This window comes from Lutra lutra, chromosome 11, assembly GCF_902655055.1.
Source record: "Lutra lutra chromosome 11, mLutLut1.2, whole genome shotgun sequence".
Classification (NCBI taxonomy): domain Eukaryota; kingdom Metazoa; phylum Chordata; class Mammalia; order Carnivora; family Mustelidae; genus Lutra; species Lutra lutra.
Window position 1 is genome coordinate 62498386 of NC_062288.1, and position 140472 is coordinate 62638857.

The 140472-nt window shown below is 52.6% G+C and overlaps 2 protein-coding genes across 4 annotated transcripts; both read left to right on the forward strand.

The window, feature by feature from the left end:
• Positions 1–1485: 1485 nt before the first annotated feature.
• Positions 1486–104876, forward strand: MINDY4 (MINDY lysine 48 deubiquitinase 4). 3 transcript variants are annotated; one of them, XM_047694421.1, is made up of 19 exons: positions 1486–1640; positions 7923–8042; positions 11709–11944; positions 15255–15501; positions 19001–19428; positions 47158–47216; positions 52324–52430; positions 55191–55307; positions 56525–56613; positions 64765–64866; positions 66448–66511; positions 67538–67603; positions 73094–73161; positions 84457–84520; positions 86854–87015; positions 92666–92846; positions 93386–93458; positions 102784–102844; positions 104746–104876. In XM_047694421.1, the coding sequence occupies exons 1-18, from the start codon at positions 1578–1580 to the stop codon at positions 102830–102832; spliced, it is 2295 nt and encodes a 764-aa protein (XP_047550377.1). In that variant the 5' UTR covers positions 1486–1577; the 3' UTR covers positions 102833–102844; positions 104746–104876. The 3 variants fall into 3 exon arrangements, with proteins under 3 accessions (XP_047550377.1, XP_047550376.1, XP_047550375.1); XM_047694420.1 differs by lacking the exon at positions 104746–104876 and having other exon boundaries at positions 102784–103219; XM_047694419.1 differs by lacking the exons at positions 102784–102844; positions 104746–104876 and adding an exon at positions 101099–102290.
• A 17433-nt stretch (positions 104877–122309) lies between these two features.
• On the forward strand, positions 122310–135618 carry AQP1 (aquaporin 1 (Colton blood group)). The gene is made up of 4 exons (XM_047694422.1): positions 122310–122773; positions 132273–132437; positions 132712–132792; positions 133515–135618. Exons 1-4 carry the CDS (start codon positions 122384–122386, stop codon positions 133692–133694), a joined length of 816 nt encoding a protein of 271 aa, XP_047550378.1. The 5' UTR covers positions 122310–122383; the 3' UTR covers positions 133695–135618.
• The last annotated feature ends 4854 nt before the right edge of the window (positions 135619–140472 follow it).

The following is a 140472-nucleotide window of genomic DNA, read 5'->3' on the forward strand; positions in this document are numbered from 1 at the left end:
TAGAACCACTGTTGTATGGTGATGTGTAGAACTTTACCCATGCCCATGTATGTGTGCACACACACATCATGGAACCCTTTCAGTGTTATGAGACAAAGCCATCTACAGTGTCCCTACATTCCCCTTTCCTCCTTCCCTTCCTCTGGACCTCTGGGGCATAGAATTAATTAATCATCTACTTTGGTTCATGACATCCTCTCAACATCGGTCTCAGCAAGGTCATCTTTTATTAAACTAATGAATTAATAGAAACACTATAACAGGGACGCCTGGGTGGCTCAGTTGGTTAAGCAGCTGCCTTTGGCTCAGGTCATGATCCTGGCGTCCTGGGATCGAGTCCCACATCGGGCTCTTTGCTTGGCAGGGAGCCTGCTTCTCCCTCTGCCTCTGCCTGCCACTCTGTCTGCCTGTGCTCACTCTCGCTTCTCTCTCTATGACAAAAAAAAAAAAAAAAGAAAAGAAACACTATAACAAATGCTTAAGAAACAAATGCCCTAATGACACCCAGAACGTTGACAATTACTTAAATGTACCCATGTGGTTCTCCCTCACCCTGTGCCCCTTCCTCCCCCTCTGGAAGCAACCACTGTTCTGAGTCATGTGGTCTTCATTCCCTTGCTCTTTTTACAAAAGGCTTTACTGAAGCATTATATCCCCACAAATTATTATTTTCTGGTTTAAGTTGTTTCACATTTACACAAAGATATGCTGTATGCAGTCTTTGGGGAGTTAACTTTTCCACTCAATTCCATTGCTAAGCTCTGTAAGTAAGTAGTCTCTTGAATCTCTGAGCAGGTGAAGAAATTACAGCTGATCACTGTGAGGCCAATGCTCTTCTTGGCTAATGCTGGTTTTACGTTAGTCTGTGGCATGGAGAAATTCCATTTGATGGGGCCTGGGGTCATGCTCTGTAGCTCTGCTTTGTTTAGCAGCTCCATTTTATGGCCCTCGGAAAGCATATTTTCTTTGTAAATTGTAGATATAATGATTGGGTCCTTATTTCGATGACACCTGTATAGAATGCTTGGTGCTCAATTACTGGCAGTCTCATTATGGGACAGCAGGCACTAAATGCGTGAGAAACTGGTCCTTTTATTTCAGCACCGAGTTCACAGAGTCCTGGGCCTCCTTGCCCCACGCAGTCCAGGCCAGCCAAGGTCCCGAGCCCAGGAGCCAGCTGTGGTGCTGTGGGTGGCCCTCTCTGGGCCACTTCACTGGGCATTTACTTCTCCAGGAACAGGGAGTCAGGCATTCTCCGCATTTCCCATTTTGGGCAATCAGGACTCAGCGTGGAGCAGTGGCTGGTTTTAGGCCACCCAGAGGGCTGACCAGAGCCATGACAGAGCCAGGACCGAACTGGGAGCCCACGCCTGCGCCCTGGGAGGCCTTGTGCTCCAAAGCCAGTTTGAAGGACGCTCCTCCCCTTCTCCCCGCCCTCCCAGCCCGCGGGCTCGGAGGAAGGGGAGGAGCTCTCCCGGCTCCGGTGACACCGTCACCAAGGCAACGCGGCCATACTGGCCCCAACGGACCTGGGGCCTGGGCTGTGGCGGCGCGGTCTCGTGGGCAGAGCAGGCGGCATGGACAGCCTCTTCGTGGAGGAGGTGGCAGCCTCCCTGGTCAGGGAGTTCCTCACCAGAAAGGTAGGTCGCGCCGCCTCCACCGCTCGGGGCTGCTGCCCCAGGGTGAGGGCACAGTCTAGGGGTACCCCCGCCAGCTCCACGCCTTCGGGGAGGGAGAGTTCCCCCTGCCGCCCCCTGCCCCGGGGATACCCGACGGGAGCGCCCCTTTCCCGGGCCTGCCGAAACTACATTTCCCAGGAGTCATCGCAGCCCCGCGCAGCGCCCACTGGCCACGCCGGCCCGCGGCCGCGGTCCAGCGCTGGCATCCCGCCCCTCGGGCGAGGAAGTGGCGCGGGGACCCGCACGGGGAACTGCACGGGGTGGGGGCGGCGGCCCGGGGTGGGGGCGGCGGCCGGGGGCGGCTTCCTCCCGGCCTCTTAAACCACGGTCGCCTTGTCGCGGCCGGTCGGGAGCGCAGCGCTCAGGCCTGGCAGTCCGGCCCCGTTGCCTGTTCCACCACCTCCACCCTACCGGGAAAGAAGGTCCCCCAGTGGGAACCCAGGGAGCCAAAACACGTTCCCGATAGTTGAACCCTTCAGTCGTGCTCCTCGGCAGTGGGGAGCTTGAGGTTGCAGCCTTGGTTGTTTTAAACTTCCGTTGTGTTGCACCGGGAGAGTTTTCGGAGTGCTCAAAAGTTGGGGAGGTCCTTTGCAAGCCATCTGCAGTGGAGGTGGGGACACTGTGGGAAAGAGGTTGGAGGTTACCGCGTAAGCCAGTGTAGGGACAGCAACTATTCCATATTCTAACTCAATCTGTGCAGAGTGACCGAGGGCTTGGCACTCACGGTGTTGGCGTCGTGTTGAGCAGGGGCCATGGGCAGCTGTCTAGGTTAAACATACAAAGAAAATAGTTTTTTTTTTTTTTAAAGATTTTATTTATTTATTCGAGACAGAGGTAGTGAGAGAGAGCGTGAGCGAGGAGAAGGTCAGAGGGAGAAGCAGACTCCCGGTGGAGCTGGGAGCCCGATGCGGGACTCGATGCCAGGACTCCGGGATCATGACCTGAGCTGAAGGCAGTCGTCCAACCAACTGAGCCACCCAGGCGACCCAGAAATCGTTTTTTGAAGGGAAAATTGGAAGGGCTTTGGAATCAGGTGGGGCAGTTCAAATACTGGCAACTGGTTAGCAGTGAGAGCTTGGATCCGTTACTCACTGTCTCAGTTTCCTTTTCTGTAAAACAGAAAGACCCACCCTTTGCAGATTTATGATGGGGATTAATAAAATATATGGTCAGTCCCCAAGCATCGTATATGCACAGAGTAGGTACCTGCATTCAGCGTTGTCTTCACCACCTCCATCTCTCATCTGCATCTGTTTTGAAAGTGTCTTTCTTTGCTTTTTTTTTTTTTTTTTAAGATTTTATTTATTTATTTGACAGAGAGAGATCACAAGCAGGCAGAGAGGCAGGCAGAGAGAGAGGAGGAAGCAGGCTCCCTGCTGAGCAGAGAGCTAGATGTGGGGCTCGATCCCAGGACCCTGAGATCATGACCTGAGCCGAAGGCAGTGGCTTAACCCACTGAGCCACCCAGGCGCCCCTTTTCTTTGCTTTTTAAAAGCTTTTTTTTTTCATTTAAAAATGTTTACATGCACTGTGGCTTCATTGTATATGCTCTGTTTTATGGCAAGTTGACCTTTTGTCACCAAGTCCTGGCTGTACGTTGGATGTTAGTGACACATCCTGTGAGGCTGCCCACTATTACCATTTCTTTTCGGTCTGGACCACCAAGCAAAACTCTCAGCTTTCCTCATGCTTTGCCTTCCTTGAGTTCAAAGGAAATCCATAGTCCTTACCTGCTCTCTAAGGCTCCCCCATATCTTGACCCCAGTGTACCACCCCAACATGGGTTCCAGCTTCTCCCACATGCTTTCCCCGGTTCCACCCATGGCCCACCCCAAGTCTGTTTCCTCCAGGTGGTCTTCTTGGATAACTCCAGTCAGAATACCTGACTTACCTCGTCTGTGACTTGCTCTTTGGCGCTCACGTTACACTTTATATGTCTGCCTGTCTTGCCCACTAGAACAGTCCACAGAGCTGACACCCGATCTGGGTGGAGTCTTGGCAGTGTGTGGCTCATGGGGCCTCCTCTCCCTCCCATTTTTCATCCAGGAACACCGAAGCTCTGACCTGACAAAGGAGTTGCCCACAGTCACTCAGAAAGTTGTAGAGAGCTGGGACTGCGGTCCAGTTCAGCTGTTGTCCTTGTCACCTTCTGCTCCAGTGCCGAGACCATGTTCCCCTTCAGGGCTTGGCACAAGGCAGGTATAACCTGGAGAGTTCCCATCATGGTGTGAGGTACCTTCTAATTGCCTGTTTGTTTTCTCAGATCCTCGTAACAGTCCTGAAAGACAGGAATTCTTACTCCCTTTCCTGCAAGATGAGCATGAGACTAGAGGGCTAAGAAACTTGCCCATGGTGAGCAAGGGAGAGCTTGTCACTCCTCTCCTCAAAACCTTCCATGGGCTTTTTACTACAACCAGAATGAAATCCAAGGGAAGGCCTCACCCAAGCCTCAAGGCACTCTATGACCCTGCTACAGGCTGGGCCTCTGGCCTCACCTTCCCCTACCACGTCCTCTGCCCTCTACCCTACATCACACCCAGCTATGGTGGCCCCCGTCCAAGCATGGTCTGCCCTCAGGGAGAGTCATGCTAAAGTCTTGCAGTGTCAGGGTCCTCCAAGGTGACTCCTCATGCCCCAGCCTCCCCTTCCTGCAGCAACTTGACCCCATCCTACCTCTGCCACCCATTCCAAGCAGTCATGTCCCAGGCCTATTGCTACCAGCACCGCACCCTTTCCGGAATCTGTGTAATCTGTCATCCTCACTGGCAGCTCACCTCCCTTAGCAGCCCGCCTGTCATATACTAGTCTTCAGTCTCACTCACATCTGCATTCCACAGTTCCTGCCAATTGCTCCCAGGCCCCTGGCTCTATTGTGATCTCTCCCTACTTCTTACCCACCCATGGTTATAATCACACCCTCAACAACATGCGGTGTCACCTCCCTTGCCCTTCTCTTTTTTCCTCATGCTCCCCCGACCCTGAGTTTTCAAATTCACCTTGCCACCCCCGCCACACTTGCCCTGACGCCCTGAACGGGGCTGGAGATAAACACACCACCATGTGGTCGGTGTCCTGAGGCTTATAGCTCTCCAGCCCGCTCCCTCTCTCCACTCTGGGATGGCCGTGTCACACCTGCCCTCTCCTCCAACTGCACAGCTCCTTCCCCATTCTCGTTTCAGGGAGAAAGCTCCCGACAGGCTGCACCACCACAGTTGTAAACCCTTCTGGGCCCGGACCCTCCCTCTGCCTCCCTTCCTGCTCCCGCGAGTGAATTCTCCATGCTCCTGGGAAAGCCACCCCCTTCCCGGGTATCTGTCCCCTCTTGCCTGCGTGAGGGCACTGCTGCAGTTCTCTCTCTCTGTTGCAGATACATTTTGTCTTCTCTCCTGTCGCTCCTGCAGAATCCTATCTTGACCCCCAAGTCTCTTCAGCCAATTTTTCTTCTCCCTCTTATAGCCAAACCCCATGAAAGAACTGGGTGTGCTCTGATTCTAATCCTTTTTCCTGCTTGCTCAGACCCACTCTAATCCGGCTTCTGTCCCCACCGATCCACGGAACGAACTCTTATCAAGTGTGTCAATGACCTTTAACTTTCAGTCCTCACACTTCTTGGTCTAACCATGTGTTTGACACAGCCAATTGTGTCCTGCTTCCCGGAAACTCATTCCGCTTGTCTTCTGGAGACCGCTTTCTGCATTGCCTCCTCTAACTTCTCTGGTTCTTTGCTGGTCCCCCTCATTTCTTGGAGCTGTGTGTGTTGGGGCTCTCCAAGACTCAGTCTTCTCTTCTCTTCTTCACTTGCTATTTTGCAGGTGCCTCTGCTAGTCTACTGGATTCCAGGGCCATCAATGTGACGACAGTTCCCAAATGCCTATCTCTGGCCCAGGTTTCTCCCAGAACTCTTAAACATTCTTTCCAACAGCTGAGTTTACATTTCCTCTTGGACATCCAATAAATATCTCAACACGTCCAAAATCCAATTCCTGATTCTATGTCTTGTAAGTTTCCCATTTTGGTAGGCAGTATCACCATCTTTCTAGTTGCTTGGGCCAAAACCTTTGTGATCATTCCTGGCTTTTTTCCTTCGTGTATACCCCACATGCAGGCCATTGGTACATCTGTTGGCTTTACCAGCAGAGCACACAGAGCATGTAGCCACTTCTTTCTACTTCTGCTGCCACCACTTAGTCCTAGCCACTCCATCTCTCATATGAGTTGTTCAATAGCATCTTAACTAGTTTCTGCTTAATCCCTTACCTCCAAAAACCTGTTCCCAGCCTAGCAGCCAGTGATTCTTTACAAACACAAGTCAGTTCATCCTCCTTTTAAAACCCTGCTTCCACCCCACCATTTCACAAAAGCCAACAAGGCCTTTCCTTTCCAGGATCTGGGCAGCCTCTCTGACCTTATTTCCTCCCCCTGGTCATGCAGCTATAGCTGCACTGGTCTCCTGTGACTGCGACATGCCTTTTGCCCTTGCTATTCCTTGTCGAGAATACACTTCTCCCAAGTGTCTTCATGGCTTGCTTTCCTACTGCCCTCACATCTCTTCTTTAATGTCACCTAATTGTGAAAACTTTCCTGCTTCCCCTACAGAATGTCAGCTCTGTGAAGGAATGAGGTGTGTCTTATTCTCTCAGTATCTCTTGCATCAAGAACAGCCCACCATATAGTGGGTGCCTAGGAAATGTTTGTTGAATGATGAAGTGGACCGGGTGGAACTGAGGACTGGCTGCTTACTGAGGGCATCGTTGTCCACTACCCCAGTAGTTCTCACATGTCGGTGTGCACCGCAGTTCCAGGGAGTTTGTGAAGTGTGCCAAGACTTGCTTGGCAAGATCTGAACTGGTGACAGATGTAAGGGGTTGTCCAGCAGTGAGGGACTCTCATAGTTTCTGCCTCACTCTGATTGGCAGGAAAGCCATGGGGAAACCCAGATGAAATAGGGGTGCTTGCTATGACCCCCACTTCCAGTTCATTCTCCCTAGAGCACCCAACCATGCCCCTGCCTTTCCCCCAACATGCACACCCGTTTCTTTCTGATCCCCCTCCTCAACACTTCCTTTTTATTCCCTTTGGTTCTGGGTTGTGTTCATACCTCTTTCTTCACAAATTCTTCTTCCCTCACTTCATGGCAAGCAGCAGGTTTTGTCCTGTTTTCCCATCAGTGGGAGCCTCTGTGAGATTGTGAACACAAAGCCTGGGGGAGAAGTTAAGCCCTGGCAGCTGTGAGTGTCCCGATCCGAGAAGAGTCAAGGGCTCCCTTAATGGCAGGCTGAGCTGTTTGTGAGCTGTCTCTTCCTCCTCCATGTTCGGTGATCACCCTGGCCCAGCGAGGTGGGCAGGGAGCTGCATCTGTGTTATTTTTCGAACAAAGAAGCCAGGCTCACAGGGAGAATAGCTCTCACCTTTGCCAGAGTGAGTCTCAGTTGGGCCTTCTGGACGGTCAGGGCTGGATGTTGGCAAGGTCTCCCTGGGAACTCAGCAGACGTTTACCACGTGCTTCCAGTGAGCCTCAGTGCTGGCGTTGCTGACTCACAGGCTGGGATGGTCAGGACCCCCTGCTATGGGCTTCTCTTGTGTTACCCGGGCAGATCAACCCTTGCTCTCACCCGAGAAAAGAAAGGAATCATTATTGGTCTTTTGCTCATTTTTTGCCTTCAGTTTATTTTTAAAGCTTCCTATTCTGTGGCTCCAAATCTAGTGTCAAACCCAGGGCTCTAGCCTTGGATGAGTCAGTGACCTGAACCTCACTTTCCTTTTCTGTAAAATGGGTCAGCAACTCCAACCTCAGCTCAGCCAATGGAGTTCTTGTAAGATTCAGAATAATAATTATGAAGATGTCAAGTGTAAAGCTTATATAAAAATAAATTAAGTCAGTTTTTGGTCCTTGCAAGATCCTTGCAAGGAAGGCAGGATGGGAAGGGTAGGAATGATCATAAGGACACCAACAGTCTTTTATTTATAACCCCCATCAGAGACTGGAAGGTTTTTATTTTTGTTTTTTAAAGATTTTATTTATTTATTTGACAGACAGAGATCACAAGTAGGCAGAGAAGCAGGCAGAGAGAGAGGAGGAAGCAGGCTCCCAGCTGAGCAGAGAGCCCGATGCGGGGCTCGATCCCAGGACCCTGAGATCATGACCTGAGCCGAAGGCAGAGGCTTTAACCCACTGAGCCACCCAGGCGCCCCTGGAAGGTTTTGATTTAAAACGAAAATAATGATTCAGGTTTCTTCCTGCAGGGCTTAAAGAAGACATGTGTGACCATGGACCAGGAACGCCCACGCTCTGACCTCAGCATAAACAGCAGAAATGATCTCCGCAAGGTTTTGCATCTTGAATTTCTCTACAAGGAGAACAAGGTACGTGTTTTGAAGGTGTGGTGTAATGTTCTGGAACCAAGCTTGGCAATGTCAGAGCCCCTGTGGACCCTGCCAGGCTGTCGGAGATGGGTGGCAGGAGGCTCGCCATGCCTGCGGCCAAGGAGAAACAGGCCCAGCCATGTTCTGACAAATCCCAAGTGTGATCTGGGTTTCCAGGCTCAGTCGGGCCCCAGCCGCCAGCCCCCCAAGAGCGTTTTTTGCATGTGTGGCTGCGAAGCTCCCTTTGAACCTGGGCCCTTAATGGTTATTCCCTGTGCTCCCTCCTCCCCTAGGAGGCTGTTTTTAGTCAGACTGTACTTAAGAGTATAGTATTCGGTTCTACTAAAATTTTCCATTCCCAGCCTGTGTAAGATTTTCCTTCTCCAATTCTGAGTAATAGCTTATTTTTAAGTCTGCTGTGACATTTAATTTAGGTAGAAATGGGGCTTGGGTTCAGCTAAGCCTGGGGCATTGGAGTTCAGATAGCAAATGGTTGGGGGGTGAGGGTGGGGATTCCCTGATCCCTCCCCCTCATCCATCCTGACCTGCGCTCCCCTCACCCAGTTATAAGCTTCCACGGCATCCTGTGGTTCTCCTCTGTTGTGCTCTCGCACACTTATAATAGAGGATGTGTGTGTGGTTGTTTAATTAGCACCTGCCTCCCCACTCACTACCTTGGATGCAGCAGGAGGCCAGAGATAGGCGTCTCTTGGTTCACTGTTGTATCCTCATACTTCATGTGTTGCCTGAGGACATAGTAAATAATCTCTATGTGTTTATGGATGATACGGTTGGCTGCCTGACTGACTGGATGAAGCTTCAATTCTGGCCTCATTGGTTTTTTCTGCTATGAAGACAGAATCTTCTAATTTGATCGAAGAATGGGCTCTCCAGCAGAGGTTGCCTTGTGGTAGGGCATAGCGTCAGGGTTAGAAAGAACCTCATGTTCTTATAGTTCAGCATTTATCATAATTTTTTAAAGAGGCAGTACGATGATATTTCCTGGAGTCCAAATATGGAAAACAAAGAAGGGGAGCCCCATGGTTGAATTGGGGGTGAAGAAGACTTGCCTTCTTGGCCTTTGGGGCCGCCCCTCAGGACTGGTCTAAGCAGCTTTTAAACTACCCATAGAATGGGGGCCCTCACCTGGGGGAACTGTGAGCCAGAGAAAGGGGGCTTGTCAAGGTCTCACAGTGAATTACAGGGGAGGGGGAAGGCTAGAACCAGACCTTCCGATTCTCAGTCCTACTGTAGTAATGGTGGTCAAACCTCCTGCAATTGTAACGCTTTACTTAATTGAAATCTTAGCAGATTGGGTTGGAATGGGGGGCGGGTGACATCCCACCCTCCTGTGCCCTCCAAGGCTGTTTCTGAGACACCTGGAGGAACCTCAGAAAACCACCCTCATGCACGTCCTAGACCAGGGGGGAGCTCAGGCTGAGTTCCCCTCAATAAAATGAAGGATGCCATCAACCTAGGCGAACATTCAGGTTGCTCGAAGTTCCTCTGCCCGACTTTGATGAGAAAAAGGCAGTGGCAGCCAGGTGCAGTCCTAGCATCAGGTCAGTAAAGACATCAGATTGATGCCTGTCATCCTTGGTCCAAGGGTGGCACCAGGGCCCCTCCGCCTCCTCTAAGTGTCCAGCTGGAGTCCTACAGACCCAGGCAGCAGCCATCCAACCCATCTCCTTTTGCTGCATTGTATGTAAGGCAGGAGTGTGGACTGTACATTTTAGAAAGATTTTTTTTTTTCCATAGTAAGTTAGACAGGTAACAAGAAAATCAATTAAGCATGCTGGTACAGTGGGGATTTTATGTGAATGCAACTTTACCTAATTTCCTGGAATCATCTTTGCCATTTAAGTGACTTTGACTTCTCCACTCTAATATAGTCTCCCTAAGGTAGTAATTATCTGAAGATGCGGAAGGGTTTTTCGTTAAGTCTTCGTAAGTGCCCTGATTATTTGATTTATACAGTAGTTTTTAGTAGTTATTAGATAATGAGTTGACCTTATATATTACAGAAAAATAGATTTATTAATCTACCTATTACATAATGATTTTAACATTCACACAAAGCTAGTCTGATTCTAGGAAATACCTGTAATTTAATGTTAATTCCAGTAAATTGTTTTTCCCCGTTAAGGATACGATATATAAAAATGCCTGTGTAAAACTGAGATTTTGAAAAAGGGTGTCCAGATTCATATAAAGGCTGTGACTTTTCTGAGCAGAGTGTTATGAAAAGCCATAAAGTATAATTCAGGTCATCTAGGGCTATAAATCTCTCGTATAGAAAGAAAAAGCAAGAAGGTCGAAATAAATTACATAACATCTCTCCCCTGACTCTTTTCCTCGTGAGTTTCATTTAGACTTAGACAAAATAGGTTTTTTTTGGGTCCCATACTAAAAAAATAAAGCTGTCCCCTGATTTTGACTGCCTGATAAATCTGTTGCTGTTGGTCAGAACCCATCTGGCTGTGGGTGTTGGTGGCTGAGTTCTGCTGCACAGATCAGGGGTAGAAAGGGGAAGGCCTGGATGTGCCTGAGGGTCCTCTCTGCGCCAGGTCCTTTGTCAGGCCTTTTACTGCTCTGACTGCAGACTCACCAAATGCCTCGCATCTGACCACACTTCCCGGCAGCTTGGTGTTCCTGAGCAAGTGGGCTGGGGACTGACACAGTTACATGGCCTAAGGTCAGCCTGTGGATTGCTGCTTGGACATCTATGTTTGTCCAAATTACTTAGAGGAATTTTAAGAGAAATCAGGACTCTGATCTTTGCAATTCTGGCTTAATAAGACACGGTAGGGCCTGGGAATATATATATTTAAAAACCTCCAAAGGTGATATTTGGCATAGTCAAGGTTGGGAAACCCTGATGTCATTTCTTTCTTTCTTTCTTTTTTTTTTTTTTTAGAGAGAGAAAGAGTGCATGAGTACAAGTGGAGGGGGCAAGGGGCAGAGGGAGAAGGAGAGAGAGAATCCTAAGCAGGCTTCACACTCAGCATGGAGTCTGACTTGGAGCTCGATCTCATGACCCTAAGATCATGATTTGATCTGAAATCAAGAGTCATGCTTAACTGACTGAGCCCTCCAGGTGCCCCTGATGTCATTTATTTCTAAAACCAACTACTAAAGAGTTTCAGGTTTTTTTTGAGATTCGGGTGTAGATTGAGTCAGTCCTAATGGCCTCCCTATGTTCTTTGCAATAACCTTCAGCGGCACTGTCCCTGCAGTCCCCAGTGTCCAGTGTTAAATGCAGAGTACACAGCCTAAGAGAATGCTCAGGTCCCAGATGTTTATTATCTTGCACAGTTAACAATCCCTAAAGATTTATTTATTTATTTTTTAATGAACGGATATATATTTTCTAAAGTTATTCCTAGGAGAAAAACCAAGAGGAAATTTGCTTGGTTATTTTCCCATTCATGTCATATTTTGTTACAGTTGTTCATTAAATCTCCTGGCTCATGCATTGGATGTTAGTTCTTTCAGGGTAGAGATTTTTGTCTTCATCTCTGTTGTAACACAGGACAGTTGCTGAAAGAATGTACAGATGAATGAGAAGCTGATAAAGTATGTCAAAGAATTGGACTAGCCATCTTTTCCACCCTCCCTGTGAATCTGTACACATGGTTAATGATTTTTGTTTTCTTCCAACAATAGGCCAAGGACAATCCTCTGAAAACAAACCTTGAACTCATTACCAGATACTTTCTGGATCACCTTGGAAATACTACTAACAATTTCACTCAAGAAGCACCAATCCCTGCACTCCCAATTCCAAAGAAAAATAACAGATTATCATCAAGATGCCCGGAGACCACACTGGTCAATATATATGACCTTGCGGACGAAGATGCGACATGGAGAATGTCACTGTCAGAAACCAGCAAAGCCAGGTAGCTCTTCTTCTGTTTACAGGGTGGATTAGTTTCCTGTTGCTGCTGTGACCAGTGCCTATAAACCGAGTGGCTGGAACTGTCAGGGTTTTCCAGAAAAACAGAACCAATAAGAAGTGTGTATATGTGTGGATACATGTAAATATATATATGCAAGTATTATATGTATTTATACACATATATCTTTTTGGATTTATATTTCCTATATAGAGATTTATTAATTTTTTTTTAAACTTTATTATTTTTTTAAGTCGGCTCTATGCCCAGTGTGAAGCTCAACATGCGGCTCGATCTCATGACCCTGAGATCAAGACCTGACCTGAAATCAAGAGTCAGACGCTTAACTGACTGAGCCACCCAGGCAGGCGCCCCTATAAAGAGATTTATTTTAAGGAATTGGCTCACATGATTGTGGGAGCTGGCAAGTCTCAAATCTGTAGGGCAGACTGGCATGCAGGAAACTCAGGCAGTATTCTGTGTTATAGCCTTGAAGCCGAGTTCTCTGGGAAACCTCAGTTGTTGCTCTTAAGGTCTTCCACTGATTGGACAAGGCACCCATATTACCTAGGGTAAACTGTTTACTTGAAGTCAACTGATTGTAGATGTTAATCATATCTAAAGAATACCTTCAGGAAGCATCTAGGCTAGTATTCAACCAAACAATTAGGCAACATAGTCTAGCAAAGCTGACATAAAATTTAAGCATCACCGTGTCTGAAAGCAATACGAATTTATTATCTTCCAGTTCTGAGGTCAGAAGTTCAAGACCAGTCCCACTGGGTTGACAGCAAGGTGTCAGTAGGGCTTATTCCTTCTAGAGACTTTTGGGGGAGAATCTGTTTCCTTTCCTTCTTTGGCTTCTCACAGTCACCTACATTCCTTGGCTTGTGGCTGCTTCCTCCGTCTTCAGAGCACATCCCTCCAGCCTCTGTTTCCATCATGGCATCTCTTACTCCTGACTCTGACCTCCTGCCTCTTTGTAACAGGGAGACTTGTGACTCTAATGCCTGCCCCCCAGATGATCGAGGGTCATCTCCCCATCCCAAAACCTTAACACATGTGCAAAGTCCCTTTCCACATAAGGGAACATTCCCAGGTCCTGGGATCTGGACGTCTTCAGGGAGTCAGTATTCAGCCCCCACATTGTATGCTTTCAAATTCCCTGTTGAGGAGCACTATTCCTTTCCTCCAGAGGCCTTGGGAATGGAGGAGAATGCTTATGATACAAATGTTTAATGTTTGTCAGCATCAGGGACTTGCTTTGTTTGCATTTTCTTAAAAAAACGGGTATGGAATTCTAAAAGCAATGCGGTAGACATGGAAACATCTGAAAAATAAGGCCTTTTGAAACTCATAGGAAGAAAATGAATTGCTGTTCTTGATTGAACCTCCATTATTTGGAAAGCAGTTATGTTAAATTACAACCTTAATATACCATCTGCAGTCGCTCGCGAGTCTAATTCCCTGGGGCTGGGTGTCTCCTTCCAGCTCTGTTGAGAAACCTTTTCTTTCATGGGGGTAGTCAGGGTGTAGGGTCTGGGCTTCCAGCTGCCGAAGGATGAGCACCATTAAAAACATTAACTCAGGGCTTAAGATGTGAAGGTGAATCAGGGTGGTGTGGAAGAAGATGGTTCTTCCTTCAAAGGCACGTGCTGCCTGGTTGGGAAAAATGAATATTTCTGAGGTGATAAAGAACCAGGAGAAGAAGTAGTGGAGGCTCCCGAGTTCCACCCAGTTGCCCAAGCTACAAACTTGGGTGTTATCCTTGACCTCTCCTGCTCTATCATTTTTGCCTCCATGAGTCCTTACTGACACTAGACCCTTTCCTGCTTTCTCTGCCCTGGGAGCTGTGCCTCAGTTCCATACCCTCTCCTCTTGCTCGGGCTAGATCCCATGGGCTCTCCCTTGCTTTCCAGGCCTCTGGTCACCTGCTCCAATCCCCCCTCCACCTAAGATAGTGGCTGCTTCCCACAAACAAGTCTGGTTGTGCTGCTCCCCTGTGGAAAGGCCTTCAGACCCTTCCCAGGGCTTCCAGGGTAAAATAGAAACTCCTAAGGTTAACCTGCAAAGCTCTTTCCTTCATCAGCTGCCTGGCTCAGCTGGGCCTAACCTGCTTTTACAGGGCTCTGTGCTAACGCCTGGGGCATTCTGGTTATCTCTTGCCCACTAATTCCTTCAGACTCAGTGCCACCTTCTCTGCAAGTCCTCGATTTCCCCAAGTTGGTTGTGGCCCCTTCCTCTGCTGAGTATGCCCCCGTCATGGCACACACATGACTGCTTCTCTCATGGGTGACCCAGTGCTTGGTAATCAGCAGCTTGGCACAGAGCGGCCATCGATGCCTCTTTAGGCCAGAGTCTGATGGTAGAAAACCCGCCAGCCTGTGTCAAGAGTAGTGCTGGGCTCTCGCCAATCCATCGCAGATCATGGGTAATTACCAGTCCTCTTTATCCGGGTCTCTTGCTCTCTTTGTCCTTCTTGTCATTTCTCCTTGCTTGTCTCACTGTATCTCATCATCTTTTGTTCTCTCTCTGTCTTTCCCCTACACACACACACACACACACACACGTGCACATGTACACATAATCTCTCTCTCTCTTATTCTCTTTCATTGCCAAGCAACCCAAGAAGAGAGGCCATCGGCACGCTCAACTTAACTGAACCTTAACCAAATAGCTGGGGAACATCAAGTTTGCCACATGTCTTCATCTACTAATGTCAATGATGTGCAGTAAGGCTTGCCTCCACGTAACTCAGGACTGTACTGAAAGGCTATGGTTTTCTGTAATCACTTGGGTCTGGGACAAGGATGCTCTTTATATTTGAGGATATTAAATATTTAAGGATATTTGAGGAATGCTATCATGGGTCATCAATTCTGATTTTGTTTCTTGCTTCCTGGTCTTATTTTATAGGTCAGACTTGCCCTGAAATAAAGTATTTTCTGTTCTTTATTTTTTTTTAATTAAAAAAAAAGATTTTATTTATTTATTTGACAAGGACAGTGAGATCACAAGTAGACAAAGAGGCAGGCAGAGAGAGAGGGGGAGGCAGGCTCCCTGCCAAGCAGAGAGCCTGATGCGAGGCTCGATCCCAGGACCCTGAGATCATGACCTGAGCTGAAGGCAATGGCTTAACCCACTGAGCCACCCAGGCGCCCCTGTTCTTTATTTTTAATGATAAGGCACTGCCTGGTTAGAATCCTTGCAGATTTATGAATGGGCTTGCTATGAGTGCCTGTTGAATGCGGGATTTATTATCATTGTTAGCTACTGGGGACTCTGTTTTAATGGAAATATCCCCTTTTTGCAGGCACGATAATCTTGATGGGGATTTACTTGGTAATTTTGTATCCTCCAAAAGGCCTCCCCACAAAAGTAAGCCCACGCAGGCTATCCCAGGTGAAAGCCCTGCCGTGGTCCCTGCGTGGGAGAGGATGGACAAGCTTCAGTCCTCAGAGCCTTCCTTGGACACGAAGAGGATGGGCGAGAAGATCAGGCCGAAGTCTGGCCTGATTGTCCGAGGCATGATGGCAGGGCCCATCGCCAGTTCCCCGCAGGTAGGTTGCTGCTCTCACTGCTATGATGAGAGTGGAAAGTGAAAACCCAGCAGGGCTTAAGGGGTTTATCTGAGGGTACCCCACAAGATAGTCCAAGAAGGGGTGATCTGTGTGTTAGGATGGGAGGAACACTGTCTCTGTTTTCTCTGGTTGTACTGTCAGCTCCCTGTGGGAACCTCATCTCCTACCTGCCCTCAGTTTACCCAGCAGGTCAATGAGGTGGATGCTGTGGTTTTATCTTCCTTTGCTGAGTGAGAACACATTCATTTTTCCCTTTGCCATTCAGGATTTGGGGCAAGCCATCCAAGTGTAGAGAACATCTTTTTAATTTTTTTTTCATCTTTTTTATTTTTAGTATTTTTAAAAATATTCCTTATTTTTTGGAACATAGTAGTTAAAAGGGAAAAAAAAATCCTGATCTTTATGGTTTCATTTGCTTTGCTTTAAAGAGAAAGTATAATAATGTCCCATCATCGTTTCATACTCTTCCTTAAAGAGGGGTTCCGGGAGGGTTCCATCAGATGGGGAAACTGAACCAAATGAGAGAATGAATGTAAAAGGCATTTGTAAAACCACAAAGAAACAGAAAAACAGAGGAAATCCAAATTTCAGATTTCAAATTTTTGTGATATTAGTCCAGTAAGAGAGCCTGTGCAAACCCGCATAGGTCACGTGTGTCCTCCTCTCCCACGCTGCATGGCCAGGTGTGGGCCATGACTGGAGGCCAGCACTGCTCTCCCAGCTCACTTGGAGTCAGGACAGAAAGAAGCCAACTGTCTCCTTGCCACTACCTCCATCTTGTGGGGGTGGTTTTTGGTCATTTGGAAGCCACTGGTTTACTGAGTTATCTGTGTTACTGACATCTTCTGAATGTTGACCTTTCACTACAAACCAATAAACCAACATCAAAAAAGTCACATTTCTTGATGTTACCATCCACTCATCAGAAAAGTTTTCAGGTGTTGAGAAGCCATCGGCTCCCAGTGGCTAAGGCAAGTCTCCCCAGATTTTAATTTTTAAACCTGACAATTGTATTTTATCACTGACAGTCCATCAGTTGTTTCCCTTGAAGCGACAGGCTCAACTTATTTTCAGGGAAACGCCTGCGAAATACCCATGTCTGAATAACCACAGTTAGTCTGTCAGTTGTTCCATGGAAAAAACGAGCAAGTTCAATTCATAACTCCATGGCTGTGCAAGTGCTTTTCCTTGAGACAGCTGTCCTCCTCGGCAACGGGCAGAGTCCTTGCATATACCTCCCATTTTGCTTCATAGAATATTAAAGAGATGTGTACCATAGGGTTGAGATTGAATATAATTCTTTTATGCTTCAGCATGGACAGTCTTTTTTTTTTTTTTTAAGATTTTATTTATTTATTGGTGGGGAGGGAGAACATGGGTGGGGGGAGAGGGGCAGAGAGAAGGAGGGCAGCTCGGAACCGACCTCACACCCCTGAGACCATGACCCGAGCTAAAATCAAGAGTCAGGCCCTTAACTGACTGAGCCACCCAGGCACCCCAGCATGGATATTCTTAGGTGAAATTAGCATTTTACTAATTTTTTTTTTTTTAATACCTCCAGCACTAACTAGGAAAGTTTTGTCCCACTGTCTTGATTTGTGCTACAGGCCAGCAGTTTTTCCCACCAGTTCATTTGCATCATTCCTGTAAATGTCAACACAGTGAAAAAGGCAAATCATGTCCTATTATTATGAAGAAAATAGGTTTGAGCTCCCTCAAGGGATCTGGGGACCCTTAAGGCCAGCGGACTACACTTTGTGAACTGGTGGATCAGATGAATGCCAGGATCCTGTCCTGTAATGACATCCAGTCAATCACTTCTGTGTAGTTGAGACTCCCTTTACAACTGAGGTGTGAGGCAGATGACTTAGAGATTGTCCCAAACTTCTAGAAGGAGGAGTGATTGCCTTGGGAGGTGTGTTTTTCCCCTGGGGTATCCGAATCCTGTGAAGGACATTGAAAGATAGGGTAGATTGTCATAGAATTTCCCCAGGTTTTCTAGAAAGTGTTTTGTGGGTCTTTGAGTACTTTGGCCATACTTACTTGTTTGCTCAAGAGAAAAAAAAGCAAGCTTTGCTAGGTATTTCATCATTTTTTTTTTCTACTAGATCAGCTCTGCCCTTTTAAAGGATGAGTAAGAGGCTGGGTTCCCTGCATTTGGCCCAGAACTTTAGGTCTCCTTGGGAATGGTGACTAATATTTTCTTCACTGTGTGGCAGGGGAGGCCCTGGTGGCTTTGGGAGGTTTGTAGTGCCTAGTAATTTCCACTAGGCAAGAATACTACAGAATTAGCTGTTTCTATTCCAGCTTGGGCTTTACCATTTGATTCAGGATTATTTCTGGAAATGCTGAGAGATCCCAAAGTTTAAACCGAGGAAAAGCTTCACAGGTTTATTTTTGTCCCCTTTACCTCCATTCCCCGACCCTAGGTTGGTAAACAACTTGAGTTCCCATTTTATCAGTTAATCATTGATAGTAAGAGAGGACCTTTCAGTTGACTCCTTTGGAATTCCTTCATTTCAAACACTAAGCACAAGCCTTGAGTACTTACTCGGGGTAAGTCACTGAGCTGGATGCTCGGCAGGCACCAGAAATGAATGAAGACTGGTCTCTGCCATTCTTGGTCCGTTAGCAGGAGGGATTAAGGCCCGTGTGAGCAGGAACTGGGGAGAGGACGTAGAGTGGTGGCCTATGCATCAGGGTGGTTGACTGCCCTGATGGGTCTGGCTCTGTGCCAGTCCCTTCTACTGGCCTCTCTGTTAATGCCACCATCTTGTGCAAGAAGATGCTACAGGTCCCCAAGCCCTCATCCAACCTTGGGGCCAAATGTGTTTTGGGATTCAGAATTTCTTCATTATCAGAAAAGCTACCCTGAGCACAAGCCACATACCACCTAATGCCTGCAGTCGGGTTTGGGGTAGCACCCCGTAAGCAAAAATGTTATCATTTCTGCAACTTAAGCTATGAATAGCTACACTTAAGAAAGGACTGTGAGCAACCTCATGGCAGTTAAAAAGAAATCGGCACAGGATTCCAAAAGAAACTCATTTTGGGAGGTTTCAGGAATTACAGATAGTGGATTGTGGGCTGGTTACATTACAGGTGAGGGTAGGGAGGGACAGAGAAGCTAGTAACTTGGCACAGGAGACGTGGCTGTGTGGTCGTGTGGGAATTAGAAGGTAGGCCTGAGCCTGGAGCTACAGCTTCACTGGCGGCTGGGACATGCTCTCTGTAAGGGGTGTGGGAGAAGGGATGAGCGTGCTCCTGGGTTCATGAAGGCGGAGCCCAGAAAGTGTTACAGAGCTGGGAGCCTGTGAGTACCTCCCCAGACCATAGGTAAAATTTTAAGAGGAGCTGGGGATGGATGCGAACTACATCCTGGGGGAGGGAGCATATAAACAAATGCTTATAGTGGCTGGAGTATTTGCCCACCTCCCTTGAAGGGGATCCTTACTGCTCTTGTGCTCGCCCCTTTCAGGATGCCCTCCGCAGACGCTCCCTGAGGCGGTCCCCGGCCTTGAGCAGCACGAAGCAGGCCTCCGAGGAAGAGAGCCGGAAAGTGCCTGAGCTCTCTGCCCATGCCCCAGCCTGTCCCACGGCTCAGGAGGGCCCGGCTTCCAGCGCTGGCTCCATTTCCAGGAGCCCCCTGGGCCCGCTCAGTGAGCTGACCTCAGAAAAGTGGAGAACCACGCCCAGCAGCCCCCCTCACTTGTCTGGCAAAGGGCTGCTGCGGAGGGGGAGCAGCAGGTGGCGAGATCTCGAGGAGGATAGCCCGGCTGTGGACAGTGGCCCAGAGGCTGACGGGATGCCCTTGAAGTTCTCCTTGCCAGGTGGGAGTGCCAGGCCAACCCAGGAGAGGCTGGAAAGAACATTCACCAGGCAGGGGAGCCAGCCCCTGCCCCTCAGGTGAGCACACTGTGCTGAGGTGATGGCCTTGTCCCTGGTGGCTCCTCAGCCTCTCAGAACAAGCCTGTGAAGTGGAGAAGGTGGGTATGGTTCCTCCACCAGGGAGCCAGTAGCCCAGAGCGCACCCACACAGGAGGCTTCAGGGAAGGTTTCCTAAAGGCAAGAAGGCTTTAGCAGTTGGTTCCCAGTCTGGTCTGCAACAACGTGGCCAGTCCGGTGTGGTGGGAGAGGCGTATCCTCTGGGGGGTCCCGCCCAAGATGGTGATGACGCATCAGTGCCCACAAGTCTCTTCTGGGACATTCCCCCTCCCCCATCCTTCTTCTGTGCTTTCACAATAGATCTGGATGATTCCTATATTGATTGATTTTTTAATGGTAAACCAACCTTACATTCCTGGAGTAAATCTTACTTGGGTATGATATATTATCTTTTTATATATTGTTTGATTTTATTTATTCATATTTTTATGTAAGGGTTTGTATGTAAACACAATGGTCTCAAATTCGTGAAGGAGATTGGCTGGCAAATTTCCTTTCTTGCAACAGCCTTGTGAGATTGTGGTGTCTGGGGTATGCTAGCAGGGCACACCTTTTTTCTATCTCTTAAAGAGTTAGGCACTTGGGCGGTGGTGGTACACCGCAAGCTAAGTAGATAGAGTCCATGAACTCCCTTTGTGATGTTAGGGAGCTGGGCCTACTCTGCCGAACACATCTCATGGCTATGCCATCTGATGCAGAAGTTTTATCTCTTTGGGATGGATAGACTTTTTTATCGTTATGCAACCTCTCTTTATTTCTAGTAATGCTTACCGCCTTCGTGTCTATTTAGGTAGAGTGACCCCAGCCTTCCTTTGATTATAGTGTATCTATGGGATGTCTTTTTCCATGATTTTACTTTTAACCATCCTGTAGCCTTTTACTTCGGGGTTCCAACCAAAATCCTGTGGGGTTTGCCAGGATCCTTCCCTCTTTTTAAGAAAATTATAATTTATTCAAACCGAAAACACACACACACACACACACCAGTTCACCCATTTCTCCTGCCCCCACCACCTCCCCTCAGTCTTTTTTTGTAATCCCTCTTATGGCCACAGATTTCCTTCTGAGCAATGCTTTGTTTGTATCCCATGCATTCGTATGTCACACATTCATACAATTTAGTTTAAATATTTTCTAAGCCCTGTTGTGATTTCTTCTTTTGGCACGCAAGTTATTTAGACCTGTGTTTTTCTGATTTCTGCTTTTGAGTCCTGGCTTGTTTTCCCTTCAGCCATTACACACTCTTTATGATTTCAACCTTTTGATATTTGTTGAGATTTCTTTATGGTCCAGTATATGTTTAAAGCTTATCTCTTATAAGCAGCATAAATTTAGAATTTTTAGTCCTATCAGATAATTTTTCTTTTAGTGGGGATAACTACTACATTTACATTTTCCTTTAGCATTTGTGAGGATGAAAAGATCTGCGTCTGTTTTCCTTCATAGAGTAAGATGGTTTTCCCAGCACTGTCTATAGTCTGTTCTTTACCCCAGTGATATATGAAGCCTCCTTTATTCTTTCCCAAGTTCCCATTTCAACATGGGTCTGTCTTTGAGCTTTCTGTTGTGTTTATTGTCTTCTGTCCTTTTTTAAAAACTAAAACCACATAACCACAGGTTTTATTACTCTGGCTTTGTACTTGTCGCTTACTATCTTGGTAGGGCCAGTCCCTGTTCCTTTCCTTTGTTTTAGCATTGATGTAGCTCCTTATAGATCTTTTTTTTTTTTTTTAAAGATTTTTATTTATTTGACAGACAGATCACAAGTAGGCAGAGAGGCAGGCAGAGAGGAGGAGGAGGCAGGATCCCTGCTGAGCAGAGAGCCTGATGTGAGGCTCGATCCCAGGACCCTGGGATCATGACCTGAGCCGAAGGCAGAGGCTTTAACCACTGAGCCACCCAGGCGCCCCCTTATAGATCTTTATTCTTTCTACAGGACTTTTTCCTGTTCCCCAACACGTGTAGCTTATTCCCACAAGAGGGAGACCTGGCTTGTTCCCTTGCCATAAGGGCCTGGCTTCCACATCATCCCGTGACTGTCTTTCTTATCACTCAGGAGTTCTGGACTCAGAGTGGTTTTCTTTGACCAACTTCCCCTCCAGCCCCACATCTCCAGCCTGTTTGGTTGTCCTCACAGCACCTATCATCACGTGAAATTATTTTGCTTACTTATCCATTATTTGTCTCCCTCACAATAGACAAGAAATTTCCTGAGAGCAGGGACCTTTATATTCCCTGCTCCTAGACTAGTATTTGGTACATAGAGGGCATTCAATGAATATTTGTTTAATACTATTATTTCTACCACCAAAAGCATTAACAAGATCAATTAACTTCTGATACTGATCTATTTTGTGCAAGATACTCTTCTAAGTGTTTTAGGTAGATTCACTCTTTTACTTCTCATATAGTCATGTGAGGGATATGCCACTCAAATTCCCATTTTACAGTTGAGGAAACTCAGAGAGGTTGCTCTACTTGCCCACATATTATTTATACACATAGTAAGAGGCAGAGCAGGGGTTTGAACCTGGGCAGTGAGCTCCAGAGTCTGGTGAATACATGAATGAATGGTTTCACCTCTGTCCCTGAATAGAAATCCTTTCCACAGTCTTTAGATGGTGACTGGCATCTGCTTGAACACCTCCAGCAATGGGGAACTCCCCACTTCCCACAGCAGTTTTGCATAGTTCTGACTGCTAGAAAATTCTTCCTCACACTGAGTTGAAATCTGCTTGCTATTGTTTTGCCCTCCTATGCCAGAACCTGTGTGGGCTGGAGAGGGAATAGTGCCTCAGACATAATGGGTTGGGAGCACTCTCAGGCTGTGGTGATCAAGGGAAGATGGTGGGCTGGGGAGCAAGGGGAGTGGCTGGAGTATCAGGAGGCCCGGGTTCTAGTCCTCACTTTGCCCTGGGCTAGTCATTTGTTTTGGGCCCTCATTGTCTCTGACTATAAAATGTGGACACTGGGTAGTTGATTTCCAGGTTTCCTTCAAGCTTGTGCATTTTGCCGGCCTAGGATTGTCACCTCCAGAGTCATTCTGGGCCCTCTGCTTCAGTTGCCAGCTATTTATTGAGTACCTACTGTTTACAGCCTCTTAGGAGGTATGGAACCTGGGCTCTAGTCTGATGAGCTGGCCTGGCAAACCCATTCTGCCCCTTAGAACCACTGTGGCCTTGGACTAGTTATTAAACCCTTGAAAAATGGTACGAACTTTGTCTTACAGGAAGTAGGTAAAAGTGCATTCACGGCCCCTCCCCCCAGTACCAGACAAAGTGTAATTAGGGGTGTTTAACACAGTGTTGACCCTTATCCTGATCACTCAACAAACATTTTGGGGCCTTTGCGTTTGCCCGCCACTTACTTTCTGTTTGCTGGGCACTATGCTAAGTCCTGGTGTATATTGTCCCATTGGCTCTTTATAATCCATCAGCGTGAATATTATTGTTGGTTTTCTTTTCTTTTGTGTTCTCGCTAAAAAGTATTCTCCTGAATTCTGAACAAGCTGACAAATAAAACAAAGGGTATGAGTTAGGCTGGAGTAACACACACATCATTTCTGGATCACTAAGGAGAAGAGGGAAGACACAGCAAATCATGATCATGAGGCCCAGTGGGCCCGGAGCACCAGGCTTCCTCACCTCATGTCAGGCCTAGGGCAGATCAGCTCACAAGGCCACATGGTGGGAGGGGCTGTCCCCCCATCCCCGGCAAAGCAGCTCCTCTCAAGAATAATAGGGTGCAGCTGAGCTTCATGTCCCCCCTTTCTTTCCCAAATTAACCAGTCAGATGAGTCCCACTTCCTGCCTTTGGGTGCAGCACACAGCGGGGAGGAGAGTCAAGGCCTGCAGGAGGGTGGACTAGCAGAGCTCCCTCCAAGTTCCCAGAAGGCCCTGGGAGTTGAGAATGAGCCTTCTCCCAGCACTTATTATCCCTGTGTTACAGATGAGGAAACTGAGGCCAGAGAGTTTAAGGAAACTGTCAAGGTTCTGGGTGGAAGCAGGTCCCAGGGCTCACAGGTTGGTGGATGGAATATGGGTTGGATTTCCGCTGCCTCTTGTCCCCTCGCCTGGGCATCTTTGTGCTGTGCACGTCCTACATAATTGTAGGACACCTTTGATTTAAAACCAGGCCAGAGTCACCTCCCTGTCCTTCTCAGCCTCCCTCCATCAGTCCTGCCCACCTGCACCCCCTCCCCATTTATGTCATTCAGTTCAGTAAATGAGGATGTGAGTCCTAGTGTGTATCAGATCCTGGGAGGGTCTGATCTTCAAGGTGAGGGAGACGTGTGCCTATGTTGTCATTTTAAAGCATGACAAAAGACAGTGAGGCGATAGCTGAGCAGGCTTTTATGTGCAGCGTTGCCCCATCACCCAGGCCTAATGGAGCAGAGGGAAGGTGCCATGCAGAGCTGTCTCTGGGCCTTGCAACATCGGGCTCAGGGAAGGCCCCGGAAGTCCCATCTGGGGCCCAGGCAGGGGCAGGAGTGGGCAGCATGTGTCCTAGGTTAGAGGATGCAGGCTCGCCATGTGACCTGCTGAGATGTCAGGGGCATGAATAGCTGTGCCTCCGGGCTTCATGGGTCTGACTCAGTTGCCCAGGGGACAAGCTCCTGCTTTGATCTTTGTTTCTTTCCTGTGTACTTTGATCTCAGAAGATCCTTGGGAATCTTGTTGTCTGGGCTCCCCTCTGGGGGGTTGTGGATGTTTGGGTCCATCTGTCATTCATCCCTGGCTCATCAGGGCTGCCCTTGTGGGGTTTCTGTGATGATCAGTTGGAAGTGCTGGGTCTCTGGCCCTGACCTGGGGGGAACGGCAACCCTTGCCTCGCTCTGCTTTCTGCCTTTGCTCCATGTCACGGGCAGGTCCTTCCTCTGCCCCTTTACAGACCTTTCCATCACCCACATTCCAGAGGCCAGAGCAGGCACTCGGGAAACCCTAGGTGTGGGACTAAGGACTGGGAGAGGGGTTCTGTATTTATCAGTACTCAGAGCTAGGCGTCTCAAGTCTGGTGGCTCCCCACGTGGCCCTTTGTGAAACTCAATGGTCTGGTTGGGGATGACTTCACCTGTGGTACTTACAGACATCTCTGGAGGAATGCTGGCCCGTCATTTCTGTGAGAATCCCTCAGGACTGCCTTGGTGGTTTTTCTGCAGATTAGCTCAAAACCTGTCCCGCTGGGGATCTTGCCAGAGGAAGTAGCTTCAGCTTCCGTGTTCCAGGTGTGTGTGGGCCACACAAGCTCTGGCACTTACTGTTTGCCCAGCCTCCTTTGGAAACACGGTGTGTCATCATGGTCATGAGACTGAGAGGAATTGTTGGCCTCTCTTGAGGATTCAACCCACAGCAGTGGCCACAGCAGCAGTCTCGAGGGGCTAGAGCCCCTGAGCAAATGTGCGTCTCCTCAGGCAGCTTGAACCATGGGGCCTTGGAACTTTGGGGATGAAGCCTAGCAGTGCCTTTTTTGTTTTGTTTTTAAGATTGATTTATTTATTTAGGGGGGGAGAGAGAGAGAATGAGTGAGCACTCAGGGAAGGGGAGAGGGAGAGGGAAAGAGAAACTTCAGCAGACTCCTCGCTGAGTTCAGAGCCCGACACAGGCCTTGATCTCACGACCCTGAGATCACAACCTGAGCTGAAACCAACGGCCAGTTGCGTAACTGACTGCGCCACCCAGAGGCCCACAGGAGTGTGTTTCAACAAGTCTGCCAGGTGATGTGCTCCAGGCTGAGGTTGGGGAACCAGTGCCCTAGACGCCAAGCCTGAGATGGAGGGTTAGTTGCTTGGAATTACTGGGGGTTCTCTTAGGAGAAAGGCAATGGGGGAAGCAGGATAGGGCAGGGGATGGTCTCCACCAGGGTGTGGGGCCTCAGTCAGATCCCACAGGGAGATGAGAGGGTGAAATGACCCAGAGCTGCCCCACCATTAAGCTGGGAGGAGGGCTTTTTTCTCATGTCAGCCATGGGCCAAGAGCTGCTCATCCTGGGCTGGGGTGGGCAGTGTGCCACCTCCTGGGTGAGTCTGGGGGAGGGTGACTCTGGAGATGGACGCCACCTTGAGCCATTAGTAGCCAACACAGATGGATGGCAGTTGAGGGGGGCACACTGAGGTTAGGGCAGCTGAGGGGGGCCCCAGCGCCCTCTCCATCATTCTCGTGGCTCCTTGTACACTCGCCCAGCCCCTGCTGCTGTGATGGACAAGCCTGTTTGTGGACACCACCTCTGGTGCCTGGGACGCTGTGCTGAGACAGGCCAGACAGACAGATGGTGAAGGGGAGGCCAGTGCGAGTCCCAATTCAGGCACATCAGCCCTCCCATCCCGACACTGCAGCCTCCATGGCAGGAGTGCCGGCCGAATGGTCACTGGCTTTGTGGCTCCGTGGCTCCTAATGTCCCATAGTATCAGTCAGACAGGAGGAGCCTCTTGAGCCTTCTTTGGTGTCCAGCTCCCCACCAGGGATGCAAAAGGGGAGAGGGCTCCTTGCCTCCGAAGCCCAGGGCTTGCCGTGAAGCTCTCCACGCTTGGATGCTGGACTGTGGCCGCCCTCTCGGAGGATGGACGAGCCAAGGATTAGGGAATGCTGTTGACAGAGGAAGGGGGCCTTGGGCTTGCAGAGGCCATGCGTCAGGCCAACACTTCATGGTGAGGCAGTAACATTGGGTGAGGAATGCGACTTAGCTGCCTTGTTCTGCGGCATAGACACCACCATGGCCCCAAAGTGTCGGTGACCCTGTCTCTGGGTCCATTCAGGGACTTGGTGACTAACAGGCTGTGGGGCGGTGGCTGGCAGAGTTTTCAGCATTTGTAGAATGGACAGTAGGTGGCGGCAGATCTTCATGAATCTTTAGGACTCCAGAGACCCTGGCTGGTGACTGCATTCTTCAGGTGCTCATCAGACCCCTCGCAGGGCAGGCAACTCTGAGGAGAGTGCACTGGGTCCCTCCTGGGTCCCCAAGCCCCTCCCAGGCTCCCGATCCTGAGCGGGGGACCGGCAGGCACCCGATGCCTGGCTGCATCCTGATAGGGAATAAATAATGCACATCTGGGGCTTGGCGGGGCTCAGCCGAGGATGTGGTATTTGTGGTTTATTGACTATTCCCCATACCGAGCATCCCGAGTCTGAAAACATCGTGCACCGCATGGGATGAGTAATAGGTGGAATTCATTTTAATTATCTCTGCACGTGTTTGGACAGATGTCAGACTATAAAGGTTAGGAATTAGCTTACTCTTGAAACATACACACGACACAGCGGCTTGCTGTATGCCAGCAGTCCCATGTGAACAGACAGGTGGCCTGCCCGGGGCTCCCGTGCTGGTCCAGCTTCCCCTTCATAGCTGACTCCTAGGGGATCTCTCTTCTGCAGTGGGTATGGCTGCCCGGTGCTCAGCTGGTTCTCCCCCCATCCACCCTGAGTGTGTGTCCCCTGTCCACGCTGGAATACCAGTTCTCTCATCTGAATGCGGGCCTCTTCCCAGCATGCACAGGAGAGTAAACATGAGACACTGCTCCTATGCACGTCACAGGCCCCTTGGAGCCACACGGGATAGGGCTAGATAACCTTACCCTGTGTGGTAACTGGAGCTGCTAGGTACCTTCGGCTCCAGAGCGCCCGGCTCTTCTGTCCGGTGCATCTCCCAGGACAGAGGGACTTCTCATGACCCAGATTCCCTTTGAGATCCTCTTAGTGTGGCTAAAGAGGTGAGAGCGCGTCCATGCCTCTTCTAGGAAGGGTGAGTGGTCTCATTTTGCCCATCTCTGGACATCAGAGTGACAGAGATCCTCCTCTGATCACATCTGGGCCTGACCAGCTGTGCCCAAGCCTTACCAGCTCTGCCCAAGGCACAAAGACTGGGAAACCACTGCTGCTGGACGGAAGGAGGCTGTTAGGGCTCAGGGATAATTTTTGGGAGACGACTGTCAGCAGAGGGGGAAGTATGTGGACATTGCTTTTTCCTAGGTGCTTTCTTTCCCCCTCACTCTGTTGCTGCTCTGCCAGTTAGCTCACTAGACCCTGGCTACCAGAACTGCAGAGAGAGGCCTGTCTAGAGGTCAGCGACTGGGCCATGATGAGAGAGAAGCAAGCGAGTCATTTAGGGTATGGAATTTAAGGAGCATGTGTTTTCAGCTTGGGGGCCCATCTGCAGTGTGGACACCTGCATGAACCTGGGAGTGGGTGCCTTCTTACGTTTTGTACCTCAGGTGCCGTGCCTGGCTCACCCCAATCCTGGCCTCGTCCACAGAGTCTACATGCTTCTCTTCTGCTCAGTATCATGGATAACCCTCAGTATCGCATAGTGACCTGATAATTCACCTTTACTTCCATGAAGTCCTTGAGGACTGGAGTGGGCTTCCTCCCTCCCTCCCTTCCTTCCTCCATCTTTCTCTCTGCCGTCTCCTTCCCTCCCCTACTTCCTTCCCTCCCTTCCTCGCTTCTTCCCTTCCTTCTATCCTCCTGTCCTCCCTTCCTCCCTTACTGCCTTCCTTCCTTCCTTGTTTTTCCAGCCGTATCCTTGGATCTGGCAATAAACATTGATCCAATGAGAGACTGTACATAGCAAAGACATAGGAAGGGAAAATTATGCTGATCTGCTTGGGGCAGTATCATAAAACTTAAACTGATCATTTTAAGCAGAGTTGGAACAATTCAAAAATTTATTCTCAAGTTCGTTTGTTGGTATTCATTCATTCACTCATTTTTTCATTCATACGTTCATTTAACCAACCATCCACCTAACCAATGCACCAACCCACCAACCCCACCCATTACAACTGTGATGTCCTGCATTTAAGTCATTTTGAGTGCTCCCTTCTTTAGGAAGCTTCTTCAGATCTCTTCCCTGTTCCAAACCCTGGACATGGCCCCCTTCTCATACTTCTCACAGTGCCTGCCACATTGCAGAGAGCTGACAGGTCACCTTGTTTCCCTTGCTGGACTGTCAGCTACCTGAGCATGGTGGTGAGTTCTCTGTGGTCTGTCCTTCCTCAACTTTGCTCAGAATTGTTCCACACTTACTGGATGGAGCTGAATTATTGGCTTTGCCTTGAGGAGGAAGAAGTGAAGTGTGAGGTCTTCCCTTCACTCAAGGAACGTGAGTAAGAGTGGGATGAGTGATCTTGCAGACAGAAAAAGACCTATAAGTACCAGGCAACATCTGTTCCAGGCTGGATGGTTGGTGCCCATTCAGATGCAACAGGGTCTTAGAGGAGGGGATGCTCCTGGGCTGGGGGCCTTGAAGGGTGAGTCCATTTGGGGAATAGCCAAGGGCCTCACTTCTGTGCCTGGACATACTCATGGCCCTTCTCTGCTTTCCTCCAAACTTGAAATTTCTTGAGAAATGTCTTTCTGGTGTTCTGGGAAGTCTCATTCCTCAGAGCTAAAGCAGCTCTTTTACTTTTCCTCAGCCCTTTGTTTCTGGAGGCTGTCTTGGGTCTTATTGCATTTGTAGCCAGTTTTGGATGATGTGCACATGTGGGGGCTTATGGAGAAAAGAGCCTAATCATAGCTTTCCCTGAAGACTGGGAAGACACTGTGATTTAGGGAAAACCTGGGCATCCTTCTTAGCACCTTGAGTAGAACTCTGATAGGCTGACTCTGATAGGGAGCCGGGGACAGAATGCCTTTCTGATCTGATGGAGCAGACCTTCCCTCGTGACCCCCCCCAGCTGGTTTTCCCAAACAGCAGCCGTGGGATAGAACACTGCTGTGACTCACTGGGGCTGGTGCCTCTACCGAAGAAAGATGGTCTTTGATCCTGAGTTCTGTCAGGGGCGTTTTGGTCAGAGGTCTTCAAATCACAAAGATGACCTGCCAGAGCAGTTTCCTGTATAGCTGGATTCCATGTGTGTGCCTCATTCCAGAAAATTCTACTTTGTTTTCTCTGCTCATTCCGCAAGAAGTTACTAAAGCCATAGGATTCCTTCCATTTCCTGTTGAGGCCATTTTTGTAACCTTGGGCCCCTCAGAAGTGGAGCCTTTTCCTAATAGAGTAAACAGTTTTTGATCTCAATCTAAATACGTGTTATTTAATTTTATTCAACAAAGCATTTACGAAGTGTGCCTTGCTTGCTTGGATAGTGTTGGCGAGAGAGGTGATGGATAGGTTCCTGCCCCACAGAGGCTGAGACATCCATGCAAATGACTCTCCTACAGGAATAAAAAAAGGCAAGTGACAAGGGGACAAGGACGGAAAGCCATGGAGCTAAGGTGTGGATTGTTTCAGGGATAACTAAGCTCTTGATATTTAGTGAGTACTCATATTTGACAAGCCCCATGGCAAGAGCCTTAGATGTGTTACCTTATTTAATCCTGACAGCCACACTGGGAGAGTTATTGGCTTCATTTAATAGGTGAGGAAACTGAGGCACAGAGTGACTGACCAGTCTGAGTTTATGCAGACAGTCTGGCTCTAGGAGCCTCACTTCTAACAACTGTCTTTAGGCACCTGTATTGGGAAGAAGTGGTGTTGGGATGCTGACATTGGTGAGGAGTTAGAGAGTTGGTCTGGCAGTTCAGGGAGAAGACCCATCCCAAGCTGAGGGGACAGAGTAAACAAAGGCAAAGAGGTGGATGTGTTGGTGTAGCTAGAACACAGGGCATGTGTGGGGGACCAGGAGAGGAGACTAGAGAACGGGACCGTGCCTTGAAAGCCGGCTCACAGAGCAATAGAGGGATAGAAAAGTGTCTTGAGTTTTCAGTTATGTGGGTGCTGTTTTTTTTAAAAAATCAGTTAGAGCTATGCTTCAGAAGATCACTCCAGGGGTGCTGCAGGCCTAAGCAGGACTGGTGGCAAGAGCCAGACCTAGAAGGTGGGGTGGGCTCTGAACTGACCATGCCAGAGGGTCGAAGAGCAGGGCACCTGGGAAGAGAACCCATAGGAGGAGGGCTGGGAGGCTGGGCATGCAGGGAACAGAGATGGGGACCCAAAGGGGAGGCACTGGCAGGGTCACGAAGCAACGAGGAGTCAGATCCTGGGCATGTCCAGCTGACCTTTTGTTTCCACAGAGTGGGGCAGAAATGCAGATAGATCCTGGGGAAATGTTGGATGAGAAGTGTCTGGGAGGGACTGGCATGGGACAAAAAGCTGATGTCCTTGGAGGGATGGACACCGCCAAGGGTGCATGATAAAGGCAACTGGGTCCGAATTCTGCAGGGAAGAGCCCTGTGTTTGTTGTGATAAGGCAAAGCAGCGATCAGAGCAAGAGGAGGACTAGGGAGGTGAAAGGAGAGAGGGCCAGGAACTTGACAGCTTTAGACCCTTCGGGGAGGTTGGGCAGGTCACCGAGTTGGGTGATGCGAGTAGCTTTGGAGATAGCTCTTTCAATAGGATACTGGGGGCAGCAGGTAAACTGCAGCAGGATGAGGAATGCTGTGGGTGAGGTCAGATACAGGGAACACAGAGCTTTGTAAAAGTGTAGAGGGGAAGGGAAGCATAGGGACACGATGGCAGCTCAAGAAGGGGGAGTGTTATAGCCAAACTATGGAAAGAGCCTAGATGTCCATCAACAGACGAATGGATAAAGAAGATGTGGTATATATACACAATGGAATACTATGCAGCCATCAAAAGAAATGAAATCTTGCCATTTGCAACGACATGGATGGAACTAGAGGGTATTATGCTGAACGAAATAAGTCAATCAGAGAAAGATAATTATCATATGATCTCTCTGATATGAGGAATTTGAGAGGCAGGGCAGGGGGTTTGAGGGGTAGGGAAGGAAAAGTGAAACAAGATGGGATTGGGAGGGAACAAACCATAAGATACCTTAATCTCATGAAACAAACTGAGGGTTGTTGGGGGTTGGGGGGGCAGGGATAGGGTGGCTGAGTTATGGATGTTGGGAAGGGTACGTGCTATGGTGAGTGCTGTGAAATGTGTAAGCCTGACGATTCATAGACCTGTACCCCTGGGGCAAATAAAACATTATATGTTAATCTTTTAAAAGGCCAGGGTGGGATGGGGGGGCATTGTTAGGGATCAGGGTCCTTTTTCCAGGACGGAGAGAAGTGAGCATGTTTGTAAGCCCAGGGCTAGGCGCCAACAGCAGAGGAGAAACTGGCCATTCACAGAGACTCTGAGAGGCAGGAAGTGTGTTGCTTGGGTGGGGTCTGGGAAGGGCTGCATGGACAGTATCAAGATTCATTTTCTGCCATGCTCCGTAATGGTAACTGATGCTGTGATGATGGGCCTGGGGCATTGCAAGTTCTCAAAGGAGCTTTTCAATCCCGAGTGAAAGAGCTGATTCTGCTCAGGAGAGTTTTGCGGTTATTTGACATTTCTTCCAATTACATGTAGCTTTGTTAAGTTATTGAGGACTGCCGTTTGGAAAACATGACATTTTACTGACTTCCGAGACCTCGAAACATGGCTCCCCATCTTTAACACATTTAATGACTCTCAGAAAGAACCTGAGATTTAGAATTGGACAGATTTTTCACTTACTAACAGAGTGACCTTGGGCACAATGTTTTTGTTCATCTCTTTGTTGGCTTAGTTTATTTGTCTAAGAAATGGGATGATACACTTGTCTTTATGGGTTTGTTATGAGGAACAGAAGAAATAATGTATATAAAATTTTTAGCCCACAGTAGTTATAAATACCAGCGTTCTTTTCTACTATTTGGTTATCCAAAAACACCCTGTTTCTTATGGGGATGTATGTATATTCCTGAGTAAACGGAAGTTTTGTAAGAAAAGGATGGAAAAGTAAGATTAGAGCTGGATTATGGGGGATTGTGATTGTTAGAGAGAAATGTTTAGATCTGTTTTACGGGCCACAGCCAGAGGCAGTGAAGACAAGAGCATGGCTTAGTTCCTGTGCCTCAGGACCCGTGTCTCTCATGGGGCCAGACACATAGTAGGTCTTCAGGGAGCATTGTGGATTAAATTTGCCTTCATTAAGACATTTCTTCTCCTTTGCACTGAAGGCCAAGATGAGGCTGGGCCTTCATTTGAAAGCTCTGAAGGTTGACATAGATGTGCGCTTCTGCCTTTCTCTTTTCTAGAAGTTCTTGCTAGGCCACGTGTGGACAGTGGGGGGCATGGTAGGCTGCCTTTGGCTGGGCTCCTGTGGCTGTGGTCCTCCATGTAGGGGCTCGTATGGGGCCCCGGGGCTTCATTTGATTCTGAAGGAGGAGGAAAGAGAAATGGGAAATCAATGAGAGGAGGATGGCATTCCTGTCACTGACAGTGGTGCGTCCTTTGGTCTAGTGTCACTTTGTTCAGCTTTTCTCCCTTCAGATAAAGTTGCCTTTGAATGAGGGGAAAAAAAATCAACCAACCAGAAAAGTCTTTGAATGGAAACCATGACCATGTTCTCTGCTATCCTTTGAGACTGGAGGCTCTTTTTCAGGGCTTACAATCACCTTCATAATTTCATGTTCATCTCCTCATGGAGCAATGGCGTACTGAGCACTCACGTTCCAGAAGCTACTCTATAGAGGGTAGCTGAATTTAGGAGGCCATTTTGACAAGGGGCTAGGAACCAGTGCCCACAGAAGTCAAGGAAATCCATCTGGGTTCTACAACCCAGAGTCTCTCCCACACCCCCGACCCCCTCCCAGCTTCCTGATGAATCCCAGGTCCCTTTCTAGCCTAGATGTGGATGTCCAGGCACCCTTTAAGACCCACTACGCTCCTGGAAGTATTTTAAAAGAAGAAAAAAGAAGTTGAAAGTATCCATTTTAGATAAAAAACCAAAAGCAGTGCTGGCCCACTTAATAAAGACATTATGATGGATTTATCCATCTTTTTAAAGAAAATAACTCCAAAAGGTACACTTTCCAGATGCTGGGATGTGGGAGAGCCTAAATGAGGATCCTTGTTTGAAAAAGTGTCCTCATGCAAATAAACCCCATGGGTTTTGTAGGAGACTGTCCTTGTTCTTAGGAGATTCAGGCTGGACTCTTTAGGGATGACGTTCTAATATCTTCAACTTATTTTCAGATGGTTCAGCAGAAAAAAAAAATTGTGTGTGTTTCTGTGTGTATGCATGTGTTTAGAGGGAGGAGGAAGGGAGAGAGGGAGGGGGAAAAGCAAATATGGTGAATGTTAATTTGTCTCTATTAAGTGAATGGTCTACTGATGTTCATTGTGTTACTTCAGTTTTCCTGTAGGGTCAATATTTTTCAGAATAAAAATGGAAAATGCACATAGGAAAATTAGGAAAAATGAATAGTCAATAGAATCTGTCATTTGTCTCTCAGTAAAGATCCTAAAGAAGTGTAACAAGGTCATAGTATGTCACTAGGGTTGGCATCTGGGGAAGGTGATGATATAAAACACAAGGCCAGCCCAAGAAGCAGCTAGGGAGCACTCCGGCATGCCTGGTGAGTGGTGTGGTGGCCCCTTCCCTGTCACCTGTGGGCCTCCTCAGGCCCTTTGACTTCCAAGGAACCTCCCAGTGGCTATGACAGAAACAGTAGTTCATAGTTACAGTCCAGATGCCCAGAAGGCAGGCTGTTCCATTGTTGTCCTGGTGGTGATTCCTCCCCTGTCTCCCCAGATCCACCCTCCCCTTCTCATACTACTCGGACAGGAATCCGTACACCCCCAGCCTGGCAGTACCAGCTGGCTGTGTCTTCCCTCTGCCGACCCTCTGGATGTTTTCTTGGAACCTCCAATCCTTTGATTACACCCACATCGTGAGGCTCAACGTGACATTTCCAACAGGAGACTTCCTGACGTGGGTCCAGCCGCTTCACATGGTTTTTATATTTGTTCTGGAAAAAGCTTCAGATACCTTTGGTCAAAGCTCTTCCTGTTGGCTGCGTTGCTGGGGCCACTTCTCGCCCACACAATCCCGAAGGGGCTGCCATCTGTTGGCCCCTGCACGCCCACCCCACCAGGGACAGGTGACGGTGGCAGAGGGGTGCAGCCTGGAGCAGCGGGGACTCTGGGGGGTTTCGGAGGGCCTGTGCTTTCGGTCTCATTTTGTGTTATTCGGATTTAGATCCTCAGAAACCAGAGAAGCCAGAGCCTCGCCAAAGGGCTTCATTCCGCTTCTGCATAATTTTCTCTATTAAGTAGAAAAGAGAGTATGCTTACAAACTCACATTAATTCGTTACCTCTTAAGGAACTGGGAAGGAATACTTGCCCTGTGCTAAAATTCTAAGTCCCCATTTCCTGACTTCTGTGTGAGGTGGGCCCTGTGCTCCCCTGCTTTAGGACTTGTAGAAAGTTCCTGCGTGGATTCCCTACCTTTGAGCAGCATCCTAGCTCCCCACTAAATACCCCGACCTGCTGGGCTCCCTGCTAAGGAGCCATCTGTGCTGAATAGCTGGGAACTCTCATTAGATGCAGAGGGGGTAACTCCAGAGGGCGTGAAGGGAGGGGACCCACACAGGTTGGTACCCAGAGACCCTCACACCTCATTTCAAGTGAAAACGGCTGGCTGCCAGAAGAGGCACAGGGAGGCTGCCTAACTGGCTCAGGGACACATCTAATTTTAGCTCAGGGTGTGCTTGTCCTGAGTTGGGGCTGGCCCACCCATGGAAATTCCTCAGCTCTCTGGTCTTATGTGTGTGAGTGGTGTAATGCTCAAAGTTAGCAATGCTAACTTGGTTTTAAAGCAACAGTTTCTTTCTCTTTTTTCTAAGAAATTTCCAGACAACGACCTGTTCTCTCTGCTTTGGGAGTAGGTCAAAATTTCCTGAAGATTCCTTTCTCGTAATAGGGCAACATGGGGTGGAAGAAAAAGATGTTGCAAGAACTAGTCTTGGCCGGGCCTCTCTTTGTATCCTCTGGGCAAGACAGTGACAGGGTCTCTGGGCCCAAGGAGACTTTGTGTCAGGCATCTGGCACAGTGGGTTACTGGGAGTTCATAGGTCAGCAAAAAAAAAAAAAAAAAAAAAAAATCACGCAAAAACAAAAAACAAAACTCTGGGGGACCAACTTGGTCCAGCTCCAGAGGGGGAAGGCCTGAAACCTACACAGTTTTAGTGGCCTCTTTAAGACAAAGGATATAAAAGTATCACATTTTTGCAAATTTTACAAAAACAGAAGACCATGCCAACACATTGCTCGGGCCTCTCGGAAGGGGCCTGTCCAAGTAAGGGCCCCTGATGCTTGGGCCCTGTTAACTCCCCCGTGAATCCCATGCTGTTCAGCTTGTTGCTGCTGCTGTTGATTTTCTGGCTAAGAACATTAAGACCCAATTTCATAAAATTTAAATACAGATATAATCTTGAAATAAAATTCCAGTGTCTAAAATGAACACATCAGTCCATGTGAACGATGCACTGTATTTTCCTCACTTCACCATGGGCCTGTGTGTTGTGGACTGGTTTGTTTTGGACCATATCCAAGTTGCTGAGCCTCTCTGTCCGCATTTGTAAAAAAGCTTGCTTCCCCTATAGGCCTTTAGTGAGACTTAAGCTGAGAACGATGGTTTGCAAGTGCTAGGTGACGTAGAAATAGGTACCCAGATAAATAATTATTACCCTAAGGACAAGACTAGAGAACATTTAGAACCCTTAGAATGTCACAGGAAGGAAAATGGATGTTTAGCAGGGAAGATGACTGTCCAACTAGGACCACTGTGGGGCAAGACATGAGCTACAAAAGTAAGTGTTATTGAAGTATAGACCTTGTCATCTTTTCTAAAAGTAAATGAATCCAAATTTCTCTATTTTAAGATTGATAAGAAGTTAACGCACCCAGACAGTGTTGTCTCAGCCCGATGGCTCATGGTTCTTTTATCACTGCTTATGCAGGGGAGAGTGTTGTGTGTGCAAAATGGACGTATTTCATCCCAGAATTTGTTTTAAGCCACATTTGGTGTATTAGAACAAACAGAACCCAGGTGGATTTCACTGCTTAATGGGACTACTCCGAGAAAGTTGACCTCTCTTATTGGGACAGCTCCTTCCCTGGATGTGTTGGCTTTTATTAGGATAGTAACAGAGCAGGATAGTGCCCCAAAGCAGCTTCTCCTAGCAGCTAAGTAAACATCTGCACACAGCTTTCCAGTCCACTGTGGAAACCGGTGGCAACTCTTACGTAATGTCTTTCAGACGGCATGTCAGAACCTTCCCTTTTATAACTCCAAGCGTGACTTTAGCAATCCTTTCCATCCTGGGTTCTCATACCAGCCTCGGGGAGGGCAGGGCCACAGCTACTCTTTGTCTCTGGGAGAGCCATGCTGTTGGGTCCTCACTCCAATGCCAGGAGCCCTAGTGAGAGGCGGGCTTGTGATCCCACTTGCTGGGGGTGTAGCCTGGGGCTCAAACCGGAAGGCCCCCGTGACATGGGCCAGGCACCATGTCTTGTCTCTTGCTCTGGCCCTAGTCTTTGGGCTCAGCCAGTGTCTCATGGTGCTTGGGCTCGGCTGAGCTGTGCAGCCACGTGCTGGTGGGCAGAGGGGAGGAGGCAAGGCCAAGGAGATCATGAGCTAGCAACATTCTGCTTGGTGAACTGCATAGCTCAGGTGAATGAATGGTTCAGTGGATTTGGCCACGCTCCCGAGATCTACTCCACGGATGACACTTTCCTTCAAGAGGATGTTTTTCTTTCCCTGGAGAAACATCAGCTCTATGCACCTTTTCCCTGGCTGTTGAGCAACACTTCCCTCTCTGCACCAGTCTCCTTGTGGAACAGAGCTCAGCCACACCCGGGGAAGTGGAGTCTGTGGAAAGGGCAGGGAGATAGGAACTGGGAGAGCTGCAAAACCTGTTAGCGGCTTGAAGGAAAGAGCAGCCAACCAGTCCTAATGCTTCGGGTCAGAAGGAAGCACAATCCGTGCTTCCCACATCCAGTAGATGAAAATGAACGGAGATGAGAGTCTGGAGCCTAACATTCTGTTTCTGGCTTTGCCCATTCCCTGGGGGGCCTTGGCAAAATCTCCACACCCACCCTGCCCCTACCCCCCTGACAGCACTGTGGGATTACGGTCTGGATGGTCTAGTCTAGATGGGGCTTTCCAGCCCTTCCAGATGAATGAGCCACATCTAGGTGAACTCTGAGAACTTCTCAGCTTTCAGAGAGAGCATCCATTAAATACCAGTTGTATGCTAAGACCTTGTGCCAACCAAGAGAAGGGGAGAATAATGCAAGGGAAGGTCACGCCTAGTATAGTTTTGTTTTGTGAATTGTGTGCCCTTGAAGGAACCCTCCCAGTCTGATGTCTTGGTAACTGGGTAAATTTCTTCTCTGTTCCTGGAATGTGCCAGAATCCGGCCTGACTCAAGGAAAGAGAAATGTTGGACTTGGTTTCAGATCTTGCTCTGGCTCTACACACTTCTCCTCAAGGGTGCGTGCCAAAGCCTGTGGGGAAGGGCGCATACGGAAAGATAGTTAAGCTGAGAAATCATCAGCCCAAAAGAACAATGGTCCGGGAGGCGGGAGTACGTGTGTTCTCTCCAGCTAGACAGGCAGAGCCGATGGCTTTTCCAGGAGGATACAGGGCCATCAGTGCCCCCTCCCTTCCCCCAATCTGTCCTCACCGGGCGATTCCTATCTTGTCCAACCTTCGTCATCATGAACCCGGATGAGAGAGACTTGGGTGTGCAGCCCAGTTCCCAATTAGGTATTTTCACTGGGTTCAGGAAGATAATTTATTTGGATTGAATTGTTAAGGCAGATTGCTTTCACAGTATTCCAAGCAGAATGCTTTCTCACAGGAAATGTCAGACTAGGCAATTCTAGTCAACTTTTCCACATCCTTAAGAAAAAAGAAAAGAAAGAGGAAAAAGGAAAAAAAAAAAAGGGATTGCTATATATGTTGAAGGTCAACCGTTGGAGCACTGGTTGCTGCCGGGTATGAAACTGAGATTTGGTTAAATGTTGTGATAGTGCAAGAGATGACTTCCCAACAGCCCGACCTTGAACAAGGCCGGCCTCGTGTTCTCTAGGCTTCACTTTAAAAATGCCTGTCGATTGGGCTGCCCAGGGATATAGAGTGCTTCCCTGGGGTTGGGGACATGGACCCAAAGGGCCAAACAGCTGGGAGGTGAGGACACCTGAGGTGCCCCTTCCCCTCCCCAGACTCAGTTTCCTCATCTGTCAAACCGAGGTTATGCCTGGTGACTCCCAAGCCTCTTCCCAGCCTAAGTTGCCACCATTCCCTTCTGTACCTTTACCTGGGGCGCTTGCTGAGCCACTGTAGGAAGCTGAAGAGAAACAGCAGGAAAGTGAAAAGAATCTTTCTTCTGTAGAGAACTAAGACTTCTTAGAAAGGTTCTTTTTAAATCATCTTGCCCTTAGGGATTTGCCTTGTCAAGGCTTACTCCTCCTGAAGTTCAGTCCTTAAGGAGAGCCTTTAAGCACGGGGCTATGGGACATCCCCCTGAGGAAAAGAACGGGACACAGCTGCTCCTGTGAGGGTGCCTCCTAAGGACTTGCTACCCACTCCCCACCCCCGCGTGTCCAGGAAGTACCTGCGGTGGGGGGAAGGGCTGAAGACTTGAATCACTCCATGTTCTGACCCTCCAAAGACAATTCTGGTGAAAGAGAAGCTGAGACTCAGGGCAGTTAACAACTCAAAGCAATGCCAGACTTCTTCGGTTTGAGCTAGCCCTGTGGCTTGTCTGTCCAATTGCTCTGTGTATCCTGACAATGGAGCAACTCTCTGCTTCGTTGCCATCCAGCCCTGTTGTTCATATCCAAAAGGAGGTTCTGTTAGAGGCCAGGAAGTAGCAGAGTGCTGAACCTGCAACCGGGAAAACCTGCCCCCGCTTGTCAGTTTCACTTGTCTTGGAGCATTGCCTCTAGTGTGTTTCCAGAAGAGTCCGAGCCTCGTGGGCTAGGGACAGCCTCCTGGGCTCCTGCCCTTCCGACTGGGATGCTCCCTTCAGCGCTGGCATGTTTCTGTCGGGTTGAAGTATGTATATATCAAGTAAACAAAAACCCTTCTTGTCTCTTGAACTTGCTGAAGTTTTCATTTTTAAAGTGCACCTGAGTATTTTTTATCAAATGTTTTGCTGTATCTATTGAGATTATCTTCCATTTGTCCCTCTGACTGGTGTGAATTCCATTATCAGAGTCTCTAGTGTTAAAATATTCTTGCACCACTGCTTGGCCATGATTGTCTTCACACTCATGGCCGATGCATTTGTTTGTTATTTTATTTCATATTTTTGGACTTGTATTGATAAGTTCAGCTGTTTGGATCAAGGTGCCACTAAGTCTCGTAACCACCGTCATCCTTACATCAGCGAACATGGAGCAATTCTGTTCGGGCGCTATTCTTAGCACTTGTTTGGACTGACCTGTGTAATGCTCACCACAAGCTTTTGAGGTAGGACTGTTAGGAACCCCATTTTATAAGGTTCGATTATGGCCAAATTCTCCTGTTGCATCGTCCCTTTTGTATCATTCCTTTTTGTTGTTCTGTGACAAGTAGGTTTACCACTGATAATGCTTGTTATTCCAAAGTCTATTTTTAATCTGATGATACAATATTAACTACATTGACTTTTAAGTGGTTAGCCACAAGAGATCTCTTTTCTCCCATGTGGTACAGTTCATCTTTTTGTGTCACATGCCTTATGAAACTTCATATTGCGAATTAAGAAAAATCAGTTTGGGTTTCTTGTCTTTTAACTGGCAAGATGAATTTGTTTGCTTTTATTATAATTACTGATGTACTTGAATTCGTCTGTATTCTATACTTTTTTTTTTTTAAGATTTTATTTATTTGATAGAGAGAGACACCATGAGAGAGGGAACACAAGCAGGGGGAGTGGGAAAGGAGAAGCAGGCTTCCCGCTGAGCAGGGAGCCCGACATGGGGCTCCATCCCAGGACCCTGGGATCATGACCTGAGCCGAAGGCAGACGCTTAATGATTAAGCCATCCAGGCGCCCCTGTATTTGGTACTTTCATTTTGCCATATGCTTTTTCTTTATTTCCTCTTACCCTCTTCTTTTCCTTCCTTTTTTTTTTTTTTTAATTAACCATATTCAAGTGAGTGATTCGGTGTCATTCAGCACATTCACAGGGTTGCATAACCACCACTGTGTACTTCCAAAGCATTTCCTTCTCTTCAGAGTAAAATCTCTTTTTACCAAGCAGTTTCTCCCTATTCCTCCCATCCCCTCATCCCTAGAAACCCACAATCTGCGGTGTTTCACATAAAAGGAATCATACCGTACGTGACCTTTGTCTCTGGCTTCTTTCCCTCCATGTCATGGTTTTGTGGTTCATCACATCGTAGCACATGTCAACGCTTCATTCCATTTATGGTGGAATAATATCCCATTGCATAAATATACCGTGTTTTGTGTATCCTCTCATTTGCTGGTGGACACGTGAGTTGTTTTTCCTTCGTCTCTTGGGAAGAGTGCTGCTATGAACTCGTGTCCCTGTGTTCACTTCTTTGGGGTACATACCCAAGAGTGGAATTGCAGGGTGGTGTGGTGATTCGATAGTCCACGTTTTTGAGGAAACGCCAAACTGTTTTCCACAGGCACTTTCTTGTGAATCGAGTTGGTGTTTATTTTTTCTTCTAGGGCTTTCTGATTTGGACATTATAGTTGATGCTTTGACTATTTTAGCAGTTACTCTTAATTTCTTTTTGGTCATAATTGACTTAAAGTTTCAGTTTAATCAGTCTCTCTGCCCCCTCAAAAAATACAAGGATTTTAGAAAGCTTCAGCTGTTCCCACATTTCCCGTTCCCACATTTCCTGTGTATAATCACCATCTAGTATTATCCCTGTGTTTTGAACTACCCCCTAATTAGTTGCTATTGTTATTTTTTCTATCATCAGCTCTCATTTAGGTTTATCGACATGTTTATAGATTTCTTTTCTTGTCATTGCCTCAGTCCTCCTCTTTTCTCCTGGGTTCACTTCTTCTTGCTAAAGTAAGTCCGTGAATGGTTTCTTCAGTGAAGGTCTGTGATGATGATCTTTTTCAGTCTTTGTCTGAAAATGTCTTCATTTTGACCTTACCTTTACTAGTTTGAATATTAAAGATGTATTTGTTAAAGTAATTTCGTTTATAGATACTCTGCCTTCTGCTAAGATTTTCTCCTTGTCCATTAATGTTCTCTCCATTTAATGTGTCATTTCAAGAATGACATGTATAGGTGTGCATTGATTTCCACGTGTGCCATTTGAGCTTCTTAGGTTTTCTGTGAGGGGTCATGTCTGCTGAGTCGTTGGCCATTATCTTTTCTATATCTCCTTTCTCATACCCTCTTTATTTTTCCTTCTAGAACTCCTTTCGATAGGCATTGGAATGAAAGATTTCCCCTCCACATCTCTTCTTTGCCTCTTTCACATATTTTCTCACTTGGGGTTGAGTTGCATTCCAGGTCATGTCATCTGATAGTAATTTATTAGCTCTTCATTGTATCCCATCTCCTGTTAAAGCTTACCCCAAGTCTCCCCCCTCCCCCCACAATGTAAAGCAGAGGTAACCTATAGAAAAGTTGGAAGAACAGAAAAATGAATGCCCATGCCATCTTTATGTACACTCAGCAGTTCTAGGATTTTGTCACACTTTGTTTTTTCATTCTTGCTTCTCTTCTCTCCTCCCCACATATAGTATATATATTTGTAACACACACACATTTTTAAAAGATTTTATTTATTTATTTGGGAGAGAGAGAAAGAGATCAGGGGGAGGGGCAGAGGGAGAGGGACAAGCAGATGCCCCACTGAACAGGGAGCCCGAGGTGGGGCTCGATCTTAGGACCCTGGGATCATGACCTGAGCCGAAGGCAGACTCTTGGTCAACTGAGCCACCCAGGCACCCTCTGTCCATTGTTATAAAGGGAACTTCGCCTATTGCCATTAATGAGAAATTGGTAACTTTTAGACTACATGAATATTCTGTTCCTCAAGAATGTTTCAGCTGCTGGTTTTAACATCTATTAATAATCTTTTCCTGTATTAGGAGTTTATAAAATGATGATTATCTAATTTTTATAATTTTCTCATTCCTTTTACACTTATGATTCAATCGATGGTGTTTACAGAGAACTTTCCATGACCCATCCCTGTCCACCCCCTCACCCCCAGCAGCAGGCTCATGGGATTTAGCATATGTTTCATATGTTAGAATCACCATCCTTCTATGTCCATGAGGTTTTTTAAAAAAATTTCTATGACTGTATGTACTTTTCAAAACTGCCCATTCTTTTTTTTTAATAACATCTGTTTATTTTCTAATGATGTCCATTCCTATTAAAAAAGTTTCCCTACTCTAATTACAGCCTCTCTTAGAGTTCTATTATCGCACGTTCCTGGGAGTCCTTTTGGTTGTGTCACCTGGCTTTCACTTGTGGTGTGTGATTTTCTCATATACTTACTAGCTCTTTGTTTTGAGCAGATTTTCAGTGGCACTTCAAAAAATCTCTCTCTCTCTCTCTCTTTCTCTCTCTCTCCTGGGGAATCTTGTGCGACTTGCTTCGTCGAAGTGCCGCTCTGGATAATTTTACATTGCTTTAGTTAGGTGTGCTGGGCTCTCCCTGTCTTGGGAAAATTTTGTGTCATAGTCTGGATTCTTGTTCCACATGAGTGGGGTCAGTTTGGACTCCATTCACACTGGGTTCTGAGTTGCCATCAAATAGAATATATAGTAAGTGGTCGATATCTTTATTCCTGTGGGACACCTTTCTTTTATACTCTGCAACTAATTCAGTCAAGTATCTAGTGCCAAACATCGAAGAAGGAGCATCTCCTTGTCTTTTCGTGTTAAGAGCTAGTGAACCATTTGGAGTGTGGGGCTATATAAGCGGGAAAGCATCTTCAAAACTAGTGTGGCCCAGGCACACAGCAATGAGCGTTCCCAGGCTTCCCCCGAGGTACAGATGAGGCACCTGGGGCCCACAGACGGGGGCTGACTTGCCCAAGGGCATGCAGGGGTTGGGAGAAAAGGGACAAGAACTTAGGTCTCTGATTAGCCCTTCCCCCCGACCCCAGCCAAGATTTGGTTATCTGGGATTGAGTCCTAACCCCATGGAGCCCCAGATATCCACAGTGTCCTGGCCCTGGCTTCTCCCTTGGGACCACAAAAGGGAGTATGGGTGGGAACTGGTGACCTCAGACATGGCAGGCAAACTGGGTGTCTATGGCCCAGGTCCCATGGATTTACTGGATGTCCACTATGACACATGTCTCTGCGTTATCTGCACCATCAAAAGTGTTTTGAATCCTTAATTTATCTTGTTGTCATTGTTTTCCATAATAGTTTTCACTCAAAGGCAAGAACATGCTTTTAAACTGACCTTTTAAACTTTGTAATGCTCATGCCACAAAGGGACACATGAAAGGAACAATAAGCACATTCCCTAAGCGTGAGCATAATTGAAGTCTCCTCCGGTGATGAGATCTATGGGAAACCGGCACAAAGCATCTGAGCTGGGCTTCTGCAGCTGATGGATGGTGCTCTGGGTGGAAGTCCCATGACCCGGGACAGGCCCTGCTGTACCCTATGTGGCAAGAACATCATCTCCACCCTCTCGCTCTGGCTCTCGGCCGCCCACGTGCCCTGAGGCTTTGCCGTCAGGAGCCAAGAGGACCACTGGGAGGTTTGGATTTTGTCCCGTGGGCCACAGGAAGCCATGGAAGGTTCTGGGTAGGGAAGGAAGCATAAAATAGAAGAAGGAATGTAATAGAGCCATTGGAACCAGCAGCCCAGGTTTGAGTTCTGGCTCGAGCCCTTCTAAGTTGTGGGACCTTGCGTGAGTCACCTAGCTTCTATAAGGGTCACTCTGGTACTCAGCATCTGTTTATGGAGCACTGGCCGGGTGCTGGGCACGCAGGGTACAGAGGTGACCAAGAGAATTCTGTGATCCTTCGTCCCTCCTTGTGATTTCTCTCACCGTATGTAGAATCCCACGGCTGATGTCATGAATTCCCACAGACTTAGTGGCTCAAAACATCATGAATGTATTCTCTCACTGTCTGGATGATCGGGGTCTGAAGTCAGTCCACTGGACTAAAGTCAAGGTGTCGGCAGGTTCATTCTTTCTGGAGGCCCTAGGGGAGTATCTGAGCTTCTCATGGCCACCCCACTCCTTGACTTGTGGTCCTTCCTCCACCTTCAGAGTGCATCCCTCCAACCTCTACTCCCAGCACCACACACCTCTCCTCTTCTGTGTCCAGTCTCCCTGGGCTTCCCTTCTCAAGAACACTTGCAATTACATTGCTTCCCCTTGGGTAATCCAGGATACCCTCTTTCATCCTAAGATCCTTTCCTTAGTCCCATCTACAGAGTCCTTTCTGCCATATACGGTACCATTCACAGGATACCTTTGGAGGCCATCATTCAGCCAACCGTACCACATCAAATTGCAATTTATGTCTGTTAATTTTGTATGCCTGGGTCTCCCTTGGGCAGGGAGGTGGACCTGCCAGATTACAGCCACATGTTTGCTGGATGAGTGGGGGAGGAAATGAATGAATGCATGTGTGGAGGTGAGATGGAAGTGGCATACCTGTAGAGGATGAGTGCGAGTTTGCTGAAGGACATTCTACCCCAGTTGAAGGACTTAGGAAAAGGTAAGAGAGGCCGAGGTTGGGGAGCTCAGGATGCAGGGAATGTGCGTGCAGCGTGAGGGTGCAGAGAGAGTGGGGGCTGGGGCAGTAGGTGGCCAGCTCAGGGGAAGACCATAGGGCACCCTAATGGGCCTGGATTTTCTTTTATTTTGCTTATTTATTTTTTATTTTTAAGTAATCTCTACACCCAACATGGGGCTTGAACTCACAACCCTGAGATCAAGAGTGGCATGCCGCACTGACTAAGCCAGCCAGGTGCCCCATCCTGGATTTTATTTTTCAAGGAAGCCATATATATGGTGGTTGCCGCCTTGTCTCTGGGGTCATTGCCTGGCTTCAGATTCCTGTGCCGCCACTCACTTACTATGTCCTGGGAGAAATCCTGGATCTCCGTGAGGCTCAGCGTAACAGCTCCTTCCTAAGGCTGCCCCAAGAAGCAGATGGCTTTTGTGGCCTACAAGGCACTCAGCACAGAGCCTGGAGCAGCCAAAGGAGTCAGTGAGTATTTGCTGTTACTACTGCTGTCGTTTTTATAAATATTATCGTTGGGGGTGGTGATGATGGCAAACCCTTGAAGAACTTCAGCCAGGTTGTGGCACAGTCAATTTTGTTTTTTAGAAAGATGCTCTTACACCCCTGTGAGGATGTGGGGGGCCGGCATGGGGTGGGGCATCACACTGGGGTTGGGAAACCAGTGAGGAGGCTATTCCAGTGATCTGGGTGAGAGACCAAGAGGCAGAGAGAGGAGACAGGTGCAAGAGAGATGCTCTTTCCTTTGGGATATTCCAGAGATGTCTTTGCTCCTGCTGTTCCCTGCGTGGATGTTTCAAAGCAGATGTTAGAGGCCTTTAGCACCATGCTTCAATATTCACTGTTCAGAAACAGGGAGGCATCTGGCCTTCGTCTCCGGATGGAATAGTGACAGAAGGGACAGATAGAAGTGGGACTCAGGTCCTCAGCCTTTAGAGGCAGAGCCAGTGGTGGTGGGAGGGGTACAGGGACAGAAACTTCTGGTGAAGTTATAGCTTCTCATTGCCTTGTCTGTGACCCAGTATCTGTACTGCCTCCTCCTTCACCTCCTTCTCATGCACCCCTCAGGCCTTAGATCTGCTTTCCAGCTTGTTCTTTTACTAGTCCCCAAGAGAATGCTTGTCTAACCCTGGTAGCATAGAGACGTAGGAATTTTGTGGCTTTGAGTTGAAGAACATGGGCTTGAACCCAGTGAGGGGGGGATTAGGCCTGCCTGGGAGGGTGGGGGAAGGCGCTCTGTGTTCCAGCACTCTGGGCCAGAGCAAGAAACTCAGAGTCTGAAGCAGTATGTGTGCCCAGATCTGGTACCATGCGTCCTCCATGATCCTCCACTCACACCCCTTCATACATCTTCAGGAGGAAGCCAATTCAATAGAATGTAGCACGGCAAGATTACGATTGTTACTTCAATCATATCTTACCCTGCAATGATGTTGGAGGAAAATATATTTCAATGCCATGTTCAAAAGGGCTGTCATTTTTAACATAGTAAATGGGTTTTCAGAGAGTGATGTAATTTGTTATTCTTAATGCATTCTTTAAAAAAAAAAAAAAGATTTTCCAGATTGATGCATGCTGGAGGGGAAAAAAATATCTAAAGAGAGCTGAAATACAGGTGGGCCATGTTGGGAAAGCTCCACATGTACATACCTGAACTTACACATCAGACTCCCAGGACAGGTTTTTGGTGCATTTTAGAGGCTTCTTAGACATGGCTGCTGATGGCTTTATAAGAAAGCTGGGAGAAGAGAAACAAATGAAAAAGAGAACAGAGACGTGCTGAAAAAAAAATCTGCATAGTGACGACAAGCACTTGATTTGCACACGTGTGTACCTGCGTGCGTGCGTGTGTGCGTGTATGTTTTCTAGCTGTATCACAGTGACATCAGCAAGATACACTTGCATTTGGTTCTTGGCAAGCATCAGACCACGGGGTTTATCCACCTGCATTGGCTGGTGTGCATCTGTGTGTGTGTCAGTGAGGACACAGAATTGCAAGGTACCTTGCAATATGGCCATTTGGTCCCATCCGGTGAAGGCACCCATGACGCAGAGAGGGAGAGTGACTGTGTGAGGCAGGCCTGAATGGCAGGGTGGGGCTGGAGAGAACCATCTCCTGAACCCCCATCCAGTGCTCCCCAGATTCTTCTCTGCTGCTTGTATCCCGGTGTCGTTTTCCTCTGGTACATTGACATTTTCTTTTGTTCTAGGAAAAATCAGTTGCCAGCGTCCAACAAGGCTGATGGTGAACTGAGTGTCCTCCAACTTGGTAGGTGTCGCCGCTGTCTCTCTGTTCTGCCTGGCAGGGTCCTCAGGGCTCTGTTTGCTCTGTCTGGAAGGTGGTGGGGGTTTGGGGGCTCCTTTCCTCCCACCTGACCTTAGGAAGGAGAGGCTGGCCCAGGGAGTAGAGAAGGCTTCTCTCTTTGTGGTTGCTCTCTTCTTCTGCCTTCTGTCTTTCTGTCTTCGAGAAATCTTATAAAAAGTCTGGGCATTTCTGGACCCACACTGGTTGGGGGCGGGGGTTGGGGGAGTGCAGAGGAGCCTCTTGTGCATTTGGAGACTCTTTTAGGGCTATTCCAAACCTACAAAGGTCTCCAGAAGACAGCTCTGCCTGGGGTAGATCATCCTTTAAAAAAAACCCAATCAATGTATCATGGAGGCACAAGATAGCATGAAGAGTGTAAGTGTACACTGTAAGTGCTCAGCTCCATGCAGTTTCACACGCGTTTACATTCATGTCACCACTCTCCTTCATCAAGACAGAGAACATGTCCGTCTGGAACTCTTTAGTTTTGAAGCCGTCTTTTGTCTTCCCTCTCTGTGATTCTCTCGGCCCCGAAGACGGCTGTGTTTGCGGGGCTTGGCAAAGCAGTAGTAGAACAGATGACGGTGACCCAGTGCCCAGACTTGAAAGGATGAGGCCTGAGTGCCGTGGACATTTGCTCTTCTTCCGGAAGCCAGCAATCTACCTGCCAGGCCGTTCACACACTTTTCCTCTCCTTTCAAGCACCCCCTTTAAATGGAAGGAAAAAAAAGCCACGCGATCTTTAGAAGTTACTCATGTGAGACGTGCAGCCCGACGGTTTGCTTTGATGGAGTTGAAAGGCTGGGGCCTCTGTCTGAATGAGGCAGGGGTTGGTTTGTTCTCCTCAGCTCACTTCAGAGGGAACAGTTCCATAGAGCTGAAATGGTGGCCGGTCAGGATGGCCCGGCCAGCACAGGAAGGGACAGTCCCACACACGGCCACACAGAAGTCCAGAGCCAGCACGCACCGGCCTCTGAAACCTTTCTGTAAAGCACTGCACTTCGAGATTTTCCAGTGAGAGCCACTCCTGTCTGGACAGAAAATGAAGCACTTCCTGGCCTTCAGAGCCCAGAGGGCTTCTGTTGGAAGGAAGGCTTTTAGCAGTTCTCTCAGAACCCAGTTGTTTGAAGTGTGTGTTTTCCAGAGGGAGGCAGCTGCTCTTGGCTAGTGACTCAGCTAATCATTTAGAAAAGGGGAAGGAAATAAAAGGTAGAAGATCACAGAAACCAGTCATCAAGAGAAAGGAAGGGGAAGCTTTGGGGTAAGGCAGAGACAGGGAATAAAATTTGGTTAGAGGACCAGCATTTTCTTCCCTCTACCCCAATTCATTTTCCTTTGGTTCAGCTCAGCAAACTTTCATTAGCAATTACTTGCCAGGGCATAGATGAGGCTGTTGAAAGTATATTAAGGTGAATTAAAAGAGGCCTTGCTTTTTTGAAGGGCTGGGCTGGGTGGGACAGAGGAAGAGAGGTGTCCGCTGATACAACACATAAATTTAGAGGATGGTTCTCAGTGCATCACTGCTTCAAGAGATGTATAAGCCGAGTTCTATGGTGGGTTCCAAAAGTTTCCATAGTGAGGAGGTATTTAGCCTGGCTCTGAAGGTTGAGGAGGTCTTGCCGGGTAGAGATGGGCAATAAGCCTTGTGGGGGCAAGGCATAGAGTGTGAGAAAGAGTGATTCGCTTGAGGCGACTAGCCCATAAGGGAAGGTGTGGGGTTGGGGGAGCCGAGGCTGGGAACGAAGGTGTGGCAGGGCCAGGATGACCTTGAGTGCTACGCTAAAGAGCTTGACTGTAAATCATTAGCCAGTAAAGAGCCCTTGAAGATTCTGTGCTGGTGAGTAATGTGTGCAGTTCTGTGGGTTTAGGGCTCCCTCTAGGTATGTGTGGAGGACAGATTGTAGAGCTAAGGACCTGGAAGTTGGAAGACCAGTAAGGGGGCTCTTGGAATAATCTAGGAGAGTGTGATTGGTTCCCTGTTCTGTTGGGCAAAATCCTCTGGGTGTTTCAAGACCCTGCTCCAACAGTTAGCTCTGATGGAAAGCGTCTCTGACCCTCTAAGGCAGAACTATTTGCCTCTTCTCCTCTGCTCTTAAAGCCCCCACACAATCTCTGTTTTAGTACTCGTGTTATATTATTTTCTTGGGGCTCTGTGTCTCCCTCTAGGCAGTGAGCTCCTTGAAGGCAAGGGTGGTGTTTTACACATCTTTGGACCTCCACTCTCCCACTGTCCCACACAACCCTGGGCCCATCATGGATGCCCAATGAAGTGCTCAGTGAACAGACAGAAAAAGAATGACATATTCCTGGAATAGTGGTGGGAGTGAGGGTGGGCAAAGTGTGAGATGTCCTAGGGGTAGAATGATCTGGAGGCTGGATCCCCGTGGTGTGTGAGACAGGGCAGAGGTCTCAGCCTGGGTCCCTGGAGGAGGGCTGGGGAGATTCTGAGAATAAGTTATTGGAACTGAAGACTGGAGGAGTGCTCTGCTGAGATTCCTGAGTCTGGGGTGTTGAGGGCACTTCCGGGGAAGATATCTGCAGTCAGTGGGAAGGACATGTACGGACCTCTATGATGTATTACTGTATGTTTTCCTCCAAAGGGTGAATAAAATGGTATGGGAGACAAACTCCCTTGCTTTTTTTCAACCAGACACTTATACCAGGGCCTTAAAAATAGCATCCTCAAACCACTGGCATTTGCAGATGGTTTTGTCTGCTTGGCCAACATGTCATTCTGGAGTGCTTTGTTTTTCCTTCACATGGCGGTCCCACCACATCTGGGCCCAAGGCCTGCTATGTGGTCCTGAACCAGATCCCTGCACAGGGGCCAACTTCCTCCTGGCAACAGTCAAGGATGGCTGTTTCCTCTTGGGGGGCTCCACCCGGGCTGCTTCCCCGGGGCCCCCAGCTTTCATTCTTAGATTGACTTCATGGAGCCCCGAGCCCAGGACGTTTTGGCCCCGGTTCCCTCCCCGACAAGCTCAGACTAAACAGAAGCCTCCAAATAGGCCTAAATATTGCCCCTTGGGTTCCTCCAGGAAACAGTCTGGACTGGGGCATTGCAGGGAGCCCTCAGGGCCTGGTAGAGTCTCTCAGGTTACTCTTCCCTTCTGTTCTGGGCCTCAGCTGCCCCCGGGGTTGAATTAATCACACATCTCTGTTCCTCCAGGGAACATTCTCAGTATTGATCTTTGCAAAGCCTGCCCACTGGCCTCCTTCTCTTTACCTCCCTTCTTGCTCCCTTTCCTTCTCCACCTTCCTCCTTCTCTTTCTCCTCCTCCCTCCTCTTGCCTCTCTTTCATTTCCCTTTAGCCCCACCCTCACACTCCCAGGACCTTCCTCTCCTCAAGCCACCATTCCTGAGCCTTTAGTCGATATGTTTGCTTGTGTGCGTTCTTGCAAAATGTGTCGTGGGTTTGTGTGTATGTATTTGCCATGGTTGTCGATCGTGTTGCCTTCTGCTATCTCATTTGCATTCTTGCTTTCTCTGCCCAGCACCATGTTTTTAAGACCCATGCACGTTGCTGAGGGAACGTCTATCGGGTTGTTTCTTCAGGGTACTTTTATAAGGTCATCGTCACAGGGTGACTTTTTCAGAGGTCCTAACTAAGATTTCTCATTTAAATTCAGATTCTCATTTCAATCCCAGACTTACTTTTAAATTTTGTTCAGCCTAAAGGTGGAATGGTTTTCTTTTCAGTGGACTGGTACTCTGGGAGTTGGCCTCATCCTGTGCCTGGTCTTCCCCCATGGGAAAAAAGGAGACTGTAGAATAGGATATAAGGAATGTGTCCTGGGGATGTTGGCTTTTGGATAGCATCTCTAGAAGGTGTGGGGCAGGGACAATAACATGTCCCAGATGTATAGAATTATGGGAGGCAATGTTGATTTCTATGCAGTATAGCATACTTTTTAAATAATTGTTTAATCTTGGGAAAATGAGGAAAAAAGAGATTCAACAGGCTCTCTGGAGACTCGTCTGCTCAGCTTTGCCGGAGTAATTACCTCGGATTCTTTTCACTTGGGTCCTTCCTGAGTGTTCTGATAAATGCTGCGGCCGTGGGTACAGTGCGGGGAGGGAGGCTCAGCCAGCTGGGAAGGCACAGGCTGGGGCTGCCAACACCATGCTGTGACCCTCTCTGGGCCTCCATTGCTCCAGCTGTAGAAAGACTGTATGTGACATTTGACTCAGTGTCCCTTCTGGCTGGAGGTCCAGGGAGGTCTGGCTGGCAGGATGGCAGAACGATTAGGCGTTGGCCTGGGTTTTATCCTGTCTCTGCCACTTTTCCGTCTGCGTGACATCAGGCCAGTCCTTTTACCTCTCTAAGCTCAGTTCTCATCTGTAGATGGGGCTGTTGCGGGACTTAGATGCTAAAACGCGAGTGGTTGGTAAGTGAAAGCCACGACAGTGATAATCTGTTACTATTGTTTTATCAGGAATGGTGGAATTTTTCTTTCCTAATCCCGCCCTCTTCGTGTTTGCCTGGGGTATAGGTTTGTGCGGAATGCCCACGTTTTGTAAGAAAGGTGTCTGACTGAGGCTCTCCTGGGCCCGATTCCACGGCTTCAGCCCTAGGCTCTTGTTTCACTGCATGTCCACAGGCAGAACTTTCTAGAGGACCAGGAGCCAGACCACACCCACCGGAATCCTTGTGCCGTGGACCAGCACCAGGCTGTGACAAGGAGCAAAGGCCCTCACTCTGCCCTTTTTCCCTCTGGTGAAAACCTGGGAGCCCCAAAGGGGACAGGCAGGTGGAAGACAGGGAAGCCCTCCTTTCATTCAAATGCATCCATGTCCTTGGTGTTAAATGATTCTTTTTTTTTTTTCTTTTAAGATTTTATTTATTTATTTATTTAGAGAGCTGGGGGAGGCAGAGGGGGAGACAAGCAGACTCCTGCTGAGTGTGGAGCCTGATGTGGGGCTTGAGCCCATGACCTCAAAATCATGACCTGAGCTGAAACCAAGAGTCAGACACTTAGCCGACTGAGCTGCCCAGGCACCCCAAATGATTTCTTATTCTGTTCTCCGTGGGTCATAACAAGGGGCTCACATGCCCTGGTGTTCTTTCAGAGGATGTGGAGGATGAATTGGTAAAGGAAGAAGTCATCCTGTCTCCAGTCCCATCGATGCTCAAGCTGCAAATAGTGTCAAAGCCAATTGACCTCTCAGTGGCCAAGGTAAGCGTCCTCTTAAAAGTGTGTACTGATACATCTTGATTTGAATTGGTGTGAATCGGTGCAGTGTGAATTGATGCGGACTTGGTGTGAATTGGTATGGGTGAGATGGCTTCGATCCCTCTGGCCCCATCCATCTTGCATCTCAGTCATGTTTAAAGTGGAAATTCGGGTGTGATAGAGAAGAGCCTGAACTGAGAGTCAGGGGCCTCCTGGTCTTCTCCCGGAAGGGGTGAGGGTATAGTCTCCTCCCATTCAGACATTGCAGGGTCTTGTTCTTCTTTGGGCCCAGAGCTGCTTCCGTACACATGCAACGGGTGCCTCCAGAGCTGCTATGGCAACAGAGAACCGTCCTCATTAGACCCGCTCTTTAACACTCATCTCCCAAGCGGGGCTCAGGCTGGACTGCAGTAAGGGAGGACAAGTGGGTGTTAATAATTCCTCAGCACTGTTGGGTTCACACCAGTGGCCTCCTGGAGGGACTTGAGGTCATAGGACTTAGGGAGCAGGTTCCTGGCCTTGTCAACCTCCTCTGCAGGGATGCCCTGGATTCCTTACCATATCAGCTGCCAGATGGCCTCACCCCTCCCCTTGGCCAGCAGTTCCTGATGCAGTGCCACTCCCGCTGTCTTCCACTGGCTCTTGGGCCAGGATGCAGGAAGAAAAGCTAAAACGCTTGGGGACACTGTTGACCCTCTTTTCTTCCCACCTATAAATATTTACTCAGCACACAGATTAAAAAAGTCAAAGATTTTTCTAGAAGTTTTATGCCTTCCCCTTCCTCCCTTCCCATTTCTTCCTTCTTTTCAAACCATGGAGGGTAGGGGACTGGAGGGGGGTCGGACACTTTTACGTGGCCACAAGCTTGGGAATAAGTGCTCAGGCTCTCTGTATCCACAGGGCTGTGATTCTTTGCAGTGAACACACCTATTTTGGGAAGGGCCCTTTGAGACCCCTAAATTTAGACCACCCAGCAGCAGCAGCATCTCTAAAAACAGCTGAAAAAATTGAGGCCCATCCAGAAAAATGGAGGGCCCAGGGCACACAGCCTCCACAGCACCCAGGCTTCTAGGCTTGCCACTCTGTGACCTGGTGACCCCACTGTGCCTAGCTGGCAGCTGTTCTATGATTAAGAGAACAGACATGGGCTTTGGCCAGAAAACTCCAGTCCCTGTGGTTTCTAGGCTCTTGAAAAACTCAGTTCAAATACATGGATTGTTGTTGATGTAAGAAGGGAAACAAAGCCCTGACAGATGATTTCATCCAGCTTTCTCTCCTGTGTGCTGCCAACCCACGTTTGATGACATGTAGACAAATGCATCTGTCACCAAGACTTTCTTGTACTAAATGAAAAATAAAAAAGAACTGATTCTGAAAGGAAGTAATCTGAATCTGTAGGAAAGATCTGACCTGGAGATGTGGCAACAGAGCCCATGTGTTGGCCTTCTGAGACCTTGGATGTAAAGTTATGGTGGGAGAGAGGAGGTAGCTGGCATAACGAGGGGGCATCCAGGGGGAGGCTCTGCCTTCCCGGGCTGGTCAGGGGGAGTGGTGGGCACTTTCTGGGGCTCTGGAGGGTGGGGCTTGGGCTTATGAGATATGAACAGTGAAATCAGTATCAGCCAGAAGCTTAGAGAAGACAGAGCTGTGAAGAAATGGAGGTGCTGCCTTGATAGGCAGTGGGAACCCCCTCTTCCCTGGGTAGTTGGGGTTCAAGCTGAGTTCATGGGAGACCACTTGTAGGTGATGGCATAGAGGAGATTCTTTTTCTAAGTTTTTTTAAGACTATTTTATTTATTTATCTGACAGAGATCACAAGTAGGCAGAGAGAGAGAGAGAGAGAGAGAGAAGGAAGCAGGCTCTCCACTGAGCAGAGAGCCTGACGTGGGACTCGATCCCAAGACCCTGAGATCATGACCTGAGCTGAAGGCAGAGGCCTAACCACTGAGCCACCTAGGTGGCCATTTTTTTTTTTTCCAAAGAATATTTTATTTATTTATCTGACAGAGATCACAAGTAGGCAGAGACATAGAGAAGATTCTTACATGTAGTAAGGGATGGTACTAGAGCAGGGACTGGCAAACTTTCTATAAAGGGCCACATTGTCTATTTTAGGCTCTCTGTTGCAACTGCTCAGCTCTGCCATTGCAATGTGAAAGCCAACATGGAGAAAATATAAGCCGATGAGTGTTGTTATGTTTCAATAAAACTTTATTTACAAAACATGTTGGGGGCCAAATTTGGCCCGTGGGTTATAGGTTGCTAATCCTGCCTCACGGCACCGGTTTTCCAATGTAGCTGCACATTGGTATCGCCTGGAGAGCTTTTAAAATTACAGCCCCTGGGGTCTGCCACTGAGAGGTTCTAATCTAGCTGGGCTGGCACGTGGCCTGAACCTCAGGATTGTTACGCCCTTACAGGTGATTGTAGTGCACAGTTGAGGACCTCCAAGGTCCCTTCTGAAACTACAGTTTTAGGTTTCAGGTTTCCTCTAAGGAGCCTGCAAAGCCTTGGGCATGTGGGTCAGCACAGGAAGGTTTGGTTTATGGATGTTTCAGAGGTAAGCCCCTCAGGGTCATGTTTTTCTCTTCGCAAATACTAGAAGAATGAGTCTGCAAAATGAAAAGAAAAATTGATGAGCCTGCTGGAAAACGGGCTGCTCAGCTAGAACGCGGGAGCGGCTCCTGAGGGAGTCCGGACACTGGGCGGCGCATTACTGTTTGCCTTTAAGACATCTCATGAAACTCTCTCTTCTTTTGACAGGACATAAAGGCCCTTCTGTTTGGCTCCAGCCTTTGCTGTTTCAACGAGGAATGGAAACTTCAGAGTTTTTCCTTTAGTGACAAAGCCTCCTTAAGATACGGCATCGTGCAGAACAAGGCAGGTCGCTTCTAGGTTCCCCAGGGACATCGCTGCGGGGCCTGCCGCAGGGAGGGCCAGGTGTCCTGCAGTTCACTGAGCTAGCCCGTGCTGACCAGCCCCATGTTTGCCGCGTGCTCACCCAGGCCTGGAGCTGGCAGAGCAAGAGCTGGGGAATGTGACCTGTCTCCTACCAAGGCTTCTCCTCAGTGTCCAGAATCCTCTCTGAGAGGGGCAGAAGGAGGCTCTGTATTCAGTTGGGGGCCTCAGAGGGGGTCCTCAGGCAGAGTCCTGGGAAGTGGTTTTGCAGGTAGGACTGGAGAGAGGCCACTTGAGGCAGGAGGCATCACGAATAAAGGGAAGGCTTTGAGAAGAAGTGTGAGAGGAGGAGGCGTGTTCTAAGACGGGGAAATGTAGGTGCACGAGGGCAGGATTTGGGCACGGTGTATACACATTTCCTGAGTCATACACTTTAAGGCCCAGAAGATACTCTGAATCCAGCAGCCCAACGAGGTTCCGTTACTCAAGCTCCAGGAGCCTCCCCTTGGCCCTCACTGCCTGAGGAATAGCCCCAAGACCGTTACGTTAGCCTCTGTCCCTAGTGTGGCCAAGCTCAGCACATCTTCCTCCACCCCCAGTTCAAGGGTACCCATGCCTGCTACTCGGATAATCCTTGTACTTGTTGAACGGGGTGAGCCCCTCAAGGAGACTTCTTCCTCTAACGTGGGGGGCCGGGGGACAAAGATATACCTAATGGGTCCCAAGGCAGGCCACAGCTGGGCAAAGATTGCTCCCATGAGCAGGAGCTGTTGAAGGGGCTTTTGAGATGTCAGGGAAGGCTTCCTGGTGGAAGAGGCCTTTAGGATGGATTTTAAGGGCTGAGTAAACCACTGACACCCTTAGCCCATGGACTTGGAAACATTTCCTTGAATGACTGGAGACCTATGGGGATGTACTTGATTGTACAGCCCACTGGTTGTGAAGGCCTGCTTTCCTCCTGTGAGACATGCGGACTTGCTCCTTCCTCCAGTGCTGGGTACCGGGATCTTTGTTAGCCCTTCTCTGTGAGCAGCCTCAGTGCTCTGTAGAAGGACTCGGCATATCAAAGGCCTGCGTTTGAGAGGCAGTGGCTTGGTGGCCCTGTGTCTTAACCTGTGGCCAGAGGCTGGTTCTGGAGGAACAGACAACTTGGCCTTGGGGCAGTCCTCACTGGCACTAATATGTGTCCTCCTTTGCAGGGGGGTCCCTGCGGTGTTCTGGCAGCTGTCCAAGGCTGTGTCCTACAAAAACTCCTGTTTGAAGGAGATAGTGAAGCTGACTGCGTTCGGTAAGTCAGCGCTCATTCTGGCAGTATCTTCCTTTCCCAAGACTTCTCCTTAGTGTCCAGAAAAAACAAGCAAGGAAGCGTGTGTGTTCCCTGATACTTCCTGTCTTCTGGAAAGGGAAATACGGACTGGCTTACAGGGCCAGCGCTGCCCTGTTTAAATGACCTGCATGCATTTGTCTCTAAGTCCCGTTCCACGTGCCAGTCACTGCGGGAATGGCATCGAAACTAAGGCTGCCCCTTCCTCAGCATTTGAGCGCAGCAGCTGCCCAAGTCCCATCCACACCCACATCAACCCACTGACCCTTCGATTGAGGCCAGGTCTCCCCTCCCTCCCCACGTTACCTCACCTCTGCCAACAGCCACGACCACACATTCCAGCCGGCCCCACAGTGCATTGCTTCCACTCCCTTCAGCCATTTGTTTTCCACCTCACACATTAAGTGATTGCACATGGGCACCTCCTTCTCCTTCTCACTCACTCCGCAGACTTTTCTGGAACATCTCCATGCAGGCAGAATGCTCTGTGCGGTTGAGGGACTGTGGTTGGGGCTAAGATAGAAGGATTGGCCAGGTGCTGGCCAGGGCGGGGGCTAGATGGCCAATTTGAGGATGGCCTTCTTTCATCTCCCTGTGTGCCCAGTGACTAGCTTGTGCTCACTTACCCCAGAGCTACAGAACTGGCATGTGTTCTTTTCTCTCTTTCTCTTTCTTAGTTGAAAAATAACATGCGCACAGAAAAGTACACGTCTCAGAAAAGTGCATGACTCCTGTGTGTTCTGCTCAATGAGTTATTATAAAATCCCGCACCCCTCAACCTATCGGCCAGATCAGGAAAGAGAAATGTTTCTAGCACCCCAGAAGAGTCCTCCTGCCTAGTAAAGACCTCCATTCTTCTCCCAAAAGTTGTGATTAAACAGATTCTAAAATCACAGCTGAGCTTTGCCAGTTCCTGAATTTTAATGAAAGGGACTTGATCTTTGGTGTAGGCATTTCAGTGCCTTAAAAAGAAAAAGAAAAAGAAAAAGAAAAAGAAAGCTTAGGTGTTCTAAGGCAACAAGGCCCATTCCCCATTTGTCCATGTTCAGATTCCTAGGAGGGATGCTGAGTACCCAGCTATCCTGCCAAGCTCAGGACAAATAAAACATCTTTTACCAGCTTAGAGGATTTTGCCTTAGGTAGCTTTTCATGCTTGGCATTTTAGAATTTCTCTAATAATACAATTAATTACAAAGTAATCATCAAGGTGTTTTGTCTCAAGCTCAAAGATGCTAATTACCAGCATAACCCAGCTATAACCAGAGCAGAGTGACCTAACATTTCCACAGCAGGACCTCACCTCATCCTTGTTCTCCTCCATACCCGCCCACCCCCTACCAGTCCAAACATAAACTGCTCCTGTCCATGCAGGGCCTCTGAAAGGCCAGCCAGCCAAGTGGTGCCCACAGTGTGGGCGGAGACCCCGCTGTCGATTCTCCTAGAGAGGCAGCACAGTGCCTGATGTTCTGGAATGCTCCTAACTGAGTGGAACTTGCTAAATGAGGGACCTCTGTCTGCCCTCAGAGGGTGCAGGGACTGTCCCTGAGTGCACGTGCACCTGCCTGCCCATGTGCCTTCCTTGCACTGGATAGAAGCATGCCGGGAGGGCTTGGCAGGTGCTGGGAGGGCATACAGGGCTCCAGAGGATAGCCGTGGCCTTACCTTCACGGTAGCTACAATTGAGCATGGGAGCCAGGCAAATAAGAATCTCTAGGGGTTGTGCCAGATGCTCAGTGCTCCCCCAGACCTGAAGGCGGAGAGGCAGGCCTATTGGAGGGGTGATATTTGGATTCCGCTGAGGTCTGGAGATCATCAGGGCTCCCAATTGGCTTCACATACATGCTCGTTCCTCCCTCAATTTTCCCCTCCCAGCACACCCCTCAGACTTCTTCCAGGGCTCCTCACTGCACAGAGATCTTAACGTCAGGGAGGCCTTCTCTAGTGGAGATGAACCCCAGGCCTGCTCCCAGGCCTCCCCTTGGTGCCCTTGTTCCCTGACATCGTTACCTGTCCATGGTCACACCCCTACTGCCCCACCCCCTGGGAACACCAGCCCCATGAGAACAGAGGCCTTCCTGGGCCGCCTGGTTCACAGCCTGCCCCTGGCATCTAGCCCAGAGCCTAGGCCACAGAAGAGGCCCTCGGAATTTTTGTTGAATGAACGCATACACAAATGCATGAGTTATCCAGACTCACAGGGAGGGGAGGGAATGGTGTTCCAGTAAGGAGAACAGCATGTGCAGAGAGAGGCCCGAGGGCAGTGAGAACAGGGTGGGGAGGGGAGCAGAGAGTTGCCTGGGGTGGCCGGGGCCGGGTTTAGGGGGAAGCAGGATGAGATCTGGGGGTGGCCGATGGGTCAGGGCCCTGCTGCCAGAGGGGCCTCGGGGCCTTACCAGCTGCTAGGGTCAAGCCTTGGCCTTGACCCTTGGGGGAGATGTCTCAAAATTTATTTCAGCCCTCTTCTCACTCAGAGCTGCTTTTGAACTTGGTCTTTGTATTTGGGGGAAGTTGTGGATTGTTTCCCAATGGTTGGGATGGGGTGTTTAAGTTGGTTCCAGGAAGGGCTGTTCTACTTGGGGCACACATAGGGCAGGCTTGATTCTTGTCACCCACTCTACACATGACTGAGGGGATGTTCCAGCCTCTGGATCCACAGGTACATTCTCCGGGGAGTGCTCTGCTCTCCACACCAGAGAGGGGAGCCAGGGCTTGAATGGCAGAAAGCCATCCTGGTTGGGGGTGCAACTCAGGCTCTGGGTAGAAAGAACACCAGGTCAGCAGTCAGCAGTCAGCAGTGGGAAGTGAGGTCCTCTCCACCTCCCACCATCTGTGAGCCAACCGCTGGCCAGTGTGGCCTCAGGCCCCAGTTTACACTGACAGATGTCTATTTAAGCACCGACTAGATGGAGAGTTCCATTAGGTCTTTGCTGGGAAGGAGGGGGAGGGAATGCAGCCTTGGCTCCCATGGGCTGCCCATCAGCTAGGACTCTGAGAGACAAGTCAGGACCAGCCTAGATTGAAGGCCCTTGGTGGCTGGCTGCTGGGTCTGAGCTGGGTCCTAGGGGCAGTGGTGGGTAGGCAGAGGGAGAAGGGGGAAGAAGGAGCTGCTTGGGGGGGTATATGTAGGGGTGTGCCAGGTGGGAAGGAGCCCAAGTCTGGCTGCCTGGCTCAGCCAGAAGAGGTCCGTGTGGAGTAAACAGGGAACTTGCCCTGCTGGCCAGGACCCACTCCTCCTGGAAGCATGGAAGGATTCATGCCTCAGAAGAGTTACCTCAGTTTTCTTGGGAGCCCCACAACTATGGGTGTTCCTTGTAAGTCCTGCCCCTCTCTACCAGGGCTCCTCCACACAGGCTGAGTGGGCAGGCTTTTTGCTTCCATCCACTGGGGCTCTGGCAGGGGCTAGGGAAGAGGTAGCTCAGAGGGGGACAAGCTGGGGGAGGTCTCAGTGGTGATGGGCTACAGGCAACGAGCACCAGATGCCTACACACACACACACACACACACACACAGAGAGAGAGAGAGAGAGAGAGAGAGAGAGAGGAAGAGAGAGAGAGAGAGAGTCCCGTGTTTCTTTCTCCCACTTCCCCTGCCTTGGGGCTGGGTTTGCTGAGGTTACAGCCTGTCTCAGGGGCTGGAGAACAATTGGGGCTGGGAGGAGAGACTTCTGGCTTCAAGCTAGGACTTGGGTCAAACAAAGCCCAGGGGAGCAAGGGGCTGTTGCCCAGGGTTGGCAGCAGAGGAAGGAAGGGAGCACTGAGTCTGGGTTGCTGCTTTGCTGCTTGGTGGTGGTGAGGTCTTGCAGTGCTGGGTCTGGAGACCCGGGTTGCTGAGCCTCACCTTTTCCACTGGGGAATCTCTGTCTTGCCTAAGTTAGTCTCAACAAGGAAAGGCAAACACAGTCCTTCATAAGTCATCAAGGGCTGTGCAAGCGGGTGGGACCATGTGGGAAAACCGAGGCTCAGAGAGGCATGGTGCTCACTCAGGGTCACTCCTGGCATCTGCAGTGGAGCTCTGTTTGCCATTCCATTCAGCTGTGCCCCAGAGGAGACTCTGAGCAACAGGAGAGCCAGAGAGGTCAGGAGGGCCTGGGCCCACGAGGCTGCTGGTGTATGTCTAAAACACTCGAGTGCCGGATCCCCAGACGGACTCTCAGTGACCAAGGTGCGGCTCTTGTGTTTTACAGGGGCCTTCCAGGGCACAACCCGCCCCCCACCCCCACGCCATCCCCTAATTTGGAAGAACTCCATACAGAAGTACGAAGGGTAATACAGCAAACAGCTCTTGTGAGCAAAGGGTGACAGCTCCGTAGGAGCCCCTCTTTGTGCCCATTGATTTATTCATACAATTTGAATACTGCTGGGCGGGCCGTTGACCTTTCTGCCTGGGCACTGTGTGCTGAGCTGGGTTCGAGGCTTTAGTACTTCCTTTTGACTCTGAAATTCCAGGATTTCAGAAATGACCCAATTAAAAAAAAAAAAAAGTCAGGTGACTCCCCTTTCCTCTTCAGGAACACCATGGTGGCCTGGCGCCCCACGCCACGCAGCATTTGCTGCTGCCCAACTCTGGGCCCCATGGGGGCTCCTGAAGGACCTGTGGGCCTTTCCACACTGGGGCTGGCGGTGGGGCCCCTCCTCACGCCTTCTGCCCACCACCGATGGGGAGCGATTCTGTGAAAGCAGTGTGGGGGATTGACTGTGCCCTCCTGGGAAGTCATGCTGAAATAAAGGCCTCTTGGCCAGGAGGGTGTTTTTTTCTGTGGGCCTGTCTGGCTTCATCAGGACCCACTCCGTCAGGCCGGCAGCTGGCCTCTCCTCCGTCAGGGAAGACAGAACCAGGCATCAAGACTCCATGTTTTTCCCCACGAAGAGGGGTTGTGCTGGTGGCTTTGGGAAGGGACAACGAGTCTTACTCCCCTGCAGGCCTAGAAGAGCCACAGACCTCCGATGAAGGCAACACAGGAGCCACCCTTGTCATTGAGGTTCTGTAGGTGAAAGCAGGGAGTTGCTTGGTGAGGCTGGACTCTGGGTGACTCACCCTAGCGCCCCCTTCCTCTCCTCGTCTGCAAGGACAGCCCTGTCTACCCTGCGGCCAGTGAAATGGCAGAAAGGACAATGCTGGAATGATGCTTGGGGGCACGTGGGCCAGTGTCCACATCTGTGTGGGAAGGCGAAGGCCAGTGAGGGCAAGGGGCTTCCCCAAAGCCTGGGAGCCAGGAACCAAACGCAGCCCCGACTGCTACACTTTTCCATTGTGTCTTCCGGAAAGATGGCAAACTGGGGCCCAGGGAAGGATGGAGATGCTGGAAGTTTTTCTAAATGGAAGCCAGTGAAAAGAAGGAGGACTATGTGTAGAAATGCAGAGGTTCAAAGGGTCTCTAACCAGTCTGTGAGATCAGAAAGACACGGGCCGGACCGAAGAGCCAGGTCTCTTAATAGTGTTGGACGGTGCCCAAGAGACAGGCTTGAGGACAGAGGGTTGCTGGGTCCTACAGCCAAGAGCTCCAGACAGTTGGTTCCAGTTCCCTAAGTCCTCCTTCCTCCCTCAATGCTGTTTTAATTTTTCTAACTTTACTGTGTGACCTTGGGTGAATCTCTTAGGCTCTGTGCCTCAGTTTCCCCATTTAAAAGCAACAATACTGCCGCCTTTCTAGGGTAGCTTTAATGGCTAACGAAATAATACATGTGAAGTATTTCTAACAGTGCCTGGCCCATGATAGGTACTCAGTATATGTCGGCTTTTCAGATCTTATTTGTGGCTACACTGGGAAGATTTCAGTAAGACACATGACTTGCTTAGCGTAGAACACAGTGGCTGTGTGAAAGGTGACCTCTTAGGTCCATGTCTGCAGGTTTCCCAGCATAGATGTTCTAGGCAGAGATTACAGTCCAGACACAAGTTTGCACAACTCCTGGCCACAGCAAGGGTTCTAATTGGGGAGTACCCTGGTCACCCCTGTGTTGTAGGAAGAACCCACAAGACGGAGTAGAAATGCTGGTCAAGCCCTGGCTGGAACAACTCAGCTGGGGAGCAGGGCATACCGGTCCCGGGCAGGGGGCAGGAAGGGGATGGGCAAGGAGATGTGTTTGACAGGATGTGACGGTCACCTGGGTGGGGGCAGGGCAGGAAACAGGAGCTGTGGGGATGATGAAGTCAACTTTCATAGGTTCTGAATCCAAGGGGATAAATGTCCAATCCTTTCTCCTTTGTCTGACAAGCCCTGCTTTGAAGGCCCCTCTCTGTCCTTGGCATCACTTCTCCGGAAACCCAGCACAACATTTCCTCACCTTTGTTTTCATAGTTGATGGTGACCCTGACCAGTGATCTCCCCACAGCCCAGGCTGCCCAGTTTAGTGATGGTGTGGTAACCATTTCCTCGGGGAGCATGGCGGGCTTCCAGAAGCTGCACAAGTAGCAGGCAGGCTGCCATTTCATTTTTCAAGTGGTTGAGGACTTGCTGTTTGTCTCATTATGTTTGAAGGATGACCTGGTGTCAGGGGCTTGCTGTCACTTTCACACCAGATGGTTGGAGTTCACCTTCCTGTCACCACAGCCAACATGGGGACGTGATGTTTCCATAAAAACAATAGTGATAGGTATCCATTATTGATCATTCATCCTGTGACCACAGCCCATACACACATCACCTTGTTTAAAGCTCCCAATGCTACGGGGGAGGTACTAGTGTCGTCTCCAGTTTATGGAAGGGGAAACTGAGGGATGGCTCTGCCATTTACCTCCCATTTTAAGGGCACTGGTCAGCCTGGATACAGACCACTGGCTGTGTGTCTTAGGCACTGGGGAATGACCTGTGTCCCTGGTCTCCTGGTCCCCATTTCTCCAGTTTTCTTTCTCCCCTGCACAGCTCAGCATGGAGCTCAGTTGTTAATGGGCCACTAAAAACATAAAATCCCCACCCCCACCCCTTGCCATGTATTCCTTTGAGCCCCAGCAGGGTCTTCCTCATGGCATCATGGCTAGGAAGATTCTAACACTCAGACTGCTTTTGTAAGAGTTTAATTTTCCTAAGAACATAGAAAAAGTTCAGACTGCAGCAGTGGACAAGAACTACAGCTTTCGGAGCCCCGGAAAGGTGAAACTGAAGGGAGCATCTCTAGCAGGCTGTTGCCTGTTCTAGCCTGTTGCTCATTTCATGCACCAGGGCTTCTGTGTTACCATTTTTATCATAACGCATCTCTCTGCTGTTTTTGCCATTGCTGACTGCCTGTTTTGCTCAAAGTTCATTTGCTCCTAGGATTATGTAATAGCACCATCTCCCTACTGCCATGCCCCTTCCTGCCTTCCTCTGTGTCCCTGGTATACCAGAGTCCTACGGGGTTTCATCCTTGGCTGCCACCTCTGCCCTTCCTCAAACCCCATTTGGGAAATCTCAACCCCCAGAGGGCCAAGGGCTCCTCACATGCTGGTGGGGCATAACCCTGTCCTCAGCCCCATTGTTCTCCTGGGCTTTCCATGTGTCGGATAGCTTCAGCTAGAGGGTCCCGCCTGTACCTCCAGTTGCTCCCCCAGTCCTCCTCTCTGCTCTGTGTTTCTCATTTCAGTGGGTAGCCCCACTGTGCACCCACTAAAACCCTTAGAGATCACCCTGGATCCTCCCTCTCCCGCATCCCACAACCTATATCTAAGTAACCAGCAAGGCAGGGTGCTTTCCCATCATTTCCTGTGGCTGGTGGGAGTTAAGGGCACCTGCTTGTCCAGCCGCTGTCTCCAGGGGCCTGGTTGCTGGGAGTGGCCAAGGCTGGGTCAGGGCGGTACCAGACATTTGGCTGGGATGGCTCACTTTCCTTGGGGTGGCAGGAGCTCCCGAGCACATTCAGCATGGCCTCCTGGGCTCTGTTAGCGCTTACGGCCCTGCAAAGCCTCCAGGATTCCCTCTGCTTGCCCGGGGCCAGTTCCTTGACCTGCTTCTCCTCCAGCCCCACCCAGGGCCTCTCCATCAGGGTTCTTCCTTGGCTCTCATCGGAGAAGGTCCTGCTGGATGGAGTCCCTGGGCTGCAGAGCCCTCTCTGCGTGGCAGAGGAAAGAATGGGCCATCTGCCTCATCCCTTGTGGCTTGTGTCCCCATAGACATAAACATACTCTCCTTTTCCTCCTCAGGCAGCTGCAGCCTTCCAATGCCCGCAGGAGTCACTGCCTTGCCCTGGCCATTGCGGACATCGTGTGGCGGGCCGGGGGCCGGGAAAGAGCCGTGGTCACACTGTGAGTGCTTCCCAGGGCTGTGCACGGCGCTGCACTCATGCAGTGGCCCAGCTGCAGGCAAGCCGGCTGTGTGCTTTCCTGCCCTTGGAATCGTCTGCCCACCCAGCTTGTCTGTGTGTCCTCCCGGACGCCAGCCAGCATGAGCCCAGGGAGGCCTCCCCGCACATAGAGAGGCCTGGAGGGGACTCCATGCAGCTCCAGTTTCCTTTCTACCTGGGGGAGGGGGACCATGTCTGCCTGGCCTTCCTCCCTGGGGAAACTTGGGAGACACATCCCATCTGAGAAAACCACAGACCTCTCAGGAACCAGTCGCCTCTGCTTCCTACCTCTCTCTTGGTCCCCAAAGCATGCTCCCTTTCCCTTTGTCGCTTGGAACCCCGTTCCTTGGAGGAAGAGATGTCCCCTGCCGCCTCTATGTGACTGCAGGTGGAGGACGCCATCTATGTAATCCACGTGGGTGGTTTGCCAGCTCTTCAGTCCAGCCCTTCCGAGTGGAGGCATCACTTCATCCCAGGCCCATGGCTAAGCTTTAGTAAAAGGGGTGCCTTTTGGGGCCAAAGACTACACTCTGCTGGGGTAGAATGGTCAGTAGAGCATAGTGCTTAAGAGAAGGGGCTCCAGAGGCTATTGTTTATTAGCTATGTTTATTAGCTGTGTGATCTTGGGCAGTTGACTCAACCTCTCTGTGCTTCATGTTTACTCATCTGGAAAATACCAGATAAGTGAGGATTATCTGGTAGAGTGACTGTGAGAATTAAATGAGTCACTATAAGTAAATTATGTACAATAAATGATGATATTATCTATCCATTTAAATCATTTGTCCATATAAGTAAACCGTAAGTAATGATAAACGTGAAGGACTTAGGACCATGTCGGCACATACTAAAGTGTCGGTGTTGGGTACTATTGTTACTGTTCCCATGGAGTGCTTATCCTCGTTACCTGTGTTCCAGCAAATACGTTACTACGCATTAATCCCGGCCCTTAGGATCTGCATGGCAGCCCTGAAAGCAAATGGGGCAAAAATTCTGTTTCCCTCCATTTGACAGATAAGCAGACAGAAGGCCCGAGAGAGGCAGCAGCTGCTCTCAGCCTACGCGGCAGGCTAATGGTCCCGCGGGCCCCACACCCAAACCCCGCTTCTCGTGCCTGCCTCACTGGGCATGTATGGTGTAAACAGACGCTGATGGGGTCAGGGTGGGGAGCCTTAGGCTGGAGGCTGGAATTCCTCAGGGCCCTGAAAGCGAAGGGCAAGTCAGCATTCCTCCGTCTGGAAGTCTGTCGGTTGTGGGTGAGAGGCAGGCTCGCTAGTGCCAGGACGTGGGTTTGGTTACCCTGAGCTCTCCTTCTGCCATCTTTTTTCCATTCCTTTTCCCACCCCCACTCGCAGCATCCTCTGGGCCCACCCCAGTGGGTGAATTCTAAGCGGGGGAGAAATGAGAAACCCTTGGTCCTGTTCTTTCCTCCGGAGCCCCCTTCTGATTTGTCCTCAGTTAATGGCACATGTGGTTTCCCCCTGGCTCAAGGGCACGTCTTCTTTCCACACAGAGGATTCATGCATCTCCCTTTCCTTTTTAGGGCTTCGGGAACACAGCAGTTCAGTCCAACAGGGAAATACAAAGCAGATGGAGTCTTAGAAACAGTACGGCTTTCTGGAAAATTATCACGCAACCTTTGGCTTTGTTTGGGGACAGTCTCCTTTCATATATAAGTAAATCCTCCCTCAGCTGGGGACGGGCCAGCCCTCCCTGCAGCCCAGACTAGTGGATCCTCCAACCTGGGATTGGGGTGGGCGTCGGGCGCTGGGTAGGGGGACTCTCGCCAGAACTGCCCTTGGGGAGACTGTACAGAGACGAGCAGGCCATGCCTGATGCCTTCTGGCCAAACCACAGCTGTCTCTGTCCCTCTGTGTCCCCTCGGCACCCTCGCCGGGGTTGTGAGAGGGCGGAGGGTGGCATGGAGATGGAGGGGGAGTTAGAGAGTGGGGAACAGAGCACCAGCCATGAAACCAGACCTGGTATGACCAAGTAAGGGAAAGAAATAGGAGACATGAGGATACAGACACCGTGACATTTTCCACAGACGCACCCCCTCTTCACAGAGGACTTTTGTTGGACCTGGTTTGTTTCCTTTGACCTAAGTTTGGGCACATGTGGCCCTGGGATCCTAAATAGGGGCCTTACCTGCTTGGGTGTTTTGTCTACAAGTGGTTTTTTCCTGAGTTGCCTGAGAAAGCAAAGGAGACTGAGACCCACGGCTTCCCACTGAACTCAGGACACTGCCTGCTGGGCTCAGAGTGGGTCCGGCAGTGGTCAGTTGGATGGGATGCCTGCCCCAAACCCCCTGCGCCCCCAGGTGCTTCTCAGATATCTGTGACTGGCCCGCAGGGGTGCAGCCAAGCTTGAGCTCCCCAGTGTCTCCATTCCTGGGCTCCATAGGCCTGGTGTAGCTGGCAGGGCGGACTTGACCTGGAGACCCCAGCTGGGCCCTGTCCGCCTTTTGAGTCGCATGCAGGCATGGGGATGCCTCATTGCCCTGATTCTCCAGGATACCACTGTGACCGCAGGGACATTCCCACTTGGGGTCTTGTAGCTACCAAAGCCAGGGCAGGACCCGGAACTGTCTGTGGGGCTTGGGCAGCTCACGCCATGCATTTGTGTCTCCTCAGCTCACGCTGCACGGTTTGACCTGCTATGAGGAGTTGGTGACTTTTCTCCAACAAAGCATCCATCAGGTATGGATGATGGTTTATTTGTGGGGGGCGGGGCGGGGTGTGTTGTTAAGCCGTCTGCTTTCTTTGATGGGGACCCTGCTGGGTACAGGACCTTGTTTGGTGCCCTGGGTGGCTGACTGGGTCCTCCAGCACCCTGTCTGCTGGAGGGGATCTGTGCCCCCATTGCTTGCTGTGAGATGGGGTGGGACGTGTTCAGGGCCTGAACAGCACAGAGTACTGTGGGGGTTCAGAGAAGGGCTGTAGCCTGGCTGGCTTGTGGAGGAGGGAGAGTTGAAGTCTCCATGGTAAAGGACATGATCTCTGGAGCCTTCCACCTGGGTTTGAATCTAGGTTTCACCCCTTACATACCAGCTCTGTAACCTGGGGCAACTTCTTTAGCCCCCATGCCTCAGTTTCCTCATCTGTAAAATGGGGCTGATAATAACAGTACTTGGAACTAGTGCACTAGGCTCAATGTTGTCACTGATTTTAACTTCTGTTGTTGATGTTATGATCACCATTGTTATTATTCTAGGCCCCCTTGAGACTGGTTAGCTGTGGACACGTGGAAATGAGGGGGACACACTGCAGAGGCAGGGTGCTGCCTGAGCCAAGGCCGAGAGATGACCTCTGAGGTCCCCAATCACAGGGTCTCATTTTCTTTTCTTTTTTTTTTTTTTTTTTGAGATTTTATTTATTTGACAGAGAGATATCACAAGTGGGCAGAGAGGCAGGCAGAAAGACAGGAGGAAACAGGCTCCCTGCTGAGCAGAGAGCCCGATGCGGGGCTCGATCCCAGGACCCTGGGATCATGACCTGAGCTGAAGGCAGAGGCTTAACCCACTGAGCCACCCAGGTGCCCCTAGGGGTCTCATTTTCTAATGTCTGTGTGTCAGGATAGAAGGAAACCAAGCATTGAGCCCTTCTCCAGTGTGCAAGCAAATGCTCCGTGCCACTTCTCTGCCTTTCCTTCAGTCTCCTGAGCTGTGGGACCAGCTCTTTTAGGCTCCAGAGAAGGCGACGGGGGATTTGCTGGTCAGCCAGGAGGGTGGGAGAACTTGCCAGATAAGGGACCAATCTAGACACTCCTGTCAGAATACTTTCCTCCTGTTCCCCAAAGGCACCGGGGCCTGCTTGGAGACCCCTGGGAGGCAGGGGTGCAGTCACTAAGGCGCTTATTCACCCCCGATTTTCTGCCCCAGAGCTATTGGCTAGGGGTAATTCAGCCCCAAGAGCCAGGCCCATGTCCTCAGCTTAGGACGCCGCCTTTTGGCACAGACTGTTCTGTCTGGCCTTTCTGGGAGGTGCGAGGGAGGGGCTCTGACATGGGCGGGGTCCTGGCCTCAGCTGGCTGTCACTTGCTCCATCCCTGGCTCCCTTTGGTTCTTCATGGGCGTAACCCGGTGGGCTCATCCAGAGATGCTGTAGGGGGCCTGGAGCAGGGGTCCGGGGCCTCCTCTGGCTTCTAACTCAGCCCCATGGGGCCTCAGGCGCAGCACTGGGGCCTCGGTTGCCTCGCCTGGGAAATGGAAGATGGCGCGGTTAGCAGGTACTTCCAGCTCTTTATTGTCCAATAGAGGTTTCTGAAGAAGAAACTCAAATGCACGGAAGAGAACGTTTCTAAATTAAGCAGCAGGTGGGCCGATGGCCTCGGACCCTACTCCCCCACACTGAGAGCATGAATGCAGCGGTGCGCCTGGGAGCTCAGCAGGGCCGATGGCCTCGGACCTAACTCCCCGCACTGAGAGCATGAATGCAGCGGTACGCCTGGGAGCTCAGCAGGGCCGATGGCCTCGGACCCTACTCTTCCCTGCACTCAGAGCACTGTGAGAATGCAGCGGTGCGCCTGAGAGCTCAGCAGGGCCGATGGCCTCCGTGTGTGTGTTTGGACCAGGGCGGCAGGCCCCTGGTACCTGTGGTCGCACCTGGGAGAGGAAGGCTCCCTGGGAGGCTTCTAGGGGGCAAAGGAGAGCCCTGGGGCAATTGCTCACAGGCTCCAAGGGTCTGTCACCATGCATGGATGGCCCTGGCTGGGGGGATGCCTCTGCACCAAGGCTTTCTACATCCTCATCTCAGAAACAGGGCCTCCCTCCTCCCTTGGTCCATACCCCAGGGTTTCGGTGAAGCCCAAGCAAGACAGCGACTGTGGAAGCAGTTCAGAGAGTGGGGCCGGGACTGGGAGAGGGGTCGCCCTCTTCCTGTCATTCCTCGGGACCCAAAGCAGGGAACCATGTGCCTGCGGTCAGTCTTTGGCCCTCCTCCCCCGGAAGGTAGTGTTTTCCCCCAGTGTCTAATTTTGTTTTTGCTGGAAGCCGTTGAGCTGCCTCAGCATTACCCTCACCGAATTCATTTTTCATGGCCTGGGCTTAAGAGGGGCGCCTTGTGCCAGGCCTGGAAGCGGACACTGAACCATCTCGGCCCAAAACAAATCGCGTCCTTGTCATGTTTTCGTTGCCGTCTGCCCTCTGGCCGGGATGTCTGGCCACCCCCACCCCCGCCCTGCGAGCTGGTGAGGCCCCCGCCCCTGCCTCCAGCTGAGGTTCCAGGGTAGGCTTTGGTCCCTCCAGGGCCTGAGCTGGGCTAGAGAATAGCTCCTTCTTCCCAGGCTGTACCAGACACTTTCCCCCCGACCCTCACGGCGGTTTCCAGCCCAACTGCCTGTCTGGGGAGCTCTCCTTCCCGTGCAGGCACCTTGCCCTGCGGCCTCCCATGTCTTGGCAGCTTGAGTTTGATGAGATAATTTTAATAATTTTTTTTTTAACAAAATGGAATATTGGTGCCATTCAGTCGTGTTCAGCAGGGGCCAGTAGCCCCAGGCAGCATCCTTTCTCCCCACTCACTCCGTCATTTCACTAACCAGTCTACACAGAGGGGCTTGTGCACGGCTCCTGGGAAGCTATCCTTGAGGGAGTCCCAAGGGCTGTGGACAGTGCTGGCCTGTGTAGTAGCAGTAGTCCTCTGCGTTTACACAGACGGAGGGCATGCAACGGGCTCCTGTGTTCCCTGCTTCATGCCGGTCCTACAGCAGCACGCATGGCAGAGGGGAACAGACAGAGAAAGCTCTGTGGCTCCCCCAAGACAACGTGCGAGTCCATGGCAGCAGTTAGGTGGCAGGGAAATGGAGACCGAGAGCTCTGTCACTCCCCAAGGCAACATGGAAGTCTGCAGGAGAGCTGCGACAAGAGTTCTGGTCCTCCCAGGCCCCCTTGTTCCCCTGGGCAAGGATATCAGCAGGACTCTTTGCAATGACCAGAACACTTCCACAGACTTGGTCTTATAGAATGTGCACCAGAACTCAAGGGAAAATGCAAGGATGGGATTTGTCATCCTCGTTGTGCAAATGGGGAAACTGAGGGCAACAGAAGCGAAGTGACTGGCCTGAGATCAGAGAATAATGATGAAGTTGATTTAAGATAGTTGTTGATTCATTTATTCCTTTTTTTTTTAAAGATTTTATTTATTTATTTGACAGAGAGAGATCACAAGCAGGCAGAGAGGCAGGCAGAGAGAGAGGAGGAAGCAGGCTCCCTGCTGAGCAGAGAGCCCGACGTGGGGCTCGATCCCAGGACCCTGAGATCATGACCTGAGCCGAAGGCAGCAGCTTAACCCACTGAGCCACCCAGGCGCCCCCATTTATTCCATTTTTAGTCCCCCAAAAGATTCTGTTATTGATAAATTTATAAAAATAAGAAGTTAATTCTATAAAAATGATGTCTTCAGGGCTCTTCTGTGGTCCAACCATAGTAAACCTGCCCCCTCTTGCCTCTCTGGGCCTTTGCATGTGCTTTTCATCTTATCTGGAACAGCATTTCCTTCTCTTGTGATTCTTTCTTGTCCTTTGGGTTGAGATATCACTTTCTCCAGAAAGCCTTCCTTTACATTCCTTTCTTCCCTAAACCCTAAGTCTGCTCAAATGCCCTCTCTGTGTGTTTCCAGAACACCTTGCTTTTCCTGTCAGAGTAGAGCCCCTCCCCCGCTCTTTTGTAGGTGTTTCTTGTTCTTTCTTCCCTGAGTTACTTCCCATGAAGGAGATCCATGTCCACCTTGTTCACAAACATAGCATCAGCAGGAAGCATCCTCTTGGCATGAAAGTTCACACAGAAAATTTTTTTTGAATGACTAATCAAATTACGGTGTGAAAATAAAGACTATGTTTTGAAGGAAAGAAAAGATAATTTTATCAGAAGCTTGAGTCAAAATAATTACCACAGACGAGGACCATGTCTGGCTTGGAGCTTCCTGGCAACCCAGGCAAAATGGAAATATGATAAATTATATCATTCTTACCGTTTCAGGAAAACAAGCTTCTTTAGGTCTGGTTCCAAGTCCACAAAAAAAAAAAAAAAAACGGACCACACATAAGGAACGCTGACTCTAGTCAGGCAGCATCTGCCATCCCAGATCACAGATGGGGATAAGGTGGGATGACACTGAATGGCAGCGGGGAGGGCTGACATTTGTCTAGGGAGCCTGAGTGACCTAGCCTGTCCCGGAGGCTGTGGCCTTCTGGGCCCACTGGACAAAGGGCCATGCAGAGCTGGCATTGTACCCATGGCTCCCCTGGGGGTCAGGCCCTGTGCTACATGCTTTACAGGGGTTATCTCACTGACTCTTCACAACAACCTCATGAAAGTTGGGCCCATTATCATCATCCCCATTTTACAGATGAGAAGACTGGGGCACAGGGAAGTTAGGGAAGGTCTCTGTGCTCACCTAGCTAGGAGTGGCACAACCAGGATTGAAACCCATGCAGACGGGCTCCGGGTGGTGGGCTCTAAACCAGAGTTGGGACTGGGGGGAGATGAATAAGGTGCTCTCCTTGGGTGCAGAATTCAAGGGGGTACCAAAATCCTCAGTAATCAGCAAAAATAATATTTTCATAGCAGAATTAATCCAAAAAATCCACAATGAATGAAATACCAAAAATGTTTGGCAGATGGGATCTATCCTTGCACTTGCACGGCTCCCCTCACTCACCCCTCCTGACCCTGACTCTGTCCCCCACCTGCTCTCTGTTGCTCTTAATGCAGTGCATGTCTAAGGGATTTGGAATCCGATGGAGCCTGCTGGCATCCCAGCAGACCACTTACCAGTGGTGTGACCTCAGGCCAGGTGCTCAGTGTCTGAGCCTGTTTCCTTCTGGGGCAGAGGGCAGTGTTAACAGTACTGTCACACCAGCCTGTGACAGTTTTCAGTGTGACGGTGCCCGTAAGATACCTGCAGGGCAAGGGAGGCTGGCCCAGCTGCTGTATAACAAGGGTCCAGGACTCGGACATTATGGGCGTGCTCCTTGATGGACTCTGTGTCCAGTCCCATTGTCACCTGGGCTGGTGTGCTTCCCATCAGCGAGGGGGCCTGCTGTGGAGCCCCCTGGCAACCTCTGGGACCAGGCTGGCGGCAGCTGGCTCCGGTTCAGGCTGCTCCCTGGGTGTGCTTGCCTTCCCCACCGAGGAGATGAGAGGGAAGAGGGTGCAGCCCCGGTGGGTGCTCACTGCTTTCTCTTCTTCCCAGTTCGAAGTGGGTCCCTACGGATGCATCCTCCTCACGCTGTCTGCCATCCTGTCCAGGTCCACGGAGCTGTGAGTGTCTTCCTCCCTCGATTCCTGGGCTGGGCTTATCTGTCTGGTTCACTGCTGCCCCAGGCAGAGCCCAGGGCCATGCTTGGTGCACAGTGGGCGTGTAGTGAGTGTGGTTGAGAGGGTGAAGTAAGTGGCAGAGTGGGGGAGTGGTGTAGGCCAGGGCAGTTGGAGAGCTGCAACGCTTGTGTCTAGGGCCAACCCCAAGGACAACAGGTAGGTGGGTGCCCAGGGGCCTTGGAAGCAAAACGACTTCAATGACATGCATTTTTATCAAAGGCAGCCTCCCAAGCTGCCTGAGAGCTGGACTTTCTCCATCACACTCATCCTCCATGGGCTTTCTAGGCTTCTTCTCCCTTTTTGTCACCTGGGCATTATGTCACCAGGGAGGGTAGTAGCTTAACAGCTCATTAACGGTTTTATAAAGTACAATTGATTACTCCTTCCCTTTCCAAATAGAGCACAGACTCCAGAGGGCATGGGGGAATCTGGGGAATGAATTTTCACTTTGGGGGGGGGGTGCTTGCTGTGGGGGATGATTTGGGAACAACCCCAAGCAGGTAGGCCCTGAGGAGTGGGGAGTCAGAAGGAATCGCTGTGTGGTGCCCAGGCTGGGGAGGCCCCAGCAGGAGGAGACAATTGCTCCCCATGGCTGGGCCTAGCCAGGGCCTGTCCCATCCCCTGCAGGCTCCGGCTCGGGTGGGAGGAGGACGACGGGGCTCTGTGGCCTCGTGCCACCAGCCTGCCTGCTGCTTGCTGCTACTGACCTTATTAAATGCGGTGCATGCACAGATTTTCTAATGGCATTTTTCTTCTAATCCTGCCATAATGCTATGATTCATTCCTGGCCTGGGCTCACGTGCATGGAGACCGTAAGCCGCACTGCCTTCTCCCCAGGCCTGGGTTTGCTAATCCCTGGCGGCCCAGGTTGGTTGGGGATTTCTGGGTGTGTGGGTGAGACCCCTGGGCTACAGAGAGGAAGCTAGGCTCTCAGAAGGGCCAGGCTTGGTGACATCTGGCTATGTGATCTCCCGGGCCTGTTTCCCCATCTGTACAAGAGACCCTCTGGCTCTGGGGGTCTAGGACTCTGACCAGAGTGTCTCTGTTCTGGCGGTCACCGGGGTAGCTACGGCAGGTCCCACTCACCAGCCCGGGAACTGTTTACATGTGTGCCCCCATAGGGAGCAGCTCTGGCGGCCCTCTCTGTCCACAGGGGCCTTCAGCCCCATATCCAGGCTACTTTCCATGTTGTCCAGAGCTGAAGGACTTGGGCTGCTTCTGTCCCCTCCCTGCCCCATCCAACCAAGACAGGCAAGGGTCATTCCCTGCCCAGGGTGTGGTACACGTGGGGCATCTATCGGGGGAAGGCTGCCCTACTGGGCCTGCACAGCCTCATGCTAATAGGCCTGAGGTCTTAGCCCTGCCACCGTCCTCCCCTCACTACACACACACAGAAGTACAGACACACACACACACACACACAGACACACAGATACACAGGTACAATATACACAGATATGCAGATAGATACACAGGCACACACACAGACACACAGGCATACAGATACACACATACAGAGACACAGATGTACAGACACAGACACGCAGACACACACATGCACACGAAGGCAGACCTACACATATAAGTGCACAGACACACCAAGGTATACATACAGACCTACATAGAGAGACACAAGCACATGGACTCACCAAGAGATCTGGCTGGTGTCACCTCATTCCCCTTGTTCTCAGGACAGAGGAGTGAGAGTGCACCAAGATGATCTCCCTCCTGCTCAGGGCTCCTGAGGACCTTCCTGGGTCCTGGAGGCCAATGTGTCAGAGCCCCCAGGGATAGCTTTGGCCAGCCCATCCCATGCCTTCCAGAAGGACCGACACTGAGCCCTGCTTTAGCACTGGACCCAGCAGGGTACCAGTTGGGCTCATCTTACTCCTGGGCCTCCCCTTGCCTTCTAAGAAAGCAACACGGAGGACACTCTCGTCAGCAGTAGGAACGGGAATAAGCAGCACCCGGCAAGCTTCCTTCGAACCCGGTCTGATGCTGCAGCTCTTACACCAGAAATTTGCCTTGTCCCCACTCAACCCTGTTAGGTGGCACTGGTGATGCCTACCAGCCTCCTGTCTCTCAGATGAAGAAACCAGGCTGGCCCTGGGCTCACGCAGCTCAGCCCAGACAGCCAGGCCCCAGACTAGGTTTGCCACTTGGTTTCAGGTCTGAGTTTCTACTCCTTTAAGCCCGAGTTTCCAGCTCTGTGAAAGCGGGATGATAATTCCTGCTTTACAAGAGTGAATGAAGATTTGTAGGTCGAGGGCTTGGCTAGGCTTCCAGTGGGTAACACGTTTTAGGTGATGGCCGCTGCTGGTCCGACCCTGTCCCAGCTGTGCTCAGAGGCACCTTGTGTCCCATCCTGTTGTGTCTTGCCCTCATGCTCAGCTTGGTGCCTGGTGGTAGAGACATGGCTACAGCGGTGTCCCACAAGAGGGGATGGGTCCCCTGGTGGCGGGTGCTTACCCCAGCAGGCATGTCCTCAGCAGCCCAGGGGTCTCCTAGGGGGCTGTGCACTGTTTCTTGGAGGGTGCAAGAGAGCGGGAGGTGGGAGAACCAGTCCCTGCCCTGGGAAGAGTGCCACCCAAAGATGGGCTTGAGAAAGACACTCACCCTGTCTTGTTTGTTCAAGTTCAAAACCACTTCTAGACAGACTGAAGGCTTCTGGTGGAGCATGGGACAGGCTTTGGGCCCAGGGCTGCTGGGGCGACATGGAGTGGAGCCAGTCACTCCTCCCTGTGGTCTGGGGGACTCCTGAAAGGGGTGGCAGCATGAGGGGAGAGACAGAACCATGTCGAGGAGAATGATCCATTGAAATGGTGCCCGGATGCCGTGAGAGATTCACGCTGACATTATTTACAATAACACGTTAGACTTCCTGGCATTTCCAGGGCTCCTCCAAAGGAGCTGTTCTATGGCTTAGAAGGGGAGCCCTTGGAACCGCCTACACCTCCTCTGTGCCCATCGCACACTCCAGAGGTGCTTCCCTCAGCTCTCCAGAGCCTCCGGTCTCCCATCTCAGGACGGATGCCAGACCTGGAGGTGACTTTGCTGCGATTCCCTTGGCAGGGGTAACAGTCCTGGGATGGTGAAAGGCCACTTCCTCCTGGCCTGCCACAGGGGCTGGCAGCTTGCAAAGGGGCCCTGGGGGCAGAGGCCATCCAGCACAGGCTCCATTTGTCAGGCTGAGCTAATAGGCTTGCCCAGGATGGCCCCCGTGGGTGACCTGTCACACCAGAGCATCCCACTCATTGGCTGGGATGCGGCTTTCGGATACCTGGGTCCCCATCTCTGCTCTGCCAGCACAGCCTATGCCTTAGGTCCTTTACCTCTAAGAGGAGGGAGGCAAACTTAAACTGCTGCTTAAACCGTAGTGAATCTGACTTTTTTTTCTAAATAAACCGTATTCCAAAGCTCACTGTAAAAAGCAGATGTGGCAGGACTGGTGTGGGGGCGGGGGGAGGCAGAGACCCCTGCATGTCCCTCCCCATCTCCCAGCCTGGCCCCAGGAGAACCCTGTTTGGAGAAGGCCCAGCCCTGCATACATAGCTTACCAGCCGTACGACCGGACGAACCCCGAGGGCCTTCCTGCTCTGGAGTTCAGATTCAGCCTCGCCAAAGCCTTTGATGCCATTTCAGGGCAATCTGTTACTACTTTGGGCAGTTGAAAACATGTCCTGGTAGCTCAAAGAGAGCAGTTTCTCCAATCATGGGCCATGCAGTGGAGGGCTCAGAATCTACCCCCCCCCCAACCCAGCTCTTTATAAGTACAGCACGTATGGGTACGCTCGCGGAGGTGTGTGCATGGGTGAGGGATCCGTGACGCTTCAGGACGGTGTGTGAGATGATGTGGCTGTTGGTGGTGACCTTTGAGATTGTGGGAAGGTGACTTGATTGTGTGAGTGTGTATGTGTGTCTGAGGGCCTGGCCATCCCTCCCTCTGAGCAAGGGCTCTCAGACTCCTGCCTGAGGCCCAGGGGCAAGCCTTGCACCCAAGTCCATGCCTCCTGTCCGTCGGCTGTTCCCAGCTCTGGGGGGAGCCAGGGTGAGGGTGCCAAGGGAAGATGTGAACACAGCCCGGCCCAGCCTGGCCACTTTGCCCTCAGAGGCCGGAAGAACAGTAGTGAAGCTGGCCTTTGAGTTTTGTTTACCGGGGCTGACTGCAAATCCTCTATTTTTTTCCACTTGATTTCCAGCCATCTATTTTCCTGCCTAAGATCTTGAGTTGCTTATGGTAAATCTCATACGGGCTTTCATGCTTACCTAGCTCCACTGCTTTCCAAACCACATGGCCTAGAACTTTCCCCAGCAGGCTCTCACAAGTCCCAAAGATGCTTGGGGCCCCAGGGTTGGGGGCCAGCTCAGAGCCAGACCTGCACAGTCCCCTGGGAAGCCAGCAGTGATTTGGGGCCTGGCACAAGGAGGGGCTCCGGAGATGCCCACTAAGTGGCTGAGGCCCAGCTGGTGGGGGAACAGCTTGTGAAGAGACCTTTTTCAGGCCTCACACCCATGGCACTCAGGGCAGTGGCATTGTGGGCCATCCAAAAGCAATCTTGAAAGTCCAAAATAGGCAGTAGTTTGTCATCTGCTGAAGTAATTTCTGAAGATCACAAGCCGGGCCCTGAGCGTGAGGGGCAGTACCCACACCGGGGTGGCTTTGTGGCTCTCTCGGTAACTTTCTCCAGGAGAGGAAAAATAACAGCACTGTTTAGTTCTTTGTGGAAATAGCCCTGAGAGAAAGCCAACCGTGAGTGTTGGTGATACAGAGGCAAGTGACAGAAACTTGAATCCTAGCCAGTGTAAGCAGAAAACAGCAGTATTAATTGATTCGTATCAAAGCCCAGGGCTTTAGGAGCGGCTGGATCCAGGAACCAGGCAGTGTCTTTGGGACATGGCATCCCTCCTTCTGTCCCGTCATGCTTCTTTCCTCCATCACAGCTGTGTTCTCAGGAGGGCCCTGCTGCATGGTGGGCTTCGGTGAGACCTGTGGAGAGGAAGCCCCCCTGCTTTTTTTTTTTTTTAAGATTTTATTTATTTCAGAAAGAGAAAGGCAGAGGGAGAGGAAGAAGCTGACTCCCCACTGAGCAGGGAGCCCAACATGGGGCTCCATCCCAGGATCCCGGGATCACGACCTGAGCCAGAGCCAGACACTTAACCAACCAAGCCACCAGGCGCCCTAAGGAAGCCCTTTCTCCAGTGCCCCTCAGCCTGCTGGCAGCCGTGACCCCATTTGTGATACCTCATGGTGGCCAGGCTTAGGCTGCCCCCATCATGGGGCATGTGAACACAGAGGGCCCAGAAGGCAGGCAGAACCCACAGAGGCGGACCACTCTGACGGGGAAAGGAGTGGGCTGTCTAGTCAGGAACTGGGAGCTTGGAATTTATCAAGGAACAGGAGACCAGGTATGAGTTTGGGAGTGGGTCAGATCTGGGCCTTAACTGAGGCCCCCACAGGATTTCCTCAGAAACAAGGGTGGGGTATGCCTGAGGGCAACAGGTCCACCCGGGAACACTGTGGCTGAGGGGGGCAGCTCAGCCCAGGCCACACTCGGGCAGAGCTAGGAGGGTCTCCTGACTCTTAGTGCCTCTAGCACTTACCACTTACCCAAGGGCTAGACTTCCATGTTCCTCGAAGGGCTTGGGTGTCCAAAGAAAGAGGATGGGCCTTGGGAGGAGGGAGAGGCAATTAACTTTTCAGAAGAATCTTCTGTTCCAGTCCAACCTCAGTCGCTTGGGTGGGAAGCTTCCTTCTGGCTTACTCCGTACCCCTCCTGGGATTCAGCTTCTGGAGGCTGTTCCATCTGGGCCTTCCTTGTAGCTTCTTCTGGGGTGGGTGTGGGCCAGGCTTACATAATTTAGGGCCCGTTTGCTGTGCATCTGCAAAATAAGAGCCCAGTTCTGGGAGCTGGGGGCCCAAGGGACACGACATACCCCTGGCCGTCAAAGTCCTTGCTGCCTGGAGGGAGAAGGCTGGCATGGGTGGGTGCTCTGAGGAAGGGGCCGGCTGAGGAGAGATGGGGCACATCTGTCCTGGGGTGAGGGAGGTGTCTTTATAGAAGAGGCAACATTTAGCAGGGCTCTGAGGGGTATGTGGGAAGGGTTGGGAAGGAGTGGGAAAGAAGGTGCCGGCGCGTGGGGAGAGGTCTAGCGGGTAGTGAGTTGGAAGGCAGCTTGGGAAGGGCTGGGGCACCTCTCTGTCCCTTTCCTTCCTCCAGGCTGGCTCCTTTCTCTCCATCCTGCACCTTGCCTTCCCTCCTGGGGTCCCCACCTCACCCCTTCCTGTCCCGACCCCTGCCTGGAGAGTGGCAGTCACAGCCAGCCCCTCCACAGAGGAGCTCTGTGCTGTTTGTGGGGCCCTCACAGCAATAGCTCTTTGAGGTGCCTGTTGTTATACCCATCAGGAGATGACACCCCGAAGGCTCAGAGATGGAAAGCAATTTGCAGAAGGTCACACAGGGCAGGTGGCAGCAGGGGCCTGCCACACAGGTGTCCTGACCCATCACCCACTCCCTACAGGCTTTCCTGGGAAAACAGTCCATATCCGCTCTACCCAGTCCTTTTTAGATATTCATAGTTCCATTTCAGCCGCTTGCAGGCCTCCATTTATTCTGGGTTCTTGGCTGCGACACGAGCAGTTGAGGTTGCGGGAATCGTGACCTCTTGGTCATTGTGTTTGTAGTTGTTATTATTGTTGTTATCGTAGGAAAAAGGAAGTGACATTTACCAAATGCCAGACGCTTTATATAGTTCACCTTGCTCTTCCAGCAGTCTATAGTAGAGGGAGGCACTGTCCCACCTCCCCACTGCAGGGGGGAGGCAGCCTCAGAGAGGGGGACAGCCAGTAAGTAGCAGGAACTGGATTCAAATCCAGGGGCCCCTGCCCAGGAGCCCAGGTCCTCCTCGTTATTCCACCACCACCCTTCTCACTACCGATTGGTCCTCAAACGTCAGTAGAATTCCCAAGGGAGGGAGCAGCAGGGAGGCCCGGCCAGAGCGGGGTGTGGTGGTGCTCCTGGGGCCTGGGGCCTTGGGGTCAGGTGGAGGGGAGGTGGCTGGCCAGATCCTCCCGGGTTAATTACCACCTATTTTAGGCATGATGTTTTAAACATCAGAGTCACAAACCAGACACACTTGTTCACATCCCAGAAGGTCCCCGGAGACCCCTGGCTCCTGTCCTCTGGTTTTCTAAATGAAGACATAGGCTGGGAGAGAGAGAGAGACAAGGACTTACCTGAGGTTAATTCAGCCCATCTGAGGCCGAGCTGGCCGCTGACCCCACCTCGTGGACATTGATTTTAGGTGAATGGCTTTGACGATGGACTGGAACCATGTCTCTAGGCCACTTAGACCTACTTTGTTCTTATTCAGAAACTTCTGTACCAGATGCCCAGATTCACATGTTCAGATGGACGTTGGGGAGGCTTAGGGTAAAGGAACAAGCTGTGCCCCAGCCAGGGAGGTGGGGACCAGGAGTGGAGTTTCAGGGCTCCCTGACCTGCTTGGGGGCTGGCCGGCTAGGCTGAACATCCCATGTTTCAGGCCACAGTGGACACTGTGTGATGTTGGCGCTGGGGACGCTGTCCTGGCCGGCCAGCTGACTCTATGATCACAAAGACCACACGTCCCTTCACCTTTCTGGGCCTCAGTAGCCCCCTTGGTGAAATGGAGATGGCGGTTCGTGCTCTTCTGGCCACATGAGGCTTCAGAGAGGATGGTGGATCTGAAAGTGAGCTTCCAGGTTCTGCAGAGTCAAGGCTCAAGCCCTGTATGCTGCTCAGTGGCAGAACGTCTTTCTTGGAGGCGTGTGACAAGGGGCGACTGGAGGGAGCAGCGGCGCTCTAGCCCAGCTTCCCGTGCTCAGTCTGGCCTGACACCTGTCCCTTGCCCCGGCCTGCTTGTGTTCATGTGCTAGGCATCTGTTTTCCCCGCTGTAAACAGCTCAGCCCCAAGGTCTCTGCCAAGCCCCCACATCCTCTTCGTTCCGTTTCTTGGTGCAGTGTGGGGTCTCTGGGAACTCTCCATGGGGCCCAGCTGGGAGAAGCAGGCCTTGCTGGCATCCTGGGCAGAGGTCTCTGTTCCTCTAACCCTGGATACTTCTGTAGCGAGCTGTCACTCCGACCATGGTCCACGTTCTGGCCCTTGGCTCCCAGAATGCTGAGGAGGAGGAGTGGTGGCAGGACAGCCAAGGGCCAAGCCACTCCTTGTAAGTTTCCCTTATGGCAAGTCTGCTCAGGCTCCTCCCACCCTGTGTTTCTCAGAATCCAAAATCCGGGCAAACTCCTGCTCCCTGAAGGGGTCCCCTGTGTGGATAATAGTCTCAGGGTGCAGGCTTCATCAGTCTGAGGCTGCCCCTGGCTCCTGTCACCCAGCCTGGTAGCTGGCCCCAGGCTGTGCAGAAATTTTTTAGGGCCCAGCATTGTCCAGTCCCCAAGTAGCCCAGGGAAGGGACAGCCTGCCCTTTGGACTGAACGACGTCAGTCCCAGGGAAGTCCTCAAAGCTGGTGGCTCAGAAGCCCAGTGAGTATGGGGACCTCAGAGCCCAGGCAACCCTATCTCTGATTCAGCCCCTGCTCCCAGGATGCTGCATGACCTTGGAGACCTGGGGGTTCCCCAGAGGGACTACAGGAGCTGGAAGAGGGAAAAAGGATGGAATGCCTTCAGTCAGAGCAGCTCTGCCTTAATGTCTTATCCATCTGGCTTCTGCCTAGAAGATGACATTTGAAGAAAGAGCTCTGAGTCTAAACAGACGGGGGAGGCCACCTGGTATGTGTTTGCGAGGGCAGCCGTCACAAGCACCCACAGCCTGAGTTGCTTTAACAGCAGAAACTGCCAGGTCTGGGGGCTGGAAGTCCAAGATCAAGGTGTCGGCAGGGTTGGTTTCCCCTGAGGCCTCTCTCCTGGGCCTGTGGGTGGCTGCCTGCTTCTGTGGCCTCACTTGGTCTTTCCTCTGCCAGCTCGCATCCCTGCCATCCTCTTCCTGCAGGGACCCATTCAGGTTGGATTAGGGCCACCCGAATGGGCTCGGGGAACTTAAATCACTCCTTGAAAGGCCCTCAGAGCAGAGCCACATTCTGAGGTACTGGGGTCAGGGCTTCAGCATACAAATTTGGGGGTGACACAGTTCAGCCCCAAACACCATGCATCTTGTACAAGGCCCTCATGTCACAAAAGGGGAGACTGAGGCCCAGAAAGGAGAGTATGGCCGCCACAGGGCTGGCTGGGGCTGGAACTCCAACCTGCTTACGGCCCTGCCCTTTGAACTGCCCTCTCTCTGGGCAGGGCAGAGGCCGTTTTTCCTTTGCTCAAGGACTCCTCACACTCTGCTCTCCAGGGAATTCCCCTAAAGGGAGGTCTGGGCATCTAGATTTGCCAAAGTTGTAAATCTCGTAAGCCGTAAGCTGCTCCCTGGCGTCTGGCGAATGCCCTAATGTGAAACGCAGATGTTCCTCCCTTTCAAGCTCTGTGCTCACTCCTGAACTTCCCATCGTGTTTGCACCTAAGGATGCAATTACCATTTCCTGCCATTGTCCTCTTTGCTTGTCCCTCCGCTCTCGGCTGACGCAGGCTCTCAAACCCACTGGGTGAGCATGAGGCTGTGAGATTATGGAGATCGGACCACTTCTGAAAGCTTTGGGCTGGCTCGGGACCAGCGATGCTTATCAGTCCACCCAGGACTCCTTTGAGGTTATTTTCTTCTCTTCAGAAGATGCCCGTATGTGTGGCAGAAAGCGTTTCCATCAATTCTGCCCGAGCTAGCGCCAGTCGAGCGCTGCCTTGGGCCATTTGATGCCCCAGCCGGCTCCTTCCCAGTCCCGCTGGGCTCTCTCTGGTGGGTGAGCCCCCTAGGCCCTCCCCAGGCCCCCCAGACCTCCGTGCTTCTCCACCAGGTCCCCGCAGTGCCAACGCGGCCCATTTTCCCATGTGGACCACAGACCGTCCCCATTTGTCCACGGTTATTAAAAACCACAAGAAAGCATTTCTCCAGCAAAGGTCATGGAGCTTGAGTTTCTAAACTTGTTTGGGAAGGATACGGGGACCAGGGTCTTTTAGGTTTGTGGACTTATGGCAGATCTTAGATTTAAAGCATAAAATTGAGACCAGGTTTCTCTTCTCTTCCACTAAAAGGGAAAACAAACATCGTGATTGCTGAGCCCTTTCCTCTGGGTTGTCTGTCTGTGGTCTCTTTGGGGTGGGGCCAGAGGGGGCAGGCCAGGCCACTGGGCATGAGCTGCAGCCTCCTGTCGCCCCCAGTGATGCCCTTCTGAGTCTTTCCATGTCTATAAAATACAGTAACCCTTATTCTGCCAGGGGCGGGACTGTATTCCATGGATGCTGGCTCCTTTCCTGTTCACTTTGTCCACGGTTCCATGGCCGACAAGAACACTTGGTCTCCCGAAGGATTTACATGAGGGTAGGGAAAAGGAGTTGTGTCCTGGTGGGGGACTTTCTAGATTGTCAGAGAGTGTTGAGATTCATGGAGGGCTGGGCTTGCCTCCTTTTGCCAGGCTCCCCAACAACAGAGCCACACTGATGTTGACTTCTGGTCCCCAGCTCTGTACAGCCCTAAGAAATCGGCTCCTTCTGGTTTGAGGGATGTGTTTTGGCCAAGGAGCTTTTCACCTCATGCCTTCTAGGGGGCTCCCTTCTGAGGGTAGAGCCATTGTGGTGACCTGGGGTTGGGAGAGCACAGGCCTCCAAGACGGGTCGCGGGGTCCTCCATTGACTCCATAGGCCAAAAGCCCCGTGCCCTGGGCAAGTCAGTGCTGCTCCGAGCCTTGGTTTTCTCTTGCTGTCTGGGGAACCGTGTGTGTCCAGGGCCTGGCACACGGTCTGTGCCCAGGTGGCACGGCTATTATTATAGGACTCCCATTGCTCCTATTGAACAGACTTGCAGGCTGAGGCCTAGAGACGGACGGGGATGTCCCAGTGCTCTTGCTGGTAAGCGGCAGTTGGGCTGTGAATGCAGGATGCTGGACTGCAAATGCAGGGGCCTATCTGCTGTTTCACGTGTCCGTCACCTCCCTGCGTGTTGGTAGTGGCCCCAGGGAGGCCAGAGTGAAGGTCACAGCCCAGAACAGAGTGAGCGTGGGCTAAGGAGCCCTGGGTTGGCCCACGTCCAGAATTCCGGGCCTCAGCCTGGACCCCGAGCGGAGCCCCTGGTCACCTAGTGAGGTTTGCCTGGAGGCCTGAGTCAGGCAAAGGTGTGCTGATACCACTTCTCCTCTTATCTTCTAGTGTCCGCCAGGACTTCGATGTCCCCACCAGCCACCTGATTGGAGCACATGGATACTGCACCCAGGTCGCGGTTGCCGAGGGTCACCGGGCATTGGACGCTTCTTTTCCTTCCTCCCCTCTTCTTTCCTTGCCATCCTCCCCTCCCCAGCCCTCTCCCAGTGGTTTTCATGTGCCAGCCTCCGTCATGGAGACCTAGAAAGGCCACTCAGTTCAGCTTCCGCTCCAGGGGTCTTGCTGTGCCCCATCTGTGTGCTTGGCACTGCAGGGGAGGGGGGATACCAGGGATAGAGCCAGGCGCCGCACAGCCCAGAGCCCCAGTCCGAGCCCTGGGGACAGCCTGGGGGCTCTGGGCCAGCTGGGGCCATGAGGGCCACGAGGGCCACGGCATCCTTTGTATTTGCACAGGGCACCATCTTGGCAATGACCCTCCCTGAGCTGTATGGATCTTCTTCCCCTCCCCAAGCCTCAGTTCCCTTGTTTCTAGAATAAGGAGGATAGACCAATGCTTCTTAAACTTTGATGGGCGCATGAATCCCCTGAGAGTCCTGTTGAAAAGCAGGCTCAGATCCAGTGGGTCTGGCCTGGGGCCTGATGTTCTGAATTGCTCACAGGACTCCTGGAGAAGGTGATGCTGCCGGTCCATGGAGCACACTTTGAGTAGCAAGGGGCTACGTGTCCACTGAGCTTTGCCACTGTGTTGATTTTGAGTCTTGCAGTAGCAACAGCCTATTTCCCCTTTCTCCCCCATTTCAAGAGGGCTTCCTGTGCCAAGGAAGGTTTGAGACAGATGGGGAGCAGGAGCCTTCTCCCCCTTGAAAACCAGATGGGAAAACTTGAACCTATCTGAAAGGGGCCGCGCCTTTCTTAGACGCCACTGCCCCTGAGGTGCAGTATCTCAGAGCAGACATTTCCTCCAAATCCTTTCTCATTTCCTCTGCAAGGACACAATGGGGCCCCTTCGCTATCTCCCTCCAATGGGGTTCCCTCCGTGGCCATCACAGGGGGCCTCTTTTACTGTCACGAGGGCAGGGGTTTTGGTGTTGACCGAGGGCTTTATTCACCCAGGCATGGCTTTTATAATTCAGGGGGAAACACTTCTGTGAACTCTTCCCTCCAGAGCTGATGTTGGGAAAGGCCTCTCCTGGCCATTCCCACGTACTGTGGGGCTGTTGCTGCCTGCTGGCCGGCCACACACGCTGCCCTATCAGGGGGGTCCAATGGGGCGTGCTGCCTGTCCAGGTGGGCTCACTTGGTTCCCTCCCCAGTGGCACAGCGAGCACTTAGCGGCCAGCATTCCTCTGGAATCTCTGCGGCCAGGTGGTCCCCTGCGGGTAACAAATGCAGGGAGAGGGAAGGACACCAGGGAGGATGCTGGAAAGTGTGGGTGGAAATCCCCTCCCATTGGGGGGGCCCCGGGGTCTCCACTCCTCACAGGAGGGTGGACTCCTCAATGCCCTGCTGAAGGAAGGGCCCTTCCTGCCATGTTGATGCAGGAGGCGCTGGCTAAAGGAGGCAGGAGGCAGCCAGAGGAACAGGACTCCCTGTGTCACTGATCTCTGGGTTCTGGAGTCAGCAGGCTTGTCGGCCTGTGGCACAAGTTACAGGGCCCCTGGATGCGTGACGCCACTTGGCCGACAAGGCGGGGACAGATCTAGAACCCAGCCTGGGGCTTCCTCGCCTCTGCCTGTCTGCCTCTGCAGGCCTCCTCCCTCCCTCCCTGCTCAAAGACCCCACCATTGCCCATGAAATCCAAATAAGCCCTAGAGCTGCCTTCTTGGTGTTCATACCATTGTTTGCTTCCTGGCGTTGATAATGGATGCTGGTTGTGTAAGATGTTATCATTGGGGGAAGCTGGGTGAAGGGTGCACAGGAACTCTCTGTACTATTTTTACAAATTCTTTTGAGTCTATAATTATTTCATAATAAAAAAGTTTATGAAAAAAATGCCATCCTTCAAGACCCACCCCAATGTGGCTTCTCCACAGAGTGGCTCTGACTCAGCCACAGAGTCCTGTGCCTGCCTGGCCCAGAGGGCTCCGAGCTCGTATTTTTGTATTCCCAGTCATATCCTACATTGTGCCTCAGCCGCCCAGGGACGCACCTGATCCCTGCCCTCGGCATGGAGCCTGAGGTCAGGAGCCATTCTTACCCTCCAACAGTCTCCTGCTGCCACCCAGGCTCAGTGAGTGTCTGTGGGATCAAGGTCACACTGAGTTCCTAGAGTCGCTCGACTGGGAACCGCTGGCAGCTTTCCCTGATGGCTGGTGGGAACTCCAAATCCCAGCCCTCCAAATCTGGGGCTCTCTCCCTCCTTGCTTTTTTTCCTTTCCACCCTTTTTTTTTTTTTTTGTCCCCAATCTCCCCTGGACAAGCCTTTCCCCTTTCTTTCATCTACAGGAACTCGTCAATCTGCTCCTGACCGGGAAAGCCGTGTCCAATGTTTTCAATGACGTCGTGGAGCTGGATTCTGGGAACGGGAACATCACTCTGCTCAAGGGCATTGGTGCGCGCAGTGACGTCGGGTTCTTATCTCTCTTCGAGCACTACAATGTGTGCCAGGTACTGGGACGCAGGGCTCCGGAGACAGAGGGGCCCGGCTCCCTGGGACTGGAGAGAAGGAAGGCGGGGAAAGGGAAGCTCCACTCTGGTTTCCAGAGCTGGTCAGAATTTGGTCCAGTCTCAATCACAGAGGGTTTAAGAAGAAATAGCACTTGGCTGCCATCGAGTTCTAGCATGAAATTCCCGCCCAAAGCCAGCCGGTGCCATGTTCTGGGAAAGGTTGTTTCAAAGGGACTCCTAGGGATTTATAGGGGAACTGAGGGTCAGAGCAGATGCAGTTGGGGTATGTGTGTGTGTGTTGCCCACTCTACTCCACTAATCCCATCTTAACTAGTTATGTCTACAACCACCCGAATTGCAAGTAAGGTCACATTCTAGGGGCTAGGATCTCCACGTATGTTTTTGGGGGGCCAGTTCCACCCTAACAGGCCACTCGATCTGTTTGCTAGTGTACCGCCCCCTCCCCTTCCTCTCTCCCTGCAGCCAGGGTCTTGGGAAGGGCTGGGCCCCTGGCAAAGTCAGGCAGGGTAAGGTGACAGCGTGTCTCTGCAGGGTGGGTGGTTGTCCCTGTCTAGCCTGCTGTTAGACCCTCTATAAGCCTCCGTTTTCATGTCTTCAGAGAAGACATTGTTCTCTCCCTGGTTTCATGGTGCCCTTCTGGCACGATCACGAGTTCAGGCTGCTGTCCTGTTGATAATGGGCCATGTGGTGCGGTCTCCGCCCCAGGTCCTGCCCCTGGGGACAGGAAGCCAACCGCTGGGCTCCACAGACTTGGGGAGAACAGAATAATAGTGGCTCCCTGATTTGCTGGTGTCAGAAGGGAGCCCAGGAATGTGGTCACGTGGGCCTGGAGAAGTACCAGGGCCCCTGAGCGCCCGGCCCTAGGTGGGCTCTGGAAGCATTTGGCCCGAAATTCCATGGGCTGAGAGAGGTTACCTTGGCCAGGCTCATGGAATCCCCGGGCTTACCGTGAGCCCTGGTTTTACTCTTGTGTTCAGGGTGTGGGTTGAAAAGTAAACTATTTTCCTTTGGTCTGCGGAGGGTAGTTGATGGGAACATCAGTTGGGGGTCATCCTTCCCTTGGAATAAAATGCTGATTGAAGAAATTCAGGCCCTACAATGATCCAAATTCTTGAATCCACACAGGAACCCACCCCCCACCCCCAACACACACACACACTATTATACGGTTGGCTGAAGACTGAAGCTTGTACCTTTCTTGCAGCTAGAGGATGTTTGCTTCTCTGCTTTGGCACTGCGGGATCTCTGAGGAAGTACCCTCAGGCCTTCTCTCCTCCCTAGAGCTCACTGAGGACTGGGCCTCTGAAGGAAAAAGCAGAGGTCTGGCAGTAGAGACAAAGCCTGTCCTCCCCCTTACCTCTGCCTTCCATCTCCTCTGTCACTGAACTCCTTTGGGCCTACATGGTTGGCCATGTTGGCTGTGGAGAGAATCCAGGAAGGGTTAGCACCCACACTCAGAGCTGGGCCCCCTCCACTGGGCAACAGCAGTGTGGCCCCGGGGAAGGTCTGGCATTTAAGACAGCTCGTGGCATGGCACCCAAGATGGGACTGTTCCTATAAGGCTTAGGCTTTCTTTCAAAGATGGCAGAAGCGGGCCCGCCTGTCATTCACCCTGTCCGGGGCTTCTTACGGCAGCCTCTGGCTGGGAGCCTGGTTCTAGGGCCCTCACTGAGTATGTGGGGGCTGGGGTTGAGGGAGGTCCCTTCTGTCAGTGAGCTTATTAGATGACCCATACTCTGGACGTGCCTGGGGGGAAGAAGAGGAAGCTCTGGGCCAAGAAGTGCATCCTCTACTGAACTAGCCGGCCTCCAGCCCCCGCCTGGCTGTGTGTTCTGGTCCTCCATGGGCTCGCCATGGTCTTGCCCATTAGAACTGCAACTCAATCTCACAACCCCAGAGCTCACTAATGAGCTTACCACCCTCTTCCAGTCCTTCACGAAGCCACTGTGACCTCTAGCATTAGAGTAGACTGACTCACATCATTCTTTTGCTTCACACCTGTCAGTGGTTTCCCCATCCTCTGAGGCCATTAGAGGCTGAATTATGTCCCCTCACAGATTCACATGTTGAGGTCCTAATATGCAGTACCTCAGAATGTGGCTGTATTTGGAAACAGGGCCTGTAAGAAGTGATTACGTTAAAATGAGGTCCTTATGTGGCCCTTAATCCAGTTGAGTAGTGTCCTTATAAGAAGAGGGGATTCACGGGGCGCCTGGGTGGCTCAGTGGGTTAAGCCGCTGCCTTCGGCTCAGGTCATGATCTCAGAGTCCTGGGATCGAGCCCCGCATCGGGCTCTCTGCTCAGCAGGGAGCCTGCTTCCTCCTCTCTCTCTGACTGCCTCTCTGCCTGCTTATGATCTCTGTCTGTCAAACAAATAAATAAAATCTTTAAAAAAAAAAAAAAAAAAAAAAAAAAAAGAAGAGGGGATTCGGAACCAGACAGGTTCAGACGGAAGACCACGTGAAGATACAGGGAGGAGACGGCTATCGGCAGCCAAGGAGAGAGGCCTCAGGAGAAACCTGCCTACACCTTGATCTTGGACTTCCAGCCTCCAGGCCTGTGAGGAAAAAAATTTCTGTTGTTTAAGCCACCTGGTCTGTGGAACTTTGTTCTGCTGGCCTCAGCTAACTAATGCAGGGACTGAGAGCCCAAACTTAGCATAGCCAACGAGGCCCGATGAGACCTGTTCTCTCCCTTCACATTTTTTTTTTTTAAAGATTTTATTTATTTATTTGACAGAGAGAGATCACAAGTAGACGGAGAGGCAGGCAGAGAGAGAGAGAGAGGGAAGCAGGCTTCTTGCTGAGCAGAGAGCCCGATGTGGGACTCGATCCCAGGACCCTGAGATCATGACCTGAGCCGAAGGCAGCGGCTTAACCCACTGAGCCACCCAGGCGCCCCTCCCTTCACATTTTGACTTAAATGTCACCTCCTAAGGGAAACCTCTCCTGACCTCATCAATCCATCCGAATAGGGACTGCTCTCATGGTCCCCTGCCACCTGGTCCCTCTCCAATACAGAATCTTACTGCTTTCTTTCACAGTCCTCCTCTTGGTTTCAAGTGTCACGGTTTATTGCTTTTGAGATGCAAACTTTGTGTGCATTTGAACGCCTCTGGGATTTTGAGGCATTCTTGGAATCGCTGACGGTGTCAGACTTTAACTGCCAGCTTGCTTTCTTCATGAAAAAAAACAATTATGGTGATTCTGATGGCATCTTAGATTCGGGGCAGGGCAGTGCAAATGTGTCTGTATGATTATTTGATTACTATCTGCCTTCCCCATTAATCCAGGGAGCCCCCCCCCCAAGGACAAGACTGGTCCTGTTTCCTTCCTTGCTGTACCCCCATCACTGAGCGTAATGTCCGGGACTGAAACACAAGTCATGTTGAAGGACAGTTACCCTCAGAGATGACAGATGGCAACTCTGCTGGCAATCAAATGTTCATTCTTTTTAAATTAGGGCTTCTAAGCTGGCAGTCCGCAGCGAGGTGTGGGGGCATTCACTCGTCTCACCCCTGCAAAAGATTTAAGAATCCCCCTTTAAAAGTGACTCCTCACGGTGCCCTCTGTTCCCCTATCCTGAAGGAAATGTGCCCCTACCCTCCCTCCTCACCGCAGGCCTTTGGTCAGCTACCTCCGAACCCAGAGGAAGTGAATTTCATCTTTGGAAAATGTCACCCACTTGGAGGGGGCTCCTGAATGAGAAAACTCATTTATAAAATCTCTGGGCAGCTTTTTTTTTTCCCCCATAATCTTTTGACCATTTAACAAATGGCAGGCTGCCCTTTTGTCCCCTCTCCTGGAAAGTTCAGGGTGGCTAATTATGCAGACGCCTGCCCTCTGGCAGGTTGCTCCGCTCTTTTTCCTGCAGTGAGTGAGCCCTGGGTCCCCGAGAAGGCTCCCTATTCGAGGTGAGGCCCTCACCAGAAAAGTTTGAGCTCGGAATGGGAGCCAAGTTTGCAGTGGGGTTTAGGCACGTCTGGCCACGTCCTCTGAGGTATCTATTTCCCCCACATCCACCAAGGAGAGGGCTCTGGAGTCACGTTTTAATGTCAAGAGGGGTTGGGGTGAGGGCCCTACTGGCCAGGTGGGGGCGGGGCGGGGCAGGACGCTTGGAAAATGCGAAAACGGACACCTTGTAAAGATCGCCATCCTACCCCCTGGAGGAGGCCACTGTTGGTGGGCAAGTCTTTCCCTAGGGACCTAAGCACAGGTCCCCTGTCCGAGATACCCCAGTCCAGAGTCCGCTTCCAGGAGGGGCTCCGGGAGGCCCCAGGAAGACCGCTCGGCCACTCTCCTGTGACAGGCCGGAGAAAGTATGCCTTTCTCCCCACTGGAAAAATAATTCCCATTCTTTCCTTAATCCGCAGGCTGTGGCTGTAAATACCTGAGCATACAAACATCTCCCTGGGGCTGGTGGGGATTAGGCCAAAATCAGCCTGGTCCATGGCACGCACAGAGCTGAATAAACTAGGGCCCGGGGTTGGGAGAGGAGCAGCCCCCGGGAGTCACAGGTGACGGGGAGAGACCTCAGAGAGCTTGATGGGCAGAGCCAGCCAGACCTCTGAGCAGGACTTGCAGAGGGCCCCCACCGCTCCTCTGCCCTAAGCAGCAGCAATGAGGGTCCTGGAGCATGTTCCGTGCCATATGCCTTCCCTGAACACCCCTCTGCGGGGAGCTTTTCAAGAGAGTCTCTCATCAGAAAGTCCCAGCTCCTTATCCTCCTCTCCCCCCACGCTCTTTCCCGAATGCCCAGCTAGTCCCTGGATGGATGATTCTGGGCATTCCTTCCTGGCACCCCACAACAGAATGCTCACCCCTCTCCCATCTCCCTGTGGCTCCAAGCCCACCTATCTTCAAGGTACAGTCCTACCTAGTTCAAGTTCCTCTTCATGCATGAGGACCCTCACTCGTCAAACATTTGCTCATGTTGGCTTCTAACCCCTGCCCTTGGTGCTAAGGGCACAGTCTGGTGCTTGGGAGGCAGGCTGGCACGTCTTGGTGAGGCTGTGATGCGCTGCAGGAGGGCAGGCGGGTACTGGGTACCTAGTACCTGTTACATAGTAGCCCCCACCCAGGAACTAGAGGGTGATTCATGCTCCCTGGTTGGCTAATTTGGGTGATGCAGAACCTGGAAGGGGAGGAGAGGTGTCCCAGCACTCTAGATGGGGGACGGGGGTGCCCAGGCACGGGGGCCAGCCGCGCTGGCATGTTTGAGGATTGGTGAGAGGCTGGTGCGCTGCTGGGTGTGGCTGTGGAAGAACTGGTGGGGAGGTCATCATCTGGGGAGGAGCGGCTGGCTGCAGAAGAGCTTTCCGAGGCAGGCTGGGCAGCCCTGTGAGCCAGTTAAGTATGGGAGAGGAAGCAGTGTGGGCGCCCGAGGTTTCAGGCCGGCATACCTCACAGCGTGACCGTGGGTGAGGGGAAGCCCCAGAGAGTGGCGGGCATGGCTCCAGGGGACAAGCCATGTCTGTGAGCAGCTCAAGGGACTCCCAGTCTGGCTCAGAGGCCGGGATCCCCCTCTGGTCTTTCTGAGGTCAGCCCAACCCGGGTTAGACGGAACATGCTGGGGCCCTTTCTCTGGGGCTAGCACCAGCATCTCTGTCTGCCTCCCATCCCTCTTGCAGGTGGGCTGTTTCCTGAAGACGCCGAGGTTCCCCATCTGGGTGGTGTGCAGCGAGAGCCACTTCAGCGTCCTCTTCAGCCTGCAGCCAGAGCTCCTGCGAGACTGGAGGGCCGAGAGGCTCTTCGACCTGTACTATTACGATGGCCTGGCCAACCAGCAGGAGCAGATCCGGCTGACTGTTGGTGCGCCATCCCCACCGGCCCACGTCCTCCGGTCAGGCAGAGAACAACACAGGCCCTCAGACCTGTGTCCCCACTGGGGGATCAGAGAGCGTGTGTCCGTGTAACCTCCTCCCGGAGGAGCCAGAGCAGGGCCTTGAGAAGCTGGTAGCATTAGAGGTGTACGGTGGAGTTGAGAACTCAGAGTAGGGAGCCCTGAATACCGTGCTGACAAGTTTGGATTTTCTTCTATGGGCAATGAGGAGCCATGGAAGGTTTTAGAGCAGGAGAGTGATGGGATCAGATGAGTTTTAGAAAGAATGATGCTGGTGGCTGACGGGGAGCAGGAGGGTGGGTTGGAGACTGGAGGTGGGAGGCGTGAGGAGAGTGCTGTGGTCCAGAGGAGAAGCAGTGGGACAGGAACAAGGGTGGGTCCAGTCAAGATGAGAAGCAGAGCAGGTGCTAGAACAGTCAGGTCCCAGGAGCTGGGTTGTTGGTGCTGACCCACAAGCTCAGACCCCAGACTAATGAGTGTGTGTGTGTCTCTCTCTCCCGGCCCCCAGACACCACCCAGACCATCCCTGAGGACAGAGACAATGACCTCGTCCCACCCGTCGAGCTCTGCATCAGAACCAGGTGAGTCAGGTCTATCTCTGGCTCTGGAAGCTCACCTGAGTGCCTTCGAGGTATGATGGTTGGGGGTGGTCATACCCACTGGAAGGAGGATGGGTTTCGGGATTGCCCTAACCAAGAGTCTGTGGTGAGGCAGGCCTTCCACAGAATGGAAAGGCGCAGGGCTTGGGGCTTGTTTGTACGTAGACTTTCGTGGTCTCTGTGGCTCAAGTGGAGAAGTGTGTGGTCTGTGAGTTGACTGTGTCTTCAGACAGCTTCTGGGGCTGCCCCTGTGGCAGGGGTGGGGGTACTGAGTAGGTGTTTCTTGAGGTCCATCCTTGCTCATGGTGATCACCGGCACCTGCAGTGAGTGCTGTGAGGTCCGGTCAGGAGGAAGGACAGGTAGGATACAGGTGGAAGAGGGGATGGGAGGAGTTTGAGCAGGATGGGAAGGTGAGAGGGCCTAGCTCCTCTGCAGTCCCCAGGGGGTAGCCCTGAGATGGCTTCCTGTAGCAGCAGCACCCTCTGCGTCCAGGAGGAGCAGCCCCACTCGTTCTATTGGTGTGGGTTGGGCCCTCTGAACCCCAAGCAGAGGTGCCCTATAGCCTCAGACACACGGTGGGAGATCTTTGACTCCCCTATTCCAGCTCAGGCTCAGGGTGAGTTGGGGCTCCCTTCACTCAGGATCTCCCCCACCCCCCGCACCCCCGCCTCAGGCAGGCCCTTCACAAAGCCTTTGCGGAATGACTTGGAGGCCTCAGATGCAGTGGGAGGAGCAAGTTGGGGAGGAAGGAGGTCTGCATTCCAGTGCCTTCTGGGGAAGTGCTAGAACTTGCACGTGGTCAGTGTGGGTTCTAGAGTTTGAATCCTTTCCACTCTTCACCCGTGTGTCCCTCACACTGTCAGCTGTAAGACTGGTAAAATGGAGAGCCCAGCGTGGGGCTCTTGTGAGGGCACCTGGTATCGCACCAGGTGCTCTGTAAACAGCTCTCACGGGTAGTGTCTTAGTGGCCCTGTGCCGCGGTGTGACCTCAGATGGAACCTCATGTCCCCAACTGTGAAGTGATTAACTTGGGGTGCAGGACATGGATAATGCTGGGGCTCTGACCACCTGCAACCCAGGGGTTTCGCTCGCAGCCTTGGGCTGCTGCCCAGCCAAAGCTTCGTGAGCCCTTGACTGGAGCCTCGGTCACAGCGGAAACCCCAGGGAGGGAATGTGGGAAATGCTGGGACATCCTCATTAGACCCCATCTATTCGTCCATCTGTTCATCCGTCCTCCTGCCTGCCCACCGAGCCAGGGACAGAGCATTCTTGTGGGGTCATGTGCTGGCTTTTCTTTCGTCGGGCGGATTAAAGACCCAAGCAGGTCGCTTTCCTTTCATGTACAAAGGGCCACTCATTCCAGGTGATGAGAGAAGGGCAACACTGGAAAGAGGAGGTGACACTGGCCTTGGCACCCTCCTCAGGAAGGGGTGAGAGGCCACAGGGCATCCTTCCTGCAGGTGGGCCTCCCAAGCAGGGCTGTGGACCACACCCTGGGCACAGGCTCTGCCCACCTCCCCGACTCCAAAGTCCCCACTCCAGGGGTGTGGGGGACCACCACCTGGGACCTCTCCAACAGCCCCATCTGGAATCACTCCTCTTGTCCCAAGAATGGTTCCACTGCAGGACTCACCAGTACCTCCAGCCCAGGGGTTGGACATTCTGGGCTCAGCCCTAACTGTCCAGTGCTTAACAGTGACTTGGGGCTCTGTTTTGTCAGGGAGCTCAGTCCAGGGTCATCTGAGCATGAGCATGGGCCGGGAGCATCTCTTCCTCTTCTGTCAGCTGTCCTCTTCTCCCAGGGCTCCTCCCATCCCAGTTGTCACTGTGTACAGTGAAATGATGGGGGAAAATGGGGTCACTGCCTACAGCCAGAAGCGATCCCTTGGCCTGGGGCATATGGTCCATAGGCTAAGTCTCTGCCCTGCCCTTTTCTGTCCCTGCTCACTATCAGCATGTGGCTCTAGCCATGCTTCCTAGTCCTTTGTCACAGATAGAAAATCACATTTGTGCATCACACAGGGTTTGGAACAACTGGCCTGGTGGTTCTGTGGGCCCAAACTCCACCTAGCTCCTGATGGATGGTGGGGATCAGTACTCTGATACACCTGTCTCCATCTGTGGTTCAGCCATTGGGAAGAGTGTGATCCTCAGGCTTCAGCAGGCATCCCTGAAGGATATGGTAGAGCACACATCAGTGAGTCCTTCCCCCCCGGGTTCTGGTTCAGTAGCTAGGTGGGGCCTGGGAATTGGCATATCTGGGGAGTTCCTGGGAATTGCTGGTGCTGCTGTCCCAGGACCACACTCAGAACTTCTGGTGCCAGGTGAGGGCAGCATCTACCCCTCTGTGGCCCTTTCTGGCTGTCTTGTGAGTTAGATGTCAGGTGAAGTGCTGAGCCTTAAGCATCTGGCCTGTTGTAATACTCCGGGCCAGGGGTCCTTCCTTGCTGGCCCTGGGGGCAGCCCCACCCCATCCCCACCTTCCCCCAGGTAGGAGTATCCATCCTCTGCTAGGCCTTTCCTAAAACCAGCTGTCTGCCTCTCTTATGACCTCTACGACCTGCCCCACCATGGTGGGTCCACCTGGGATGTTAATGTGGTGAGATTTTTCCCAGCATCATTCTCAGAAAAGCTAAGTGGGTGAGTGAATAGTGGGAATGCTGGTTCCCCCCCTCTCCCTCCAGTACCCATCAGATAACATACCACTGTAATGGGAAACAGCAGGCCCAGCCTCCTGGAATCCTGTTCCAAGGGGTTGGATTACAAAGGCTTTGCATTTTGTTTTCATCCCAGATTCTCGAACAGCTCAAAGGGAGAAACTTGGGAAAGTGGCCTTCAAGGTCAGTGAAGACCCTGGGGAGAAAGGGCCCTGCCTCTTGGGGGATGAGCCCTGCTGCCCATAGGAGGTCCCCACCCTGACAGGAAGGGGGTACATGTGGTGTCATGGCCTGAACTCAGGCCACATCTCAGGTCATTACCGCAAGATGACCAGACCCCTGGGCCCATCACTTCAACCTCATGGAATCCCTGGGCTGGACTCCATGGAAGAAACAGCCAGATGAGACTCTAGGTCCTTGCTCTGGGAGAGTTCACAATTGAATAGAAGTCAAGTTCATGATCCACTCTCTTCTAATCTAGGCAGAAATGTGCTGCCTACCCTTAAACCTAGCTCTCTTGCCTGCTAAGGACATCTGATGCTCACCCTGACCCAGCACGGAGCACACCACACCCCTGGCCATCTGGAAGCTTGCTGAGGTCCACGGGAAGGCCCTTAGATGCTACCTGAGATGGCCCTTCCTTTCACATGTCAGGGTATGCGAAGTGGAGCTCTGTGCCCCAGGCCATACCTTGAGTCACAAACAGCACAGGTCCTGAAGCTTAGGCTTGCGCTGTCCCAGCCCAGGGGAAGGTCACTGAGTGGTCAGTATGATTTCCCGCCACCTGGCTTTGTTACCACAGTGACATTACACAAGACCGGACTGTTGGTTTTGCTTCTGGGGAAGAGCACCCTAAGTCGAATGATCCCAGGTCCCATGCCATCTCTGCTCTCAAATGTGACCCGCGTCTGGACCTCAGGGAGTCTCCCATTACCTACCCTCATGTCAGGAATGTGGGGTTTGTCCGTCCCCCCTCCCCGCAATTCCCGCTGCTCTCTGACCATCTCAGCAAAAATAGACTCATTTATGGTCATTTCCAAACAAGACACACACAGTGACCTCTCGAGCTTCCAGCCTAGCCAGAGTGGGAGAGAATGAAACAGTTGTCAGTGGTCCAGAGGAAAGAGGAAAGAACACATAACCAGGGCCTGGGGCTGGGCCACAGATGTTTCTGTTTGGAGGCTCAGACAAGAAATTGAAAATATAATTTCAGCTGGGAACAGTGCCTTCCAGGGGCTGGAGCCGAGTGCCCAGGTCCGTCAGCTGTACCCCCACCCACTGGGGGAGGGGGCTGCTGTGCCAGTCTTCATGCCTCAGCTGACATACTTCTTGCCCAGGTACCCTGTCCACAGTGTCTCTCACCCACCAAAAGAGGGTTTCCTGGGTGCTCCTGTGGCCCCAGCTGATCTCTTCTGATTCCCTGCCCCACAACCTGCACACACACTTGCCTGTTGTGTTCCTTGCCCTGGTTGGATTCACAGAACCCTCAACACCATGATGCAACACCTCACTCCTGGCTCTGCTATCGTCATGTTGTATGACCTCCAGAAGGCTTGGTTCTGTTCCACACCTCAGTTTCCTCATCTGTTGATGAGGTAGAAGGATCCCTTCCCCAAGCTGTTGTGAGGTCGAAAAAAGAGAGGCAGAAGCATTCCCTTTCCTTTGGAGACCACGGGGGTGCACGTGCGTGTGTGGGGAGAAGGGATAATCAGGAGGAGGCATAGGGGAAGGGACAAGAGGGGACAAGGGCCATGGGCTGGGCTCTGTGACTGCCTGGGTCAAAGGCAAGAGAGACCGCAGTGTGAATGAAGACGCATCCGTACTGGGCCCTTGGGACCCCAGAAGGAATAGCTGCTGGGGAGGGCTGTGTTCATTTAGTGGCACTTGGCCCTGAGATGTCTTGGAGGGGACAGAGGCCAGTGATACCAGCTCTGTCCTTGAGGGGCTCACAGTCTCAGGGGGGAGGGAGACCCCATGACAATATGGTGCTGAGGGAGGACCCCCAGGCTGCTTGGGGGTCAGAACACACTTCTAGAAGGAGGAATCTTGGATCTGATCCTGAAGAATGGTGGGTGGGGATGAGGGATGGTTGTTCCGGGTGGAGGGCACAGCACAGGCCAAGGCCCGCAAGGGAGGGATAGCCTATGGGGTTCATTCCAGAATCTTCTGCTTCCCGTGGCTAGAGTACAGGAAGTAGAACTTGCACAACAGGATACTTGCCTGGAAACCCATAGTGAGCAAGAGTTCTGTGGTGTATTTCTACTGGTCAGCTCTGGTGAGACCTTTAAAACCTGGCCTGTGCCCTTCTCTTTGCTGATACCAGCTCTACTAGGCATCTGTCCCCAGGATACACTAGTATCATCAATGCTGAAAGTCTGTGGAGTGGGCAACCCCTGCTCAAGGGTGGTTTATGGCCCTGGGGAGGGAAGGGCCTCATCTGTGGCCCTGAGGTGGGCCCTCTTTGTGATGCTGAGCCTCCCTGAGCTCCAGGGACCACAGCATCTTCTTGGAGCTCGACCCCTAAGCCAGTGGTCCTCAGCCACTGGGTTATCTTGTGCCCCAGGGACTATTTGGCAATGTTGGGAGACATCTTTTGGGTATCACGGCTGCAGGGAGGAGGGTGCTAAAAATCCCACAATGCACAAGACAGCCCCAGAATAAAAATTAGCCCACAATGTCAGTGGTCTCAGGTCAAGAAAGCCTGCTGGGAACTCTTACGCTCAGCCTCCTGAACTAACCCTGGGAGAGTGAGCTTTCATTCTGCCCGCTGTGCTGTCTGCAGGTCCGTTTCATCCCTGCCCTCCCTCTGCCTGCCCCTAACTGCATACACAGAGCTCTGTTTACTGTCCTTGTAATTGGCCACGGACTTTCCTACCAGGGAACCATTCATCCTCACACGAGCACAGCCCCCCTGTGTCTCAGCTCTTGCCATTTTAAAAACATCTCTGCTTTGATTTTCTATCAACCGTAAACTACTTTTCTCTGCTGCTTCTAATACTTTCCCCCTCATTGGTACCTGTTAGCTGGGTGGGTTAGTTACCATGGTAAAAAGCCTCGAAACTAAGCATTAACTCCCACCACCTAACTGTAAGATCCAGTGACTGTTGGGATGGCATGGATGTCTCTAGTAGTAGAGAGATGTGACTCACCCCTGCACTGAAGCCAAATCCCATGTTGCCAGGATCTGAGCTGTTTGCAAATGGGGAGCTCATAGAAGGACCTTCTCTCTGCCTGTCAGAGTGTGGAGGGTGAAGGCTGGGAGGGGTGGGGAGGGATGAGAGAAGGGTTTGGGGACCAGGTTGAAGTTAGACCTTATGGTAACAAGAAATCTGATGTACTTCTGACTCCCGCCCCACAACCCCACCCCTGCCCATTCTTACCACAACTGGGAGAGGAAACCACTCTGGTCTGGGCAATAGTTTTCCCTTTGCAGTCTGGGACCCTGATGCCTTCCTGGAGCTAGGCAATGGGCAGAATGTCGCTCTCATCCATGTCTCCTTTCTGATGCTTTCCCAAGGGTCTGGATTCAGGATATAGCCCTAGTGTGTAAGACTTTGATAAGAAACTTACAGAGGCTGATACTCACCTATAAATCTTAATAGAACAATAAAAGGTTTTAGTGACATGCTTCAAAACTGCAAAGATGAGGAACAGAGAAATAAAATTGGAAATGTCAAGTTGCATGGTGGAGTTGATGAAGCCCCAGGTCACACCGCCGCGTATTGCTGACGCACTATTGACACACTTGGCACAGTAAGTCTGCCTAGTCCCTGGGAACCCGTGGTCAGCACCATGCCTTCCCAGCGGGACTTACTCCCCAGATCCTGCTCAGCTGTGTGACTGAGAGCTGCATCTGTCTTCCCTACTACTGGCTGCACCTGTAGGGGCCACCCTGTGACATCATCAGGCCCCAGCACCAAATAGCACGGGCAGTAGCTGCTTGATGACCGAGGCATGGTCCGACTTCCAACCACGTTGATGATCTCCAGATACAGTCGCATTGCCTCTTCCTCAAGCAGTGACAGACACTTTGATGCCACTGGAGCCCCTCAAAGTGGCCCAGCCCCAGAGCACCTAATAGATCCCTCTAGATCTGCCCCAGGGCTGACCCGTAGCAGCTCAGGAAATAGTCGAAAGCATGCGGACACCACAGAATCACTCAAGTCCCCCCCACCCCACCGGGGGAAAAATGGCGCCGACCATTTCCCGTCACGTGACATGACAGAGAGTTAAGGGGAGGCAGGATCGGTGGACGAGCACAAGAGGGCTATGTGTCTCATTACAGGTTATGTTTAGAGTGAGTCTTGCTAAGGTCGGTCTTCCAGCACTTAGTCTGGAGAAAACACCGAGGAATGTGTCCAAAATTTTTTGCACATCCAGACCCGCTTCTGAGCATTTGTGACCAGAAGGCTCTCCTGGGTCCAATGGCTCAGGTGTGAAGGGTATCTCCCAGGCTTTTACACAGGAAGGAAAGGGTTGGCTGTCAAAAAGTCCTACCACCCCATTTGGGTGGGCTCTCCTGGTGTCACAGGGCATCATCCATAACACTGAAGAGCACACAGAGGTAGTTTGGAAGGACTAGTTTCCTAAAACAGTGTTAACGGTCTTGTTAACAGTCTTAGCAGGTTTTCCCCTACCACCTACCCATTTCAGCCTTTTATGCTGAGGATTTTAATGGAAAGATGCAATTCAGCATTAATATACAGACTGGATAAAAATGTCTCACAACGCAAGGCAGGGCTGCATCTTGTGTCTGGACTGTGACAAACACTAAATTCTCACATTCCTTCTATCCTCACAGTGGGTGGGTGGAGGTCGGAGACGAGCGGGACAGTCATTGTTCCAAAACAGACGATAGGCCAAGTATCTCCCACACCAAACCCTTCCACGGGAGCAAGACACACAGAAATACCACCATGATTTTTTGTCTTCAAATGACGAGAAATCTTTTTGCTCCTTTGAAGAGGAAGGGGCTGGTCAAAGGTGTGCAAAAAATTCAACAGAAGAAAATACAGTCTTTACAGATGCCAGGAAGGTGCCTATAATCAAGAGGAAAGTAATTTGGTAAGAGCAGAGTGAGTACGAGTCCCATTGCCTCTGGAAGGCTGTCCCTCTCCATCGAAAAGCCAGAGACATTGGTGCGGCCACTGAAGCAAGGCACGGTCGTGAAGAAAGACAAAGAGCAGAAGCCTGAGGAAGGAAGGAGAAAGAAGTTCAGAGGGAGTCTGCGTTCTTCATGAAGGTGGAGAAGGTTGGGTTTACAACCAACCACTGCTGAAACGTAGTGGGACTTGTGAGCGATCAGTCAGGAGGTGCACAGTCTTCCTCTGGGAGACCCTGTTCACTCGCCTGTTGTGGCTCCCACCTCAGGCGGCTGGGACTCTCCAAAGCAGAAGCACAGTTAAAATGAGGAAAGCTTCCTTCCCCCCACCCCCTTCTGTTGGCCATTGACGTGTTGACTTCTGTCAGAAGAAAAACGTCAGGTTTTGAAAAAGTGTGCTCCCTCCGCTAGCCTCAACATTGTGAAAAGCGTTTCAGGAGCCTGGGGTCGAACCCTGCACCCTAGCACTGCTTTTGAGGTAGATGCCACATCTGCTTCCAAAGTTCCTGGATCTCAGGACGGATGTGTATCTCTTAGATACCCAGGATCAGGTCTTGCAGGAACATTCCATCCGCTAGAAATGTGATCCTCCTGGGCTGCTTTAGAAAACGAGTGTGCCGTATATTCAAGTCATATGCTGGGGCGTGCCTGGATGGCTCGGTCGGTTAAGCATCTGACTCTTAATTTAGGCTCCAGTCATGATTTCGGGGTCATGAGATTCAGCCCTGTGCTGGGCTCCACACTGGACGTGGAGCCTGCTTAGGATTCTCTCTCTCTGTCTCTGCTTACCCTCCCCCCACGCACTCAACAATACATAAGTGAATAAAAATTTTTAAAAAATTAAGTGTTGGGTCATTTTGTGGTATCATCTCCACTAACTTTTATTTTGGAATTGGACTGGTATTAAAATTGTATCTAGTCCATTAAATGATACTGCTTCTTAAGACTTCATCAAGTAATTAAAAAAAAAAATGCAAATCTGTGTTTTACTGAGCTGCTTCCAGCCCTTCTCTGGCTTCTCGTGGCTCTCAGAGCAAAGCCCAGAATCCTTCCGAGGCTCCCAGGTCCTGTGTGGTGCCTCCTTGCCTGCTTCCTGCCGTGGGCCACACCTCTCTCCCGCCTTCTCTAGGCTCTGGCACCTGGAACCCTCCAGGATTCTCCCTATCTGGATCTTCCCATGTGCTGTCAAGTCCACCATGAGGCACCCTGGGAGGTGGCTGTGTCTTTGGGCACGTGGACCACGCCCATCAGCTCAGGGCCCTGCAGTGCTAGGCACACAGCAGGCTCTCGATAAACACTTGTGGCAAGAACCATTGAATGTCCCCCCCCTTCTCTCTTCTCCTGGGCTCTCTGGGGTCCTAGGTATGTTTGTGTTTCACGGGGGCCTGGTATATAGGTTTGTGTGTGATGTGGAGAGGCGAAGTGGGGAGGTTAGAACCAGAAATCCTCAAAGCCCTTCAGACAGGACCTTCGGGTAAGTGAGGGCAAGAGATGGTTCCCATGTAGGCCTGGGCAGCTCTGACTCTTTATCTGCTACTCTGCTTGTAGGTGGAAGGGGGCAGCGGTGAACTGGAACGGCTCAGACCCCATCTTGTGACCCTTCCTGTGGGTAAGCCTACGGCTCCACCACTCATCACTGGGGGTGACACCTGAGCCCCAGGCCTCAGGGACAAGTCTCTCAGAAGAGTGTCACCCCACACTGGGCCAGCAGTGCTGCAGAAGCATCCAGAACCTTCCTGCCCCTTCCATGAAGGGCCCCCAGGACTGTGATGAGGGCCTAGAGTGCTGCTTACAGCTCCCTCCCAGCTGAGCCATGACTGCCAAGGATTGGACCGCCTGTGTGCTTTTTGTCTGCATCCCTCCCCTGCTCCCCACTGGGCCACCTGTCCCCTCGTCAAGCCTGTGATACAGTCAGCCCGGGCACCCTGAGCTCGTTATTTCTGGTAGTTGGTGTTCTATAAAGCAGGAGTCAAACCCAAGCTGAGGAGGAAAGGCTCGTTTGTTCTGTTGTGGCAAAGGAAGCCTGAGGTTTGCATGGTTCATGGCTGGGGTGGGAACAGGGATGGTCGCCCAGGGCCCTAGAGACCTGTGGGCTAAGAGGTCATCTAATGGGGGTCTCTGCAAACAGGCAATGCCTCTGGTCCCGTAGTGTCCCTGCTGGGGCTTCTGGTCTAGCCTGTCTTCTCCGCGTCAGCCCCAGGTCTAAGGCACTAGGCTTTGTAAGCTGTGCTGCCTAGGGCAATACCGGCCCCCTGGGAACCTGTCTCAGGGCAGACCTGGATCCCTATGAGACCCCAGGAGGATGGTCATGTGGACCTGGACAGGTGGATATGGGGAAGAACCTTCTAGGCAGGGACCTCTTGCCACAGAGGGCAATAAGATGAGAATGAGCCAAGGGACCAGGTATAGTCCCCTGCACCCCCCCAATGTGGGTGGGCAGAGCCTGGGAAGGCCCTCATGTTCCAGAGCAAGAGGGGATAGGTATGACTGGGAAAAACAGTCACTCATAAAGGGAAATTTGCACAGTTGCAGCCTCCCTGATTCCCTGGGCTTGCATCCTACTGGTTTTCAAAAGGAATGTGACATTAAGGACTGCTCTGTAATGGCTCCCAACAGGGGTACTGAGTAAGGGCACTCAGAGGCAGAGCACTAGCCTCCAGGAGCCTCTGTCACCAGCCCAGCCACGTGAGGAGCCAGGAGCAGCATGAGACCGAGTGCGCAGGAGCGCGGTCCATTGCTGGCCCCTGCTCGGGCCAGGCCGGAACTCTGAGCAGGCCCCGCAGAGGTGGGTGTTTGCACAGAAGGACCAGTGAGTGAGCTCCTCCCGTGTCTGCCCTGGCCCAGGGAGAGGCCAGGGAGAGCCCTAGATGCTGAATGGTGGCTGGTCCCCAGCCTCTGTGTCCCATCCCTCCTGTAACCCCCATCCCCCCAGCCACCCCCGTGCTCAGGACCAGAGCAGCTCAGGGACTGTCTTACCTCTGCAGCGCTGGTGAAGAGGAGACCCCTTCTCTTTATGTGCCAGGCATTTGGTGGTGACAACGTGAGGGCCTGTTTTGCACTCTCATGGGCTGGGCACGAGTCGTGGCTGGATTGTTGTATTATCTTATTGTGGGTCTTTGGGGAGAAGCAGGGAGGAGCCAGGAGGGAAGTGAGAGGGCAGGGCGCGCTTTGTCTAAGCTGTGTGGAGGCCCCACTGGGGTTTGCTGTGTAAACTCCAGTGGCCATTCACAGCAGGCGTCCCACAGAAATGCTTCCTATATGTCCCCGAAATGTTTATGCATTTGTTTTCCTTGGCCAGAGATGGGCCGCTCCAGCTGAGCTCTGGTGGAGGAAGTCAATCTCCCTGCAGCGGGCTTGTTTATCAGCCTGGGAAGGAAAAGTGTGTCTTTTCAATGTAACTCACTTAACCTCCTGACCAGGGTCCTGTTGGCAGGGCTGGAGAAATCAAAATATTTCCAGCGTTGCTCGAAAAACTCAGTTCCAACATATTACAGAAGCATTTTTTTCTAGAAGCCAAGATGCAGGTACATGCACGGTTTGACACCCCGTGCCTGGGGTTTCCTGGGACACAAGACGAGCAAAACCGCAGCACCGCCGTCTCCCAGGTCTGGAAGTGAGAGAAGACCCACAGCCCGGCCACCACGTTTGCAAGAATGAACCAGAGGCGAGTGCCTCCCTGCAGGTGGCTCTTCTCCAACCGAGGCACAGTTTTCTTTTTCTTTTTTTTTTAAAGATTTTTATTTATTTATTTGACAGACAGAGATCACAAATAGGCAGAGAGGCAGGCAGGGGAGGAAGGGAAGCAGGCTCCCCGCCAAGCAGAGAGCCCGATGTGGGGCTCGATCCCAGGTCCCTGAGATCATGACCTGAGCCGAAGGCAGAGGCTTTAACCCGCTGAGCCACCCAGGTGCCCTGAGGCACAGAGTTTTCTAAAGAGACTGCAGGTAGGTATCAACAGGTCCCAAGCCTCTCTCCCAAATGATATTAAAATCTTTGTGTTCATGTACGTGTGTGTGATTTTCCAGGGAGAGGGTCTATTTGACTTTGGCTAATGCCCTCCTGAATTCCCCAGAAAAAGTTAAAGAGTCCTAGAATTGAGCGGCTGCTGCAGGCCAACCTGGGCATGGCCACCGCATCAGGGCTCGCACGTGGGCCATGGGCTGGCACGTGGGCCAGGGGCCGGGTTAGTGAGCCAGCAGGTGTCAGTGAGGTGCAAATTCTTGGTCTCTAGAGGCAAGAGCAGGTCGATCCCGCTGCCCTTCCGGCAGTAAGAGAGGTCTCAAGGCCACTTGAGCCGACACTCTCCCCCATTAGTGCAAACTGCCCCCTCTCCTGTGCAGGCCTCCCGTTACTGGGGACCGCCCCTGCCCAACCGGATGATTCACGCTCTGGTAGCTGCTTATGGTGGCTCCCGGTACCGGCTTCCGCCCAGCTTCTGAGGCAGCCTTCTCCTTCCCCATTGAAGAAGACCCGAGGCTTCCTTCTGGAAGGAAGGATCCACAACTAAACCATGCAAAGGCCCCGCACCTCTTTGCCTTCCCGGTTCTGGAGATCACACCCTCCCCCCTCAGCTTGCCTGTCTGCTCAGACCCTGCTGTCAGGAACAGCAGTGTCTCCTGTCCTCAGGTGGGAGTCAGGGACCGTCCCACACTGCAGGTGCACTTGGCAAGCTTTGAAGCAGTTTTCGGGAAGTCTCCCTCTCCTGGCTTTAGGAGAGGAGATACAGACCTCTGGGCCCCATGGCTGTGGGAAGGGACCCGAGGACAAAGAATTCCTCAATAGCCACTGGCCTTTTCCAGGGCCAGCCTCGTGCTTTTGTCACCTTCCTCCACGGCCAGGGCACGTGCCGTGCTAATGGTTGCTGAGCCATTTGTACCCCGTTTCTGTAGGTTCTTTGTGGCAGCGGCACAGGTAAGAAGAGCAGCTTCCAGAAGAACCACAAGGATTCCCTGGGGGTCAGAGCTGGGCCAAGGCTTTGCGGGGGTGAGTGTTGGGGGATATCCTCAGGACCCCAACCTAGTTGGGGGTGGAGGCCCAGCCTCCAGGGAGGGCTGGGGCTGGTGAAGGACCCATCTTCAGCTCCCCCAGGCTGTTGACTCTGCTAAGCCCACAATGGCAAGAGGAGAACTCTTCTGCTAACCTTTTGGCTCTGTGTGTGGGCCTTAGACCAGCAGCATCAGTAACACTTGAGAACTTTTTAGAAATGCAGAATCTCAGGCTCCAACCCACACCCCCGTCCGCCATTCAGAATCTACACTTGAACAAAACCATCAGGTGAATCAGGTTAAAGTTGGAGACAGTTCTGTTCTAGAGCTTGGGACTTCGTGGGGGTGACAGAGGGAGTCCCCGTGAGGAAGTACTAAACGGCTGGGTGGGAGTAGCAGGACCAGAGGACTGAGTCTAGCCTTGCCTCCACGGCCTCCTGCCTGTGTGACCACCAGCACCTGCCCTGAGCTCTCTGGGCCTCCATTTGCTCCTCCGTGAAATGCCCACCTCAAGGGGCTGTATTGAGGCCTGAGGGAGTCAGTGCCCAGTGAGGTGTGGAGAGCAGGGCCTGGCACGTCTCAAGGACTTGCTAAGTGTTTGCTCTTAATGTTTCTGGTGGGGGTGGGGGAGGATCCTTGGCAGTGGTAGCATATTACCTTGGCCTTGATGGACGGGCATCCAAGTGGAGAACTGGATGGAAGATCATTGCGGGTGACATGGTGAGGTGGTGAGAGCTGAGAGACCATGAAAGGCCATGAGGTCTGTGAGTCCCAGAGGGTTGGGGGAGAAGGCCTTGGATGGTGGGCTCTGTGCTGGGACGTATTCTCAGGATACAAGGTCTGCTCAGAGCTTGACTTCAGATCTTTCCCCCTGGCCAGCAAGCGGGTGTGGAGGCAGAGGCAAGGGGCACATTAAGGGGCTGCTGCTCTAATCCCAGGAGAGGCAGGGGGAGGCCAGGAGATGATGGAGGTGACTGATGCTGATGGCCTTTTGCCTTCCAAGGCCCCATGGATGATCCTCTCTGGCCACGGAGCCCTTTTGGGAGCCTAACCTTGCAGGAGGCCGTCAAACTGCCACGCTTATTTGCAGGTACTTCTCTCCACCCGCCAGGGTCCTCCCTACTCCCTAATCATGCCCTAATCCTCCTGGGGCTGTGGGAGCTGTAATTACCAGGCAAAAATGTCAGGCATTTGCGATAATAGAGATTGCTTAATGCAGGCGGAGGGGCAGGCTGGCAGGTGGGCAGGGGAGGGGAGCAAGCAAGGCTGCCCGTGGGTCAGGGTGGCCCACTGCCAGTGCCTGCATGGTGCTCAGGGATGTTGCTCCGGCAGACTGGCTCTGCACAAGAGAGGACCCTTGCCCCACACTGGTCAGGGGCTCAGTGGTCCCAGCAGCCCACCATTGGCCTTTCCTGCTATCTTGGGATGGGACCGAAGTGCTTTGTCCAAATGTCCTTTTTGCCTTCCCCGGAGATGCCTATCCTATGTCCTGTTCCCTGGGAAATCACTGAAGGCCTTTGCATTGTAGTTGGGGAAACTGAGGCCCAGATAGGAATTCTTAGTTAAGACCCCTGCTGGGACATTTCTCATTCAATGAAGGGTCTCTTGGAGACCAGACCACCAGCTGGCCTTTGCGCTGAAGGGAGTACATCTGATGGGGGATCTAAGGGGGTGACCAACTGCCTGTCATTCTGCCTCCCACGTTGCTTCCTCCTCCTCCAGCTCCATACTTCACCCACCCCCGACCATAGCAGCTTCCCTGAGAACCCCTGCACTGCCTGTAGCCTTTGCTAGTGCTCTTCGCTGCACCTGGGTCCCTGCCTTCTGGCTGACTGTGACCATCTGCCAAATCCAACCAGACCCTCAAAATCTCCAAGGCCCCTCCTCTAGGAAGCCCTCTGGGATTATCTAGCTGAAAGTGCAGGCCCAGTCCTCTGAATGGCCTCAAGCAGCTCCTCTCTCACGGCCCAGATCCCAATGGGTGGTCTGCACCCAGCTACAGGTTTCGCCCATTCCCCCACATTTGTACATGCATGTGCGTGCATGTGTGTGTGTGTGTGTGTGTGTGTGTGTGTGTGTATACACCGCCCCTCCCCACCCCAGCCCACAGCACCCTGTTTCCTTGTCCCTGGGCCTGGGGCCCCTTGTCTTCCCTTCCCTCCTTTCCCTCCCGTATCTGTCCCATCCTAGGGGGATGAAGCCCAAAGTTCATTCCCCACCTTTGAAGAAGCCCCTCCCCACCCTGCCTCCAGGCGTAAAGCCCCAGTCACTAGGTGCTGGGATGGGAGGCATTGCCCAAGGTCTCTGAACTGTTGATGCCGGGTGTGGTTTTGAGATTAAACCTGGCGCCTTTCCTGTGGCCCTTGATAAGGGCAATTCTGGGTGCTTATCTGGCGTTTTCTGGTTTAAGGCCCCTGGACATCTGTGAGGTTCAGCAAAGTTCCGCCTCCCTGTGGAATGGAGCCCATCTCCTTGACAGGCACCCACTTCCTTGTGTCCGGCCTGGGTGTCCACTGCGAGTACTCTCAGTGCACTGGAGACACTGGTTGTCGGCACCATCTCTGGGCCCTGCTTCTCCTCCTCACCCCTCCCTTGCTCCGGCACTGGGGCTGAACCTGAGGGGTACTAATAATAATGACGGCAGGACAATTGTATAAACACACTGTGCTATGCGTGGGAACCTTACTCTAAGGAAGGATTGTTCTGTTATTGATTTCCTGCCTTGATGTTCTCCAAAGTCCTGGGCTGAGATCTTCCTTGGATTTCATTCGGGGCATAGGGCTCAGACGAGGGGTACTTGTATGGGCTGGAGCAGTCAGGGGAGCTTCTTAGATGGGAGAGGATTGAAGCTGAACCTTGAAGGAGTGTAGGGGAGGAGGAGAGGCAGAAGTATCCCAGGCCAATGGGCAGGGGCCTACGTGCCAGGGGAAAGGGGCTGGGGCATCTGTATGGCGGGAAGTCAAGGTATATCAGAGCTGAAGCACTTGCATGCCAGGCAGAGAGCTCACGCTGCCTCCTGAGCACTGGTAGCTGTGGAAGGTTTCAGAGCAGGGCAGAGAGGGTCCTATGCTGCTTTAGAAGACTGTGCTGCAACAGGGTACAGGGCGGCCTGAAGGGTGATGCCGACCTCTGACCTCGAGCCCCAGGGAGAAGCAGCAGTGGGAGATCGCTTGCATTTCAGTGATTCAGCTGAGAGAGCAAGGTGGGGGGCCATGGGCTTGGAGTCCAGGACCCTCTCTCCCCTGCTTCCTGGCAGGCAGACCTCGGCCTTGAGCAGCCGGCCCCTGTGCGTGTTCCCCTGTTGGCACCGGTGGCTGCCGCTCTCCTGGGAACAGTCTTTGCAAAATATCTCTACCTCCTGATGAAGGCTTCCTCCATCTCCTGTCTTGGCAAACCATGAAGGAGGGGGGCCTCAATGTGAGGAAGTACCCAGGCCTTTGTTCTGGACCCGGCTACGGCTGGACCCACTGCCCATTGTTTTCAAAGCTATTGGTGACCTTGGGCCAGCTGGACGGAACCAGCTGGCTCCCTTGGGCCTGGTCACCTCCGAGAGCACATGGAAGACAGCCAGGCTGGCGGGATAGTACCCAGTCCCTCATTGGCCTTGAGAAGGTCCCCTTCCCATGGGGTGCCCCATCTATGCTCTCAGAGCCTGGGACCCCTAGCTTGACCATTTGGGGTGCTCATGGACCTTAGGGAAACTGCTCATCTTCTAGGGACCAGGAGTCTCTCAGGCAGGAAGGCACACAGAGAGCTCCAAGCCCTTGCCCCGAGACTCATGCTTCTCCCACGTGCGCTGTTGCTGTGGCCCTGGCTCTCCGGAACCTGTGTGTCAGGAGTCCCAAGCTGCTGTCGGCTGTGCTCTCCCTGGGTTTGGGGGATCCCTGCTGTACCCAACAGGGGGTGTTCACCATAAGACGGGACTGTGCAGCCTGCCAGAGTGGTTATGAACTCGGACCTAGACTTTGATGACCCAGGTTTAGATCTTCGCTCCCACGTCTCGGCTGTGTCACCTAAGTTAAGTGACAAAGAGCATAAAAACAAAAAACAAAGAACAAAACCTTTTCCCTCCCTGTAAAATGGGAATAATCATATCCTGCATTTCTTCAGGTTGGCGTGGGGAGTGAGTGCACAGTGCTTGGAACAGGGCTTGGTGACCCAGTCTGTGGGCAGCACACATTGGCTCTTCTACGGGGAGCTGGATGGGAGGGTGTAGGAATCAGGGTGGGTTGAGCTCCTTGAGAGGCAAGAAGCGTGACGGTGTGGAATGCTGTGACACAGGGAGGCCACCTCCACCCCTGGAGGTCAGTCCCTCTTCCCTGATGCCGCCCGCCTTAAATGGCAGTCCCTCCTCTCCTTTCCCCAGCTCTCATTGGCCCCATAGCAGCTCCTGGCTTTTCTCTCTGGCTACTCCATATGGCACTCCCTTTCTGCTCTGGGCTTTGGTCCCACTTTTGTAGAATGAGGTAAGCAGAGCAGTGACTGCTCCCGAGATGGAGACAAGGGTGCCAGCGTCAGACACTGTGGGCAGCACCTGCCAGACTTCTCCCTCAAACCTTCCACTTCCAGGTGGGGAAACTGAGGCTCAGAGAGCCAAGGCACTCACCCAGGCCCTCCAGGCTAACAGATGGCAGGTGTCAAGTTCTTACTTCTCCCTTGCATCCTGGGAGGCCCCCACACAGGGCAGAGGAGTGAGAGGCTTGCTGGAACCTCTGGTCCCTGTCTTCCCTGATTTCATCCCCAGTCACCAGCTCAGGCCTGAGACTTCACAGCCTTTGGAAACACCTGTGAGGGCTCTGGTTTCTATACCTGCAGGCTATTATGGGAGCCTAGTCTTTTCTTCCATCCAGACGTCTCCCTGTGAGCAGCCCAGAGACAAGCCTGGGTCACACCTCCGGTCTGGCCCTACCCAGAGGAAGGCTAACCAGCCAAGGTAGGAGCAGGTAGCCAGCTTCAATGTCTCCTGCAAACCCCAATTCCTGTCATCCCTCAGCTTCTATAGCTTTGGCAACCACAGAAAATGCCAAGCACTTTTTTCCTTCTTCCCCACTAACACAGACACACCTTGGGTTTATTTGTTTAAAGATTTTCCATTTCCTTTTCTGGAAAGTCATCAGGGTTATGCACGTCCCTTTCATCACAAAGGAGGCTGGGAAAAAAGAGGTGTGTCCTTGGTGATGCTGGGAAGGAGTAAGCAAGGGAAGCCGAGACCTGAGCACTGTCGTGTGACCTGGCTGAGCTCTCCCTTGATGCCCTCATATGCTGAGATGACTGTTCAAGTTGGCCTTTCGTAGGAACATACCTGCTTATGAGTGAGGAACCTCTAGCTGGGGCAGTGACTTCCCAAGGCCCTGTGGCACCAGGCTGACCAAGTCTGTCTCTCCTGTGTCCTGTCCATGGCTGTGCCTCGGTCATGTCCAGAGGCCTAATTGTTCAAGCTCCTCACTCGGCCCCAGCTCCCACTTGCACTGCGCTGGGCGAGGAGCTCCCTGAGGGCAGAGACTCTGCGCCCCCAGCCTGGGCGCCCCTGAGGCCAGCAGGGCCCAGGCCGCCTCCTCTATACTGGTGATTCAGGCTTTGAGGCACAGACGGCCTCACAAAGTGCAGCATCCCTCTTCCGCAAGCCCCACTCAGAGGGTCTGAGTCAGCCCTGGAGAGAGGGGCAGTCCCTCACTGGGCTGGAGGCCCACCCGTCCATCTCTCCTTCTGCCTGGCCTTTCCTCTTCCCAAACCACCTCCCTTCCTTCACATAAACAAATCTGTCTGCCATGTCCCCTCCTCTAGGAAGCCTTTCCTGATTACTGGAAAGAGGTGGGGTTCTTCCGCTGCCCACAGATCTACCTCACCCCTTCCTGAGGTTCAGGCCTAGGCCTTAGCTGCCCTCCCCTGAACACCCAGGGCTGCCTGGAATCCCCCCTCTGTTGTTAGGGCCACTCAGGCCAGCTCGGGTCTGAGCCAGCGAGTGGTGGAAGGATGGTCTCCTATGGGCATTGACCACGGTGCTGGCCTCGGCTTGGGCACCAAGGGGCATTGTGTTAGCCACACTGTGACTCTCCATCAGGGATGTACCCCATTGAGGTGCCCAGGCTCAGACCTTCTCACAGAAAGGCCCAAATGCCCCTAAACCACAGCCACCTCCCTGCCCTTTAGATCTCCTCATAATAAGGTCCACTCAACTGGTTCCCTGGACAGCCAGAACTGGGAGAAAGACTTTCTCCTGACTGTAGGCGGCAGCCTCCGTGACCATAGAGTAAGCTTTGGTGAGCACGTCTTCCTTTCTTGCCGTGGCTTCCAGGAAGCTCCAATGGAAAGTGAGGCTCCATTGTAATCTCTCTCTGGCCTCATGAGAAGCTTCGTCCCTCTCTGTGTTTTTGCTTTAACTAGACTACGATCAGGAGTTTGTTTCATTTTGTAATTCTGACCCTTGCTGCTCCAAGTCATAAGACCAGGGAACGTGGACATCACCTGGGAGCTTGTTAGAAATGCAAAATCCTGGGCCCTACCCAGACCTACTGAGTCAGAAGCTGCATTTTAATAAAACCTCCAGGGGATTCATGTTCACATTCTAGTCTAAGAAGCGCTGATGGAATCCTCAGATGTTTTTAGGACATATATAAAAGCTACATACAAGCTACATATACCACTAAGATTCTTAATGATTCTCCCCTTTCCTACTCTGACTTCTCAACCAAACAAATGGACCTCTGTAGCAGCCCTGCCCAAGGCCTCACCCACTTCCTTCAAACCAGGCCTGGCCCTGATTTTGATCCTCAGTTCTGCTTTCTGGCAGGTTCAGGTAACTGAGGGGTGTGGGATAGGTGCCCCCTTATGTTGTTGTCTATAGGGATGAGACAGGTGGCGGACAAGTGCCCAGGAGAGGGGACCCTCCATGAGCCACTTGTCTGTTCCCTCGTGGACCAAGTTTGTCTTCATATGGTTTGGCTCTTGGCCACTCCTGGGGTAATGGGATCATCCTGGTATGACTGTGCCCAGCCCTAACACCCTCCCTCTGCCCCACTACCAGGATGGTGAGGAGCAGAGAGGGCCTGAGAGTCCTGGGATTGGCCCACCTGAGAAGTGGCAGCCCTTAGAAAATAGATCCTTGTGTCTATGCATAACCATTTCCATGAACTGTCCCAGTGGGGGAAGTCCTCATGTAGAGGGTCATAACCCTCTGGAAGGGATAGTATCAAGGAGCACCCTGGGTCTGATGATATGTGATTTTAGGAGGCCTCTGAGATCCCTTCAGATCCTGAAATTCCATGATTCAAAGCCCTGCCTCCTCCAGGAAGGATACCAGGATTTCTCCTACCCTCACTGATCACTCTCCCACACCCAGCTCATAACCTCACCTGGGCTCCTCCTCTGACTGCCTTGTATTTGTGAGTCTTGGCCCCCAACCACTAGGGAACCCATGGCCTGGATCTCTTCTGTCCACTTACCCTTCGACTGGCAAGGTGGGGATGAGTGGAAGAGGCAGGCAGACAGCTAAGCCAGGTTTTTTCTTTTCTGACGTGCTCTAAAAATGGCCACTTCCAAGGACTTCTGGCTCATGAACACAGAGTGCTTGCGGGGAGACCTCTCACCACCCCCTTGGCTACTGCCAACACTGTATATTTATCCCCTTTTGGCCTGGGCCTGGCCTGGGCAGAGGCAGGATCGCCATAAGGGGACCTGGGCTTCCTGAATTCCAGACGCTGTAACTGAAACCCCTCAGGCCCTGGCTTCAACAATGGGGAAGCCATTTCAGCCCATGGCCTCAGTTTACTTTTGTCTTAATGACCTGAAGGCCCTCCTATCCTAATGGTCTAACACCTGGGTGTTGAGAGGAGCCCAAACCTCGGTGACAGGAGGGCCCCGGAGGGGGTGGCCCGGGGCCCCTGTGAGTTGACCTGTGGAGACACCTGCAGAATGATAGCACAGAGCAGGAGGTGTGTGCATGTTGGGGTGAAGCCGGTGGCCCTGGGGGCTGGGGTGAGCCAGAGCCTGGCTGGGTGCAGGGGCCCAGGGCAGGGGGCCATGTCATCATTTTCTCATTAGGCAAGACAGCGATCTGCCTGTGTGAGATGATCTTGCTGGCCCTGTGGGCTCCAGGAATGTTGGCTTCATATGAATAGAATCCCCAGAGCGGACCACAGGGGGAGGGGTCCCGAGTGGATGGGGACAAGAGCGGGCACCTCCCGCCTTCCTAGACTCACCTCTGCCAGCCCCAGCCTACAGCATCATGACATCCTAGGAAGCCACAGAATGAGAGGGTGGTCCCAGAGGTGAACCTGCACATCCCAGCTCCGGGGGGCGGGGGGAGCACATCCCTCCTGACACTGGCTGGCTGGCTGGCAGATGGCTGGCTCTGTTCACCTCTGAAACTTTCCTGCACTGCTCTGCACACTGGGCTTACTCCCCACCTGGCTGTGAGTAGAGAGATGGGTCAGATCCAGCCGCCGTCCCCACCCAGGGTGAGGGTACTGGCTGGAAATGAAGAGACGAGGACACACAGAGCATGTCCCCAAGAGAGGAACCTTGAAGCTGTGCAGGGACAGAAATGCTCACCACGGCATTCCTCTTGCCCATGCCTCCTTCTCTTCCCCATTTCAAGTCAGCTCCCTGCTAAGCAGAGGGGATGATAGAGGCCCTGGACTCTGAGCCGCACAGGTGGCCATGGCCGTGAGCAGCTGTGAGAGCTGCCAGAGAGACCATGCAGAGTCCCTGGCTTCAGGGTACAGGCAGCAGAGTCCACGCTATGCACAGTGGAGGGGCGGCAGGGCTTCACGGCCACTGTGTGTGTCTTTCATCTGTGAATTTTCTTGCACGTGTGCATGTGAAGAGATATGTGCACTTGAGCATGTTCGCGTATGCCCATGTGTTTGCGTATATGTACATACATATGTGAGTGCTATGTGTTGTGCTGTGATGCTGGTGTGCACTGCCCACGTGTGCATACACATGTGTGCAAGCACGCGTCACTGTGTGTGTGTATGTGTGTGCACATGAGCATGAAAGCTCGTGCCCTGTCGGGGAGGAGGAAGGGACAGCTGAGCCTCTGTGGTGGCACCCTTGCCAGGTGTGGCTTGGCAAGGGTGGGCAAGAGGGATGCAAGGCTCTCCGTGCAGGAGAGGGCTGGGGACACAGCTCAGCCCAGGAATGCGCTGTACTTACTGGAGGGGGCAGGCTGAGCTCAGATGGAGCACACTCCTCTCTGTCCCTGCCCCGTGCGCTGCTGTCTGGCTGCAGTGGTGGTGGTGGTGGTGGTAGTGGTCATGGGTTGCTGTGGGGGGGGTGTGGTCAGGCCACATTATGACTTTTGTGGACCCTGGGCTCTTTTGCTTCATGGGCCTCTTTCTCCCTCCATAAAAGACTTTAAAGCTAAATTTTAGGACTGCATTGGTATAAAGATGAACATATTCATCCTGGTGGTGAGCTGTGAGCACAGCCACTAGCACAGAGAAACAATTTTCCTGTAGTTCTGGAACCCACTGGCATCTAAGCAGTCCTGCCATAGGGCCCAGGAAGGAGCACGAGGCTGCATCTGGGCCAGTTCCTGCTCCAACTGCTGGATCCTAGCTGGCCTGTGCTTGTAGGGACAAGCCAAAGAAACCAGGGAGGCTTTGGGCCCAGGAAGCACCCAGCTTGCCACAGAAGTGGGACCCAGAGGAGGCAAGGACCACCCAGAGTGGGTGATGGGACCAAGGGGGCAGCTGGGGCAGGATCCAGCAACCGTGGAAGTTCTCAGGAGGAGACCCAGCTGAGGGAGACCCAGCAGAGTGGCAGCAACAGCAGGACCCCCAGGAGGCCGGATGGCCTGGGGGCATCCAGGAGAGGGGCTGGAACAGGAGGAGATGGAATCACAGTCCCTGCCTGCAGGACTTGCTGGGGGCACCTGGACACTCTCTGGGGACACTGGCTATCATCGAGGGGTGGGGCAGGGTGGGACAGGGGCAGGATACCGTTGGAAATCTCCAAAGTTGAGCAGACCCCAGGGGTGGACACTTTGGGGACAACAGCATTGGTGGGGGGTGGCTAATGTCCCTCTACACTGTCTCAGGGCCTGCTGGGAGACCGAAACCTCAGGTCCTGGGGGCTGGGGGTGGTGGAAGGCCGGTTCCCTTGTGGATACTCTCTGGCTGCCCGGGTCTCTGGCTTTTTGCTCAGGGAAGGCGCTTTTCCGAGTCTTTGCTGGAGTCCAGGGAGAAGGTGGCATCTCACCAAGCAGAGAAGGGAGGAGGAAGAGGCCGGATGTGCCTAGCAGACCAGGCCTAGACAGGAGCTCAGAGACCTGGACTCCAGTCCTTCCTACCCCACCCCCCCAGCCAGCCCACAAAAGAACCCTGGGCCTGCCACCTTGCCTCTCCGTGCCTCAGTTTCCCCACATGTAAAATGAGGCCATTAGATCCAATGCTATTGGAGCCTCTTTTCCCAATCTTGATGCCTTATGATCTAAGAAGGCAGATCGGAGATTTTGGAAGGCCCAGGTCGGGGGCGAGGGCCCTGGAGAGGGAGCAGAAGCTATGGTGGCCGCCAGGCCAGGGGAGGGGGCAAGTGTGTGTCCAGGGCGAGGAATTGCTCCAAAGTCACTTCTACACTTGATGAAGACTTCTCTTCCCAGGACTCACACTGCAGAGGTGGACTCCAGGCAGAATCCTCTGCCCTGCCTGGCTCCCAAGTGTGGGGCTGGCAACCTGGCAAAAATGTTGCCACCAGCACTTTCTGGAAGTGAGGGATGTCTCCCTCCTGGCCCAGCAGGGCCTCTTTGCTCATAGGGCAGGGCTAGGGAAACCGTGACTTCATTCTCTCTTCTCTCCTCCAGTCCATCAGAGTTGGGGATGGGACAGGGGGCAGCCCTGTGTCCTCAAAGCACCCTCATTCAGGCCTGGGAGCCTAGCCCATTCTCGAATCCCTGCTCCCATCTTTGGATGGGGTGTGTCAAATGCTCATCGACCCTAGCAGGGCTGAGGGCAACCGTCCCCATCTTGTCGCTCAGGCCCCTCCCCTACGGCATCGAATGAGGCCATCGCTGGAGAATTGGTAAAACATCAAAATAGAAAATTCCACTTTCCAGAAATAGGCTTGACATTGCCCCCCGGCCCCAACACACACAATGAGCCACACAATACTGCTCGGGGAAGGCAGGGGTGGGGGAAGGCGGCAAGAGGAGAAATAGCTTAGAAAGTTTCCTGAATTGTTCTGCCTCTGGACAATTACTGGTGGCCCACGAAATCCGGTTTTGAATTCAGGGGGATTGTGTGACGCCTGAATGGCCAGAGGCCAGGAGTCCTCTGTCAGACAGGGACACAGGCTTTGAGAGGTGGGTGCTGTCTTTCAGGGGACTTGGACACCTCCTGGATCGTCTCCCTATCCACCTCCACCCTCATGCTCAGCGCCAAGCTCAGCTCTGCTGGGGGCACAATGGACGGGGAGGGAGAAGATGGAAGCCCTGTTCTTGAACCCCATTCACCCATACAAGGCCATTAGAGGATGGGTAGGGGTGAGAAACCGGCTCTGGAGTTGAGGGTGCATGGCCTTAAGCATCACAGTCACCATGGAGGAGGGGGTCAGGAGAGGTGGTGTGGTGGTGTGGCTGGGAAGGGCAACGAAGGAAGGTGCTTGGCAGGGGAAGAGTATACATGCAAATATCCGGGAACAGTGAGCCTGGGGGCATAGGAACCAGGGCCCCGGTCTGGAGCTGGGAAGGGATGGTGGTGAGTGGGGTGCCTTGAGGACTGGGCTGAGGAGCATGGGGGACATTCTGTCTGGTTTTTAGTTTCTGGGCTCTGGACCTTGGTCCATTCTCTGTTCCCCCAAGCTCAGGGGTGGGGGGCTGGCTGAGCCTCACAGGCCCATGCCTCCTTGGCCCATGTCTCCCCGGCAGTGGTGGCAGGGTGGGGGGCATGGGGGACAGGCCCCATCTGTGCAGCCAAGAGCCAGGCTGGCAGGTCCTTGATCAAGGTCAGAGGAGGGATGCGCAGAGCACCCTGGCAGAGGGATTCTCTGGGAGAAAGCATTCTGTTATTTTTCACCCCTCCCTGGGGCCTTGTCCTATCTTCCCAGCCTCCTTTAGTGCTCTGCCTCCCTTCAGGACAGCCTGAGAGATTCTGGAAGATTTGTCCAGCTTGCTGGTAAGCCAATGGTGACTGCATGGTCACAGCCCGTCTGCTATCAGAGGTCCCTTCTGCTTCAAACTCCATCTTCCTGGTGGGCCTCCCAGAGGGAGTGAAGTCATTGTTTCCCACAACCCAGCCTGTGGGTGGAAATCCCTGCCCTGCCCAGTAGGTAGGGTCCACTCCCCTCAGCCCCTCTGTCCTGTGCTCCAAGAAGCTTCGGGTTAAGAGAGCGCCAGCCTTGGCCACACCCGTGGGCATCTTCTCTCCACACAGCCTGAGGTCCCGAACCTTAACATCCGTCTGAGGATCTGTGCACCCAGCTCTGGACAAAGCCTGAGGTTCTCCCACAGCATCGGTGGGGCTAGAGTCCAGATTGTCCTGGGAACAGCCAGCTCTGACTGGAAAGTGGGCCTCTCTGGGCACATCAGGAATAAGGCACATCTGGAAAACCATTTTCTGAGACCGTTGCTCTGGGAGGGCCAGACAGTGCCCGGGCCTGAGTGGCTTCAGGCCCCGCCCAGGGCTCAGGAGTTGGGGAGGGAGGGCAGTCCCCCTTATTTAGCCTGGCTCAGGCCTGTGGGATCAGGCCTGGGCCCATGACACTGGCCATGGGAGGGACACGTTGCTCACCGAGTCAGGTCACCCTAGAGGAGGAGCTGGTCAAGGGACGGCACCCTGCCCCAGAGTCTAAGCTCCCAGGGCCGGTGGGACTACACAGGGTGAGGGCGTAGCTCTGGCCTTCCCTGGCTTCCCTGTGTGTCCACTCTCAGCTCAATGCTTCCTTCCCCATCTGCCCCTCACCCCACCCCAATTATGCAGAGAAGTCGGGGATGGTCTTCTCATTACTACCCCCACGTCCCCTACCTGTCCTGGGGCCTGGATCCCTCAGTCCTGTTCTTGTAACTGGGCCATCAGAACTCAGGATTCCATCTGGGAAACCGGACCATCAGGAGCTTTCCTTGACAGGCTGGCAGAGAACCAGACTGGGTTTCTGGGAATTAGGGAGTCCTGAGTTCTAATCCTAGTTCTGCCACCTTTTAGCAAATCACTTACCCTCGGAGCATTCCAGGGTTGTGGTGAAGACAAGCCGTCAGCCAGGGACTGTTTCCTCCCTCCCTCCTTCCCTCCCTCTCTCCTCACATCCCTTCCTTCCCTGTTTGGCCAGAATTTGTGGCAGACCAGGGAGAAGAAGGTCATGAGGTTTGTGGCCTTCCTGGATCTGGGGCTCCAGTGGCAGTCCTCTTCCTTTCACATTGAAATTGTCAGGCCGAGGCTACACAGATCCCTTGGTATTGTGGGAGATGGTGGGTGAGTGAGGTGGGCCTTATTCCAGAGAGGTCTGCCTTTGGATGGTGTCTCCTGGTGATGGCAGAGCCTTTGCCCAAAGGAACAGAACAGAACAGTGGGCAGCATTTAAGAAGCCGTGCTAATGTGGGGACGGGGTTTGGAGATACAGTGGGTGTCCGGGTATTGTCCTGAGGACCCTCACATCATCCTGACATTGGTGGGTAGCTGATTTGCTCTGGCCAAAGTGTTTTGCCTCCTCTGGGTCCCCTGGGTCCAGCCCTGCTCCAGAAGGATGTGGGCCTCTGGCAAGTACGTGCTCACCACTGTGCCCGTGACAGTTGCAAGCTCTGCCAGCCTGGGTGCACGCACGGAGCCCGCAGGAGGACAAGCAGCTAGGCTATCTGGTTTGTGGTTGTCTCCCCAAAGATAAGAACAGGATGGCACATGGCATGCACCAAATAAATATTTGGTGGACAAGTTAGGGTGTCCCACGTGACTGGCACCCACATAGCACATTGTGCGTCCTCAGCTACATGGGTCCTGACCTGGCCCGTGGGCCCTGTCACAGGAGGGTCCTTTTTTTCTCTGAGGTGCTGTACCCCCATACTGGCCTGAGCCCAGTGGTCCTTGTGGGCCTGCTGCCATCCCCAGGCCTCCAGGCGGAATCCTTGTACCTGCCAGCATCCCTCATCCCTGCAGCAGGTGGAAGGCCGGGACAGATGTGGGCCCTGTCGGGTCCAGGAAGCTCAGGGGGCTGGAGGACACTGTGGATGTCCAGGGCCAGGGCGTGAGGAGAGCCAAACAAGAGTTGCCTTGAGGAAAGGCGTGGCGGGTTCTGGGAAGGGGCCCAGTCAGGCTGGGTCCCTCTCTTGGATGGTTACTAAGGCACAGATGGACTTCCAGCAGCTGGGGCTTTCGGAGCACACAGCACCCACCTGCCACCGCGCTGACCCCCAGCCTTGCATTCCCCACCCCGTACCTCCGGGCATGCAGGTGGACTTCGGTGACCACAGCCCCCCACCCCTACCCCCAGTGGGCCTCCTGCTCCCAGGGAATCCCAGGCTGCTCCCTGGGCATTTCATCCCTGCTCCAGGGTGGCTGTAATGTGTGCCACAGGTGGGCCAAAGGGCGGCCCATAGGCTCTGGTATCGTCATCCGTGGATGGCCTACACACAGGAGGCATGAGACCTACACGCTCATCCTGGCCCTGCCCTTGGCGCATGCAGAATTTAGAGCTGCCCTTCCCCTTGCTGAGCCTCAGTTTGCCTTCTGTAAAATGGGGAGAAGCCAACACTCACGGGTAGGACTGAGGAGGGGCCTGCAGGAGGTGGAAGGAGAGAACCAGAGAGGGCCCTTCCCTCCCAGGCTTGGCCCTGCCCACCTCCCCAGGGCACCGCCTGGCTGCTCTTCCCCTCCCCATAGGCGGGGGACCTCCCCAGGCTGGCAGGAGCTCCAGGCTGTGGGAGTCCAGTTGCTTGTACAGCTAAACGGCTGCTGTGGGGTCTCTGATACGGCACAGGCTGGACCATGGGGCTCTGCAGAGTGGCCTCTTCCCCTCTCCTCCCCCCATCTTTCCCCTTTAGCTCCTTGCCTCTGGTTCCAGTCTTATCTCCTCTTTTTCCAGTTTGTCTCCTCACCCTCTGTGCAACCTGGCTATCTCTCCCTCTCAGCCTGGCCTGAGATCTCTCTCTCACTTCCACTGTTGTGGGCATTCTGCTTCCTTTTTCCTCTTTCATTCTGTCTGTCTGTCTTCTGCTGTCTGTCTGTCTTCTCTCTTCCCTTCTCAGGCTGTGTCTCTGTCTCTCTCTTTCTCTTGGGACTTCTCTCCTTCTCTCCTCTTGCCCTCCTGTCTCCAGGCTAGCCTGCCATGTCTGTCCTCTCCCCTGTGGTCTGCCAGCATGCAGCTTTGGAGAGAAAAAGCCTAAACTGACCCCACTTTCTCCATCTGCCCTGAAATTAGTTCAAATTGCTCCAGAAGCATGAGGCCTCCCAGAGTGGGTACTTTCCACGTCCTTGCCTATCTCGGGCCTGCCCTTGACCACAGAGTACAGGGTGGGCCACAGATGAGCTCTCTGTGCCTCCTGATGTCTGTGTGCCTCCATTAGCTGGGCCTGGCCTGTGGTGCTGGGGCCCTAAAGTGACATCCAGCAGCCAGGCCTGGGCTGGGGTGCAGGAGGCCCAGAATGGCCCTGGGGACCCCTGGGCCCCTGTCTCTAGACTAACCCCACTGTGGGGCAGGATGGGGATGCCAGGCAAGCAGGATTCATGGTGCCCCGCCTCCAGGGAAGGCAATGTCCACCTGCTGAGTCCAGCCTGCCCACCCACCCCGCCCCATCCAGAGCTCCTGGCTCTGCCCATGGGCACCCCCTGAGCTTTGCACGTAGGGCGGGGACACCTGAATTTCTCTGGCCCCCTGAGTGGGGCCAGCTTGGAGGAATTTCCCAAAGCCTATTAGAGCAGTGGCTGCCTCCTGCCTGCCTCCTGGAGCTGGGCAGGGCTGAGGGCGGAGGGAGAGAGGGAGGGAGTGGGGAGAGGAGGGAGGAAAAAAGTTGGCAGGCCGACAGCAGAGCTGTGTCTGCATCCATCGCCGAGGGGAGGCCCGTGCAGTATGGGGCGGGCCGGGAGCAAAGGGAGGCCTTCCTCCCTTTGTGCTCCCCCCTCCTCTCCTCCCCCCACAACCACTCGGGGCCCTATAAATAGGCCCAGCCCGGGCTGTGGCTCAGCTCTCAGAGGGAGTTGAGCACCAGGCAGCGGTATCCAGCCAAGCCCCCTGCCAGCATGGCCAGCGAGTTCAAGAAGAAGCTCTTCTGGAGGGCCGTGGTGGCCGAGTTCCTGGCCATGACCCTCTTCGTCTTCATTAGCATTGGTTCTGCTCTCGGCTTCAACTACCCGCTGAGGAACAACCAGACAGCAGGTGCGCCCCAGGATAACGTGAAGGTGTCCCTGGCCTTTGGGCTGAGCATCGCCACACTGGCCCAGAGTGTGGGCCACATTAGTGGTGCCCACCTCAACCCGGCCGTCACGCTGGGGCTGCTGCTCAGCTGTCAGATCAGCATCCTCCGGGCCGTCATGTACATTGTCGCCCAGTGCGTGGGTGCCATCGTGGCGACTGCCATCCTCTCGGGCATCACCTCCTCCCTGCCGGACAATTCACTCGGCCGAAATGAGGTAAGCGGGGTGGCCCCAGGCACTTGGGGCTCTGGCGAGGACCAGAGATGGTTGGGGTCTCGTTTTCCACCCATCGTGCAGATGGGGACACTGAGGAGCAGAGAGGACATTAGGTGGCTGGCAGTCATGTGGACTCGGGGCTGGAGCTCAGCTGCATCTGCAGCATGGAGCCCATTTTCTGCCAGGCACTGTGGGAGGCTGAGACCCAGACAACAGCCGTCTTGCCAATGTCCCCTGTGGGCCTCTGTTATAGGGACTAAACTCTGAGGTTAGTCCCCCAACTAAGGTTGGGACCAGCAGTTCCTCACCTCTCAGCTGTAGTTTCTTGACCCCCCTCAGCCTGCCGGGGTGGCCACCTCCCTCTTCCTACTGCCTCGACCCTGGGGAGACACTGCCCACTGTCCCCAGCCACCCTGAGCCGGAGTCCCAGGGCATCAGCGCCGGGTCAGCAAGAGTGAGCAGGACCCAGGTGGGAGGCCCCACGGGTCCCCAGCCCGTCCCGCATTCACACAGGTGCCCGAACACACCGCCTTCAAGGAGAAAGCCCCCCGCCCCCGCTCCTTGGCCCCCAGGAATTAGACCAAGCTGGGGGTGGAAGGGGAGAGAAAACCTTGTCTGGGCTGTTGGCAGGTGGCTTTCCTGGATTGCAGTGTGGGGTGGCAGCTGGGGTGGGGACCTCTGGCCTCCCATCTGCACTCTGCCACCGGCCCCGTGAGGTGTGGCACATGTATTTGTGTGTGTGAACAGTGTGTGCACGTGGATGTTGGCATGGGTCTCTGGGCTTGTGTAAGCTGCGCGTTCCCGTGTGTGCCTGCATCTGGAAGCATGTCTGCAAGTGTTTGTGCTGCGCTGTAAGCAGGCAGGGGTGAGCATGTACCTGTGTGTGCCCACTGCTCCTGGCTCTAGTGGGGTCTGGGCAGGGGGCTCTAATGGTGAGCAGATGTTGGTGAGTCCAGGGCAGGCTGCTGTAAAGAATTCCTCCCCAGCTGCTTAGCCCTGCTAACTGGCCGTTGACGGCAGTTTCCTGCTGTTGCAGACCAGGGCTTTTCCAACCCCTCGGCCAAGTGCAAACCCAGACCAGGCTTGGGCCACAGCAGGGGGAAATTTGGCCTGAGAGAGGCAGGGGAAGGCTTGGAGGGTGCCTTCCCAGGGAAGGGGAGAGACGAAGGAGCACAGAGGAGGAATCGGATCTACAGAAAGGAGGCTGGCCGGGGCAGGGCAGGCGGGCGAGTGTAGGGACATCGAGGGAGGTGGCCAAGGGCTCCTCAGAGACGGTGGCAGGCGATGATAGCAATTGTTCCCTTACTTCCCAGCCAAAGTTCAGAGCCTGGCGCTGCGGCTGGGCAGAGGCTTGGTAAGGTCTGGTGCAGAGGGCAGCTGGCATGGCCTTGCCACGGGGGGATTAGCACTTCTGGTGTCACAGTGACACCCTACCCAGCCCCCTTGCAGAGCCAACTGCTGCTTGGCCCAAGATTGAAGATTAGCCTGCAGGCTGGAGTTTAGACTTTAGTCGGGAAAGATGTGGCCGAGGTGGGTGGAAGGGACTGGAGCTCTGGCAGGCCGTGCTGCTCCAAGCCTCGGTCTCTACAGAAGGGCAGAGCCTGGTGCCTGAGGGGGTGGCCCCTAGTCAGGGTCAGGTTCACAGTGGGGTCTGATGGCGGGAGGTGGGGGAAAGGAGGTCCTCATAAGGGGAAGGGTTGAATCTCTGCAGACCTGCCCCATCTTGACCTACCTTCTCGAGGGACAGGAGGGACAGGCATCTGTTGGCCAACTTTGTGCTCTGATTTGGGCATCTTAGGTAGAGGCTGGGAGGGCAGCCACCTGCTATGGTGTCATGATCTGGCTGCACCCTGCTCCAGTGTCCTTTCCCTTCTCTGTCCTCCATTTTCCAGAGTTACCTGGATGCCTGGGCTGGGCAGGTTGCTGATGGAGGAGAAAAAGGGACTGGCTCAGGCTGGGGTCAAGCCGGGTCGGGAGGCACGCACACCAGGTTCAAGTCCTGTCTGCAGCTAACTTGTTGAGTTGCCCTAGAGCTGAGGACCCTGAGACTCCAAGAGGGAACCTAGGTCTCTAGATATTTCTTGGACCTCCTGTACTACCAGCAAGCTTACATTGTGGACTTGAGTTTATTATCACCGTTCCCAGGAGGGTCTGGCTAAGACGAGTCCAAGAGGGGGCCACGCCGAACATGGGGATACTGAGTGTTGTGGTGGGATGTAGGAACTGTCCTGTCTACACCATGGAAGTTGGGGGTTCAGAAGTATAAGTGCTGGGCCTAGAAACAAAGCATCTCGCCCAGGGACTCCTGCAGATCCTGAACCTGGGATCTGAAGGGATCTGAAGGCAGCTGGCAGGTGGTCCCAATGCCTCAAGAGGGGCAGAGAGCCATCTAGGCAGCGAGTGACACACTCTTTCCTCCAGGCTCTGAGGGAGGCTCCCACAGCCCCTTGGACCGTGGACCCCACCCTGGCCCAAACCTAGGTGGAGCCCTTTGTTGGCATGGAGATTCCTAAGGAAAATAGGGAAAGAAGCTTCAGGAAGTGGTTGGGGTGAGTCAGGGGGTGTCCCCGGGGGCACAGTGGGGGCAACTTTCTTCTCACTGAGTCAGGGCTTGGGATACGCCCTGGAGAGACCATGAGCCTCTGTCCCGCCTATAGGATCCTGGCTGGTTCTAAGAGCCAAACCCCAATTTAGGCCCAAAATGAGAGTGTCAGAGTCAGGGGTTGGTGGCCTTATCTGGCCCTGCCCTACCCAGACACTACCATTCTTCATGCCAGCGGTCTCGCCTGTGTGGCCCCAGTTTCCATCTGTGAAATAGAGACACAGGGCGTGTCCGGGCTCTGGGAAATGAAAGATGCTCCCGAACCTTGGTGTCCTGACTATTAGCCGGCTCTTCTTATTCTTCCCCTCTCCAGCTCATTCACCCATGCTCCCCGCAAACTGGACTGGGACTGCTGGCAGCCAGCTCCCTACCCTAGGCGACCAAGGCCCCTGGTGGGCAAGATAAGCCCTTCGCACAGCACAGCGGCCTGTGATACTGGGCAGGAGGCAGGTGTGATAAGATGTGTCAGGGCGGCAAGGGAATTTCTGCCTCTGAGCCGTGGAGAGGACCAGGAAGGCTTCAAGGAGGAAGTGCCATGGGAGCCTGAATGTGGAGACAGGGAAAGGGCTTCCAGGCAGAGAAAGGGCATGAGTGCAGGCAAGGTGGCAGTGGGAAGTCAGAGCCGGGGAGTTGCAGGGTGGGGTTGGTGGGAGGCTGGGGCTCTGGAGGGTGGACGGTCAGGATTGAGGTTAGTGTCTGCCTGTGTCTGAGAGGGGACTGGAGGCCTGGGATTTTAGCCCCCGAGGGGCTCAGGCAGGGCAAACCTTTCCTCTTTGTGGGTTTTCTCTCAGCCCTGCTGATTCTGGGCCTGACTGCCGAGGGACTGCCTCTGTCTGCTCCATCCAGGGCCTGATCTCAGCCCTAAACTCTCACCTTCCCCAGTTTCCTGGGCTCAGTTTCCCTAAGCACAGAGTGAAAGGGTTGTCCCTTCCCTGTTAGCCGCCCTCGCCCGCACGGGCCACGAGTCCTTCCAGGGTTGAGGGTCACTCCACCTTCTTCAGAGTTGGGGGTGGCTTGGGGAAAGGGAAGCCAGTTTTCAGAGAGGAGGCTGGGGGCTGGGTGGAGGTGCCCTAGCTGGGACCTATAATTACCGGTTCCAGGCGGAACCAGATGAGGGGGAGGGTGAAGAGAGGCGGGAGCTTTGTGGTGACTTCCCTCACCACTGAAAATTCTGAGGCGGTTTTCCCTGTGAAGGGCCTTGGAGCAGCCCTGCCAGGCCCATGCTGCCCACCCCAAAGCCTGGCCTTACCCAGGGCTCACTCTGGCAACTTCTTGTCTGAAAGGGGCGAGGCCGTGAGAGGGGACATAGCCTGCATGAGCAGCCCAGTCTGTGAGGACTCGCCTTCCCTCCTGGCCCCCAGGTCACGGCCTCCTTCTCATGTCTTGAGCCCTTACTTCATTGCAGACCAATTCCACAGAGTGCCCCCCAACCTGGGCTCAGCCCCAGAATGCTCGCCACTTTCTCTAGGGCCCCACCCAGTGGGGGTTCCTCCAGCACCAGGGCTTTCCCCAGTCTGGACAGACATGTCCCACATCCACCCCGTAGGGACTGGCTCAGGAAGGCTTTCCCTAAGAGCCCCTCGTTCTTGTTGGCAGAGCCTCCCTGGGAGTGGGGAAGTGGGGAGAGTGGGAGGGGCATGGTCCCTGCCCTCTGGAAGCTCCAGTGGGTCTGGGGCCTCCTGAATAGCTGGGGCTGAATCAACATGCCTGCAGGCGTGGGCAGGAAAATGTCATAGTCAGTGTCCCCTCAGCCAGGGCATCTCCACAGGAACTGGGGAGCTCCTTGACCCCCCCAATTGGTGGCTTACAGGGCTAAGTGAAGGGTCATTTTCATGTTACCAAGGAGCTGCACTCCAGTGGCGTTAAGAACCCCAACTCAATAGATGGTAGAAAAGACTGGAAAATGCCCTATTTCCAGCAGCAGCTCCTGTCAGTGCCTAAAATCCTACCACTGGGACCATAGAGAGGCAGATACAATTGGGATGGGGCTTCCCCTGAGTCCATAAGGCCCCCATAAGTCCATAAGGGCTTGCGGGTAGAATCTGCCTGCTTCTGGCTACCCTGGGAAGGAGATCCTGGAACAGGCTTTGTCCCTATTGAGACCCCAGTCCAGATGGCTCTGTGGGAATCCTGCACTGACGATCCTGACCAGGAGGGTGACTGCAGGTTCTGGGGGCAGGGGTTTCATGTCAGACCTGAAGGCATCCTGGGGCTAACATCTGGGCCAGTGCCTCCATTTTATTGATCAGGAAACTGAGGCCAAAGAGGCATTGAGATTGTTGGGTTGTGTAGCTGATCAGGGCAGGGGAGGAGCGGGCCCCCAGCTTGCCTCCTGGCCCTTCGTTCTTTCTGCTGCTCTAAAGTGCACATACTCACACTACACTGACACAGACACACACAGACACACACACACAGCACGGGGGTGGGGAGGCACACACAGGTGGGTGTAGAGCACATTTGCAAGCCTGGGCAGTCCCACTCAGGCCCTGGGATCCCAGGAGGGTGGGATAAGTGCTTCTCAATGAGCCTCTTCCTTTCCCCGGCAGGAGGGTGGGGACTGCCCTGGAGTAAGGAAAAGAAGGAGGGAGGGAAGGAGGAAGCCACTGTTTTGTGTATTGTTTCTTGTCAGGAAGATGAAGTGGCTTCTGGGAGCAAATAAGGACCCTCTGAAATCTACTGCTCACTCTGTCCCTCATGGAGGCCTCCTTCCCTTCTCGACCCCTGTCCCTAGCTAGTGGTGGCACTTCTGCTGCCAGGGGACAGGATGGCACACTCAAAAGTTCCACCAGGTGCCCAACACGGTCATGCAGGGCCATGTGCCACAGAGAGACCCCCCAGACACACAGAGCCCTCCCGTGGCAAGAGACGGCTCGTGTGTGATCGAGATTCTCAGAGACAGCTGGGACACCGGGGCTAACACATGACCAGCTGGTCTGCATGTCCACATGGGGGCTGAAAGTGAGGGGGTATTATCAAATTTGGGGTGCAGGGCTTTATGCATTTTATGCTTGTTAATTATGAGGCTCAAATCCTTCCCGTTGCTGCTATTTATAGTGTCTGACTGCTTTAGTCTATCCATTTCTGAGAGAGGGCTGGTGAACTCTTCCACTCTGGTGGCTGAGTGACCAAATTCACCTTACAGTTCTGTTAGTTGTCATTTTTTCTAGGCTATCTTGTTTGGCGCATACAGGTTTCGAATTTATGTAGCTCTTTGATAGACTTGTCATTCAATTATGATGTAATAAGCCTCTTAATATCTAATGAAAAAGAAAAGGAAAGAGTCACACCCAGACACATACAATCACCCCTAGATCCTGCAGACACCAGCCTATAAAGATACACAGAGGCACACAAAGCGTTGTTTACCTGGAGGGACATGCACACAGGAATACCCATCAAGGAGTGACACATGGGACCCACTGAGGTCCCCCTGACTGTGAGTGCTGAGTCCTGGAGGCAGTGGGCAAATAGGGCAGGCCTCGAAGTCTCCCCTCCCCTGTTTTTCAAGACTGGATGCTCAGCCAGGCCCGTTTAGGAACCTGCTGTTTTCCAAGGATGAGTCACCAGGGCGTCCAGGTTGAGTTGGGGCCCTGGGCCTAGGCAGCGACCTTGGTCATTCTGTCCATGGGCAGCAGGGATGGGTTGAGGCCCGCTGTCTAGAGAGCTCAGTCCCATACGCTCTCCCTCTCCCACCGTCCTGGGGCCTGGGTCACACTGACCGCTATAGACCCATCTTCCACCCGCTCCTCGGTCCAAGCTGGAAACAGCCAGGTCCCTTGGCTGGACCTGTAGATAGTCAGGATCCTTGGCTGGGATGAGATGGCTTTGCTCTCTCCTTCCTGGGTCTCAGCCCCCTCATCCATTACCTCACAGAGGCTTGTGCGGGCCTCCCCGTAAGACCCACAAAAACTAATGACTGGCCTGTGGTGTCCCAGCCAAAAAGCAGGTAAATCGGCCCTAAATCCAGAGAGCTTCCCTGGAGCCAGGCTGCCTCTAGAGAGGGTGGGAGTTCTAGAAAATTAGCATTCTCTGCTGCTTCTCTCACTATACGGCAAGTGTCTCCTCTGAGGTCCAGGCAGTAAGAAGAGAAGGTCTCCCCGCTCCGTCCTCACCAAGCTCCCAGGCCAGGGGTTTGAGGCACCCACAGAGGGTGCTGGAAGGTTACTTCCCGGCAAGAGATGCAGGCGGTCAGTGGGAGCCCGGTGGCACAGCCGCAGAAGGTAATTCCAGCCAGGGTCTGTGGGAAACTTCTTGGAGTCTGTGGGGTCTGAGCTGGGCCTTGAGGGGACTTACCTGGATTTGATGTGAAAGTGGAGAGCTTGCTTCTTTCTGATGCTTCAGATTCAATGTGGGTCTTATTCTGTTGTTCAAACTTATATTCATAAAACTAATGTTTTGTTGTTGTTGTTTTGGTGGGGGGAAGGGGACTTAATCAGTGGCATATAAGACTAAGCTGGGCAAAACTCCCTGGGAACGTGCGAACATTTTTTTTTTTTTTCAATACCAAGTGACCACAACTGAGATCAGCCCTATTGAAGCAATTGTTTCTGATTTAATGGGTTGTAAACAATAACATTATTTTGAGTTTTTACCTGCTTTCTTCTGGACATCCACTTTCAGCAGACCTTTAACAATCCCTCCCTTTCAGTACTGAATTATCAAGTTTTGCCCAATGTAAGTCACACACGTGTGCTGGTGGTCAAAGGAGAAGTGGTCAGCAGACACTGAAGCAATCAGGGGAGGCTTCCTGGTGGTGCTGGTTGTGATGGCTATTGGGAGAAGAAGTTCATCAACCCATGCGGTTTGAGCTAAGGCTCTGGGTGGTCAGGAAAGGGGGTATAAAACGCAGAGTTCTCAGGGCAGGTGGCTACCCCCTCCACTTCCCATAGACTCAGAGAGCTGGGCATGGCCCTGGGCCCCTGGCTCTGCTCATTTTGCATGAGTACCTGTGCCTATGGGCTGAGCAGGGGCTGGGGTACTCAGACCTGGTTAAGAATTGGGGGAGGAGATGAGCTTGCCCAGGCCACGTCTGTGAGAGGGTGGGGATGGGGGAGGCTAGGAGGCAGGAGCCACTTAGAATGATGGCTCCATTAATCAGCGTGCCAGCCCTGGTTTCTGGACTCCTGCCAGCTAATAATTAGGCTGAGCCTGGAGAGCCAAGGAGAGAGCAGGAAGAGGAGCCTTGGGCTTCCTGAAGACTGTCAGGAGGGCAGCAGCAGGCGTGAGTGGGGATAGGCATTTCTGCAAGTCGGCCTGGTCTCATGGGCCTCACCTCCATGGAGCTCGTTATGGCTCCTGACAGGCCTCACTCTTGTCTCCACAATCCTATGCAGGGCCCTTCCCCTTCCACCTGTCCCTCAGTCCAGCAGATAAGGTGAGAAAGAATAAGAACAAAGTCACAGCTGTCCCGGTCCCCCCTGCCTCTGCAGCCCTTCCCAAATGCCCTGAGACCCTCCCCACCGCATTGCCTTGGAAACTCCAGCCACTCTGGAAAGTGGGCAGGGAAAGCTATTTTACAGATAGGGAAACTGAGGATCAGACTGGAGAAAGGGCATGGCCATGGCACCAGCAAGGGGGAGAGTCAGGACCTGAACACAGGGCTTCTGCCTCTACCACCCAACCTAGGAATGGAAAGAAAACCGGGCATTGTCCAGAGGGCTGGCTGGGCTGAGGGGTCACAGTTCTGGGGTCCGCCAGGAAAAGCCTAGAGCTGGGGCTGCAGCACAGGGGAGGGGATGTGAGTCACTTTCCCTGTGACCCAGGACTGCAGACAAAGGCGGGAAGAGAATTGTTCTTGTAAGATGGCCTCAGGGTGGGGCTGAAAAAACTCCGGGGTTAGGGGGATGGAGCCCCCCACCTAGGGTTTTATAAAATGCCCCTCGGCTTTGGAGGACCACCCCCTCTCCCTTTGTCTCCAGGATGAGACTTCAAGTTCAGGCTTATTTGGACACACCAGCTCTACCTGGAGGAAGCAGACGGCATGGCCACATCTGGGTGTCTCTGCCAGTGGGCCTTTGTCCATGCGGCTCAGCTCCCCTGTGTGGGTGCACCTGACCCCTGGGACCCCCACAAAGGGGAGGGTGTGGGGGATCCCTGGGAAGGGGTCTTCCTGGTGCAGCTGCAGGGGGAGGGCTCTGATGACTTCATGGCAGCTCCCATTCCCTTCTTTTTCCATGAGTCATGTTTCTAAAAGCAGCCCAAGAGCAAGTGGCAGCCAGACGGTGGTGGCGGGGCCTATGTGGCCAGGGAGATTGGGCGGGGGGGTGGGGGGGGTGGGGGGGGGCTGGTCCAGGAGAGAGGGGAAAACAGGGAAGGCAGAGAAGAAAAGGGAGAGACAGACAAGGTGGGGTAGGAGACAGAGGGTGGGGTAGCAAAGGAGACAGCCTCAAGGAGAGAAACTAAGGGAGTGGGGCTGGCTAACCAACGAAGACCCTCCCCAGCTTTGGGAGTTTTAGACGCAGCAGGGAATGGGGTGGAATATTCTGGAATTGTGGGGTGTGAAGCCGTGTGTCCAGGTGGGCCTTCCCACATGTGGGACTTGCCCCTCCCCTCGGGTACTCCGGTACCCCAGGATGCCCTTGCTGGCTGGAGCCGGAGGCAGAGGCCAGGCTCCCTCCCAGGCTTCTCCAGCCTCCAGGCAGAGCACAGAGGGTGGAGGCAGGTACCAGGGGCCGGGCTGGCAACTCCTCAATGCTATGGGAGGAACAAAGCCTGTTGTCCACTACCCATGCTGTGTGCTGAGGTGGGGACTGGCCCCCCACCACACTGGGCCCAGCAGGGGGGCTTGTGATGGGCTCTAAGGACACAGAGGTGCCTGGGCCCGGGGTGGGGCGGGGCTCTAGGACACAGTCCCCACCTTGTCCGCTCAATGAACCTTGCTGTCCCTCTTCCTGACAGCTGGCCCCTGGAGTGAACTCTGGTCAGGGCTTGGGCATCGAGATCATCGGCACCCTGCAGCTCGTGCTGTGTGTGCTCGCCACCACAGATAGGAGGCGCCGGGACCTCGGGGGTTCGGGACCTCTTGCCATTGGCCTCTCTGTGGCCCTGGGACACCTGCTGGCGGTGAGTGTGGGGCCTCCCCAGCTGGGAATGGGGAGAACAGGGCCAGGCAGGGCGGTTGGGGTACCTTGTCATGGGTAGGACACTGGGGCCAGGGTCTTGCTCTGAGAGGGCAGCATGGGGACCTCCTGGCCATCTTTCTGGGTCAGCGTGCCCCTGTTTTTCTGGGTCTGATTGTCACCTCCCTGTTCTCTCTCTGTGTGTCATGATGTCCCCTCTCCCTCTGTCTCTACTTCTCTGGATCTCCCCCTTCTGCCTCCCACCCTGCCCATCTCAGATCGACTACACAGGCTGTGGCATCAACCCCGCCCGGTCCTTCGGCTCCTCTGTGATCACACACAACTTCAAGGACCACTGGGTAAGGGGTCGCAGGGCTATCCCCGGAGGGAGGCGGGAGGTTTTGGTGCTGAGTGATGGTCCCAGCTCCACACTGTGGCATCCTCTCATCACGGAGGCTCTGGGGAAATCGGGAAAGCGAGGCCTGACATGGGGGTGGTGGGGTGCAGCGCCCCAGCAGCATAATGAGGAGCCAGACCCAATCATGGCCCTACCCTTTTCCCATTCAGTGCGACACAGGCAAGCTGTCATTCTCTGAGCAGTGAAGTGGGGTGTCATGAACCCTACTTAACTCCCAGGGTGGCCTCTGGGACCGACGGCCTCGCCGCCTATAGGTTGAGTGTAGCACAGAGTCAGCACTCAGCGGATGGAGCTATTCCTCCTGTCCATGTGACTGTTTCAGGCCACCGTTTATCAAGCTAGACCTTCCTGGGGCCCTTCTGACACTGGGGAGGGTGGGACAGGGTTGGCCCAGTCACACCAGGCACCCCGAGCTGAGGCACATGGAGGCAAGGAAAGGCCCACTGGCAGTGTCCTGGGATAGTGGATGTCCTGGGCCTGCTCTGCGAGCCCTGGAATCAGGACATTGGGCTTCGACACTGCCTGCCTCTAAATCCAGGCACAGATGGGGAGGGAGCCCATGCCGTGGGGTGGTGGTGGGTGCCTCTCAGGGCAGATGTCCCTGGAGAGGAGGAGCCCAGGGTGTCAGTGGACAGCCCCTGAGCATGTCCACTTTGTTCCTAGATTTTCTGGGTGGGGCCGTTCATCGGGGGAGCTCTGGCTGTGCTCATCTACGACTTCATCCTGGCCCCGCGCAGCAGCGACCTAACGGACCGCGTGAAGGTGTGGACCAGCGGCCAGGTGGAGGAGTACGACCTGGATGGCGACGACATCAACTCGAGGGTGGAGATGAAGCCCAAATAGAGAGGCCCCGGCCCAGGCACCCACGTGGGGGCAGGGCAGGGGCGGGCGGAGGGCGGGGAGGGGAAAATCCTGTTGCAGACATTCTGACAAGCTGGCCAACGTGGCTTCCCAAAGATCCTCCAGAACTGCGTGGTCAAGCCTGGTTTGGGACTGTTTCTATCATTTTCTTTCTCTTTCTCTGTTTCCTGGCCTCTGGGCTTCCTGGGGACCAAGATTTAACAATCACTCACTCCCTTGAAGTCATGGAGGAGGTGAAAGAGAGGATCCCACCCTGCTAAGCTGTCCCCTCGGAGTGTGATGGAAGGTGTGCCAGGAAGTCCGCCTCATCCCAGAGGTGCTCCACGGCTCGCCTGCTACAGGTCTCTTGGGCACTGCCCTGTTTGCTTTGTGCCTTTGGGCGTGGCCCTCCTTCTGGAACAATCTCTCTACCCCCGAGGGTGCTCCAAGGGGAAGAGATCCCAGGAGGTGTATGATAGGGCAAGTGGCAGACTGGCTTCATTCCTGTGCTTTGGCTGGACCTCCAGCCTGCACCCCCCCCCGACTTGCTGCATGACCTTGCGATCGTCCATATCTTAGGGCCCCTGTGACCCCATCTGTAGAGTGGCAGGGACAGGGAGAGCTCTCTGGGCCCAAGGCCTCTCCATTCTGTAAGTGTAGATACTCTGTGGGTTCTAGAAGGTGTAGTATGGACCAGCAGCTTTTCCACTTGCCCTGGTTCTTTCCCAAGGGGAGAGCTATAGTACATACCTGTGCGAACACAAGGACACAAGGACATATGCATACATGGTTCAGAGCAGTAGACCAACAGACGGCCCAGGGCATGAGAAGTCCCTGTCTGCGGGGGAGCAGGGCCGACCCCTATGCAGCGGGGATGGGGTCTGCTGTCACAGGAAGGTGTCAGATGGAGCGCAAAGGAGCAATACCCATGCTCCTTCATAGGGTTTTAGTCGGCCTTGCCCACCTACTGTTGCATCATCTTAATTGTCCCGTGGTTCTCCGCTTCCTCCTGCCAGTGTAGACACAGGTCACGCTTATGCAGGTGTGTGTTTATTAAAGGGAAGTTGGTTATCTGAAGCCCCAAGCCCAAGGCCAGGGGACCATGATGCGGATCAGCCCATGGAGGCACATGGCCCTTGCTGGACGCTGAGGGGGGCTTCCAAGCTCCTAGCTGATGCTAGGGGCGGAAAGGAGCAGATTCCCCCACTTACTGCTGAACTCCTGATTGGAGGCATTTGGGGCAGCTGGGTGACCTGCACAGGCTTGCTATGTGACCCCAAGCCACAGGCTTCCCTTCTCGTTTACCTGGGGGGATAGTTGTCTTTGGCCTGATGATGTAGCTCCCAACACCACCCCAGGACCATCTCAGAGGAGAGAGTCTGCTTTGGGAGCAGTTGTCTCCATGGTCTGTCCAATCCCATTGGGGCCAGAGCAGGTTCCCCAGCAAGCCTGTAGCCATGATGGTGACAAAACCCAAGTGACTCCATCTGCAGATTATCTGAAAGCAGCAGGACAACCAGGTAACCCTAACTGGTCACTGATACATTGTAACATCTACACACTCTCTTCTCCATCATTCCCTAGCAGGGACTTCTAGCTCATTTAACAGATAAGGAAACTGAGGTCCAAGGTCCCACAGCTAGATAATGACTTGGCCAGGCCTAGCAACTGAGGCCATGTCTCTGGCTACTCCCTGGACCGGGAGACTGGCCCCTCTTATTCCCAGCTTCTTGGTTTCTGTTTGGGCAGGGTCAGAAGCCAGGAGGGGCAAGGAGTGTGCTGGAGGGGAGGGGGTCAGGCCCACTTCCTGTCTGGTTCTGACTGCTGCCTGCCGGACCCCGTATCTGTCCGCTCTGCCTCTGTGTCTCTTTGGAATTGGAAGTTCATTCTATGTTAAGAAAATAAAGGAAAATGACTTATAAGGTCATCTGAGCTTCCTGTAGTTTTTCTTCTTTGGGTACTGTGTTCCTACGAAGGCTCTCAGGGTCGGAGAGGAGATGGGTGCCCACACTGCGGACCCAGTTTGAGGGGGAGTCGCTGCCTACCTTCCTGCCCCGAGGGTCCCTGGTCTCAGTGGGTGGACACAGCCTCACCCCAGAGCTCCACCTTTGCAACACAGAGTTCTGTTCCCAGTAGGGGTCATTTTTGGTGACAGAGTATGAAAGACATGGGGGAAAGCAGGATTGAAGTGTGACAGCCCCATTAAGACTTGGCCCTCCTCAGAGGGTGGCCCAGGGAGCACTAGGGGCCACTCCTGTGTCCATCCTTCTGTCCCTCCACTCCCATTTATGACCCCGGCCACAACTGTGTTGGACGGTGGGACCCAAGATTTGGTCAGGAACTCACGCATCAGTACAGAGTGAATTTGAGCTGAGCACAGGTGATGCTTAGCTGTCTGGGAAGGGTGACCTGTGGTAGCTAAGGGGGAAAGAGCAAGTTAGCGCCTTTAGGCCTTGTGGGCCCCCTACTGTCCCAGAAGTAGGTATCACACCTAGTGGGGGTGTGTGTTTTCCTGTGGAGGCATCTGTGGCTTGAGTCAGATTCCTGGCATGTCTGCTCAGGCAGAAGAGAAGAGAGGTCAGAGTGGGCTGTCCTCTGGCCTGAAGGTGACAGGGAGCTGGTCTGCACCTGCTTTTCCATTTGTCCCCATGTAGTCTGGAGGCTGGTGTGGGCCCAGCAGGGCTCTGTTCAGCCTTCTTGAACTCACAAAACCCCTTCCCACTCATGGCCTCTCTCAGAGTTGGGGACACAGAAGGTGTGGCTGTCCTTATTGAAAGAAAGGGAGATGGACACCCAAAGACAAGTCTGTGTTGCTGAGACTTGGACACAGGCCCCTGGTACCTGCCTCCCTGCCCACCACACACACACTGAGGGCTGGTTTCTCAAAGTGGAAACAACAATATTGGAAAACTGAGAGATGACTGCCCCCATTTACAGATGACACTGAGGCCCCTGAAGTTGAAATGATTGACCCAAGGCCACACAACAGGTTGGTGGCAAAATTGGGATTTGAACCTTCTTTGCCTGGCTTCAAAGATTAGGCTCCTCCCACCATGAGGTGCTGGTCTGTTTTGTTAAGAACTCCACGAAGTTTGGTTCTAGGCCAGCCAGCTAGCCTGTCTTCCTCTGCCTGGAGGGTGTTGAGAGGCAGAAGCAGGAAGGACAATGGCAGGCTGAAGGAACTCCAGCACTGAGAGGAGTGCAGCTCACTCTGAGGCCACCTAGACTTGGTGTCTGCTTCTGACACTTCATCACCACCAGACCCCTGGCATCTCCCCTGGCATTGACCCCACCCCAGCCTCCCTGGAGCCCTCTAGGCCTGACTGCCCCTTTCTCTGGAGGGAAATGTCTGCTAAACTTGTTTATCCAGAGGTTGCCCCCTCCCACAAGACTATATGGGAAGGGGAAGGGCAATGCTGCACTCTGAGGGAAAATAATGCCCAACGAAGAAGCCTCAGATGCCCTTCCGGGCCTGGGGGCAAAGACTTCAGGGTGAGGCTGCCCCAGGTGTCCTCTCATCTTCTGGCCCACGGGTTCAGAACTTCAGACACCCAACTCCCAAAGGTCAGCCCCCCTCTGCTCTGCCTGCATTTTGTCCAGCCCAGCACAGAGAAGAAGTTTTACAGGAAAAACTGGAGCTAGAGCAAGGCTGGGAGAGCAACCAGAGTCCGTGTCTATTTTTTTCATCTAACTTTAACGGAGAGAGTACATTTCCTGGAAGATTCCATGACTCAGACTTTGTCTGTCAGCTGCTGAGCATTCAAGTGAGCACCCACGTGAAGTGCTCTTGTGGGGATCATCTATCACACCCCTTCAGCTGGCTGCCTGCTGGGACTCCCCCATGGTCTAGTGGAGATTTGCACATGGAGGTGGCTCAGTGGGCCTGGAAGGCTGTGACGTCTGCACTTGGCCCAGGAGGAAGTAGGATGCAATCTATTGGCCATTGAATCCTAGAATATCTGTCCCTTCATTAAACTCACAAGAGCAAAATGTTGTGGTTCCACACTCACCCCCCTGGTTCTGAGACCAAGGATCCCTGGCCCAGATTGCAGGATTTTTCCAAAGGCCTTCGGAGGGAATGTCTTCCAGAGGCCTGTGATGAATGCTCAGATCAACCTGAGGTTGCCTTTACTCCACACACACATGACTGGGTCAGTCCGTGCTGAGTTTCCAAATATGCAGGAATCTGGGATCCTTGTAGACCCATTGTTCCATTTTGATAGTTCCCTTTCCCCTCCAGGATCAAAGGGATTCCTCCTCCCAGACCCTGGAGAGGTGCTGAGTCGTCCAGGGGAGAAGAATGGATCTCTGAAGCTACCCTGAATTGGGGTCAGGAGCAACTGGTCAGACACACGTGCAGTGAAGCCTCAGTGGGGCTGGTGGCCTATAACTCTGGTTGTGATCCCAATGTCAGTATCCATCTCAAAAACTCACATGGGCTCAAAGAAGGCCCAAATGAAAGGATGTGGCTGTCTCAAGGCAGTCATTTGCCACTTGGCCCCAAGGACCATGGTGCCTTTTGGGAGAACTGATAGATACAGGGAGGGTTCTTTCTCTTTGGGGGTTCCAAGGCCAGTCCTCAGGATTCTAAGACCCAAAGCCAGGAACTGGTCTGGAAAAGCACTGGAGGAACAGGGGGCCCTGTCCTTGAGGTGGCCCAGCCACGTGCTGACCCATTAGGATTTTTCCATCTCTCCTGGAGGTCACACCTTCACTGGTCAGTAGCCTCTCAAGGAGGGGGAATAGTGATTAATGTTTTATGGACGAGCTACTGGGCATGATGCCTTGTTTTCTTTAGGTTTAGAATACAATGAAGACGATGAATGGAATTTGCTGTGAGCTGGGGACCAGGGTGGGGCCATTCTTAGGGGACCCACAGGCGGTGATGTTTACTGTCCTTCCCTCAGTGCTGAAAAGAGGGCAGTTCTGGAAGTAGGAAAGGCTGGAGATGATGCAGGTGAGGCTTTTGCCTACAGGGCCATCATCCCCAGCCCTCAAGTGACAGCTTGCCCCACCAACACCTTGGGTCCTGGTGTGCGGAGAGCTACTGGTGAACTGTCCCCAGAAATGTTAATGAGCTCGTTCTGCTCAGGTGACTCTATTTCAATCCACTAAAATCACACTCTCCGCATATAGGATTCTGCTCATTTTTCTATTCTCCCCAGTGTGTTGATGGGGAATGAGATGAGGACACAGCTGATCTTCAGCTATAGGGCCAGTAGTGCCTCGGCACTTCTTAAATATGAAAATACTTTCATCTGTTCTGAGTTCCTCAAGAACCCCTCCCCATGGCTGGCTTCCCGGGCTACCCTGGTCCTTCTCTTATCTCTAGTCTCCTGTGGACCCCTTCACTACTCAGCATTTAAAAGGTTAAGCCTGTCATCAGCAGGGGGCCTCAAGGGTCCTACTCAGCACCTAGGACCTAGGGGCGTTCTGGTGGATTACAGCACTTTGCTGTAATATACCCTGAATATCATCTCTAGTTGGGAGAGAAAACATGCAATTAACATATATATAGGTCCAAGGTCTAAGTTGGAAAGTTTTATCTGTGTGTGTGTGTGTGTGTGTGTGAGAGAGAGAGAGAGAGAGAGAGAGAGAGAGAGAGAACTCAGTCCTTAATACTACTATATTGGGAGTCAACCTCTGATCTGCTCCGAGAACCTTCGCAATAATTCTCACTCACGGGAGAGGCATGCCCAGCTTTGTGTAAGGACTCAGCCCTCTCCCAGCGCTTGAAGCCTAGGCCCAATCCATCTCAGCAACACAGTCAAAGGCTGGAGGCATGTCTTCTGCCCACAGTCACATGGCTGCTAAGAGATGTCACTGCCAGCCGCTATCCTTGGTTTGCCTAAAGCCAGCCTGCCCCTGTAGAATATTAGCTCGAAGAGACTGGCCTGGCTTGTGCTCATGAAGGAGGAACCGGCACACATTTTTCTCTAAGTTACTGAGTAAGCAAATAAATCTATAATTTGGAAGGAGAAAAAGATTGTCTTTGGGGAGAAAAATGAAAGGGATGGAGGGAGGAAGGGAGGGGAGAGAGAGAGAGACTCTCAAAGAATTCAATAAATGAATCCTCACCCACCCCCAGGAGAAAAAAAGCAAACCCAAAGAATCCATAAAGATGCAAAAGTTCTCAAGGATAGGAGCCCTACCATTCATAGCAATCTTGAACATTCTAAAAGTGGCCAAGGGTCCCTGGTACTTCATTTAACACAAGCTTTGTTTTTAAACTTAGCTTATGTTTTTCATATAATGCACTATAAGTAGATATAAGTAACTTACATCTTTAAGGAACTCAAACAGAAAACCCCAACACACTAAACCTATAATACCAAGAAACTTAATTTTAATCACCTAAGATTAAAAGTGCTGGCTGAGGAAGATGGCGTCAGGCAAGGTTTTAATGTATTTTAAATATCACTTGGGTGTGCGTGTCGGGGGAGGATGGTGAAGCAAAGCCCGTAAAGTAGGAATCAGTAGGGTCTGAGCTGCCACAGGGTCTTCTGGATTGTGGAGGTACAACTCACAACTTTTTGTTTCTTGTTTGAACTCCAAGGAAACCTCCCTTAAATTAAAGCTTGAGTGTTTGAACAAGACGAGGGCCTGGGCACCTGCTGGATTCCGGGCATTGGCTTCCGAACGGCCTGCTGGGAAAAGCAAGTTCCTGGGAGACTGGCGGAGGCTGGGCCCCCTTCTTCTCCCTCCCCAGATGAGGTCGGCTTGGTTGCTTGGATAGATGATGCAGGAGGTACTGTGGTGGGGTTTTTTGGTTGTTGTTGTT

Bases quoted from the DNA above. Each gene is read 5' to 3' on its own strand.
- MINDY4 (XM_047694419.1), top strand. From the start codon at position 1,578: ATGGACAGCCTCTTCGTGGAGGAGGTGGCAGCCTCCCTGGTCAGGGAG. The intron at 55,308-56,524 runs GCAGGTCGCTTC...CCTCCTTTGCAG, and splicing joins ACGGCATCGTGCAGAACAAG to GGGGGTCCCTGCGGTGTTCT. The intron at 92,847-93,385 runs GTGCGCCATCCC...CCCGGCCCCCAG, and splicing joins GCAGATCCGGCTGACTGTTG to ACACCACCCAGACCATCCCT.
- AQP1 (XM_047694422.1), top strand. From the start codon at position 122,384: ATGGCCAGCGAGTTCAAGAAGAAGCTCTTCTGGAGGGCCGTGGTGGCC. The intron at 122,774-132,272 runs GTAAGCGGGGTG...TCTTCCTGACAG, and splicing joins ATTCACTCGGCCGAAATGAG to CTGGCCCCTGGAGTGAACTC. The intron at 132,438-132,711 runs GTGAGTGTGGGG...TGCCCATCTCAG, and splicing joins CCCTGGGACACCTGCTGGCG to ATCGACTACACAGGCTGTGG.